Below are 139,530 nucleotides of genomic sequence, written 5' to 3'. Positions count from 1 at the left end.
AATTGCCTGTGGCTTTTTAGTTGTCAAATTTCAACAAAGTTTAGTTGTGGTCAGTACTCTCCTAAACACTGTGCAATGTAAACACTGCCACCCAGTGCTGGTTCATGAGAACGACAGCAGGGAAATCAGGAAACCTGCTTTCATTGTTCCGCTCAGAAACATGCAGGAAAAGCCAGCAAAAGAAATCAGGAGAAAGACCAAGTTCTCACTACAACGACAGCAAAACATATTAAGATGTGGTGAGTGCAGACAGACCACCAACACAAATGTCACATGTACAAACGTTTCAGCCCAAAGCTGGAGAATCTTTAGGTACTAACTCAAGAAATGTGCTTTTTTCTTTAATACATATCCCACTGGGCTTACAAAACAGCTGAAAAATGTTATGTTTAAGGACACAAGAAAAAAATAGCACACAGTTGTTGGGAATTTGGGTTTCACTTGACCTTGTCCTGTTGCTTGGAAGTGCCTGAAAGTAGGTTTATTTCACATGAAGTAGGAGGAATCATGTGGGTCATTCTGTCAAGAAACTGCAATACACAGGTAGCCACATAACGGGATACAGTCCACAGAATATCCACTCTGTTTACAACATGGATCAAGTAAAGGAGGCAGAGCACAGGCTGCCAATTTGCTTTCAGTGGCAGGAAATTTATTCCATGGAAATTCTCCAATAGATGCTTCTCATTTCCTAGGAGAGAGAAACCCATCCAACAGATCCCAGTTCAGGGGTATGCATTTTTTATTTGTGCTTTTTCGACCGTGAACATTTGTTCAGATAACCAAACAGCAAACTGCATTTCCTGAAAGGGAAGAACAAGCGAGCCTAGTCTGTACCATTGTAGAAACAGCCACCCTGTACCCAAAGACTCACCTCAGAGAAATGCACCAGTGCCGCGTGTGTCAGGGATGCTTCAATCCCACGGGCAGCAAGCTCCCTCTGCAAACAGGAGAGAGTTCATTTGTAACTGAGGACAAAACGTTACAAGGAGGAGAAAGATTTCACCGTTGCCTCTTGTTTTTATCTAAACAGGCAAAGAAGAAAGCAGCAGAAACGTGCAATTTGAGCCACAGCCAGAGCTGCTGTACGAAAGCACTTGCTGCTAAAATTTCTATCAATAACAAGTCTTTCCAGAAAACTAGAGGGAGAAGAGCACTTGGCCAGGCTTGAAAGAGGCTTCATAGTAAAATGTCACCAACTGTAATACAACACTTTCTATCTCATATTTGTCAAGTTATCAGACAGCATCTAAGTGTTGAACAAAGCATTCACATGTCCTTCATCATTTAGGAAAGGTGAAGGAGCAGGCAGTGCAGCATTTGCTTTATGCATTTAATCATCCATTAATTTCAAAAACTGGCTATATTCAGAATTCTGAGGCACAACTTAAGCTCACTGAATCAGCTGCTCTACTGGTAGCTGCCTGTATTCTCTTATATGACAGTACCTCACAATAACCACAAGGTAATCCCAGCTAACACAGTTCTCAGGAAAAGAGGAGAAAGGGTTGTATTGATTATAGGATGTGCTGAGACCACCAGGAACAACTGAACTGTAGTAACATATTGTTGTGTCAGCCCAAGTGTCCTTGGTCCGAGCCTAGGAGGCTCCTGGAATATCTCTGTAACTACAAATTTGGTCCTGACCAACCATGGCTGCGTCATCCCATCACAATGCCTTGTAACAAAATCCTTTCCACCTACCTGAGCATTCCTGATCCTGATTCTTGATTCCAAACCTTTATCTGTCAGGTACTTCATGGTCTTGCGTTGTTCCTGTACTTTGACAGATTCTATTGCCTGACATTGCTCTATATCCTCAACATCCCTTAAAAATAATACAAAAAGAAAAAAACTTTTACATTCAAAGAGATACCAGCGTACCAACACTGTTACTTATCTATGCTCAAGCTAAACCCTGTAATACAACCAACACAAGAAGGGAGAACACAGAGAAAAAACTTGCACTTCCCTGTGAGATTTCCCAGTGGAAACATGTACAGCTGTCACCTCCAGAATCCCAAAGGCCAGGGAAAATAATGGCTAAGGGGAAAGCCATCTGCCTAAAAGCAAAGGGTAATAGTCCTGTGCACAGTTACCTAACTAAGTTAGAGATGTGTTACACAAGCTAAACTTCAGATCACAGAGAGGGACCACAGCAAACCTGCACAAAGCACACAGGTTTGGCATCTCTGCTACAAGCAGCACCACAGCTACCACTTTAAAAGACAAAAAAACCCCAACGAAATAATTAGACTGGGAGGGAGCTGTGGAGATCATCCACGCCAATATCCACTCACGGCTGGGGTTGATCCTGCTGTGCTTGGCAAAGCACTTCAGATTACATCCTCCAGGGAATGGACTTGATACTGAATTTTTTATAGATATATAATTATGAAGTGTCCCACACAATGGTTAAGGGAAATTCTTACCTGGGAATGGTTTTTGTTTTGCCTGGCTCCTTCACTCCGACTACAGAGCCCATGCTAAACGTGCTAGGAGAATCAGGTTTGCCCTCAGCCTCAGACAAAGGCAACTGGCGGAAGATGCAAGCTCATATCTGAAAACTGCTTATAGACCATTTATGTGTTAAAATAAAGGGTTTGATGGTATCCCAAATCTCTTCTGATCACTGAATGTGTCCATGGTACATGGCTTTTCCTAGGTACCTCCAACTACTTTGAATTGGACATGTGTCAAACCCCTGGAAATTTAGTTATCCTTGTCAGTTACCACAACCAGTGTTGCCCACGGCAGAGATCAGCAGTACTGCTTGTACCTTTCCCTTTTCCTCATCCACTACTCACCTCAGTGACTCCATTCTCAACATCAGGGCTGAAGTCAGATTTTTCTTGATGTCGCCCAATTTCTGCCGCATTTCTTTGTTTTTTTGCCTTGTTTCAAACTGCTCCGAAGTCATATTATTGATGGCACAGAAGAGGCTGGTGAAGAGAGAATCAGTGGGAGTGCTCAGGAGTCAGCTCTTCTGAAGGTCAGAACTATTGTTATTCTTTTCTCCACACTTTACACAAATGACTTGAGTTTTCTCCTGATATTATGATAGGAGGAAATTAAAGTAAGTCACTGGGGTAATTTGCTTTCCTTAACTAACACAGATTCCAAATGGAAGGAAAAATGGGGCAGCACTGAGTAGGAGTAAGTGAAAAACACCTGGCACCCCGGTTAATAAAACCACTGGGTTTGAAATCACCCCCAGGCTCCACTCCTGCCTTGCCAAATCACCTTTGAGAGAAACTGTGTTCAGTCCCTGAAAACACACGGCCCTGAGATGTGCCCAGCAGTATCTGAGCCTCTCCCTAAATGGTTCAAAGCTGCTTTTCCCTCCAGCTCAGGAGAAGAGCTCTAAGAGCCAAGATCCTGAACATCACAGAAGAATTGGATTCCAAGGCAGATTTTGGCCTTTCCTTACTGCAGTGGTGCTGTGTCAGGGACCAAAGCCAGGCTAGGGAGAGGGATCCAGGAAGACCAGATTAACAGATGCCATTTCTCTGTGGCTGAGGGAGTCTCCTCACATGAACCAAGGCCAGATGAGAGAGAAGAATGAGGAGCTGAGACTGGAAGACCAGTCACAGTTCCCCAGTCCTTGCCTAAGCAGTGTGAATGCTGCTCTAGCTTGGGCCACCTGGCACAACAGTCCAAGTGGCAGCACCCTGAAGCCACTGGCCACAAAAACACGAGCAAAAAAGAGGAATTTAACTCTGTCTGAGACCCTTCTCAGGCTTCAGAGCCTTCCTTTGCTGGGATAACCTAGAGTCAGCACTTTGTGCTCAGTTCCTGTGCGCTCCAAAGCTGCCCAGCGGTGCAAAATAAGCTGGAAAATAAGATTCCTGGGGTCAAAGTGAAGTTTAAAGCTGCTGTTGTGAGAAAACAGAGGGAAAGAGCACAGGCCATCACCTCAGATGCAGAGTGTGAAGAATTACCTGGCAAGAGACGTGTCCTTTGTTTTGAGTATCACTGCACTTTTTGCCAGACTAGAGAGGTACTTGGAGGCTTTTCTGGACAAACTGGTTAGGGAAAGACCCAGGTCTTTGAAAATGTCCTGCATTTCCTTAGCTGGAAAACAAATACAACCCAAAAATAGTAATTTTTTAATATTTGTGTTCTTTTAAGGAACTCTCCAAAGCTAGAACCCAATCCCACATCAGAAACTTGCCTACCTCTCTGTTGTCAGGGAAAGAGACACTTTAAAAGAAGGCTTAAATACGCCAAACTGCTGCCACGCCCCTGTTTGTCAAATAAATTCAGTGTATTAAGGGAGAAAGCACTGCTCCACTCCTTCCCTGACCAGTCTGTCTGAACTCAGACAAAGAGGAGTCCACCCTCGTGTTACAGCAATGACCACACGTAGGTCTTCTCCCCACAGAGCTCAGTTTAAGCCTGTTCCTAAGCATGCACGTGCTTGCCATGGCAAGACCCAGGAGGTCTGTCTCCACCATTGTTTGTTTGATGGCAAGGCACTAGAGGACTTGAAGTAACAAAACCAAACGTTTTTTGGGGTTTTTTTTACAAAAACGTCTTCGTGTGTAGAATCTTCTCACAAAGAATTAAAATTCCTTCCTGAAAAAAGCCAGTGAAGGGACAATCCTTTAGTAATGGAGTTAAAAATGTATTATGGTTGCCTGAACCACTCCCTTTCTCCTAAAAACAAGACGTTATCAAACACTCAGTGTAGATTGCTTGAGTGTAACTTAATCACCTCACTACTCTTTCAGATTCCTCCAGTGCTTTCCTTAACAGTGGCTTAGCACCAGCTGCAGGGTTGCTTCCTTGTCTATCCAGACAGTATTTCCATGCTGTGCTATCCACCCCAGCAGGTTAAGAGGTTTTAGCAACTAATCTCTTGACCAACCTTATGTCACTACGTAAATTTTGCTGAAAGGATGCATTGCAGTAAAAACTGTATCAGAACAAAGCTGAGTTTGTTTCAACTACATACATATATATATATATATATATATATATTTCTCAGATTCTAAGAAATACAATACAATCTTCAGGATCCCTAAGAAAATCCTAACCTGGACGGAACTGAGAAATGGAGTTTCAAACTCACTTGCTGCTTCATGCACTTCTTCCTGATGCTTCATGTCCTCTATCAGCAAAGAAACATCCCTCTCTCTGGCTTCACAACATTCCATAAAATCATGCAAAATATCCACCGTCGTTACATTCACCTCATATGATGGAATATAGTGATTCCCATATATCTTCTTTAGCCATGAAGAAACCTGCCAGAGAAGAGAAACAAAAAAACAAGGAATCACGTGAAATGACAGAAAATAGCTGATATATGTGACAAGTGTGAACTGCTGCAACCTCTGCATTCCTGAAGAATAACTCCTACTACATCAGTCCAGGCATGGGTGGGAAAAAGGGAGAAATATTCCTTTGTCTCTTCTTTAAATACTCTGTGTGCTTAGAAAACAAATTCCCTTTTAATCTGCCTCACTTCTCTGGGCACTTCCTTATCCCCATGTGATAAAATTTTATCGTTTTATTCACGGGACCTGTTGGGTATGGACACACTAATGATCCAAGAGATGTTAAATGTATGTTTGGGAAGCTGGTAAAAGCCACCACTAACTCATGTCCCCAAGTGCAACACCCACAAGGTTTTTAAATCCCTGCAAGGATGGTGATTCCACCACTTCCCCAGGAAGCCTGTGCTAGGGCTGGACAACCCTTTGAGTTAAGAAATTTTCCCTAATATCCATTTAGATTAGAAAGGTTAGATATGACTAGAAATAAGTGAACACACGGAAGCTCTACGCTGAGGGGACATAAATTCTTTCTTAACGCTGCCTAAGAAACCTGATAGAGAAGGGACACAGCGGTGTAACTTTAGAAGACACTTTTTCCTAGCACGTCCTTTATGCGACATCCACACACACACACACACACAGAGCAAACCATCGCACCATAGGAGCGAACACCCCTAATGACGTGGAAATTGTAACACAGCGAGCAAGCCAAGCTCGCCAACAAAAGGACCCCGCGACTCCCGTTACCCGGACGAGTTTCGCCACCAGTTCGGGACCGGAGGATTTCGGATCTCCCGCCTCAGCCTCTGTCCCGGCGCCCTCAAGCGCCGCCGCCGCCATCGCGCCCGCAGCCCGACGGGAGTGGGCGGCCTGTGGGGCGGGACCGGCGCGGCGGGAACCGGGGGGCGGGCGGGGGAAGGGCAGGGTGTTCGTGATTTACAGAGAAAAATAAAGTTTAAAATCAATCGGAACGTTAAGAGGTCCTAGTTAAGAGAAAGTATTATATATATATATATATATATATATATATATATAAAAAAAACTCACCACAAACAAAACACAAAACAGATGCGAGAGAATTTCACAAGGACAGATGACCGGCGGTGAAGGGCCCTGTGGGTGCTGGTGGCAGCGGCTGGACACGAGCCCAGGTGTGCCCAGGGGGGCAGGAGGCCAATGGCCTCGGGGCTGTCCCAGCCCTGGTGTGGCAGCAGGGCCAGGGCAGTGCCCTCCCTGTGCTGGCACTGCTGAGGCACCTCCAGTGCTGGGGCAGTTCTGGGCCCTCAGACAGGAGAGACATTGAGGGGCTGGAGCGTGTGCAGGGAAGGGAACGGAGCTGGGGAAGGGTCTGGAGCAGCAGGAGGGACTGAGGGAGCTGGGGGGGCTCATCCTGGAGAAAAGGAGGCTCAGGGGGGACCTTCTGGCTCTGCAACTACTGACAGGAGGGGGGAGCCGGGGAGGGTCAGGCTCTAGTGCCAAGGAACAAGGGGCAGGATGAGAGGAAACGGCCTCAAGTTGTGCCAGGGGAGGTTTAGATCGAATATTAGGGAAAATGTCTCCACAGAAAGGTTTGTCCGGCACTGGAACAGGCTGCCCAGGGCAGTGGTTGAGTGAATGTGTTTCTTTTCAGGCAGGTTTACAGAACATGAAGTGACTACTGAAGTAATCAGCATGAGAAACATTGCTGAAGCATCACATTTGCTACAACACATGCCAGAATAGCTCAGGATTTTTCACTTAACCTTTTCAACTCCCAGAAAGGTCTTCTGGCATCTGTGACTTTACCAACTTCTCTGTATTTACCAGGAGGACATGGTCATGCTGTACCTCCCTGGGTTTCAGCACTTTCTCACTGGCAGACCAAACCCTGTCTCACATACAGGACATATTGCATCCCCAGCAGTAGGTCGAGGGCAGGGATTGTGCCCCTCTGCCCTGCTCAGGTAAGACCGCACTGCAGTGCTGCCTCCAAATCTGGGACCCCGATATCAGAAGGACGTGGAGCTGCTGGAGCAAACCCAGAGGAGGCCACGGAAATGCTCGAAGGGTTGGAGCCCCTCTCCTTTGAAGACAGGATGGGAGACCTGGGGTGTCCAGCCTGGAGAAGAGAAGGCTCTGGGGAGATCTTAGAGCTCCTTCCAGTGCCTAAAAGGGGCTCCAAGAGAGCTGGTGAGGGACTTGGGACAAGGGCATTGAGTGGCAGAACAAGAGGGAATAGCTTTGAACTGACAGAGGGACGGGTTAGATGGGATATTTGGAAGAAATTACTCCCTGTGAGGGTGGTGAGACCCTGGCGCAGGTTGCCCAGAGAAGCTGTGGCTGCCCCATCCCTGGAAGTGTTCAAGGCCGGGTTAGATGTGGCTTGGTGTGGTGTGCCACCTTTAAGGGGAAGGGAGCACCCAAGATTTGTAGATGCTCATGGCCAAAAGGAACCAGTTAAAGAATTCACAAAAGTTTATTAAGTTTCATTAGTAAATTACACATTCGGCCTGGAAATTAGTGTGTTAGTTCCTCCTAATACAAGCACATGGCAGTGGGTTTTGGATAAAGGGGTAGGGTGAAAGGGAAGAGAGTGGGATAGATTAAAGAAGGAGAAAGGAAGAAAGAAAGAGCTCACCAGCCCTGGCTCCAGCTGATGGGGTGTCCAGGGTCCTAGGGTGCATGCACGCTCAGTCTTGGTTGGGGTGGATCTTTTATAGTTGTTTCTCTGCTTTGGAGATAAGTTTCTCACTTTATGTGGAAATTTATTGTGTGCAGTCTGTTCTTGTAGACCCTTCTGGAAATGGGTCAGAGGGCTTCGGGGGTCTTTGGTGGTCTTGATCGCCCCGCTACAGTCCTAGACCACTTCTTGGCCTCATTCCTGTGCTGTGCTGTGTTGTGCTTATCTCCAAGAACTAGAACAAGGATGTTTGTCCCAGAACAGTGCTGCCCTGTCTCTCCACGGCCCCTTCTCCATTCACATACTGTTCTCTCTCACATGTTTTTGCCAAAGAGGCTCCCCCTTATCGTCTGGGCTTCTACACTTGGGGCAACCTTGTCTAGTGGAATGTGCCCCTGCTGATTGCAGGAGGAAGGACCTAGATGGCCTTTTTAAGGTCCCTTTAAACCCAAACCATTCTATGATTATCTGACTTGTTGCTAAGCTGCTGCCCCTGCTGTGGCAGAGAGCTTGCCACAAGGCAGAGATCCCTGGCACCGTGAGCGCCACTGCCTCTTGCATTAGGTTCTACTCAGCTTGGGACACTGTCACCATCCCTCTGATCGCACCTGTAGGGCTTTCAAGTTTCACTCATTATCAAAAGGCTGGCTAAATGTAAGGAAACCAACATGACACTGTGCATCTCACCCTTTTACCCATTCCCAGAGCACATACGTGCTGCCAGTACTTCTCTGTCTCCAGCTGATACTTTCCAGACTGGAGCTCCTGGAAAAGGGCCCCAATTACCCCCTTCCCCAGACCATTGTCCTCTGCCTCGCAGCCCCTCACATCACTACTCCTGCCCCTGCCCTTTTCCCGGCCCTGTGATTGCCCCTACCCCCTCCTCTAACCCTGATACCAAGCCCCTCAAGATTTGTGCACCTCAAGATCTGAACAGGGGTTTGAGTCAAACTTTGCAATTTTTTTTTTAAATTGTTACTCAGTAGCTGTAGCTGGACAGTTATGATTAAGCAGTTGCATTGTGAGCATTGTGAGCATTGTATGTTTGGTTAATCTTTGGTTTCAGGGAAAAGGGAAGACAATCCCAAGAGGAATGGGCTGTCTTGAGTGAAATCAGCAGGACTGAGCAATACCTGGGGGTAAGGTAATTCCAGCAGTGGGAGATCACGGCCACTGACTCACTGAAAGTTCTGGAGAAGATTATTCTGGGAAGTATTGAAAAACACCTGAAAGGCAAACGCTGTTGTTGGTCACAGCCAGCACGGCTTGAGGAGAGGAAAGTCCTGCTTATCAAAACTGATTTCCTTCTATGGTATGGTGACCCACCTGGTTGATCAAGGGCAGCCAGTTGATGTGATCTTTTTGGATTTCAGTAAAGCTTTCAAAACTGTCTCTCACAGGATCCTTCTGGACAAAATATCCAGCCACAGCTGGATAAACACATCATGTGGTCGGTGAGCAACTGGCTCACGGGTCGAGCACAGAGGGTGACAGTGACTGGGGTGATATCAGGCTGGTGACCTGTCACTAGTGGGGTTCTGCAGGGCTCCATCTTGGGCCCTGTGCTCTTCAACATCTTCATAAATGACTTGGACACAGGACTGGAAGGGACACTGAACAAGTTTGCAGATGACACAAAACTTGGAGGAGCTGTTGACTCCCTTGAAGGCAAGGGTGGCCCTGCAGAGAGACTTCGACAAATGAGAGGGCTGGGCAATCACCAACCATGGGAAGTTCAATAAGGGAAAGTGCTTGATTCTGCACCTGGGATGGGGCAACCCTGGATGTATGGACAGACTGGGAATGAGAGGCTGGAAAGCAGTGCCAGGAAAGGGCCCTGGGAGTCCTGGTCTGTGGTCAGTTGTCCATGAGTCAGCAGTGCCCTGGCAGCCAGGAGGCCAACCCTGTCCTGGGGGCACCAGGCCCAACATCGCCAGCTGGGCCAGGGAGGGGATTGTCCCGCTCTGCTCTGCATTGGGGCGGCCTCACCTTGAATATTGGGGCAGTTTTGCACACCACAATGTAAGAAAGATATTGAGCCATTAGAGAATGTCCAAAGGAGGGCAACGAAGATGGTGAAGGGCCTTGATTTGAGGCCGTGTGAGGAGCGGCTGAGGGCACTTGGTGTGTTCAGCTGGAGGAGACTGAGGGGAGACCTCACTGTAGTTCCAACTTCCTGGGGAGGGGAAGAGGAGGGACAGGCACTGACCTCTGCTCTGTGTGACCAGTGACAGGACCCCAGGGAATGGGCTGGAGTTGTGTCAGAGGAGGTTTAGGTTGGATATTAGAAACAGGTTCTTGCCCCAGAGGGTGGTTGGGCACTGAACAGGCTCCCCAGGGCAGTGGGAACAGCACCAAGGCTGATGGAGCCCAAGGAGTGTTTGGATGATACTCTGAGGCACATGGTGTGACTCTTGGGGATGGTCCTGCGCAGGGCCAGGAGTTGGATTTGATGGTCCTTGTGGGTCCCTTCCAACTCAATATATTCTGTGATTCTGTGAAAAAGGAACCCCAGACTCAAACGGAGGCAAGAACTGCACTTGCAGACTAATTAACATACGAAGCGAGAGATATAGCTAGCAAAGAGGGGTCTGAGTAGTAATTAATAGAAAAGTTATGCAATTTGTAACCAGTGAATGCTGATGCCTTTGTTTGTTAAAATGTATAAGTAGCGTAAAGTTTTGGTGATCGGTGGGTACACTTACGCGGGTTAACACCCAGACCCCTACTTTGCGCAAACTAGAGTAAGAAATAGAAATACCTCGCCTCAGTGCGTAAATTGGCGCAGCGCACCGGGGGACGAGCCCAAAGCGGGGACAACAGCCCTGTCCCTGATCCTGCCCTTGTCTTGTCCCTGTCCTTGTTCCTGTCCCAACCCTTGTTCCTGTCTCTACCCTTGTTCCTGTCCCTGTCTCTTTCCGTGCTCCTGTCCCTGCCCTTGTCCCCGTCCCTTTCCGTGTCCTCATCCCTGTCCCTATCTTATCCCTGTCCTTGTCCCCTGTCCCTCCCCCTGAGGTCCCATCTCCGACCGTCCCTCACTCCCCGCCCTCGTGTTCATCACAGCAGCCCCCGCCCCTTCCGCCCGCCGGGGGCCATTTCAAGGGCACCTCCCGCAGCGGGATATTTCCTAAAAACCCTATTTAGATTTTTAAATTATTTTTAAATTAATTTCATTGCATATTACGTGTGCCTGTGTCTGTGCATATATATATTTTTAAGTATATCTCAGGGGCGCGTGGAGCGGTTCCGCGCCCCGCCCCGCCCCCTGGGCGCGGCCTCGGCGCCAAAAGGGGCGTGAGGGGCCGCCGCCATTTTGTGAGCAGAGCGCGGGGCCGGCAGCCCTCAGCGTCCCTCCGCCGCAGCCTCCCCGGGTCCCGCCGCCTCTGCCGCCGCAGCGATGCTGTCCGCCCGCGTGGCCGCCGCCCTCGCCCGCTCCCTGCCGCGGCAGGCCGGCCTGGTGAGCGCCCTGCCCGCCCCGGACCCAGCGGGGCCGAGGGGGACGCGCCGCTGCCGCCATCTTGGCGGCCGCGGTGACATTGAGGGGGAACATCGGAGTGTGGGGAGGGCAGCGGGGGGTGTCCCCTCAGCGATGTGGGGCAGACCCCGCTGAGGGGTGAGGTGTCCTTCACCGGGCTCAGGGTAGTGGCTGAAAGCTTCCAGGGCAAGGTCAAGGTTGGGGGTGTGAGTTGCGAGGGGATGGAGAGTTTTGTCCCGTGTTTGTGAGGAGAGGAAGAGCGTGGGAAGAGCCGTCAAGAGCCTCTCGCGCCCTTGTCCTCAGTAAAGGTGAATGAGGGAGAGGCCTGCCCGGCGAACAGGGCATTAAATAAATTGCACTGACGGTGCTGCAGGGGACTGCACTGGGAGGCTTGCTTGGGATGCAGGAGTGTAATCTAATGAACTTATTATTACAGATTTTTTTTCCATAGTGTTTTAAGTTGGATATTAGAAATAAATTCTTTACAGAAAGGGTGAATAGACATTGGAATGGGCTTCCCAGGGAGGTGGTGGGGTCACTGTCCCTGAAGGTGTTTAAGAATAGACTCTGCCATGATCTAGTTGACATGGTAGCATTCAGTCACAGGTTGGACTCAATGATCTTGGAGGTCTTTTCCAACTAATTGATTCTGTGGTTCTGTTCTTTTACTGGAGTGTTTGTGGTTTTTTTCAATATGTGTTAGCCATGCCAAAAACACTGCAGTTAGATTTTTCTTAGGAGACACAGTCTTATTTCTCCCCTGTGCAGAACCCTGAGTGGTGCAGTGATTTCTCTATGCCCAAGGTTCTGATGATTAGCGCAGAGGTGCCAAGCAAGAGGAGGTTTTGCTCTGGGAGCTGCTGCAGTGCTTGATGGTGACATCAGTGCACTGCAGAAAAACGCAGCAAGGGGTTGGGAGCAACCTCCTTCACCATTTGTCCTTTCTTGGTGGTGCTGGGGTTGGTTCTGGAACTCCAGAACTTGTTCTGTAATTGTGAATGAAGTGCTGTGAAGTTCAGCTCAAAACTGAGACAGATCATAAGCTCAAAATGAAAAATCCCAGTGTGTTATCTCTTAGCATGTTTTTTGCATGATTAAGGAAATCTCATTGGTTCTGAAACAATTGCTTATTTTAGGTTTCCAGAAACACCCTGGGTGCAGCATTTGTTGCTACACGAAACCTCCATGCCTCCAAACCATGCTTTCAGAAAACTGGTGAGTCCGAGGAAGGTCTTGAGTGTGGTTTAAGAGCTTGGTCTGTCAGACAAAATGGGAATTTGAATATGATGGGTGTTATTTGACAGCACTTGAGGACCTTTATGTTCTGACAGTATTTAACAGTGAAATGTTACGCAGTCACATCCTGCAAACTGCACTTCAATTAAAATTCAAAACGTGCCCTAACTAGGGGGACACCACATGTCAGCTGGTTTACACAGGTACCTGCTTCACGAGGATTCCAGTCAGCCTTCAACTCCTGCAGAACTATTTGAAAAAAATTGCCCCAAGTTGGAGTTTCCTGTCCTGCCTGGAACACTATGAAGAAGCAGATGACTTTCCCAGGCCTGCCTGGGTTTGACCTTGTGTCCTTGAGCATGGTTTTTTTGCTGCCAGCAGTTTGGTGTTTAGAGAAGACAGCTGCTCTGCGTAGCTGTGTTTTTGGCAGCGGTTCATGTACGTTATTTTGAAGTGGTTTAGGGCAATTAAAGGTTATTGGGAAGTAACAGTTTCACAGTGTTATTTACTGTTCATTAGATGTGGAAATAAAAGATTGTTGGAGGTATGCAGCCAAACAAATTTGAGGAAGATGGAGGATACATTTTTACAGTTTATATCGAACAACTTGCTCCTTAAATGTATGGAATTCCTTTAGGTATGTTTGGATCTTGGATTACAAATCAATTGGCTGGGTGTTTTGATGCATCCAAGTCTAAGTAACTGCTCAACAAGCAGAGCAAGCGTGCCTGTTCTCTCTGAGCTAAGGCTAATTAATTAATCTAATTGTTTTCCAGGGAGAGAGATTCATAGTAGTGTAGGACATAATCAAGAAAATTGATAACTAAACAGCCATCTGTGTTCTGGTTAAAACTGGCTTGTAATGATGATTTCAAGCTGCTTTTATTAACTGGGAGTACAGAGGCTGTTATTCATCTTATGCATCCTAAGTAAGGGTGTTGTTTGCTAGACTTTGTGGCACATTTGAGGAAGGGCACCTTGTGAATTCAAGACAAGCTTACTGGGTTCATACTGTGCCTTGATGTGCTTTTAAACTCTCTTTCCAGGTACTGCGGAGGTATCCTCTATTCTGGAGGAACGTATTCTGGGAGCTGACACCTCGGCTGAGCTGGAGGAGACGGGCCGTGTGCTCTCCATCGGTGACGGTATTGCCCGTGTGTACGGCCTGAGAAATGTCCAGGCAGAGGAGATGGTGGAATTCTCTTCTGGGCTGAAGGTGAGCTGTCACTAAAGCAGTTCCTTTAGCCCAGGGACAGTTAAAGTGCTTGGGGGTACCCGTGGAGTCATTGTATCAGCTTCATTGCATCTTTAATGTATAGTAACAATGAAAGTTTTTTAATTTGTAACACTTGGCTTTCAGTATCAGTATCTGGTTCTAAGCCAACATTTGAGCTTTTTTTGTCTTCATCTGGGAAGTACTAGGGCTAACCTGGCACTGGATTTTGTTTTCTTCAGTTTCAGGGTGGCTTTTCTATTTCCTGTTGAATAATGGCCTCTCTGCTCCAGTACAGCATGCAGCTTGCTGGCTTGTAGTCTTAAGAGTGGATTAAAAACCTGTTGGTTGTTCCAAGAGTACTGAAAGAGCTCTTCCAGCATTTTTAATGACCTATCTCACCTTGGGCACTGAAGAAGCCAGTGCTTTTCTCTTGTCCAGCTCCTAGGCAAGAGAAAACTTGTACTCAAACCCTGCTTATCCTTTCTGGTTTTTATAGAGATTCAGTGCTAGACTGCTGTGGTACAATTATGGGGTAAGTTGAAAGCTTAGGCACGTTCTTTAAGCACTGTGGAGTTAAACAGAGGCTTTGTATGTAAAAGCAGAACACTGACTGTTACAAATAAGATTGAGGTAGATTTTTTGGGATTTTGTACACTGTAAAAGAGTCACTGTCACAGTTCTCACATGTGTTGGTATGGGTTTTGTAAGGATAATGTGATCTCTGTCCCAGGGTATGTCCTTGAATCTGGAGCCTGACAACGTTGGTGTTGTAGTGTTTGGTAATGACAGACTGATCAAGGAGGGGGATGTTGTGAAGAGGACTGGAGCCATCGTGGATGTTCCAGTGGGGGAAGAGCTGCTGGGCCGTGTTGTAGATGCCCTGGGCAATCCAATTGATGGGAAGGTAAGTGTATCTAGGTGTTAACTACCTCTGCTTTTATCTATGTGATACAGACCTCAGCAATTTTTTCTTCTCTTTAAAGGGCGCTATTGCATCCAAGACACGCAGGAGAGTTGGCTTGAAGGCACCTGGGATCATTCCCAGGATCTCTGTGCGTGAGCCTATGCAGACTGGGATTAAGGCTGTGGACAGCTTGGTGCCCATTGGTCGTGGCCAGCGTGAGCTGATCATTGGTGACAGGCAGACAGGGTGAGTTAAATGCCCAAACCTAAAATGTTCCTTAAGCAGGGACCACAGGGCTGTGTAGGGAGTGGGAGAACCCGGGGCAGCTTAACTTACCGGCCTCTGTGTTCCACAGGAAAACTTCGATTGCAATTGACACAATAATCAACCAGAAACGATTCAACGATGGGACGGATGAGAAGAAGAAGCTGTACTGTATCTATGTTGCAATTGGCCAGAAGAGATCCACTGTTGCTCAGCTGGTGAAGAGGCTCACTGACGCAGGTACAGATATTGGGAGGTGGCTCCTGCTGACATCCTCTTCTCACTGTAATGCTGAGTACTGCTGTGCCCTCTGGTGGCTGCAAATGTAAACAGAATTCTTGTTAAATGACTGAATTACTTGGCTTTGTGGAGAAGAATCCTTTCTAGGCAAGTGGGGAAAATACCATTCTGAGGCCCCCAAACTGCTGAATTGAGTTGAGAGCTTGCCCTTTGCAGTCAGGCAGGCCTGGCGACAAATATTTATGGACTTGGCATTTGTTCCATGTGTTCATGTGTTCCATATGCCAGTCGATGTGAATGGCAGCTGCAAATTTAGTGGGGAGCCTTCACAGCCCAAACACAAGGCATTAAATGATAGCATCCCTTCAGAAAATGATGTCCATGACCAAGGCTGCACATGTAACAGAACTTGTAAGAGACCAGCACCTGACTTCCTGCCTGCTGGTCAAGCACCTTGATTGGGGAAAACCCCCACATTTTAAGGACAGTAATTGGTTTGGGACTATAAAGGGTTTTGCAACAGCCTTGAAGCATCCAGGAAACCATGGGCTTTCAGCGTGAGTTACTTCTAGAACAAAAGTGTGTCAGTAAAGGTTTAAATTTCATTTTAAATGGGAAAGAAGTCTGCAGGTGTTGGGTGTTAGCTGCCACGAATTTGCTCTTGGGACTTCCTGAGTTAGTTGAGCTAACAGGCAGGTTCAGCTGGTGTGGTGGGCTTTCCTGTGGCAGTGTAGTGACACTGCCTGGGCGTGCTTTAGCACTGGTACTTGACAACACACGTGTGTTGTGTTTGCTGACTTGGGGCGTGATGAGGTAACATGCTCAGCAGTATGTGTCTCCAATCCTTTCCAGATGCCATGAAGTACACCATCGTGGTGTCTGCCACAGCGTCTGATGCAGCACCCCTTCAGTATCTGGCTCCCTATTCAGGCTGCTCCATGGGGGAATACTTCAGAGACAACGGGAAACACGCGTTGATCATCTACGATGACTTGTCCAAACAGGTCAGAAACACTGTTTATAGGGCTCGTGGTCTGGCCTTGGTGTGTGTAAGTCCAGCATGTTGAGAGAGGTGCCGAACTCTGACAGCTCCCTTTGCACCACACAGGCCGTTGCCTACCGTCAGATGTCCCTGCTGCTGCGCCGTCCCCCCGGCCGCGAGGCCTACCCAGGGGATGTGTTCTACCTGCACTCCCGGCTGCTGGAGAGAGCGGCCAAGATGAATGACTCCTTTGGGGGTGGCTCCCTGACTGCCCTGCCTGTCATCGAGACCCAGGCTGGGGACGTGTCTGCTTACATTCCAACCAACGTCATCTCCATCACTGATGGACAGGTGGGACTGCTTCCTGTCCCAGTACCCCCTTGTAACTTACTGACCGGTCTCTGAGGAGGCCTCCAGGCTTCTGACCAAGAGAATAAAACAATTTCCTCCTACAGATTTTCTTGGAAACTGAGTTGTTCTACAAAGGTATCCGTCCAGCCATCAACGTTGGTCTGTCTGTGTCCCGTGTGGGTTCTGCTGCTCAGACCAGGGCTATGAAGCAGGTAAGTGTGAAACTGCTGCTCCTCCTTGTGCTGGAGGTAATTAATGTGTAGGCATTACAACCCATTTGACTCCGAAGATCTGTGAACAGGGAGGGAATAAAGCTTTGGATTCCCTAGTGTTATGAAATTATAAAAGGACCAACTTTGGAGAACTCTTTGCTATTTCTCTTGCCCGCTGAGATGGGTGGGGGAGAAAGGAAAATTGTATCTATATAAAGATGCAGGATTAAGTGTTGGTCTGCTGAAGTGGGTACTATCAACTAGAAATAGAGAATGCTCACTTAACCCCGAGCGTTTGTCCAGGCATGGAATTAGAGAGGTTTAATATGAACTGTTGCCATATTAGGGAGAAATAGCATGCTTTTTTTACAAGGTGGGATTTTTAGAAATGTATATGATCTGCCAGTGTTTGTAGTCACCTGTCTGGTGCACAGGGCAGAGCTGACTGGTGACAGCTGTCAGCTGCAGATAACTGTAGACTCTGTGACACCCCTAGAGGTGACCCCACGGGGTCTGACCTGTCCCCTGTGCCGCAGGTGGCCGGTACCATGAAGCTGGAGCTGGCTCAGTACCGAGAGGTCGCCGCCTTCGCCCAGTTCGGCTCTGACCTGGACGCCGCCACGCAGCAGCTGCTGAACCGCGGGGTGCGCCTGACAGAGCTGCTCAAGCAGGGCCAGTACGGTGAGTGTTTGTGTTCCTGTTAGTGCTGTGTGCTGCAGTTACTGTGCTCATTCTGCGCACAGGGTAAGTGCAGGCTTGCTTGAACCGGGCTATCCATGCACAGCTGGTCTTCCAAGGGCTCTGTGTAGTTGTGATGTGTCCTGTTGTCAAGAGTTCTGATGGAACGAGTGCTCTCTTCCTTGCAGTTCCCATGGCTATCGAGGAACAGGTTGCAGTCATCTATGCTGGTGTAAGAGGTCACTTGGACAAGCTGGAGCCCAGCAAGATCACTAAATTTGAGAGCGCTTTCCTCGCCCATGTACTGAGCCAGCACCAGGCCCTCCTCTCCACGATCAGGTATGGGGGTCTGCCATGCTTCATCCCCAGGGTATTGACTTAATGGCTGGAGTACAGAATAATGGTCACTGAACTGTTAATTTAGTGTATCCTAGAACATCAGGCCTTCAGCTGCCTGTGCCAGAACTGGAGGTTAAATCAGCCTTCCTACCATTGACCTTCCTCAGATTAGTGTCTTCAGCTCTTAGGAAATGCAGCTTATGCTTAAAGTGCACGTGCTTGCATGTGTCTCCTCTGATCTGTTCCTGAAGTCACTTAATTGAGTCAGTGCCCATATTTCTGACAGCTTTAAGCTGTGAGTTAAGTGCTGCTGAGTGGATTGTTGGGGACTGAGTATTTCCATAGTTCCGTCCTGGGAACTGGTCCTGGCTTGGTTTGTCATGAGCCAAATCATGTGCCTTCTGTCTCTGAGGCATACTCTGAAAGTATTTGTGGACAGACTTCAGTTCTTGAACAAGACTAACATTTTTAGGAGAAGGGATGTTTTGTCAGTGGTATGGCGTTATATGTCAAACAGAAATGTATTAAATCATCTACTACTAATTTTGTTAGAAATGGGGAGGTTTGTTGTGAAGCTTCTGTCTTTGTCTCGGGTTGACTGTGTATCTGTTGCTGTGTCAAGAGTTTAACTGAACTCTTCCAACAGGACTGAAGGGAAGATCTCTGACCAGACAGAAGCAAAGTTGAAGGAGATAGTCACGAATTTCTTGGCTACTTTTGAGGCATAAACTCTTAAAACTGTTCAGAGACCAGGCGGTTGTGATCCAGTGCTCCAGCTCCATCAGAGACTAAAATATGCACGACTTGAATGTACAGATCTCAGTGAGAATAAAGGTTCCCTGTTCTGAACAAGTGCCTTCTGGCTGGTTGCTTGCATCTGTAGAACACAGAGCTGAACTCCCCTGGACATCAGGGGGCATCTTAACTGTTGGGTGAGCAAACTCCTGTGACACAGAGCAGGAGGGTGACAGAGATGAGATGTTCTCAGGGTGTTCATCCTCGGTGCCAGGCAGCTTATCCTGGAGAAGGGCAGTGCAGCTGGGGAGGCACCATGTGCTGTCTTGTCATGAGGGTAACTCACTGAACCTCGCAGGAATCTCTTTAACTGCCTGAAACTGTGACAGAGTATTTCTTGGAATTGCTGCCTGGTGGCCCATCCTGGTGCCGGGCCTTTGGAAGACTGGTTCTTGAGTCTCAGGACAACTGCAGGTGAAGCTGTTACAGTAGTTACAGTTAGAGATTAAAATACTAGAATCCTACAATAGTTTGGGTTGGAAGGGACCTTCAGGGTCATCTCATTCCACCCCCCTGCCATGGGCAGGGACACCTTCCACTATCCCAGGTTGCTCCAAGCTCTGTCCAGCCTGGCCTTGAACACTTCAGGGACAGGGCAGCCAAAGCTTCTCTGGGCAACCTGTGCCAGGGTCTCACCTCTCTCACAATAAAGAATTTCTTCCCAATATCCCATCTAATCCTGCCCTCTGTCAGTGGGAAGCCATTCTCCCTTGTCCTGTCACTCCAGGCCTTTGTAAATAGTCTCCATCTTTTCTGTGAGTTGCCTTCAGGTACTGGAATGCTGCAATTAGGTCACCCCAAAGCCTTCTGTTTCCCAGGCTCAACAATCCCAGTTCTTTCAGCCTTTCCTTGTATGAGAGGTTTTCCATCCTAGTAATTAACTTCGTGCCTCCTCTGGACTTGCTCCAACAGGTCCATGTTCTTCCTGTGGTGGGACCCCAGAGCTGGAGCTCTTCCATTTCCTGACTGCCGTGTGAGGCACAGGATCCCAGTGTTGCACCGCTCTGGGATGGGGGAGAGTTCAAAGCCTCTCCATTTTGTGCGGTGTATTCGGTCTGGTTCAGTGGAGCTTGGCCCTTAATCCTCGTGGAGCCCGCACACCCACTGTCCCCAGTTAACTTTCCTGCAGGGGAGCATCCTGCCTCCCAGTGCAAACAAGCAGCTGGAAACATTCTCACACAGTTCCAGGCTAACAAACAGGCTCTGCTGTGTACTGGAGAAAATTTTTTAGTCCAGGAGAGTCAGACACCTTTCTGGGAAGAGTTAGTGCTGTGCTCCAGGAGGAGGGATTTCTGTTTTGTTTCTTCTATGCATAGCTCCAGAACAGGTGGCTCAGGGGCTTCACAAGCACGAGGGAATGTTGTGGAACCTTTTTACTCTGACCTGGCCAACATCATTTGTCACTTCCAGGGTAATGTTTACAGCTTGTGACTCTGTTCCTGCACGTTGACTGAACGCTGGTTACCTCTTGGTGTTGCTGTGCCATTTTCTACTGACGTGCTGCTGCAGCTGGAGAGCACCGAGCTCAGGGGTGTCCTAGTCCAAAACTGCACAGAGATGTATTTGTTTCTAGTAACATAAGAGAGAAATAGTCCAAAGGTTCTGGTTTCTGCCCTGTTGCTGCTGAGATGTAGGAAGGTGAGAACTTCCTCGTGAAAGCACCGTGTGGTAAATGCACCAGTCGGGTCAGAGTGAAGGGCAGGGCGGGTTTTGGAGGATGGGTCCCAGGTCCTGAGTGGTGCCATGGGCTGCCCTGGCCACGGGGTGGGGCTGGGAAGCTGGGAAATGGTGAATGGATCACAGGCTCACAGGGTGATTTGGTTGGAAAGGGACCTTAAAGATCATCGACATCCAAAGCCCTGCCATGGGCAGGGACGCCTTCCACTATCCCAGGTTGCTCCAAGCGCCGTCCAGCCAGTCCTTGGACACTTCCAGGGATGGGGCAGCCACAGCTTCTCTGGGCAACCTGTGCCAGGGCCTCACCACCCTCACAAAGAATTCCTTTCCAATATCGCATCTAAACCTGCCTTCTTGTCCCTCTAACCCTGCTGTTCCCCCTTGTCCTATCCCTCCATCCCTTGTTCCAAGTCCTTCTCCAGCTCTCCTGGAGCCCCTTTAGTTGCTCGGTGATGTGGATTCCTGGTGAGGGCTTGTGCTGTCTTCTGTCAGGAGCGTGCACAGGCTCAGTTTGCCTAAATCAGCCTCAGGTTACAACTGAGCATCTTATTTCAGTAAGTGGAAAATGCCTCTTTTTGCATTAGTGGACTGTTTTAGCTGTCCGTCTTCACGCAGAGGCAGCAGGTCAGGGCAGTGGGTGTGATTCAGGCATTCCAGCACACTCCGTCCTACCTCCTATTTTCAAAGCACTGTTCAGAGGTCGCTCATGCAGTGCTTTGCCTCAGGCAGAGGCCCCCTAATAAACTGTGGCTAACACGGGATGTGTGTTGTGAAGGCGGGTTGTGTTTTATGAGGAGCGGCTGAGGGAGCTGGGGGGGCTCATCCTGGAGAAAAGGAGGCTCAGGGGGGACCTTCTGGCTCTGCAACTCCCTGACAGGAGGGGGGAGCCCGGGGAAGTCGGGCTCTGCTGCCAGGGAACAAGGGACAGGATGAAAGGAAACGGCCTCAAGCTGTGCCAGGGGAGGTTTAGGTTGGATATTGGGGAAAATTTCTTGACCAAGAGGGTTGTCTATCCCTGGCAGGGGCTGCGTAGGGCAGTGGTGGAGTTCCCATTCCTAGATGGATTTAAAAGCCACGTGGATGTGCCACCTGGTGACAAGGATTAGTGGTGGGCTTGGCAGCGCTGGGGGAATGGTTGGACTCGATGGTCTGTGGAGGGCTTTCCCAACCTAAATAATTCTATGGTTCCATGAAACCATCCCAAAACACTCCGCCATCCCCAAGCCAGGCGGGCAGGGCACTGCGGGTCGTGTTTCCTCCGGGAAGCCGCACGGGTCCCTCGTCCGGCCGTCACGGGTGGGCTGACGGCGAGCCTCCCTTCCCCGCCGATACAACCCAGCACGTCCCGCCGCCCGACCCACGGAGGGTGTTCCCGTGCGTGGGTGGGGACTCGTCGGGGCGGGCCGGGCTGGGCCGGGCCGGGCGGTGCCGGGAGCGGCGGAGCGCGGCGGTGGCAGCGGCAGGATGCGGGAGGCGCGGTTCAGGGACCACTTCTGGGTGAGCGGGACCGGGGCCAGCCGGAGCCGGGGGGCACAGACGGGTCGCGGGGGTCACAGCTGGAGATGGTGGGGGGGTCACTGCTCTCTGGTTAGAGTGGGCTCCGAAGCGATCGTGGTCGTGGGGTGACTTTGCTGAAAGCTCTGGGCATCCTGGAGTGATAAAACAGGTGGCACAGGTTGCCCGGAGAAGCTGTGGCTGCCCCATCCCTGGAAGTGTTCAAGACCAGGTTGGACGGGGCTTGGAGCAACTTGGGTTAGTGGAAGGTGTCCCTGCCCATGGCAGGGGTTGTTGGAACGAGATGGTCTTTAAGGTCCCTTCCAACCCAAACCATTCCGTGATTCTGTGATCCCCAGCAGGCACTGCCCAACCACACACGTCCTGGGAGTTGTGGCTTTGCAACCTGCTCTGTGCAGCCAAAATAATCCCAGCAAGCAGCCACTGCCATGCTGGAGGAAATCAGTGCCAGTCTGAGGGTCAGATGACATTAACTGGCCGTCAGTGAACTACTTGGACATACTATAGCCAAAAGCGGTCCTTTGATGTGGAGCTAATCCCAGACTGGATGTGCTGGTGCTCGGTGTGCTGCTGTCAGCTGCTGAGCCGCAGAGGAAAAGCCGCACTTTGGGGAAAACCACAATTTATTCTTCTGAGTGTGAATTGTGCTCTTCTGAAAGGAGAAGTGCAGAAAAGCCACATATCTGCTGTGAAGCGTCAGCTCTGTGGCCGCTCAGTTCCTCTTGTTGTGGTAGACCTTTGTTCCAGGTATTGGCAACCAGGAAGTAAATTACAAAATTGTGTCTTTTGGGGCTGAAAATCCCCATCTGTGAATGGTGTTTGGGGTTTCCCAGATGTTGCCTGGAAGCAGATCCCATCTTGCAGGATGGGGGAGAGGAGCACAGGCCCCAGGGGGAGCAGGCACCACATTTGGAGCTCCTGTGTTTTGTGCAATGAGTGCAGAGCACCAGTGTCATTAGCGTGCTAACTGGCATAGAGCTGTCAAATATGCAAATCCCACACAGGTATCAAACCAGCTGTGTTGTGGAGCTTTTTGAAGGAGGATCCTGGAGGAGGGGGCTCAGTGGGAGAAAATACCAGGGCCGGAGCAGCGCCAAGCCCCCAAGTTAAGGAGGAGATGGGGCGTGCCATGGGGTACTCACTCCTGCCTCGCCCCTTTTATTGCAAACATGGCTATTTACTGAATGATCCCCAACTCTTGCTGAGCCCAAACCCATTGGTGCTGCCAGGGATTTTGCTTGGTTTTTTCCTTTCTGAAGCCTGTGTGCTTCCACCACTACCCCCACCCCCATCCCCTGGCCAAGGAAACGTGCCTGGGGCAGGAACTGGGGTTCACGTTGGACAAGAGGGTGGTGAATGTGACTCAGTGGAGAGATCGAGGCCCTGCTGTGGTGGTTTGGCCCATGGAAAACGCAGGTACCACCCCAAGCAATCGCCACACCACGTACTGGTGACTGTGCATCAGCTGTGAGGACTGGGGGAGGGAGGGGGGAGCAAGAGATGGGAAATAAGAAACCTCATTTAGATGAGGTGTGGAGGTCTGTGTGTTCAGCTTCCGTTTGCTGTTGGGTGCTGTGAGTCCGCACACACTTCCTCCTGCAATATTCCTCTTAAATTACCTCGCTTGAGGCAAAAGTGGAAGCAGAAGTCTTTGCTGCAGCAAGTGATTTCTTAGAATCGTAGAATGGTTTCATTTGGAAGGGACCTTTAAAGGCCATCTAGTCCAATCCCCTTCCACCGTCCCAGGTTGCTCCAAGCTCTATCCAGCCTGACCTTGAACACTTCCAGGGATGGGGCAGCCACAGCTTCTCTGGGCAACCTGTGCCAGGGCCTCCCCACCCTCCTCATAAAGAATTTAAACAATTTCTTCCTTCTATCAAATCTGAATCTCCCCTCTTTTAGTTTGAAACCATCATCCCTTGTCCTAGTGCTACAAAGAGTGTGGTGAGGCACAACATTCATCTTGAGTAGGTTCTTGACCTGTCAAACAAGGTGAGATCAAGAGGACCATCTCTGCATGATCCTGGGCAGGTGGCAGATGCTGCCACACATACCCTGTTCCTTAATGGTGGTGCTGGCTCAGCTTCTCATCTGGTGGTCCAACAAAATGTCTTTTTTTTTCCCCCTAAATTAAGATCACCATCACACTCTGCCTGCAGAAACCCTAAATACTGCTAAAAATGCACTTTGCTCTGGTGAGGGGCAATTCTGTAGTGGTTAGGACAGCCCAATGAGAAAGCAAGACTTTGGCAGAGCTCCAGAGGAGGGGTGCCTCAACTGATGGGGCAAAGTCTAAAAATAACCAAACCTTCAAAAGCTAGGCCAGTTTTGGTATTGGATCTTCTAGCTTTGAAATGTGACTGGTTGTGAGTGGTGACCACCGAATTTCTTTGTTGGGACAGTGAACTTTTGTTAGTTCTTTACTGTGAGGGCGGTGAGGCCCTGGCACAGGTTGCCCAGAGAAGCTGTGGCTGCTCCATCCCTGGAAGTGTCCAAGGCCAGGTTGGATGAGGCTTAGAGCAACCTGGTCTAGTGGAAGGTGTCCCTGCCCGTGGGAGGGAGTTGGAACTAGATGGGTGGTTTTAAGGTCCCTTGAAACCCAAACCATTCTGTGATTCTATGACTCTATGATAAGCTGCAGCCCACCCTTTTCTCTGTCAGGGTAGCAGGGCTGTGCTTCCAGCCTCACCTGGGGACTGACTGAGCTTTAAACCACACCAGTTCTGGTTTCTCTGTGTGTGTTCCTGCACTGCAGCCTGGTCCCTGCTGGAGCTGACAGCATGATGCCCATGATTTGGGAAGGCACGGGGCCGCTTTGCTCTCTGCACTCGAGTTGGCTCATGCTCTTGGGTATCAGCACAGGATGGTAAACTTCCTTAAATAACAAGTTTTGCTCTCTGCACCCTGCTGCAGCTCCTGCTCGCCCAGGGACTGAAGTCCAGACATGCCTGAAGCTGAACATGCATTGCCCTGAATGTCCCCACTCCCGTGTTGCTCCCTCCCACAACCTGTGCTTCCTGCGTGTCTGTGAGAGAGCTGTGCAGAAACAAAAATACCCAAAAGCTCGCGTTTGTTTTGCCCTTGCCTGGCCTGTAGTGATTGCCACACATTGAGCAAGCACGAGGTTTTGTTTTCACTTGTTTTTGCAACCTGCTCTTCTTCTTTCACTATAGGAGGTCTTTTCTTGCAGTTTTTTCCACTTTCTCGGTACACGTCTAGTTCTCCACAAGCCCGCCCTTCCACGTATTTCAGTTAACCCAAGAGCAAAGCTTTGGGTTTCATCAGAGCAATTTTGTCCTGTAAAACTGTGTAGCAAAAATAGAAATGACAATGACGATAAAAACCACCTCAGTTCTGATCTTTGGGCTGACAGCTTGCAGCTTGGAGACTGAAATTTTGGTCATTTTGCTTTTACTGAGACAATGCTCTGCTCTCTGCAGTGTATTTAGTGATGCTGCTAAAGCAACCCATGGCTGGGGGGACTGCAACCCCAGGCTCCTGGATTTATTCCCTGGCTGCTGACTCATGGTGTGATGCTGGCTGGGCTGTTTCACTTCCCCTTTCCCCTTGTTGTCCTTCTCTAAACGGGGACTGGCGTGGTGGAACTAATCAGCAGCGTTATGAAACCCTCAGGTCGTCCTTTCAAAGGAACAAGGTGGGGTTTGTGGGGAGAGATAATTTCATGAAGGCAGGATAGTCCACTGCTTTTGGAGTCTCTGGGATGAGCAGGAGAGGTGCACTGGTGTAGGGGAAGGAAACTTCAAAGGGAAAATTACTAATCAAAAAGTAATCCTGCTTTTTGCAGGGTGATGGTCTCAGGGGGGTGAATTTGCAGCGAGTCCTTTTCCTCCTCGAGATGAGTTTTTGTCTCTCCTTTGCACCCACCTGGTTTTGGGGTGGGGAGGACCTGCAGCCTTGTGCAGCATCTCCTCACCCTGCTCCCTGCAGACACCAGCACAAGCATTTCTTTTTGTCTCAGCAACCTCTGCAGGACCCTGAGCGATTTTGTGGCTACGCAGACTCTGAGCAAGGACAGCACAGTCAGCTATGGTTGCACCGTGTTTCCGTCTGCTAAAATAGTCATCCAGCTTCTGGTGTGTTTCTCTAAGCATGTAAGGCTGAGGACACACACTGAGAGCTCGGCATAAATACAGATCTTCCTAGAGATGGTCCGTGAACAGTGTAGTGCCCCAAACCCTTCCATTTGGGAAGGTTGGGACAGAGTGATGGAGGGCAGGAAGTCTCTGCAGAGGGACCAGGACAGGTTGGATCAGTGGGCTGAGGCCAACGGTGTGAGTTTCTACAAGACCAAGTGCCAGGTCCTGCCATTGTGTCCCAACAGATCCCTGCAGCTCCAGGCTGGGGCAGAGGGGCTGGAAAACTGGGAAAGGCCCTGTAGGTGCTGGTGGCAGCGGCTGGACACGAGCCCAGGTGTGCCCAGGGGGGCAGGAGGCCAATGGCCTCGGGGCTGTCCCAGCCCTGGTGTGGCAGCAGGGCCAGGGCAGTGCCCTCCCTGTGCTGGCACTGCTGAGGCACCTCCAGTGCTGGGGCAGTTCTGGGCCCTCAGACAAGAGAGACATTGAGGGGCTGGAGCGTGTGCAGGGAAGGGAACGGAGCTGGGGAAGGGTCTGGAGCAGCAGGAGCGTCTGAGGGAGCTGGGGGGGCTCATCCTGGGGAAAAGGAGGCTCAGGGGGGACCTTCTGGCTCTGCAACTCCCTGACAGGAGGGGGGAAGGCAGGGGGGGATCGAGTTCTGCCAGGGAACAAGGGGCAGGATGACAGGAAACGGCCTCATGTGCCAGAGGACATTGTTTAGATTGGATATTAGGGAAATTTCTTCACTGTAAAGGTTGTACATCCCTGGCACAACTTCCCAGGGCAGTGATGGAGTCCCCATGCCTGGAGGGATTTAAAAGCCATGTGGATGTGGCTATTAGAGACATGGGTTAGTGGTGACCTTGGCAGTGCTGGGGGAATGGTTGGACTTGATGGTCTTGGGGGGCTTTTCCAGTTACACAGTTCTATAATTCTATGTTTCTCCAATGTCAGTATTTCGTAGGGTGTGTATCTGCAGGGGTTTTCCACGTAGAGTGGGGCAGAAGATGGAATAGTCAAGCTCAGCAACTTGCCTTTCAGCTGTGACTCAGACATTTCATGTTTTCACATCCCCACTAGAGCATTTCAGCCCCTCTTTTGCCTGCAAGTGCAAACAAACCCCAAAACATCACAAGGAGCACTCAAAATCCTGCTCCTCATCAAGTCTGCTGGGGGGATGGTGCAAATCCAGGCAGCAGATCAGGAAGGGGGGAGCACATCCTGTGGGCTTGGGGAACATCAGCTGCTGCTTTGTCACCTTGAAATCATCTGTTTGTAGTTTCCATGGGCAGTCCTGTAAATAGCACATGGGCTCAGAGCTCTGCCCAGCAGGAAGGACCAGGACAGCCGTGGGAGGGCAGGAGGAGAGATCCTTGTCCCTCTGCCCCACTTTGTTTGGGCAGGGCTGGATGCAACCCCCACCCTCCATACCTGTCTTGGGCTTAGTCTGTTATGCTTTTAAATCTTCTGTGCCCATGGCTCTGTGCTCTCCGTGTTGCACTTCCTCTTCCATTGCAGCAGCCAGCCCTGCCTTTGGGACATCCCACGGGCAGTCACAGAATCCCAGGATGGTTTGGGTTGGAAGGGGCCTTACAGCTCATCCAGTTCCACCTCCCTGCCATGGGCAGAGTCACCTTTCACTAGACCAGGTTGATCCAGGTCCCGTCCAACCTGGCCTTGGACACTTCCAGGGATGGGGCAGCCACAGCTTCTCTGGGCAACCTGGGACAGGGCCTCAGCACCCTCACAGCCAACAATTCCTTCCCAATATCCCATCTAACCCTGCCCTTTGGCAGTGGGAAGCCTTGTCCTATCCCTCCAGTCCCTTGTCCAAAGTCTCTCTCCAGTTCTCTTGGAGCCCTTTTAGGTACTGGAAGGGACTCTAAGGTCTCCCTGGAACCTTCTCTTCTCCAGGTGAACACCCCCAGTCGTGCTGGTCCTTTTGATTCTCTCCGTACCAAACCTGTCCAGAAGGTGCTGCCAAGGCTGATTTCACAGGCTACAACCCTGCCCAGCTCCTTCAGAATCAGGAGCTCCTCCTGCCTGGAAACAGCTCTTTTGGAAACCTCCCATGGAGGGATTTAAAAGACGTGTGGATGTGGCACTTAAGAACATGGATGGGAACATATGTTGTTGCAGGACTGAGCTCTTCTTTTTTTCCTGAAAATCTTCCATTGTTCTCATCTAGGAGTCTCTCCCACCCCTAACAAAGAAAGATCTTATTTCATAAATAGGCACTTGCACACTTGCTCTCCCTGAGCCATTGCAAATGCCTCTGGAGGTGGCAGTGTCCATGGGCTGCACTGATGAGGATGTGACTCCTGTGTTTTCAGAGCACGGATCTGACAAGCACCGTTGGCTACGACAGCATCATCCAGCACCTGAATGATGGCAGGAAGAACTGCAAGGAGTTTGAAGACTTTCTGAAGGAAAGGTGAGGAGCTGCCTCTGATCATGGGTTGGGTTGAGCCTGGGAAGTGAGGCTGTGGCACTGCTCCTACTCCTGGTACTCCCAGTTTGATTTCTGTTGTGTTTGATTGTCTACTATGTTAAAATGCTCTACCATGACGTTCACCTTGCTGTTCACCTTGCAGAAGATCAGGTGAGAACTTTGGCCTAGGAGAGGCAGGGCCTTGTCCTGAATTTGTCTTTGTACATTAAGAACAGCCCATAGATTTAATGCTAAAAAGAAGTAGCATTAGGTGTTGCCTTTATTAATCAGAGAATATGACCTAAGCAGAGGTTCTGTGGCTACAAAAACAACTGAGAGGGTCTGGCTTTATGGTTCACCTGGTTAGCAATGGCTAAATATGAAAAGCATTGTAGAACAACTCTGAATTAATGTAATTTTGGTAATGAGAACTGGAAAAAAACAACCTCTGACTGGATGACTTGGTTCCGAGCAGCCTGGGGCAAACATAATGGGGATGAAGAGAAGGGGAACCTGCACTTGAAAGTGTCTAATGCACCTACTGTAATCTCATGTTCCAGAAAAATTTGGGCTTTCCAGCTGAAGAACTGGACCCTGAGAATTGTGTCCCCCTCATTTGTGACAACAAGAGAGTGCCAAAAGCCTCCTCCACACCCTGTGTCCTCTTTGTTCTTGAAGTAGGTGTAGGTTTGCCACCAATGTGTCTTTCCAGAAGGAGATTAGAGGCTGGACCTGGACTTGCTACTGGCATCTCTCTCTGAACGTGGCTCAGTTCTCTGTGTACAGCAGGGCTGTTAACACAGTTCCAGCCTTGGAGGACGTGCCTGTTGGATGCTTTGTCCCAAATGAAGTTCATGTGAATGTCGTTAGATAGAGGGGAAAAAAAAATCAATTTATGATATTTATCTTTTTCCCATTTCCCTACAAGCTCTGGGAGTTTCTAAAGAGTTAAGCTGGGTGAACCTTCACTGCCAGACTCGAGAAGTCGACAACACAGGTGTTTGCATCTGTGTTAGGAGATACAGGCATTTTAGGAAGTTATTTATTTTATCCAGTAGACCTTCTTTAGCAGAACTTGTTTCTTTACACTGACTGCAGACAGTTAGGGTTGCCTAGGTTGAGATGCCTACATTTGACCAAGCAAGTCAAGTCCTGTTTGTCTGTGCTGACTTCAAAGCAACTGCAGAAAGCTGGTTGTTCTTGTACTGCAACACATAGACTCTCTTTCCCCCCTCTCATTCTTTCAAGAGCAGAGGACAAAAGGATCTCTCAAAGGTGTTATTTCTGTTACCTCACAAGATTTGGCCTCTTCTTCAGGCGTTCTCTGTAAGGATCAGAGGCAGGTCCAGAGAGTACTTATCGCCTCATTCAGAAAAGCCCTGAAGAGCTGAAATGCCCGAGCTGAGCTTTGGGGTGCATGCCTGGTGGCCAAGTTGTCTTTGAGGTGCCTGCTCCCTTCCTGTAACAATTGGTATAAATCAGCCAGTCAAAAGTACTTAGTGTGGACAGACCGAGGGATCTCAAAAGCCCTGTTCCATAGGAAACCGAGGGAAAAAACCTACCTAGGTGAGTCACCTGGCTGCATCTTCCAGCCAGGCACTGGCAGCTTAGTCCTCCATCACCTGTGGAGGTGATCCTTGAACCCATCAGCCCAGGGGAGATGGGCAGAGCAGCATATCGGGACCACAGACACAGCAAAGCCAAGTGTTTTCACTGGAAAACCTGGTTGGCACAGGTCAGGAGTTCAGAGCAGGTCTTGACCTCCACTGCTAACAGGTCTTAGTTTCTGAATTAGGATCTTTCTCTCATTTCTCTCTTTTCTCAATAGGGCAATTATAGAAGAAAAATATGGCAAAGAGCTCATCAACTTGTCGAAGAAGAAACCCTGTGGGCAGACAGAGCTGAAGTAAGTTCACAGTGCTGTGTGTGTTCTGCTTTTATGGGTGTCCATGGAACAAAGAAGGAGGAAGAGAAGGAAGGAGATTGTGAGAGACAGAACAGTGTTTTGAAATGTGATTGGGACGTCCAGAAGATGAGCTGAAACCATTCTCATGAATGAACAGTGCCCCAGCTGGGTTCTGCTTTGCTTTGAGCCAGACTCCACCAAGTTCCCACCAGCCATAGACTGACCAAAGCATTGTGGATGCTCAGGTGAGGTGTGGACTGGTGGTTCAGCAGAAAGCCGAGGATCATGAGACCTGGGGTTCACTCTTGACTGGTTTTGTAGCCAGGGGGAAGTACAGGTTGAGTCAAACCACGCAAATCTTCAAAGCCCAGCGTGTTGTGACTACTGTGGCTCCATGAGTGGATCTCCATTTCCCCAGTGACCCTTGGCACCTTCTACCCCCTGCTTTGTTTCTATACTTTATACATGCCCAGTCTGACATTCTCTGATGACTTTTTTACAATTTTGTGTCACATAAAATGTTTCTGAAATTAACATGGAGAAAAGTTCTCTATGTTTCCAACCACAGGCCAATGCACCTTGTAGAAGGTGTTCATGTGCCCAAAATTATGCTTCAGGGAGGTTGCCTGATACACCCATCATGAAACTTAGAATTTTGATAGTATCCAGTGTTCAGAAAGATGTAAAGGAGATCTCAAAGCAAGTGAGCTGTGCTATACCTGAGAGAGAAAAAGCCAGAGGTGTAAAGAGGGTAAATAAACCTGCCTTGAGTTGCTTTGACTGGTGTCAAGTGAGGGACTGTTTTGGGAGAGGTCCTCTGCTGATACTTGTGCCTGGCCCACTCTTTTTAATGCCCCTCCTGTGTTTTTCAGCACACTGAAGAGATCCCTGGATGTTTTCAAGCAACGTAAGTAATTCTTCATGCTTGTCAGGCTTATCTTCATGCTTCAGGCTTGGCTGCTCCAAAGTGTGGAGGCAACTTCTTAGGAAGAAAATGGCAGGAAAACCTCTGAAGTTATGGTGATGGGGTCAGGCATAGGCTGTGCTCCTGGCCTGGCTCGTCCCAGTGCATGGGGTTTGGGACAAAATGCTCCAGGGCACAGGTGGGAGAGGAGACCCACAGGGCGTCCTTTTGGGGATCTCTTGGACTTTCAGGTCTGGGTGCAGCTCAGAGGTGGTGGTTGTGTTGTGTATCAAAGCTGTGCATGGGAAGATCACTTGGGGTTTATTGGATAGGCTTCACACACACACAGAGTAAATCACACTTTGAATCCTGGGGGTAGTTCTCAGACAAGAGAGACATTGAGGGGCTGGAGCGTGTGCAGGGAAGGGAACGAAGCTGGGGAAGGGTCTGGAGCAGCAGGAGCAGCTGAGGGAGCTGGGGGGGCTCATCCTGGGGAAAAGGAGGCTCAGGGGGGACCTTCTGGCTCCTGACAACTCCCTGGCAGGAGGGTGGAGCCAGGTGGGGTGTCGGGCTCTGCTGCCAGGGAACATGTGACAGGATGAGAAGAAATGACCTCAAGCTGTGCCAGGGGAAGTCTAGGTTGGATATTAGGGAAATTTCTTCACTGTAAGGGTTGTCTATCCCAGGCACAGGCTGTCCAGGGCAGTGTTGGAGTCCCCATCCCTGGAAGGGTTTAAAAGCCGTGTAGTTGTGGCACTTGTTGACATGGGTTAGTGGTGGGCTTGGGAGGGCTGAGGGAATGCTTGGACTTGATGATCTTAAGAGGGCTTTTTCAGCCTAAATGGTTCAGTGGTTCTAATTGGAACATGTAAAAGATGATGCTTTGGCCACCATACCACAGTCCCTTCACCACCCTGTGTCACAGCCCGCCGGGGTACTGGGCAGGCAGCACCCTAAAGGCAGACAGCACCTTAAAGGTGAGCACTCTGCTACCCTGTGCCTGCCAGGTTTGCCTGCTGCCCTTGTGGACATCCCTGACATGACCCTGCCCTCACCACTGCTGACTATTCCAAGCCGTGGGTTTGGAACAGCTTTGGAATGTTGAATCATGAGCTGCCATTTGGCTCCGCTGCCTCGGTGACCCGGCTGGGGTGGCATTTCGTGGTGTGGCTGCTCACCTTCAGCAAGAGGAGCCTGAGATTTTTTTAGCCTTAGTTTTTCTGTGTCCCAAGTTGCTGCCTGCTGGCCTGGGGTAGTGCATCCTTCACTCAGCTGTGCTGGGGTGCGATGTGTTGAAACGCACCCGAATTCACCCGCGAGAGGGGGAGATGTGACTGTGCTTGTTTGAGTAACTTCTCTCAGCTGGAGTTTCCTCAGACTGGGGGGCAGGTCCCAGCAGGACTGATCCTTACGTAGGTGAGCACTGCCCCGAGGCTGCTTCAAACAGCCTGCTGCTTTTTCATGTTTCTGAAAGGGGATGTGTGACGTGGGGCCAGTTTGATGTCAGTTGAATTGAGAAACACAGTCTCTTTAGGAATATGTATCTATATATATCTATATCTATCTATCTATATAGATATTTAAGTTATTTTTTCTTTGCAGAGATAGACAATGTGGGACAAGGTCACATCCAGCTGGCGCAAACCCTTCGGGAGGAAGCGAAGAAGATGGAGGACTTCAGGGAAAAGCAAAAACTGCATCGGAAAAAGGTCAGGCGCTGTGGGAAGACGTGCCTTCCCACAGGCTGCTGATCCTGCCCCGGCAGTGGGCTGATCCCAGTGCTGTGTCCTGCTGTTCCCCAGCCCCCTCCGTGCCCCCCTGTGCCTGCTGCTGCTGGGAAGTCCTGAGTTTCTTCCTACATGTTGCAACCACGTTGGTGAACTGTGCAGCAACCTCCAACTTCCTTCTTCTCACCGCCACATCCTCTCCTTTGGGTGGTTTTTGGGGCCAGCCACAGCAGGGGCTCAGCCCCGGGGATACCAGCCTCAACTGGGAATGTTTTGAAGCGTTTATATACAGTGCTGTATGATCTCCATAGAGTCGGATAAAATGGCCAAGCCTTTTAACTTTTTCTTGAGATTCCTTTTTCTGGAAAATGAAGGAAACTGCTAGAACCAGGGGCTGGTTTGGACTAGCAGAGGGGAGTGGGCTTCCCAGCTTTGTCAGAGCCTGTGGAGATGACACATTGCTAGGATTTAGTTTGTAGAGCTCCTTTGCATACATAAGTCGAGGCTTAGACAGAAGCATAAAAGATGGGTGTTGTGAAGATGCTTTGGGTGGATGAAGGTCCTTAAGTCCATCTCAGTCTGGTCTGTGACTCTTTCCCAAGCCACACAGTGGAGCTTTGATAGTCAGTGATGTGCTGATTCTGGGCCTGTTTTCTTCACAGATAGAGCTGATCATGGAGGCGATTCACAAAAACAGGAATGTGCAGTACAAGAAGACCATGGAGGTAAAGCAAACCTGCTGCTGTTTCTTGCCTTGTGGGTTAACACTGCTCAGACACAAGCACAGAGCTGGGGGCTTAAATGAGAGGGATGCTGAGTCTGTGTGAGTGGTGTGCAGGGTGTGCTCAGAACACTGAAGGGCACACCAAGGACCCAGCATCACAGAAACACAGAATATGCTGAGTTAGAAGAGACCCACAAGGACCATTGAATCCAGCCCTTAGCCCTGTACAGGACCATTCGCAATGTGCCTGAGAGTGTCATCCAAACACTGCCTGAGCTCTGGCAGCTTTGGTGCTGTGACCACTGCCCTGGGGAGCCTGTTCAGTGCCCAACCACCCTCTGGGGCAAGAACCGGTTTCTAATATCCAACCTAAACCTTCTCTGACACAACTCCAGGCCATTCCCTCTGGTCCTGTCGCTGGTTACTACAGAGAAGGCACGGCCAGTGGTAGCCTTTCAGGGCTGGATAAATGCGATTTAGAATGATAGAATTGTTCGAGTTATAAAAGCCCTTTAAGATCCTTGAGTCCCACCATTAACCAGCACTGCCAAGCCCACCATTAATACATGTTCCCAAGTGCCACATCCACACCTTTTATGAGCACTGTAATGGATGGTGACTGCACCACTGCCTGGGACAGCCTGTGCCAGGGCTTGATAACACTGTGAAGAAATTTTTCTGAGTATTAAATCTAAACCTTGTCTGATGCAACTTGAGGTTGTTGCCTCTTGTCCTGTGCCTTGTTCCCTCGGAGCAGAGCCTGACCCCTACTCAGCTTCCCCCTCCTGTCAGGGAGTTGCAGAGAGCCAGAAGGTCCCCCCTGAGGCTCCTTTTCTCCAGGCTGAGTGCCCCCAGCTCCCTCAGCTGCTCATGACCAGACTTGTGCTCCAGACTCTCCTCTGGACACTCTCATGGACTTGGTTGCCATGAGCTTTCCATCCGTAAATGCAGCTTGTCTTGTGAGGCTTTCCCTAAGCCACAGGGCACCTTGTGTGCCACCCCCTGCTCCTCTGGCAGCCTGTGCCCACCTCTGCCCTGGTAGGCTGTTCTGTCCCCCAGAGCTCCCCCCCGAGCTGTGTGCTGGTGTCTCTCCCAGGCCAAGCGTCTGTACGAGCAGCGGTGCCGGGACAAGGACGAGGCGGAACAGGCCGTGCACCGCAACGCGAACCTGGTGACGCAGAAGCAGCAGGAGAAGGTACAGGGAGGTGGGGCAGGGGGAGAAAGAGATGCCTCTTCTTGTCAGCTCTCCTGCCCCATGGCTCTTCTCCCAGCTCTGGGTTTTGGGGTGAGACGGGAGGGCTGGTGGTGTTCGCCAGTTGGGGCTGCAGCGCCGTTGGGGATGCATCCGGGCGCTCCTCCACCTTCCTTCTCTCTCCTGTTTTTGGCAGCTGTTCGTGAAGCTGGCTCAGACGAAATCGGCTCTGGAGGACTCTGGTGAGTGGAAATGCCACGTTGGGAGGGCAAGGGACATGTTTCCAGGGGCAGGGGGTTGTGAAGCCATGGCATGGCTCGTGGGCAAGCTCCAGCTCTTGGATCAGGCACAGCTCCTCAGAAACACATGCCCAAGATACCAGTGATGGGCACCTGCCCTGGAGAAGCCTGCATGACCCCACCAAGGCCATGTCCTTCCACTTTATCCCTGATGTCCTAGCCATTTCAGGCTTCACATATTACCTTCTAGTGAAGGGTATTTAAATTAATGTTAATCATGGAATCAGTGAATGATTTGGGTTGGAAGGGGCCTTAAAAATCATCTCATTCCAACCCACCCTGCCTGTCGACCTTCAGCTGACACTGTGATTTCTCTTGCAGACAGGAGCTACCAGCAGAATGTGACCATGCTGGAGAAGGTCCGGGAAGAGTGGCAGATGGAGCACATCAAAGCTTGTGAGGTAAATTCCCCCAGACACCTTTGCATGGCAGCGTGGTCCTCTGGGTGTCCACCCCTGTCTGCAGGGCCCAGGGACGGCACAGATTTCCCTTCTGTGTGTTCCCCTGGCAGTGAAGCAGCAGGATGTGTTGCAGCTAACCCTGTGTGTGCCTAAAGCTTGGCTTCTTGATTCAAGGCCCCACTCCTTCAAGGTTTCCACTATTTTTTAATTATTTTTGTTTTTCCACCACCTTTTAAAATTGACAGAGTCAAGGTCATGACATTTTGCCCATTACCTACTTGCACGTTTGGCATGGCTGTCACTTTGAACAGTCATGGTTGCCTCTGGATACTCAGTGACTTGAGGCCAGTACATCCTAGAGCCTCAGCAACACCTGGAAGACTCTGTCTGAAACTCTAAAAGACTTTCCATGGACAGGGACTGCAGAAATTGAGGTTCTATCCCAGGTTTGCAAACAGCCTTCCCATTCCCAGCTGTGCTGATTCCTTCCCAAGTTATTTCTCATCAGGCTGTGATTTTACTTTTCTGTTTTGAACTGGAATTTGCTGTCTCTGTTGTGTGGTGTGCGTGAGTGCCTCAATGATGGTGTGCTTTTGGTGTCTGGGGTCTCTGGAAGCCTCTGTGATGGGGACATTTCAAAAGGTATACCAGATTCAGATTTCTGGTATGCCAGATTTCAAAAGGCTTGGGTTGAAACCTGCTTGGAAAAGGGCTGGGCAGGAAAGAGGGAGAAGACTAACCAGTCAATGCACCACTGATTTCATGTATCCCCAGTGTTTGTTTATTTTTCCATACCTGGAGCCTGGAAGTGTTAAAAGGACTGTAGGTGTGGCACTTGGGGCCAGGGGTTAGTGGTGTCCTTGGCAGTGCTGGGGGGATGGTTGGACTTGATGATCTTAGGGGGCTTTTCCAACCTAAATGATTCTGTGATTCTAGGACACCTGTGGAAGAGAAGTAAGCTGGGAGCACAGGAGCATGGGGTACCTAGGGAACATGTACTGCCTTTAGGAATCTGGCTTGTTCTCCCCAGAGGTGCTGGGGGACCCCCTTCACATCGGTCCTAAAGACCTTCTGAGCTTAACAAACACTCATTTTAATACTCATCTGGTTGCACAAAGGGATCATTTCTCTTCTGGTCAATCTGGAGGACTCCCTGTTTCCTTGTTTCCTGCAGAAGACCGACACCATCTGCTCCTTGCAGTTGTCTTTTCATGGCACTTGGGAACGAGAAGCAGTAAGGATTAAGGAGATTTGCTCTCATTTTAAAGATGTTGTGGCTGTTTTTGTCTGTGTTGTTTCAGTTCTTTGAGACTCAGGAGTGTGATCGGATCAGCTACGTCCGTAACGCCCTCTGGCTCCATGTCAACCAGCTCTCCCTGGGCTGTGTCCAGAATGATGAGGTACCTCAACTGAAAGTCTTCGTTCTTCTGTGTGGAAAGCAGAGCCCAGTTTGTTTTCCTGTGTTCTGAGCTGTGTTATGTGTGAGTTGGACTGTGGCCCTTCATTGGCCACCAGACACCAGCATGAGTGGGCAGGCAGAAGGCTTGGCCAAAACTCTGGCAGATGAGCTTTCCCCTAGGATTCACACATTTTTTTGAGCATGCTGAAACACTGGAACAGGTTTCCCGGAGAAGCTGTGGCTGCCCCTGGATCCCTGGAAGTGTTCGAGGCCAGGTTGGATGGGGCTTGGAGCAACCTGGGATAGTGGAAGGTGTCCCTGCCCGTAGCAGGGAGTGGAACAAGATGGGCTTTAAGGTCCCTTTGAGCCTGAACCACTCTAAGATTCTGTGATTCCCCTATCACTGCAGCTTGTGCCCTGGGTGAATATTGGGATTTCTCCCCATGTCTAACAGACAGTTGGAAAAAACCCTCTTGTTTTCTGACCTGATGTAATAGAAATGCATTTTATTTCCCTTTTGCAGAAATATGAGGAAATCCGCAAGAGTTTAGAAATGTGCAGCATTGAGAAGGATGTTGATTTTTTTGTAAATTTGCGCAAAACTGGAAGTTTGGCTCCAGGTAAGAGCTCAGTACAATCTCACAAAGTAGTGCTGACTGCCCTGTACTCCTCATGGAGCTGCTGCTCAGGTCAGCATCAGCTGGGGTGCAAAAAACATTGGTTTTGCAACGTTCCTCCTTTAGTTCACTGCCATGCAGCACTAGTCTCTGCCAATTTCAACAGTCCCTGAAGATAGCACTGCCCGTTTTAGTTTTCTGGCCAGGCATTTTCACAGAGAGGGGAAAGACTTAGGAGCTGACCGTTGGTATAAAAAGTATTTTATGTCTATAAAAGGCCTGTACTTTACTACTGTTAACTTTTCCTAGCTCCTGTTGTTTATGAAAACTACTACAATACACAGAGAAATGTGACTCCTGCGAGAAGTCCAGTGCCTGTACCTATATCAAGGTAAGGGACATAACATGTACAATTGCAATTGCTATTGCAAGTGATGCTCTTCCCCTCCCCCCCAAAAGTCATATTTTATTCCTTTTAGTCTATTGGAAGCTTGACCTGGGAGTATTAGAGGAAAATATTTCCTTGCGTGGTTCTTGTTGTGATCTGTCCATCTGACGAGTGTTAAAGGCATGTGTAGGTAGAGGGGGGAACTGCAGAGCTGAATTCACTCCCCTGGGACAGAAGGTGGGCTGGGAGGACAGGCTGAAGGGTGTTTCTGCCAGGGGCCAAGGTGACAATGAGGGCCAAAGACTCATGCTAAGGATGAGTGTGCCACTTTGGCTGCCACACTGGGAGAGGAGCCCTGTCCAATTATGGCTTCCTGATGTCTCACTCTGGGCAAAGGCATGTACAAAGGCATACCCTGAGGCTCACCTGTGACTGTGATTTTTTTTCCCCAGCTTAGTGCTTTTTGGCTGCTTTTTCCTCTCCTGCACCATATCAGCTTCAATTCCTGCGTTTGCCCAGCAGGCTGTGGGTGGTGAGCCCACCAGGTCTCTATAAAGCCCAGGTTGCCAAACCTCTTGCCTTCCCACCAGCTCTGGGAGGGCAGCTGGGGAGTGCAGAACCAGGGCAGAGGGAGTCCTGTATCCATGCAGATCCTCACCTCTGTGTTTCCTTCTGTGCAGGAGGGGACCTCTGCCCACCCCGACCAGTGCACCAGGTGAGTTATTGCTTTATGGGCTTTCTGGCCCCACAGAGGAACTATCACTCCAGGCCCTCGTCCCAGGTCCCTCTCCAGCTCTCCTAAAGCCCCTTTAGGCCCTGGAAGGGGCTCTCAAGTCTCCCTGGAGCCTTCTCTTCTCCAGGCTGAACATCCCCAGGTCTCCCAGCCTGTCTCCATAGGACACCTCTTTGAGACTCATTCACCCTTGCACCCCATCCCTTTAACATGGATGGCCAGTGTGTGAAGCCTTATAATGAGCACTTCTCATGGGGAAACCTATTTTTTTGTGTGCTCTCTGTTTCAGGGGAGCCTGATTACGCCACAGTTGATGGCTACAGCTTGGTACATTTCTAGCAGTCACAGTAAGTCCTCACTTTTGATGAAGAAAGGGAGCTTATGGGAAAGAGGGAGAGGGATTTTTAACCTGGGCAGACAGTAATACAACAAAGGGGAATTTTAAACTAAATGAGGTTAGATTTAGGTTAGCTATAAGGAAGAACTTCTTCCCTGTGAGGGTGGTAAGGCCCTGGCACAGGTTGCCCAGAGAAGCTGTGACTGCCCCATCCCTGGAAGTGTTGAAGGCCAGGTTGGACGGGGCTTGGAGCGACCTGGGATAGTGGAAGGTGTCCTTGCCCATGGCAGGGGGGTGGAACGAGAGGAGCTTTAAGGTCCATTCCAACTGAAACCATGTTGCGAATCTGGATCTACCTGGAAGAGGGACAGTGGAGAAGGAAAGGCCACTGTTTAAAGGGTGATATTTGAGGGGGATCACTTCCAACTGGAAGTGATGCTCCTGCCCTGCCATCACTTCTCTGAGCTGGAGCTGTGGTTTAGACACTGTTGATCCTGTTCTGTAGGTTTTCCAGGCAGAAGACACTGTTGGTCTGACCAGCGTGGCAGAGGTGGTGTTTCCCGTTATTCCCAGGCACTGAAGTGTCTGAAGTGCTTCTGCTTTTCAAAAACATATTTGAGGACTGATAATTATTTGTACATCCAGAAAGCGCCTACTAAAAAATCTGTGCCTTTGATCAGTAAACTCCTTGGATGGATATCCTATCTTCAAACTCAGAGGAAGAAAAGGACCAGACACAGGGGCGATTTGTGTTGGAAGAAGTGTTTGATTTGAAGTTCTTCTAAAGTGCAGCCATTGGGAGAGGCTGGAGCCTCCCACTCTCCAGATAACTAACTCATATGTGCTGAGGGGAGTGCTGCATGATGCTTTGGGCACGCTGGTTTGTGTTCAGGGCACCTGCATCCCCCTCAGATCTCAGGTTACTCTTTCGCCTGTCTCTGAAGTCTTCCATTACTGGGGATTAAACTTGTCATTTAGGTTTAATTTTACTCTCATCTTTCGGGGATCTCATTTAGGGGAGCACCAACAGTTACATCGTGTGTCTGGCTTAGCTGTAGGTGTGCTCCAGGCTTCAGTGCCGACACTGGAAGCTGATTTGCATCGTGCCTGGTACAGCAGCTCACAGCACGTCTGCCCAGTGAGGGGCTGTGCCACCAGAAACCTGCTGGGAGGCTCCACATCCCACGGTGTTGTTGAGGATCTGGAGGACGTTGTTCAGATCTCCCAAATGCCTCTCTGATGAGGGACTTGTGAGTTTTTAGGTTCATGGTACAGCTTGGAATGCTGGGTCCTGGAATGCTCTGGGGACCAGGTTGGACAGGGCTTGGAGCAACCAGGTCTAGAGGAAAGTGTCCCTGCCCACAGCAAGGGGTTGGAAGTAGATGATCTTTAAGGTCCTTCCCAACCCAAGCCATTCTATAGCTCTATGATTCTATGATTTAATTAGCTTTTGACAATCTCTGAACTTTGGACTTGTTCTGACTATGCGCCACTGGAAACAAACTTAGCTACTGCTGGAGCCATGAAACTTCTTTTCTGTCCAGATCTCCTCAAACTTCCTGCCCTTTCTGTTACCATATATATATATATATATATATATCTTCTTACGATTATGACTTTGATTCAGAAGCTCACGTGCTTCGGGGCTGCTGGTCTCTCTGATGTCCCTGTGTGCAGTGCTGCTTGACCGCTCCTCAGTGCCTTACGACACTGGACACAGGGACACAGGACATGGGGATAAACACACAATTTACCTGTCTAAACCCGGTGCCGGGTGACTAACCTGGAGCAGCAGGATTTGCTATTTGTATGACGTTTTTCCAGCTGAATCTGCACGGCTTCAGCACGTGTCCCAGCCCGTCAGTCCTTGGGGCTTTTTACTGTGTTTTCTTGTGTGGGGAAGATGACAGTGAGCTCTGACATCTGTCCTCCTGCAAAGTGCACGTGCCAAGGAATCAGCTATCCTGTTTTATTTCTGAAAGAACAAGGACACAAATATTATTCTGAAGGAGCCTGCTGTAGTCTTAGTTGTTTAAATACATATTTTAAAAAATAAATTTTGAGTCTCACGTGCTGGATATGTGTTTGTTTTTTTTTTTTTTAAAGGTTGTCTTGTTCACTTTCTGTTGGGGCTGGGGTGGGACACCTTCAGAGCATATCCTCGCTCAGCCTTTATTTCAGTCCTTGCTCAATACCAACACAGATGTGGGAGAAAACACCCCAAAAAGGACTGGCACAAGGACAAGTACTTGTTATTAGGCATGCACAGCTGACCATGCAGGGCTGTTTGCCCTGGAAGAGTGTCTGCTCTGCAATACATGGGACGGTTTCTTTATTGGGGTTTTTCCGCTGACTGAGCACAATAGTTGCTGTTAGGCTTTTGTGGATGCAGAGCTCCCCAATGGCTTGCACATTCATTAAATGCACAGAAGTGATACCAAAACAGGGGTGCTGGGGAAGGGAACGGAGCAGCAGGAGCGTCTGAGGGAGCTGGGGGGGCTCACCCTGGAGAAAAGGAGGCTCAGGGGGGACCTTCTGGCTCTGCAACTCCCTGACAGGAGGGGGGAGCCAGGGGGGGAGTGTCAAGCTCTGCTGTCAGAGAACAGGTGATAGGGTGAGTGGAAATGTCCTCAAGTTGTGCCAGGGGAGGTTTAGGTTAGATATTAGGGGAAATTTCTTCATGGAAAGGGTTGTCAAGCCCTGGCACAGCTTCCCAGGGCAGTGGTGGAGTCCCCATCCCTGGAGGGATTTAAAAGCTGTGTGGATGTGCCACTTGGGTTAGTGGTGGCCTAGGCAGTGCTGGGGGAATGGTTGGACTCGATGATCTTGGTGGTCTTTTACAACCTCATTGACTAGGATTCTATGAAAACACCAAGTGTTTGCACAGACCTAGGCCAAGAAAACCCAGCTTTGAAGAGGAGTGTCCAGACATGGAGCTACTGGGAAACAAGTCTATGTGTCCATGGGTGCCAAAATGGCTTTTTATCTTCATAATCTCCCCTTCATCACCTTCCCTTGCCTCATGGCTTTCCAAGTGGTGCAGAAGACTTTGGCCTCCTCCCAGGCCCCTGTGGAGGAGCCCAGCCTGCCCCTGAGCCCTTTATTGAGGGTGAGATGACTCACAGGGGGGTCTGGTGTCTTCCAGACCCTGCAGGAGTGCCTGGCCTCCCTACAGACCCTGGTAACCAGTTGTGCAGCTCCTGCCTTCTCTCCTCAGGGTAAGAGAGGCAACAAATGCCTTAGGCAACAGCTTTTATAAGACAGAATAAGTGAATAAGACAAGGTGGAACAGCTTCCCACTGCTAGAGGGCAGAGCTAGATTGGATATTGGGAAGGAATTCTTCCCTGTGAGGGTGGTGAGGCCCTGGCACAGGTTGCCCAGAGAAGCTGTGGCTGCCCCATCCCTGGAAGTGCTCAAGGCCAGGCTGGATGGGGCTTGGAAGCGGAAGGTGTCCCTGCCTGTGGCAGGATGATTGGTACTGGATGAGCTTTTAAGTCACTTCCAACACAAACCATCTTGTGACTCTTTGATTAACACGGATTGCAAACAAATCTGACATCCTTCAAGTGCTGGGCACTCTGCCTGGAGGCAGAGTTGACAGATCTCTCTCCTTTTCTGATCCTGCGAGCTAATTCAGAAATTATCACAAGGAAACAGCTCTGTTTGCAAAGGAAGTTCACATGAGGACTTCTTGCTGCATTTCCAGCTACAGACAAGGCCAGGAAGGTGGTCAGGATCAATGCATCCCCCCCTGTACCCACAGATGTTACAAATTCCAGGTTACACTAGTAATGCAGGGGCTTCTCAAGCCCTGAGTGCAGGATCCCACAGAGTGAACACTGCCTGTTCAAGGCCATTAAGTCGACTGTGATGTCGAGTGAACCTTGTGAGGGCTCATCCATCTGGAGAGTGGGAAAAGTCACTCCTCCTCCCTGTGGAGCCTGGGCTCTGCTCCAGCCACGACTCCCTGGGGATGGCTGGGTGCCAGGACTGGGATCCGAGAGGCAGCAGTTCCTGGCCCCGGGGCTGAGCCAGCATTTCCACTGTGCTGGAGGTGCCTCAGGAGCCGAGACAGGTAGATCTCACACCTGCCATCCTTGCTATCGGGGGCTTGGCTTCTCATCTCACATTCCTTTGGGCAGCAGCCTGGGCTCCTCCCAGCCCCTATGGAGTGTCTGTGTGTCCATACAGTGGATTCTGGGCTCCTCCTAGACCCCTATGTCTGTCGGTCTGTACAGGGGACCTTGGCCCTATAGTGGTCTGTGGGTCCAAATGGACAGTCTGTGTGTCCCTATTGTGGCCCCTGACTTCCCCCAGACCCCTATGGAGGACCTATGCCTCCTTACAGCAGACCCCAGCTCCCCTGTGAAGGGTCTGTGGGTTCCTTTAGTGGACCCTTCTTGCCTATGGGCAGTCTGTGAGTCGGTCCCATGAATGGTCTGTAGGCCCCTATGGACATTCTGTGGGTCCCTATAGCGCTGTGAGGGTCCCATGGATGGTCTGTGGGTCTCTATGGATGGTGCTTCCCCATGGACAGTCTCCGGTTCCCTAGAGCGCTCGGAGGGTCCCACGGGTGGTCTGTGGGGCCTCTATGGACTGTGTTTCCCCATGGGCGGTGTGTGGGTCCCTACAGCACTCCGTGGGTCCCTATGGCAGTCCGTGGGTCCCTATAGTGCTCCATGGGTCCCTGTGGACTGTGTTTCTCCATGGGCGGTGTGTGGGTCCCTACAGCACTCCATGGGTCCCTATAGTGCTCGGTGGGTCCCTGTGGACTGTGTTTCCCCATGGATGGTGTGTGGGTCCCTACAGCGCTCTGTGGCTCCCTATGGACGCTCTGTAGGTCCCTATGGCAGCCCACGGGTCCCTATGGCAGTCCGTGGGTCCCTACAGCGCTCTATGGGTCCTATGGACGCTCTGTGGGTCCCTGTGTCGCTCCATGGGTCCCTATGGCAGTCCGTGGGTCCCTACAGCGCTCCGTGGGTCCCTATGGCAGTCCGTGGGTCCCTATGGCAGTCCGTGGGTCCCTACAGAGCTCCGTGGGTCCCTCTGGCAGACCGCGCGTCCCCCTGGACACTGTTATCACCCCTCTCCCCTCACCCCCGGGGCCCCGCCCACCCCCGGGGCCCCGCCCACTCCTTCCCCGCCCCGCCCACCCCGGGGCCCCGCCCCCTTCCCCGTCCCGCTCTCCCATTGGCCGGTGCCCGCGGGGGCGTGTCCCGGGCCCGGTGCGGTGCGGGCGGAGCGCGGGCGCAGCGGGGCCATGGCCGAGGCCGTGCGGGCCCCGCGCCGCCCCCGCGGCCGCGCCAAGGTAACGGGGCACGGGGGGCGAGGCGAGGCGAGGCGAGGCGAGGGGAGGGGGGGTGGAACGGTGGGACGAGGGGCGTCCCGCGGCGTCCGCACGCCCTGCGGCGGCCGGGGTGGGTCCCGCACCCGGCGGTGTCCGGGCCAGGCCGTGTTTACATCCGTGTTTACATCCGGCGGCCTCTGATGGTGGAGGGAGGGAGGGTGTGGAGGGGTGTGCGTGTCTGTGGTGATGTTGTTGGTTGTCGTTTGTTGTTTGTGTTATAAAAAGGGTTTCTCCTGCTCTGCGCTCCTAATAACGCGGGTTCGGAGTAGCTGGCGGTGTGCGATAGGCCCTGCGCTGTGGCAGGATGTAAACAGGGTGTTTACTCTCTTGTCCCGCGGCCTCCTCAGGTGTCCCGTGTCCTGTGGGACGGCGGGGGTAATGGGCAGCCATGGAACTTGTCAGCATTGGCGGGGTTTTAGTGTAGTGTCCTGCTGAGAGAGCTGGGAGTGTTCAGCCTGGAAAGGGAGGAGGCTCCAGGAAGGCCTTGGAGCCCCTTCCAGTGCCTTAAGGGGCTCCAGGAGAGCTGGAGAGGGAGTCGGGGCAAGGAATGGAGGGACAGGCAGCGGGGAATGGCTTCAAACTGCCGAAGGGCAGGGTTAGATGGGATATTGGGAAGGAATTGCTGTCTGTGAGGGTGGTGAGTCCCTGGCACAGGCTGCCCAGAGAAGCTGTGGCTGCCCCATGATCCCTGAAGGTGTCCAAGGCCAGGTTGGACAAGACTTGGAGCAACCTGAGATAGTGGAAGGTGTCCCTGCCCATGGCAGGGGGGTGGAATGAGATGGTGTTTAAGGTCCCTTCCAACCCAGACTGTTCTGTGATTCTGTGATACTACATCTCATTTATCTAGAGCTGTCTTTGAAGTGCTGAGAACACGAGGCCATGTATAGCACATTACAGTTGCTTCATCATCAGTTGGTGCTACAGTTTTTGAGGATCACTCTTCCTAGGCTTTAATGCTGTTTTAAGTGTGTTCCCTGCTCATGGTGTTAGTACTGGCAGCTTTCTGAAGGCTTGATTTTCTTTGCACAGAGCGTCAGTAGTTTCTTGGGAATGATCTGAGCTGAAATATCTCACCTCACAAAACTGAAGTGTTACCCTTAGCTTCTTAACCTCTTTCTTCTTGTGAACTGCACATCATAGAGCAAGGGCATTAAAGTAAAAAAAAGCTCTGTGAAAATGATGAATTAGTTGACTGGTATTGTGTAAAAAAGGGGTTAAATCTAAATGGCTGTGATTCTTGAACCAAAGGCAAGTTAAAATTGGAGGGAAAAGCAGTCCCAGAAGAGTGAGTGTGTCATTGTTTTGGTTTCGATTCAGCCCTGTGGAGTGTGCAAGGCAGTCAAACCCTAAAAACTGCTGCTGCAGAGAATTGCTTCCCTGCAGGAAGGTGGTGAGTCATGGGTGCCACTGGTAGTTCATTAAGGACATGTGTGTGGTGACTCCAGTCCTTAGCCCTCCCTTCCAGGTGGAATTCACTGTGAAAAAATTCAGTGGCCGTGTCACATGTGAGAACCCATAATTCTCCACAGCTGCACATGACCCATTCCTGCTATATCTGTTGCTATTACTATGCTCACCTCTGTTCGTACCCAGGCATGCCTGAGGATGCAGTTTGGGGGTCAGTCACATTAAGGACTTTTCCGTTTCCATGCCTCAGAAACAGCTGTAATCCTCTGAAGGGCTGGAATTCTCGTGAACTGGAAGAAAGGCTGGCTCAGCTGCGGAGCTGCCAAGTGGTGGAATGGAGCCCAGGGCTTTCTGAAAATAGGAGCCCCAAAGTTAAGCTTGTGCAGCAGCAGTAGCACCAGGCTGATTGAAACACAGCAAGGTGGCAAAGCCACCTGGAACTGGTGAAGAGGAGCCTTTGTTTCTGCATATTTCTGTGGGTGGCACTCAGTTACTCCAGGTGTGTTTCCTGAAGGGTTACAGGTGTCCTCAGAGCTTGAGGTGCCATTGATGATCTGCAAGGAGAGGAGAGTGGTCAACCATGGGACAAGGCTGATGAGCCTAGTCATATTCCCATCCCTGGAAGTGTCCAAGGCCAGGTTGAACAGGGCTTGGAGCAGCCTGGTCTAGTGGAAGGTGTCCCTGCCCATGGCAGGGGCGTGGAACGAGTTGAGCTTTAAGTTCCCTTCCAAACCAAACCATTCTGTGATTGTAAGACATTATTTCTCTTTAGCTTTCTTATTTAGTCATGCAGTGCTGAGCTCATCACCTAAACTCCATCCTACGGTAGCCAGAGAGAGGAAGTTCAGTCTGTGATTCTTTGACTTGTGACTTAAGGGTAAACCTCAGAATTCTGGTAGAACAGCAGGTTTTGCTTCCGTATGAGTTCAGAACTGATTTCTTCTGTCTTCATCCTTTCTCAGATGAAATTCCTGTTAAGGATTATGGCTTTTTTTTTTTTTTTATTGCCTTGGAAAGTGAGGGCTGAAAGGCACTCCGTAAAGTTTAAGTTGTTTTATCAAACAGCAGTGTTTTAGAGGAATACAGGATACTGAGAGATAAAGGGAGTTTATTTTGCACAAGGACAGCAAGAGGGAACTTTGAGATTGTAGAGAGGAAAGCACCAGCAGGTATCTGTGGGGTATGTGGGTTGGTACACTGTCAGAAATGTGATTCAGTGATACGGTATCCTGTGGATATTACAAACTTCCAGTTAATTGTCAGGAGCTGTTTATTATGACAAGTCCCAGCTTTAAAAATTGCGCTGATGTATTTTTAACCTCTCACTTGCAGCTTTAGCCAGCCTTGGAGTGAGTCAGAGCTGTTTTGTGATCAGAACTGCTTACAGGTTTTAATACACTGGAGAACAGTCTGAAAGCAAAGCCAGAGTGTTTCCGTTTTGTAAAGGAGTAGTGAGCATCTGTGTGGAGTAAAATTAGGCTTGAGATCAAGGTTGAGCTAGTGCCTTGTTTTGGGCTGTTTTCATTTATGCTTTCTCTTAAGGCAAAGGCATATCAGATGTTTAGTAAAAATATATGTGACACTGTCAGCAAGTTTCCAAAACTGTCATCTTTTCCCCAGTCATGAAGGGATATTAAGAGCTTGTACTAGTTTCACCTTAGTTCTTTGTCACATTATCTGGGCCATCCAAAACTGGAGCACTGTGACCTAACTCATCAGTTTCACTCCTAATAAACTGGTAGGTGTACAGACACAATTTACAAATTTTTTTGTTTTACAACTTGGCAAATGATTTACGAATTATCAACATTTTTTGGATTTCCTGTGCTATGCTTTGGGAAGGAGGCTATTCTACACCTTGGACTAGGCTTATGGGAATTATTTACTCTCAAACTAGTCTTAATTTAAAATTGATGTACAATTTTAATGGCACTACTAAGTTTTTCAGTGTCTCTAGGGTGTATTACCTATTGAAAGTAGGTATTTCAGTAATTGTTCAGATGTTGTGATGGTTTTAGGATGTAGTTAGGGGTTATATTGCAGACTTTGTTCTGAAACTGCTTTTTTGAAAATATTTTTCTATTCATTAAAGTATTCTGTAAAACTTAAGATGGATCACAAACTTTTTTTTTCTGTAATACACTGAAATGCAGTGACTCTCCTTAGAGGTCAGGGTGCTGTTTTGTTGATTATTTTCTATGTTAATGAAACATTCTGTCTTGTGATATTTATAGATATTTACTTTTAAATGTTGAAGCATTGTGCAAGAAGTGACCAAGAAAAATACACACTGACAGTCAGTCTTCAAAGGGCAGCTACAGAACAAAGATCTGTTTGGTATATTTATTTTTATCTTTAATATTATGAAATTTAATATGTTACGGGCTTTTGGAGGTGTGATGTTGACAAATACTGCTTTTGGTCATGGTGGGATTTGGGATGCAAGGTGGAGAGATTAACTTGGCAGTGACACTTGTTAATTTTTCTTTTTCCTAGGAAAAAAAGAAAAAAAGTAGTGAAGAGCCCCAGGTACAAGAGCCTGATGATGTCTTCCTCCCTCCTCTGGCTGAAGGGCCTTCTCAAGCCAGGAAGGTGCAAGTGGAACATGCAGGAGAATTTACAGAAATTCGGCTCAGAGATGAAGTAGAGGACGGGAGAACTGTAGATGGTGTGTGTGACATCCCCCAGAGTAATTTACCTTCAGCAAGTGAAGGGGCTCTGACAGCGACTCTGGAGCCTCCCACAGGTGCAGAAGAGTTCAAAGCTGCTCCTTCCCATGAGGAATGTGTGGGGGATGCTGAGAAGAGTGGGAAAAGCGAGTCGGACAAACCTCACAGCCCCGTGGAGGCGGTTGCCAGTGGATCAAGAAATCCCGATGTATTGAGCAGTACCTTCCAGCCAGGTGCTGCTGGCTCCCAGACAGTGCTGGGCTTTGTGCGGGACAGGGGAGCTGAAAACATACAAGATGCTAAAAGTCCTCTTGCTTGCTCTTCAGAGAAGCTTCCTCCCAGCACTTCCCAGCTCCCTGAGAAGTCCAAGGCGCGTGTCCAGCGGCCGGGGCTGAGGTCGATCTATCCAGACCTGTCGGCTGAGCTGTCCTACGAGAGACCCACCATCATGGCAGTGAAACCCCTGCTGCACCACGAGAGGCTGTACCCAGAGCTCCCCAGCGAGCCGGAGCTGGTGCCCTTCACCAGGGAGCAGCTGAAGATCTTCGAGCCCTGCTCGTGGCTGGAGAATGTCGACTCCTATGCCGAGGAATTCGAAAGCGTGGCCCATCAGGACAGGCACGAGTTCTACGAGCTGCTCCTGAACTACATGCGCTGCAGGAAGCAGCTGCTGCTGGCTGAGGCAGAGCTGCAGGCCATGACAACTGACTGCCAAAATGTGAAGGGGAGACTATGGACTTTCAAAGAACAACAGAAGACTGTGCAGGTGCTGTTGCTGAAGCTGCTTCTGAACCCAAACCCTTTGGATGTGATTCCGGAAATTTGATTTTACTTGCTGCCAAGTTTATCGGGCTTAAGCTGTTTTGCCTAAAAAGAATCACAGAATGTTAAGGGTTAGAAGGGATCTTAAAGATCATCTAGGCCCAACTCCCTCTGCCATGGCCAGGGATACCTCCCACTAGACCAGGTTGCTCGAAGCCTTACCCTACCTGGCTTTGAGCACTACCAGAGTTGAGGCATCCACAGCCTCCCTGGGCAGCCTGTTCCAGTGTCTCACCACCCTCACAGTATAGAGTTTCTTCCTAATATCTAACCTAAATTACTCCTCTTTCAATTGGTACCCATCACTCTTTGTCCTTGTCACTACAGTTCCTGAGGAAGAGTCCCTCTCGAGCTTCCTTGTAGACCCCCTTCAGGTACTGGAAGGTTGCTATGAGGTCTCCACACAAGCTTCTCTTGTCAGCTCCAACTTTCTGAGCCTGTCTTCGTAGGGGAGGTGCTCCTCTCCCCTTACCAATTTTGTGGCCCTCCTCTGGACTTGCTTCAACAGTTCCACATCCAGAGATTATTGCCTTTGCTTTCTGCCTCACCACTGACCCCCAGGGTTTTAGAGTATCATCCTGCTGAGACTTTAAGGCAGTTTGTTTGATTTTTAACCTCTGATGAGTGTAGGCTGGTGGGATGTGTGTTGGTGGTCCCTTTTGGGGTCAGTCTTGTGTCTGCAGTCAGTCAGAATGAGCTGTGTGTGCCCAGTTCTGCCCGTGGTGTCAGGTGAAGTTTGCACCACAGCATTCCAGGCTGACAGGGGGGATATGTGGTGCAGTGACTGTAACAGTGATGTCCCATCTGGCCTGCTGCCTGCAGGGACAGTTTCCATTGATGTCATTCCTGCTGTCAGAGCTGGCAGCTGCAGAGGAGCTCCGGTTGTGCTCGGGGGCAGCCCTGTTGCTCAAAGCAGAGAATGTGAGGGGTCCATCCACCTTTAGTAACTTGCTCTGTAAGTGTAGCTGTGGCTTGAGCTACTTCCAGGGTGGCAATGGTACTCTGCCACATTTTTGTCTGCAAACCGGAGGGGTTTAGGGAGCTCTTTGGGGCACACATCAGAAAAGTTTTCCCCCAGACTTGTTCTGTGTCGCTTGTCTTTGGAGCTCAGCGTTACAGTGGGAGTGAATGAAATTGTTCTGACTCTGTTTATAGCCAGCACATCATCCAAATTGTCCAAGGGTGCTAAATACCTATGCACTGGTAGCTTTCATTGCTGTTTCTGTGAGTGCAGCTCCTCAGAGCTGAGAAACTGAACAGTTTTGAATCCTTTCCTTTTTCCTGGGGAATAACCCTGAACCTCACTAGACTGAGTTTTGTGCTGATCACTTTCTACACTGAAAACAATTTTGGCTTCACTGTTACATCCCCAGTGGTCATCAGACACTTGGCTAAGCTTTCTACTTGCTTTATTCCATCCCAATTCACTATATATTTATTCAATGTCTTGATACCAATTTGAAATTCTTATTCTAGTGTTTAGGAAACACAGGGGTACTTTCAAGCTAAGTTTCCAAAGCGCTGGTTCTGAAGAATGTTTTCTGGGATGTTATTTATTGAAAAAGTAACAGGAAAGTTATTTATTAAAAGAATAATGGGAATGTTTTCTATCGTGGTTTTCTTGTACTGAAGAATTAGAGATAGGGCAGAGGAAAATTGGACTCAGCTTTTGATTTCAGTTTGGGGAAAAAGAGTGCAGTTTAAACATGCAATGGGGAATTGCTACAGATTATCAGTTCTGGGGGCTTAGAAAATATCTTGTTTCTGTGCATGTTTTAGCTTTAAAATAGCAGATCCAAATAGTTGTGGAAAATCTGTAAACTGAGAAGCAGGTGCAGTCACTGGGAGTGAGACATCTGGTTTTGTTCACATCTCTCTGTGCTGCAGAAAAGCCACTTCATGACCATTTCTAGATCTGAGTTACGGAGGTATATAGAGTACTTTTTTTCTTCAGAAGTCAAAGATAGGAGTCTGCAGTAACCAGCAGCTCTGAGAAGTGTGAAGCATGTTCCCAAACGTTTGTCTTTCCCCTTTATGGAGCGTCCCCTTTCACGAAAGCTTTGAAATCTGTTGAGGAGAGGGTTATATCAGAGTTAGTTTCCTTTAAGCTTGACCCGGCAGGATGGCAAAACCTCTCACATGAAATACCTGCTCTCCTTTCAGGGTGTCTGTGCAGACCAGTGCAAGGTGACGGGTCACCATCGCTACCAGACCGTGGAGCTGAACGAAGGCGTGTTGGGGGAGCTGAAGAAGCTGTTTGAGGCCAAGGCAGAGCACGTGCACCAGACCCTGGCCCTGCACTCGTACACCTCGGTGCTGTCCCGGCTCCAAGTGGAGTCCTACGTTTACAGGCTGCTCAGCAGCTCGTCCCTGCTGAGGTCTGTGGCCCTTCAGCAGCAAGAACAAGGTGTGTTGGTGGTCTGGACCACTCCCTGTGGGGGTCAGGGTGCACAGCGCCTTGTTTACCTGCGGTTTTGGAGTCTTGTGGTGGGATTTCTATGCTGGAGTGTTCCTCCTCTGATTCAAAAGACTGTTGATATTACGTAGGGATCAGTGAAACTTTTTCCTCACAGGAAAAATACTTCAGCTCTCTTAATTTACTCACCTGGAGTGTGCAAACTGAATGCAGGAGTGACTTCTGTCTGAGCTGCAAACTGACACTGATTACTGTGTAGAAACATCATGTGGATGGGACACCCAGACTCCCAATCTTTTCTTGTCCAAGGCAACATATAATAGAGTTCTTTTTCCAGACTGATTGTGCACAATCCTAAAATGAGCTGGATGTTTTTCCTGCTTTGCCTCCTCTTGGAAGACCATTTGAAATCTTATGGCTGCAATACTTAGAATTATCTTTTTGTTTTTCATTCTGAGTGTTTCATTTGAGTTTGTGCCAATGTAATCTTTGGGCTGAAGTCTTTCTCCTCCTCCTGCCCCAGATATTTTTTCTTCTTAGTCCTGCTCTCTCTCCACCCCACCTCCCAGATTGTTTGTATGTATAGTTAATGGTGGTTCTTACAAAGTTAATCTTGAGGGAAGACCTTTTGTGCAAGTAACCATGGTATAGTCTTATAATTAGTGTCCAGTGCTTAATTATAAACTACTGAAATGAAGTACTCTATGTAAGTGTTCTTCTCTGACAGATTTAGCAAGCAGCTGTGTTGAAATGTCTTGGTATCTATAGATACAGAGAGCAATTTTTTATGTGGCCCCAAACCCACTGCTTGTGCTCCTACTTGCTTGTGAAAGCTTTTTAATTCTGTTCTTAATTTACAGTTTCAAAGCAGTCAGAGAATCTTTCTTCAGACTTGAGCCACTTGAAGGAATGTATCAGTGTTCTCTTCAGCTTCACTCGCAGAGTTATTGAAGATCCTCAGTTTCAGAGTGACCTTCTCATGTGGCTGCAGAGACTGGTGAGGGAGCAGGCATGGATACCTCTGATCCAGCACATGGGATGAATTCAGGAGTCATTTCTGAAAGTGTTGTTGCTTCTCCCTCTGTCCCATGAGCAATAATTTATTTTTTGGTGTGGTTTGTTCTACTTGAGGGACAGAATATGTTGGCAAATCTTTAGAATTGATTCCCTTGTTTGATGAAGTCATGCAGCATTAATGAGGACTGACACCTGAGCAGCCAGTACTGCTCATTTTGGACTTCATTATGCTTTTGCTCATTTTGAAATTAAAACTATTCAGACTTGTCATGTTTGAGAAACTTATGTTGTTGCTGATTTCTAAATAAATTAATAAATTATAAAAATAAATAATAAATTTTAATGCAGTTGTAGAAAAATTAATTATTTTACGCCAAATAAAACAGTTCGTGGCTCATAAGCCAAGCAAGCAGACTTTTAAATATTGTTCTACTGTAACATGCTCTGAAAATTGAGGTTTGTTAGAAAACGTGGGAAAAGAAATGAACAAACAGTACTACTCTAGTTAGCCGGACTATAAAGAAATTAACTTCGAAATTATTTACATGATTCCAATACACTTCCCTTTAGGGGTCTGTGCTGCAAAGAATTGGCTGTCCAGGGGACCATCTCTTCCTCTTCAACCACATCCTCCGGTGTCCAGCTGGGATCAGCGAGTGGGCTTGTCCATTCATTCAGGTGTGAATGTTTAATTCTTTATTGTCAGAAAGCGGGAGTGGGAGCGGGTGAGAGAGGAGAGTGTCTCCTGCCTAGTCAGTCCCTGATGACTGACACTCCTTCCAGGTTTGTGGAGTCGTGGTGAAGGTGAGGGGTTTGTCAGGGGATGAACTTAGCCCTGATAGCCCAACCCTGTGCAGGTTAACAGGATAGCACACCTCACTCTTGACTGGAGAGATTCCAGGGAAGGGAGTCAAGGGCTTGCCATGGGCCTCAGAAGGCCTCCTGCACCAGGTTTTGGGATTGTTCTCCAAGAAGTGGAAAGAATATTTAGACTTGAAGCAGCAACTGTATATGAGACAAGTGAGATTGGAGGCAGCTCTGTGATGTGTAAGGGATGAAGAAGAAGAGACTTTTTTTATCCTACACATGGAAATGGGACTGGTTTCCCTGGAAAGTTTATTAGTTAATTTCAGGGCAGAGGAAGGGTTTCACTTTGTCTAGATCAGAGGGAGTGCAGATATCCAAAGGCACCAGGACGTTCTTTCAAGGAACATATTTGCTCCTCCAAGAGGAGAAAATGTTGGAAATCTAGCCAGAGGAAAAGGACTGCAATTGCACTAACAGGAAAGGCAAATGGTGAAACAAAAGTATCAAATAGAGTCTTTTAGGTTGGGAAAACCCCTTGATGTCATTGAGCCCAATCATTAACCTAACATGGTAGGATCCCAACTTCCCCTGTGCTCAATGTCTGAATTCCCCCTGGTGCCCAGACCTTCATGTGGAACAAAGACATTTTCTATTTTTTGTGGTGGTTTGGGTTTTTTTTCCCTCTCCTGTAATTTTTATAAGTATTTCTTTTGGACAACTCACAATATTTTTCCATGGCAATACTTTCTCTAGTGTGTGGGTGCTGTCTTTTATGGATATGTTTCAGTGTTAACAAAATGCGAGGGAGAAATGTGATTTTCTCTGCTAAAACTAATTTGCCCTTTGTTTTACTTATTTGGATTTACTTAGATTTTTGCATTTAATTTCAGATCAAAGTCTTGGATAACCCGTCAGGTGTCTTTCATTTCATGCAGTCTCTTGCCTTGCTTATGTCCGCTGTCAAGTGAGTATAAATACACTTTTATAAATATGTTCTGATTATTTAAGAGAAGAAAACATGACACACAATCTACTTGTAAAACTCTGGAAGTTCATTGCAGGCGAAGTCATAAAAGCAGGCACAAGTAGAGTCACAGTTTAATTCAAACTGTTTACTCATTCATCTTAAAATTCAGCCTTGGCAATACCTTCTCCTGCTGTACACAGTAGGATGCAGCTTGCTTTCAGCTTTGAAACAGCTTGTGAACACTGACAGACCTGCAGATTTTTTTACTGTGACTTCTGAAATAGCTCTGGCTTTGCATGGTGGCCTGTTCTGTCTCTGCAACAGAACCCCCTGAGTAAAGGTGCTAAGCTGGTATAAACGCTCCCTGGGCTTCTTCATTTATTCTTCATCCTTTTTTTTTGTTTTCTTTTAATCTAGAAGGAATATGTGGTGCTTGGAGAAGCTAGTTAATGAAATTACTCATTAGTGAAAACTGTTATGTGCTTCAGATAAAATGTATAACCTACGTGTCCCACTGTCCAAATTTTAGGGTCAAAGAATCAAATTGCTGGCATTTGGCGTTTTTGTTGTGATCTTGAAAGTCTGACCCTGAGTTGAGTCTGTTTATTGGAGGCTGTTATTTTCAACAGTTTTATTTTCACATTTCCCTTCTAGAGCTGCCTGGGGAAACCAATGTATCCTGAGGGGTTGTGGGATATTTGTTGGCAGTACATTTTGATGCTTCTGTTTTGAACAAGGGCTGACTTAATGTGTCTGGGGTGATGCTCTCAGCTGTTGATAGCAGAACTCAGAGCCTGCACTTTGTCTGTACTTACTGGTAAGGAGCTGAGTCTGGTCTGTTACAGCTCCTGCATGTCAGGAACAAGTTTGAGTTCTGAATTTGGTTTATGAATTATTTATGAATTTGTTTTATCAGTATCTTAGAAGTTGTATTTAATTTGTAATACATTCACATTATCAGCATGTAAGTTCAAGGAGATCAGGCAGGTGATGCCACTCTGGAGTTCTGTGGCACTGTTTGCAAAGTTCTGCTGGTACATTCCAGGTTCAAATTGTAGCATCCAACTTCCATCTAACTTTTTATATAACCTTTCTGTACGTTAGGCTAGTTTGTCTGAACAGCTAGGGATTTATACAGATTACAGTCTGAAGACTAGCATCCCAGTCTTAAGGTGGTCTGACATATGGAATTTAAACTGGATTGATTTGAGGGAGGACCTTCAGTTGTGGTAGCTCAGCTTACATAGGACCAGTCTTAGGAAAACGTGTGTGGTCCAGCTAATGCAGCTTTGAAGTTGTAGTGTGGAGCTGGCCTGCACCATCCTGCTTGCTATTGATTCATCAGGTGATTATCCTTAAATGCTGTAGAGTATCTCTTCTGAAAGATGATATTCTTCTCTTAATTTTTTTTTTTAAAACATCATTTTTCTTACACATCCACAAGAAGAGTGACATTTCTTGCATATTTAAATGAGCTTGCTGTACAGGGCTGAGAGCCATATATGTTGTCCTAAATACTTGAAAGATAATTTACTGAAGGTGTGAGTCTCTGAGGATATCAGGTTTTCAGAGAGTCATTCACAATCACAGAATTGTTCAGGTTGGAAAAGACTTTTAGGATCATTGGGTTCGGCTGTTAACCCAGGACCACCGTGTTTGCTGCTAAACCATGTCCCAGGTGCCAACATCCACATGTTTTCTGAACACTTGCAGGGATGGTGACTCTGCCACTGCCCCGAACAGTCTGTTGCAATGCCTGACCACCCTTTCCATGAAAAAATATTCCCTAATATTGAATCTAAACCTCCCTTGTTGCAACTTGAGGCCGTTTCTTATACTTTCATTTGTAATTTGGGAGCAGAGCCCGATTCCCCCCCCCCCAGACCCCCCTCCTGTCAGGGAATTGCAGAGCCAGAAGGTCCCCCCTGAGCCTCCTTTTCTCCAGGATGAGCCCCCCCAGCTCCCTCAGCCGCTCCTGCTGCTCCAGACCCTTCCCCAGCTCCGTTCCCTTCCCTGCACACGCTCCAGCCCCTCAATGTCTCTCCTGTCTGAGGGCCCAGAACTGCCCCAGCACTGGAGGTGCCTCAGCAGTGCCAGCACAGGGAGGGCACTGCCCTGGCCCTGCTGCCACACCAGGGCTGGGACAGCCCCGAGGCCATTGGCCTCCTGCCCCCCTGGGCACACCTGGGCTCGTGTCCAGCACCCACAGGGCCCTTCCTGCTTGGGCAGCTTCCTGTTGCACTTGTTAATTTCTTGTTCTTGTATCTGGTTTTTGGTTTTTTTTTCCCAGTATCTTCTCTTAACTAAAGATGACTTAATTCAGAGTTTTTGATTCTCTACATTTTTTTTACACTTGATTTTTCACTTTAAACCAGAAATCGTGTGGACTTCATGTGCCATATGAAACCAAGTGAAAGGAAAAGTTCCTCTTCGTCTGGGAAGGAATCTGGGAACTGGACCCTGGTGGATGAAGGAGGAGAAGAGGTACAGCAGATGACTTATTTTTGTTTCTCTTTTTTTCCTCTTACACTTTTGCTCAAGCTTATTGATCCTTGTGAAACAGATGAAGAAGAACTGACTTTTTAAGTTCAAAAGCATGATTTGAAATTTACTTCTGTTTTACTCTGCTTTTATCCCTGTAGAGCCTGGAGCTTCCTAGAATGGGTATTAACAGATAGAATTCAAAACGTTTGGGTTACTGCTTACAAAACTGTAATTAATACAGTAGTGAAGCACTTTTACCATTTGTTTTATTGTGAACCTACTGAAACCACCTGTGTTTGTCTGTAGGATGAGGATCCTGAAACAAGCTGGATTCTGCTTTCGGAAGACGACTTGATTGCTCTGTTGTCACAGTTTCCATTCCATGAACTCTTTCAGCAGTTCCTTGGGTTTAAGTCTGGAGGTAAATCAGTTGCTAAAGAGTTATTCTTCATTTTGCTTGTGCTAATTGTATTAATGACTGCCACTGCCAAGAATGCTGCAGCATTTTGAAACTCTCTGAGTGAAGTAATAATGAACCTGAGCAACAGCTCGCAGGCTAAATAAATAGATGAGATGCAAGTATATATGGAAGGGTATATATAAAATAAAAACTTACAACATTACTAGCATGCACAACATTGGAGTCTTTTCCCTGGGTTTGGATCTGGTTGGTAGTTAACTCCCAAAAATGCTTCCAGAACTGTTTTCCCTTTTAGCTGTAATGTTGTGATTTTTCTCGATTTTTTTTTTTTTCTTCAAAATCTTTGGACAAGTGCATGAAGATAATTTCTTGCTGGAAGTCTCTTATAACCTCCATAGTTTATTTGTACTTTGATACTTAACAGGTGTTATTGTTCATTTCATAAACAAAAACGTACATTTCAATTCACCATAAAACTGGCAAATAATGCACTATTTGCCAACCATATGGTTGCTTTGAGTGCTTCTTAAGTTATTTAAAAAACCAAAACTTACACTCTTTTTTTTGGTCTTAATTTTCTGTCTTGTTCTTAGGTGCTTATTTTCCTGAGAAAACAACTCCCCAGGAGATGATGAAGATTTTTGCCTTTGCAAACTCCTTAGTGGAGCTTCTGTCTGCAGGGTTAGAAACATTTAACAGAGCACGGTACCGCCAGTTTGTGAAGAGAATTGGTCATCTCATCAAGTAAGAGAACATTTTCTCTGTGATGTGACTCAATCTGTTTCATACAGCCCGGTTTAAAGTTCAGAGCTGCTAAAAAACCCCCCCTGAACCAACCATCAAACAACCAAAGAAGACCAAACCCCACCCAAACGGTTCTTGGGTAGATTTTGCTCTCAGAGTTGGTCAGTTCAGGGTTATCGAGTCTGGGAATCTGAAATCCCAGGGTCCTTGACTCTGAAGCTCTGCCTGTGAAGTGGGGGGTTGCAGAATCTACATGCTGTGGTACAAAGGCGCTGGGTGAGTTGTGGAACACCAGGATGACTTCCATCAGTGATGGGGTTGGGCTTGTCTTGGGAATTCCCTGAAATGCAACAAACAGTTCCTTGAAGGACCCCTATTTATATGCAATGCTAACTGCTTGCTTTCTGTTGTTACCCAGAATTGTTTTAGGGTTTTTAATTTGCTCCTTGAAAAAAAACATTTGTATTGTTGCAGTAAGTAAAAATGTAATCAAGACCTAAAAGTTGCTCTTTATTTTTAAATCTCTGTCAGTCCCTTTATATGGCTTCTAGGAGCATGTTCTCAAGGGGCAATACAGTTAAATCGGTAACAAAATCCTTTTTTTTTTCCTTGCGTTATGTGAGCAGTAACTTTCTCAGTGTAATTTTTCTTGAATGGCATGTACTGCCATTTCATTGTGTACAGTTATCTTAAGGGTCTGAAGGTTGCACACAAATTAATTTGGTATAACAGAATAATTTGCGTTGTTTGCCTGGAAAACCAAGGAAGGAGAACGCAGAAATTTTATATTAATGGAATTTCTGTAGAAATCTCTGGAAGGCTGAGGGCAAAAGGTTGACCATGTCTCTTGTGACCAGACTCTGATCTGGTTGACCTTTTCTGTGTTTTCATGTGGTGATGACATACTTAATGATCCCCCTTTGACTTTGTCTGTTCTGCTGTGTAGGATGACACTTTGTCATGTGAGTGACCACTGGGCCCAATATGTTAGTGCCAACAGACAATATGGATCAGTAGCACATCCCTACTCTCTGGAAAAATTGCAGCTGGAGTTTGATGAGCTGTTTTTTAGGGCTGTTCTACAAGTTCTGAAGGCCAAAAGGTGGGTTGTCCCATGTGATTTATACTGGCTACATCTTGGAGGAGTTAGATATTTGAAACTGGGATTTGGAGTAGCTTTAAATGCCTGAATGGTTTAGACAAGGCTGAAATATGTAGGATTTTTTCAGTGCATCGGTAGCATCGAGATGGGGAGGAATTATGCCATTGATTGTAGCACCTGGCAGAAGCTCTGAGGACTTGCTCCGTTCAGAATGATGTTAACTCAGAATTCGAGGTGCTGACACGCATCCTCACATTCCCAATTCTATTGTATAGCAGAAATGTGGGCGTAGGTCTCCTTTTCAAATGTTGGGATTTGTCAGGGTGAGACTGTTTCTAATTGCCTCTTCAAATCCAACAGGTTGGGAGTCTGGTTGTTCATGTCCGAGATGCCTTATGGAACACTATCCAGCAACATGCTTTGGAGGCTCTTCTTTGTCATGCACTGTGCTGAGAACGAGCACCTGGAAAAGCTCTGCTCTGCTCTGCAACCTGCCGACTGCAAGCAAAGGCTCAAAGGTAAAATTCCTACACACAGAACCCCTACTAATCCATTCAGCTACTGCTGCACCAGCTGTGGGTTTAATTCTTTGCAGGTTGCATTGTTAAATACACTCTCAACAGCATTTCTGATCCAGTGGCCTTAGAAATGTCTTGGGCAGTTCATGGTTTTCCTGTACTTGTTTGCCCAGACTTTTATTTTAACAGCAATTTTCAGATCTACTGTCCATTTATTTTTCTCTCTGGCTCCTTCAGAGCTGCAGGAGTGCCATGCAGTAGGTACATCTTGTGTATTCTTGTGCCACTTCCCGTCTTGACCTTCAGGAGTATTTGGAGAGCGAGGTTTAAACACTAAAATAGAGAATTCTTCATCACTTAGTGTTAGTTTTTGGTAGTTTTTTGATTGGGTTTGTTTGTTTTTTTGGGTTTTTTTTTGGGTTTTTTTTTTTTTTTTTTGGTGAGCTGACTGTTGCGCTCTTGACAGTAAAATAATATTTTTTTAGAATCTCCCTTTTTTTTCCCCCTAAACCAGCTAGTTTTGGCTTCAGTAACTTGCATTGTGGGAGATCTGCTAGTCTTCCACAAGTGTGTGTTTCCCTTATCTCAAGCCTTCTTTTGATGCGTTTCTTGTCCTATTTCCTGTCTGTCTATTTCCTCTTGCCTTCTGTCCTGTGTTGATCTCCACAGTGACTGTGGTGGCTTAAGCTGTAGCAGAGTTATTTAGAGGCCAGCTGGAATGATACTTTCTCTTTGCTGCTGCCTTCGTGGAAAATATTTCAGGACTTGACTGACAAGGGGACAGGTAAACAAAGCAGGAACTCCCTACTTCACAGCCTCTTTGCTGTCTTATGGGAGAGCAGATCTCATTCTTGTCAGTTGTACTTTTCAGCTGACTGATAGGCCAGGTGGCTGTTTTGGTGGAGAAGCAGAAGAAAATGGTGATCTTGAGAGGTCACTGAGTGTCCTGACTCTGTGCAAGCTCAGCTGACATTTAAGGCAATTTACACGGAGTGGGAGAGAGGTATCAGCACTGTAGCTGTGTCCACTTGATGAAGTGCTGGTCTGATTAGCACTTTCCAGCCAAAACAGCAACAGTAACACTGTTTCAGCAGAATGTCTTTATTTTTCTTTTTGCTGTACAATTTTTACTGCATCTCAAAGAGCACGTGGTATGATGCTGTGAGTTGCAGTAATAAACACTGATTTATTTTAAAAATTATTATTTTTTCAGGCATTGTTTTGCTTCTAGCTAACTTTTTTGGTTTTAAATTCCCTGGTATGCTGATGCAGGATATTTTTATCCTCTTCATTCTCCTCAGTGGGTGATGTCAGCACAATGCTGTTTTTCACCAATGTCTAGACAGGGAATATCAACAGTTCTTTCAGTGAAATCCATCTAATCTTCTGAAATACCTTCTTTTGACTGACATCAATATAATGCTTAATTTACTGTAATTAATACCCTGGAAGACCATGACATTAACATTCCCTTGGGAGAGAACCTTTTTTATTGATTTTCCTTCCCAAATTAAGCTTGAGAAAAGAGTGGTGAATCTGCAGCAAGCCTGGGTAATTGATGGAAGCTTAAGCTTACATATGTAGAGGTGGGAGCACAGTTGCTTTTAAGGAATAGTCAGAAATAGCTTGATGAAATGGAGTGCTGTGAGGGAGCTGAACTTACCAGGACAACCTCTGGACTATGGACATATCAGGTGTAATAAAATACTCCCCGAGGAATTAAGGAAAATCCAGTTACTTGAGGTATTCTTGAGTATGCTAATAAGCTTGCTGTGGATATCATGTTTTCATTGACAAGCAATGACCAAGTAGTTTCTCCTTGGTATTTCAGACCTGTGTGATTACAGGCATGTGTTCTCTTAAGTTTGATAAATGTTAAGATGAACAGTTTTGTCTTTGCTTCCATTGCAAATGACCGTGAGAACATGATGAACAGCACTTGCTCAGAGAGGCTGTGGCTGCCCTGTCCCTGGAAGTGTTCAAAGGCTGCTTAAATGGGGACCTGGGCAATCTGTTCCAGTGAGTGGCATCCCTGCCAATGGCAGGGGGTTGGAACGAGGTGATCCTTAAAGCCTCTCCTAAGCCAGACCGTTCTAGTATTCTAGGATTCTGTTCCAGGTCAGTTTCCCTGCTGCCAGTAGAAAGATTTGAGGAGCCACTGATTTTTAGGGTATCTCTGAACCTGAATTGTGGTGTGGTCTGAGGAAGAGAATTGGCTGAATTGGCAATTGTGTGGTGAAAATGTTGTGGCCCCACTGTGAGATGACAGGATTTAAGTGGAGGGTCTCTTCTTGCCTTACTCCTTGTCACCATCCTTCAGTCTCAGGCGATGGCTTGGTGTGGTTTTGAGGAGCCCACAGACAACCCCTTCCCCACGCTGCGGGTCACTGTGCTGTGCCTTTAGATACAGTAATGGCATGGTTGTTTTTTTCATGTCCTTCTGCATTACCCTAAAAAAACTGCAAACAACAAGAGAATGCAATTCTCTGTACCTTCTGCCATAAGGATGAAATGTAACATTAGGAGAGGGAGGCTGATGGATGAGACACCTCCTCTGTGTCTACTGTATCTACCAGGAGCATAGTTTATCTTACTGCATGGAAAAAATTTGTTTCTTTAGTTGCACAATCCTCCAGCCTGCTGTTCATGAGGTGCTTTGCCTGTACAAGCCTGACCTTCTCAGGTTGAGGTACAGTTGCAAAATTCTTGAAAGCCCTTAAAATAGACTGTAACCCAAGTGCAAGTGTTTAATCACAAGCCTGCTGAGCATGTGCCTGTGCTGGTTGGGTAGCTGAGTGCCACAATGAGTGTTTTTTCTGTATATTCCACTGCTGTGGTAAAATCACTGTAAACAGTGCTTACTGGCATGCTGTGCTTCAGAGGAGGCAGACCACTCTCCAAACCTTTTTGCAGCTCAAATGCTGCTTTCAGTCCTTGCTTTGCTGCAGAGATTCTATGTAGTTATATGTTATTTTAATTTAAAATTATTTTATTTTAAATAAAATATTTTAATACTATTTAATTTTAAGTTATTTTAAAGCCCCGTGGAGGTTTCCTTGTACCCTTACCTTCCTGTTGTCCCCCACCCTTAGGAAAAGAATATTTATTTGTGTTTGGCACCATCTCACTGTCGGGTTTAAAGAGGAAACCTGCCTTGAATTTGAGTGAAAGCATCTCTTAGCCTTCCTTCCTGTGCAGCTTCAGTTCTCTGTTTTCAGAGATATGTTCCAAACAAGTGCATCAAGTATTTTTTATTCTGTTGAATTTGAGAAATTGAGTCTCACCTTTCCTTGTAACTCTTAGGCATATTCTAAGCCCAGGGCAAGATTCTTGTAGTATTTTTATTGGCATAGGATGATCTCCCCATTTTAATTGCTGCTTGAGATCATGGGATGTGAAAGGGGCAATGTCTCTCAACTTGATCAAAACCTCTCTGCTGTGCCTGGGTGGACTGAGTTTTAATCTTCTCCTGACCGTGTCCTGATTAAAACTAGAATCCTTTCATATAATTTGGGCTTAAACTGTGGAATTAATTGCTCTAGTATGTAATGGAAGCCAAAACTGTGATACTGTTTTTAAAAAGCAGAAAGATTCAAGCAGTTCTTCCTGTGGATAACTGGCATGGCATAGTTAAAATAATATTAAATATTGAATTCCAGCCACTCCTGAAGAGAGGCTACTAATTTACAAGACTCCAGTGATTATAATTCCTTTGTTACTGGTTGCTTCTCTGGGACTGGAGTGTGAGTAAGTGTATAAATGTTGATATCTGTCCTATAACACTTCTTTTATCGTGTTTCTTTCACTTGATTTTTTTTTTCCTAGACCCACAGCACCTCGAAAATTTTGAAAAGTATCTCCAGTCAATGAACTGCTCGGAAGAAATCTGTCTGCTCACCACGTTTGCTCAGATGGCACAAACCAAACGGGCTGATGTTGATGAGGATTTTATCAAAATCATTGTTCTGGAGATATATGAGGTGAGTAATGTTACTGGCCCATTCAGGAGAAGGATGGAAGTGCTCTTTCCATTTCTGACAGTGGAAGGTGTGGAACTTTCTTGGCTTCTGTTGTTTATTATTTATGGAACTAAGAAAGGGCTACTTCTGAGATTTATAATCTGACACTGAATTAAAATAGCCTGAAGGACTTGTTTTTTATTTCTGGTAAAGAGAACAGCATTTCTGTAAACAAATCCAGAATTAAACAAATTAAGAAGAATGGGTTTTTTTGTGTTGTTGTTTTATTTTTCTCATGCAGATCTAACCTGTAGCTCTGAACTTCCTTGTGTGATGTTTTTTCTGTTGTAGTTTCTAGATTTTGGCGGTAATTTTTTTAGTGTGTCGTGGTGTTGGTCCTGTGTTTAATTTTGGACTTTGTGTTTAGCATTGTGACATAGCAGTTTCTTTGTCTTTTGGGGCAATCATTTTCATTTTAATATTGGGATTTATGAGTAATCTTTGTGCACGATGACCAATTACTGAGCAATTCAGTTCTGTATTTTCCAAAAGACATTTTATTTCAATGTCAGTGAAGGTCAGCCAAGAAGACCAGTAACTTCTTCCTGCTCATATTCCCAGGTGTCCTATGTTAGCCTTTCCACAAGGGAGACGTTTTCCAAAGTCGGTCGAGAACTCTTGGGAGCCATTGCCAGCATCCACACACAGATTATTTCCATACTGCTGGATCGAATTAGAGAGACTATTGAGAAGGTTGGGATGGTAAGTGACAATGTCCATCATTTAAAGCAGTTAAAACTAGAGACCGTATCCAGACTGTGTCACAGGATACGTTTTGGCATGAATGGATTGTGTAAAGACCTGTCTGTGGGGTTTTTTGGTTGTTCCACTCTTTAGGACAGAAGAGCATAATGCTGATTGTTGTGTTGAGTGCTGATTATCCTTTCTGTTCTGTCCTCGAAGGTTTCCTTGTACCTGTTTAAAGAGCTGCCATTGTACCTGTGGAAGCCTTCTCCATCTGAGATAGCGCTGATTCGTGACTGGTTATTAAATTACAGCCTGACAACAGTGGAGAATAAGCTTGCCTGCATTATCCTGGAAGGGCTGAACTGGGGATTTGGGGAGCAGGTGTGTATTGAAAACAATTTTGAAAACTCCTCAGTTTTTCAGAGCAGAAGCTTTACTCAACTTGGGATTGGAAATGAACTGGAAAACAGTTAATTACATGCTTTATATAATGTCTGTGCACTTAATAGCACAGGATGGGAGCTTCACAGTAATTTTGTAATGTTCTGCTCATGCTCTTAAAAGAGACATTTAATCGAGAGTTTCCTCTCTCTAAACAAGAGGAAACAGCTGACAGGACAATTTTTATGGTTAAGATTAAGATACCTGTGGCTACAGAAATAGAGGAATCTTCCAAGGAGTGTGTAGGAGACTGGTGTGGCTGTAGTTTGCATGCTGGTATCCAGGTACGTCTTTCACAGTGCAAGAAAACTAATGATTGAAATGAAAAATTTCAGAACCCTGAGCATTATTTAAATGATTAGAAATTGGTCCATATGTTGGGTTACTCCAGGAGCTTCATCAGTTCAGGATCCACTCGAGGGTAAATGCTATTTTGGAGAGAAACAGAAATAGATAGGGGAAAAAAAATCCCGTTGTCTATGTTCTGTGATCCATTTTAGCATTGCAGCCTGGGCATTTGGTCATTCTGAACTCTTCTCTTTGCTGTGTTGATGCTTGTACAAAAATATTGACTTTTTCTCCCTGCTTCTTGATGACATGTGAAGAAAAAGGGAAAAGGTAGGGAAAATAAACAGAGAGATCTTTGCTGTGCAGTAACAGGGCCATGTCTGTGCCTTTTGATGTGGAGAAAAACAGTTCTGTAATGTGGCAGTTGATAAGAGGAGTTACTGTGTTTTCATACAAAAAACATGGTGATGTGGCTTAGGTTTGCTTTTAAAGGGAAGAATTCCAGTTTCTGTGTTACGTAATTTAAAATGGCATCTATGGATTTTTGGATTAATTGCTATAAATTCATGAAATGCACATGGAAAGTGATTGTGATCAACTTTTTTTTTTTTTTAATAATCTATCTGTGTGTTGCCCAGTGTGAGCCCAGAATTCCTAAATGTTGGGCTGAATTTTTCTTGTGGGCAAGATTTTGCCTCAATATTGCAATATTTAATTTGAACTGCCAGAAAGAGATTAAGATTTATTTCTCTGTAGTGCAACTGAATGGTACAGTTGTAGAGACCTTTTAAAATGACATAAAGTTTTGTGTTCTGATTCTGTATTTAGCAGACTGCTCTTCATCTGGATCCAGCTGTCCATTCTGAAGTTGCATTGATGGTCCTGGAAGCGTATCAGAAATATCTCTCCCAGAAACCCTATGCTGGGCTGCTTTCTGAAAGCATAAAGCAGGTATCCCTTCTTCAGAATTACAGGGAATAGCTTATGGATGGTGATAACCAGGAAAAACTGCAAGTCAAGACCTTGTTTTCTTTCTTTTATTTTTTAAAGATGTTCTATCTCAATCCTGCTAGAATACCATAACATACCAACATTCAGTACTGTCTGCACCCACAGAGCTGTCTGAAAACAGCTGTTAGGCTTATGTGGAACATCTGTATGAGAATCATAAAATCACAGAATGATTTGGGTTGAAAGGGACCTTAAAGATCATCTGTACCACGGGCAGGGACTAGACCAGGCTGCTCCAAGCCCTGTCTGACCTGGCCTTGGACACTTCCAGGGATGGGGCAGCCACAGCTTCTCTGGGCAACCTGTGCCAGGGCTTCACCACCCTCACAGGGAAGAATTTCTTCTCAATGTCCCATCTACCCCTGCCCTATGTCAGTAGGAAGCCATTCCTGCTTGTCCTGTCACTCTAGGCCCTTGTAAATATTCTGTTTCCATGTTTCTTGAAATAGGCATTTTAATTTTGACCCCCATGTAGATCTGTAGTTGAATAGTCACAAACTGGAGCGTAAGAGACATCCTCCCTGTGATTCCAGCTCTTAGTATTACCTTATTTGAAGACTCAGATGTTAATGCCTTTAGAAGCTTTTCAGTCAGTGCTGTGTGACCTGAACACCCCACAAACGTTTGTTATGTTGATTTTTACAGCACATTGGTCACTGAGGAAGGGATAGCTCCAAGTTACAGAAGGGGAATGGAAGGATAGAAAGATCAGGGTTAAAAAAATCCCTATTTTCATTATTCAATCCAAGGTGCTTCTATTTATTTATTCAGAGCTTTTAGCATTGTGCTGTACTTTGTCTTCTCAGTATTTCTTTTACAATGTTTCCCCCTCCCACATGCTCTTTCTCCTGTGTTTTCTTCCCACACTCTTCATGTTCCTTGTTGTCTCTGCTCTTTTCTGACTTGCCCCTCTGCACTACTTGGCCATGGTTTGTTGTTTTGTGCCAGCTGGAGGAGTTCTCTATTTTAAGCCTATTTGAGTCTTGACTGCCACTTGTATTGGGGAATCTGTCCTGACTTGCCTGAGCTTGTAACTGGAGTTAGAGGGAAAATAGTGCTTAGGTTTTTGTACCCCCGTTCTGAGAGGATGAAATGCCTGCATTGCCTCCCAGCTCTGCAATTTACACTACTCTGTCAGAGCATGTACAATATTTTGTTTTCCCCAAGATTTATAATTCTTTCTGATCTAGGCAGGATCTTCATGACCATGGACACATGTACATGGCACAGACTCTGCCTGTCCACATTACAGACTTCTTTCTAAGGAGAGGTTGCTAGGTTTTAGTTTTTTTGTTGTTTTTTTTTTTTTTTTGACACATGCTACTTTTTTTCACTAGCTGTGTTAAACGTTGTAAACATTGTGGAAGGTTGTTGCGTGGCTTTCTTTTTTCAGCAGTAGAATCAAAATTCAATCCAAGATCCACATCCAGCTTGGAAAAATCTAGGCAAACAGTGTTAAGTTGACAGCCTTTACTAAAAAGGATGGGAGGGGTAGGGAGAGGAGGTGGAAATCAAGGCAATAGGAACAGAGTGTTTAGATAAACTACGTGGTGTGTCTAAAGAATAACCACTGCTGGTCTGATCACAGAATCATGGAAGGTTTGGGTTGGAAGGGACCCCAGAGATCATCTAGTGCCAGTCCTGTGTCACAGTGTTGTGACAGAAGAGCAGGCCCCCAAGCTGCCCCAAGTCCCCAACTGGAGCCACATGCGCTGTGTTTTGGCTGTGCTCCCTCTCATTTCTGCTCCTGCTGCTCTGTCCCAGGTCTCCTACTTAGCCAGCATTGTTCGTTACGGAGAAACACCGGAGACTTCCTTCAACCAGTGGGCTTGGAGTTTGATTCTGAGGCTGAAGCTGCACAGGAACGACCGCGGGGTGCAGCAGGGCGGGCCGCCCGTGTGCGACAGCGCGCTCGACGCGGCCGAGTCGGTCACGCTGCACCCCTTGCTCAAGGCTGTGAAAGCAAACATCCCCATAGGCTGCTACCTGGCACTGGCCATGACCACCCTGGGGCACAGGTAAGTGCTTTTTGTGTGTTTGCCTTGAATGGGTGGCCCCAGTGACTGAGTATCCTCCCTGGTGGCGAGCTGAGGGTTGTTAAAGTTCTTCTTCTCTGTTTGAAGAAAAAAGGGCTTGTGATGCAAGGCATTGAGGAGTCTGTTGGGGACAGTGTCTCTCTTATGAGGAGACACTGTGGGAGCTGGGCTTGTTTAGCCTAAAGAAGACTGAGAGGGGATCTCATTAATGCACATAAACATCTCAAAGGTGGGTGTCAGGATGGTGCCAGACTGTTCAGTGGTACCCAGCAATAGGATGAGATGCAATTGCCATAAACTACAACACAAGAAGTTTCACCTCAACACGAGGAATAACTTCTTTATATTTAGGGTGGCAGAGCACTGGAACAGCTGCCCGGGGAGGTCGTGGAGTCTCCCTCTCTGGAGACATCCCAAACCCGCCTGGGTGCCTTCCTGTGTGACCTGCTCCAAGTGACCCTGCCTTGGCAGGGGGATTGGATTAGGGGATTTCCAGAGGTCCCTTCCAACCCTAATTATTCTGTGATTCTGTGAGTGTAGTTTGACAGAATCACAGAATCATTTAGGTTGGAAAAAACACCTGAGATCGAGTCCAACCTTTGACCAAACACCACCATGTCACCTAACCCATGGCATTGAGTGCCACATCCAGTTGTTTCTTGAACACCTCGGGGGATGGTGACTCCACCACCTCCCTGGTCAGCCTGTTCCAATGCCTGACAGCCCTTTCTGTGAAAAAATCCTTCCTGAATTCTTCTTTCAAAGAACATGATAGTTCCTTTATTTTGCTAATAGTATTTTTTGCCTTCTGCATGTTAAGGTGAAAGTTGTTAGAAACAGTACTGAAACTGGGAGGTTAACAACATTTCTCTGGACAGGAGTAACTTTTAACCACACTTAGTGAAAGGGCTATTCTACAGGTAATTTTTTTAGCAGAGCTGCAGGAGAGCATTCAGAAAATAGCGAGGACAAAAAATGCATTCATATTGGGAATGATAAATAAAGAGCTTTATAGCCTTGAAACTGAACCTCATAACCGTGACTATGTTTCAACACAGTCTTAACCAGAGCTTTCAGCTTGTTTGTAGGTAAGGCTTTTGGGCATAATCAGATATACTGGTTGGTTAAGGTACAGAGACATACAGAATTTAATCGGTCCCTACTAGATCTGTTTTCCCTGGATCTGTGATCTCTAATTATCTGTTATTCAGAATTTTCACTAACTTGTTTTCTATGTATAATATTGTGTTGCTCTTTCAAGAGAAATTGTCTTGAGTTATCTTCTTCTCCAAGTCACATCTTGATGATAAGATTATGCCATTATAGATACTTCAAAGCACTGGATTAATTTGAGACTGATATGGAGGTATTCTGGTTGAGGCTGGTAATTTTTCCATGACCTGGAGCATGAAATAAAAAAAACAAAGAACCTCTTTAGTTTGTCTGGACACTAAGAGTAGAATTCATCTCATCTGGCCGCGACCATCTGAGTACCTGCTGTAAGGAAACCCTCTGAGGTCCATCTGCAAGTAGTGAAGAAAGATGTGCAGACCATCCTCCGAACTGAGGAGTTGTCAAAGCCAGAGCATGTGAAACTCCCTTTGTGTGTTCTTCTTTTGCCTGAACAGGGAGGCGAGTTGGTTGGGTTAGGGAACACCACCGAGCTTTAAACTGATAGGTGGTGCATCTCCAGGGATTTTCCCTGGTGTATCTCCAGGGATTTTCGGAAGATGAGACACATCCACAGAAGGGCAGGAAATACTTACCTAGTCTGTCAGCAGTTGAATGGCTCCTATAGCTGAATAAAAAGCTCTGGATTTAGCTGTTTAGGTTTTCAAAGATGAAGTGTAAAGTTATGAATGTATTTAAATCTAGTTTATAAAGACTAAATCAACACCCAGTCTTTCTTTCTACTGATAGTCAATGTGTTTTTCTTAATTATATACTTTTTTTTTTAATAGCATTGAGAAGTTCTGTGCTGAAGGGATCCCTCTTCTGGGTGTACTCGTCCAGTCTAGACATCTGAGAACAGTAGTGCATGTGCTGGATAAAATTTTACCATTGTTTTACTCTTGCCAGTATTACCTCCTGAAGAATGAACAGTAAGCATTCTATATTCATGATACACTTATTTATTTATTTCATATGTTTATTTGCTTCATTTATGATAATTGCAATGAAAGTTAATCTTAGCCGTTAAATTTACGTGGCTTCGTGCTGGGTTTTGCATCCAGTGAGAACGTGATGGTGGAAGCACATCTGGTTTCTGTGCTGAGTAACTTTTTGGCATTGACTGTGGTTGAGGAAATAGCTGTAGAAGTGTGTCCTGCTGACACCAGATGTACAGCCATCGCTGTTGCTGCTGCTGTGCCACAGAAGTGTTCTTCAGACAGCTGTGTTTCAAGTAGCTGTGGTGTTAGATGAGTGAGAAAGACCAGCTGGCAGTATCAGTAGGGACACAGTATGTCCAGTGCTGGACTTCAGATGTCTGGTCGCTGAGGCACCTTTGTCTTGGACCACTTGACAGTCTCCCAAACAACTCCTGGGCTAGATTTGGGTGCTGATGTAGATCAAGGACTGCATTTGGTCCTGATAACCTGCCTTGAATTACAGTCTGCCATGAAATGTTCATACTGTGCCCATTATATGGCTGAAGTGGAGCAAATAAATCTGCATTGTGGTTGTGAGTCAAAGCCCTGGATATGTCTGTCAGCAGTGCTGCTGAGCTGGTTTTAAATTCCCTAGACACAGCTTTTCTATTTGTTATGTACTAGAAGATATTTTAGAGTTAATTTCATTTGTCGACATCCCTAGGTTTTTATCTTACATCCAACTGTTCCTTCATCTGGACAGTGGAGTCCCTCAAGGAGTTACCCAGCAGGTTACCCATAAAGTGACACAGCACTTGACAGGTGTGAACTATGGAGAAAACGTTAAGCTGCTCAGTAGTATGATACAGGTAAGAAGATTATTTAAAAAAAAAAAAGGAGGGGGGGAGAGTATTTAAAACCAGGCTGTTTTGACCAAGCTGGTGTTTAAGGTTGGAAAGGATACTGAATTTGGCAGTTGTGCAGCCAGGGAGTGCCCTGCATCAAGCATTAAATACTTGGGTTTGGTTTCCTGAAATGCTTCTGCTTAAACTTGCCTAAATCTGGCAGTGCTTCAGATACTGGACATAACAACAACGTTTCCCCCTCCAGACTTGTTGGAAAATTAATTTTCCAATAGCAGGTCATACCTGCCTAAAAAAAGGAAATGTGATATGCAGCACTACTTTCTTATTTGTGTTATTCGAGGAATGCAGCAAATGTATTAATGTTTGAAAGCTTTGCTTTTGGCCATTCATCTGGGGCTGTGGGATGAAAAAAATGTTGCTGTGTGAGGGAACAGCAGTATTTTTTTAAGTGCAGAGAGGTCAAGGAGCAAGGTCATCTAACATTAGAGGGAGGGTAAGGGAAACAGGCCTACTCTGGGAAGTCCTTTTACAGGAACAGCAGGTGACACTTAAGAAATAGATGCTATTTATGCCTCCAGGTCACAGGGGTCCTGCTTAAGGCTTTTATGCCTGTTTTTGCTGCTTGCACAAGATGCTCTGCTCTCTAGGTTGTAGAATTTGCAGTGATTTGAAGGCTGGATTTGGCAAAGCTGTCCTTGCTTAGGTATAGAGAGCATGTACTTGAAGGATAGGCCCACAGCCTTATGCAAGTTAAACAGTTCTTCAGTAGATACTTAACCTTTAATCGGCACTGCAATCCGTTGACTGATTTTGCACTTTTGTTTGGCAGACTCACATTTTTATAAGTGATCAGCCAAATGGAGTGGGGCCAGCTGCAGTGCTGGAGTTCTGGGTCCAGGTCCTCACCAGCCAACAACTGTGGCACCGGGACAGGGCAACACTCTGCTTGCTGGATGACTTATGTAAAGCTGCTTTTCAGTACAGTCAAGAGGACTGTGTACAAAAGCTGCTTTACCAACAGCACAAGGTAAATAGTTGTGGTGTATTGGTGTGGCTGTTGAGTAAATGGTCAGTTTGTTTGTTGCTCACTCCTGATTTTGGTGTGAATGTGTTTTCCTGAAGTGCTACAGAAACAGTCATAGAATCCTGCCACGGGCAGGGACACCTTCCACTAGACCAGGTTGCTCCAAGCCCTGTCCAACCTGGCCTTGGACACTTCCAGGGATGGGGCAGCCACAGCTTCTCTGGACAATCTGGCATAAGTGATAATGAGGTGATCTGATTTTCTTCTGAGTGGGTCAAAATCAGTGAAATGTCTGATATTTTGATAGTAATTATTAAAACTGTAACACAGTTTTCATTCATATGAGTTCTATCACAGTTTGTGTTCTTTGCATTCCAGATGTTCAGTCATGTGTTTAGAACAAAAATGGGACTTCTGGACTCTCCAGAAAAAAAACAGACACTGTTCAGTGAAATAGGATGTTTTCACTGAAAAAAGAAAGGAAGTACAAGGCAGGCATCTCAGTGGTGCCTGGCTGAGCTAAGGTGGGAAAGTAGAAATATGAGTCAGAAAGGAACCTGTATGAAAGTAGAGTGACATGCCTAAATCTTCTAAATAGAAACACCTAAAGCTTCTAAATCACCGCTTCTTACAAAAAAAACCCCAAATGTTTTCTGTTTTTGTGCAGAATGCTTTGGGCTATCACTGTGACAAAGGTCTGCTGTCTTCCCTTGTTAGCTGGATCGTGGCAGGCAATGTGACACCATCCTTTGTGGAGGGCAATGCCAACCCCTCTCAGGTAAGTGATGGTGTTGTGTGAACAGCCCTGGGATAAGCAGTGTACAGGTGTCTTGGGGCTCTTTTTTCCCTGCTTTTGCGTGTTTTTGCAGATTTTTTTTCTCGTTCCATTTTTCTTCCTATCCCAGAGTGATTTTATTTTCTTTTTTCGTTTTCTTGTGATAAAGTCCTAGTTTAGCCCAAGAGAATTCTGTGAGTTTATTACACTAAAGGGAACATGGACATTTTCCACAGAGAGAGTTTGTGTAATCTGTGTCCAAGAATTCATATAATAGGATTTAGTAGTTGGGTTTTCTTTCTAATCTTCAATTGCTCTCAATGTATTTAATAAGAGAAAATATGTGAAGCCTGACTTTTCTATTAGATCAGTCTTTATCTGATAAATATTTTGAATTTTAGTTGCTTTCTCTCTGCCTGAGTTCCTTGTTCAAGCAAAAAGGAAGAAAAACCCTGCAGTACCACAAATGGAGATGTGTAGTGCAGGTGGGAGAGAGGAGATCTTATTTTACTGAGTTTGAGAAGTTTGTTTCCCCCAGAACTCTCTGGATAATTCTGTCTGTTGTCCCTGCTTTTCCCTTTCTGTCCCAAGATAGTACAAAATACAAAGGGGAAGAATGTGAGGATAAAGAGGAAACTGGTTTTCTTCTTGAGATGTGATAGTGCCTTTTCCAGCTTTGTAATGGGAATCTGTCAAAGACATGTTCCTCTAAGAAAGCAGCAAGCTTCCTGATCCTATCCCTACTGTTTTGTTATCAATGTTTCTGTTGTTCCTGTGTTGTCCAGGTCTGGTTTTCGTGGATGGTGTTAAATATGGAGTCAATATTTGAAGAAGATTCACAGCTTCGCAGAGTTGTGGAGGGGGAGCTGGTTATTAATGCTTTAACTCCTGATCAAGCTTTGAAGGTGAGAGAACTGTCCATCCCTTTTTATTAGAGAGAAAAGTGTTCCCTTGTATCATTTAGTTTTATCTTACATACTTTTTCTTACCAGGATAAAAGAATAAATAATACTTTATCTGGCTTTATAGGTGAAAATATACCCCAGGGAAGTTTTCTTCTACACTTTGAGTACATTTGAGTTGTTTTAAAAGCTACCATGCAAATAATACAGAAAACTTCAAACTTCATTTACTAATTTGTTCTCTTGCATGATTTTCTGGGTCATCTGAATGCCTCATGACTTTTAGTGGATTTGCTCTATACCACTGGGGTGGGGAGTGCTTATTTTTCAGGTGGGAAAATGAGTCTGTATTTCAAACAGATGATTTCTCAGATGATCTGAATTTTGCCTTTACTTTTCTCTATTTTCTGAATTATTTTCCAAGGCTTTCAGAACTGTTTAGGTCTCTCCCTTAAAAAGGAACTTAATCAGGTGTATTTTAGGCCATGTTACAAGCTTTTTCCAGGTTCTTTGACCTAATTCAGTTAGAAATTCTGGAGCAAAGCAAGTGGAAAGCAAAGCTGTCCAGTCTCAAAGCGTGACTTTTGGCCCATCTTTCATCTCAGCTGTTTCAGTGGGTTTTAATGAAGCCCCATGAAAATAGGTTTGCCTGGGCTGTGTCCAGGCTGGTACATGTCTTGCATCCCTGAAGCCTAGTCTGGAAAACATTTGTCCTTTGGCTTGCATGTCTTAATTTAGCCAAGTAGGATGTGGGTAGTGTGTAGAAAAAGGATGGTGAGGGTTCCTGAGGTCTGGTGTAGGTGATGAGGTAGTGCCAGGGTCTGCTCTGGGGTTTGGGAACTGGGGAAAAGCCTTGCATTGCCCTGCATCAGGCACAGTCCAGGAGGGCTTGATGTGGGACTGTTCAGTGATTTAGTGGTTCTGTGGTGTTGCTGATATGGGGTGTTGCTTTGTCTTCGTTCTGCTTTTCCTTCTGTATTCTTTCTTCACATCAGTTTTACTTTACATTTTGAATTTTCACTAGAGCTATATGGAATGTAGGCTGGAAAAAGATAAAAGTAGCATGCTGGAAGTCTAAACCAGGAGCACCTACCTCTGTGAGGAAGAACAGTAATTAGCTGTAATTAACACCAATGGCCCATGTGTTGGCCTTGCATCAGAACCGTCATGCTATTTTTTTTTTTCAGCATTGGAGGTGTAGCTCTGCTCTCCAGCATAACTGTGAGCTGGGCAGCTCATCCTTCAAGACCTGGAACAGATGTGTGGCTGTTCCCAAAGTTTTCTCCTCTGTAATTACCAACTGTACATGCTGTGTTTGTCTGTTAAATTAACCTGTGACAGCCTGTTACAGCAGAACAGCTGTCTGAAAGTGTTGTTTCTGCAGAAAGCCCAGGCCCAGCTGAAGCTGCCCATTGTCCCTTCCCTTTCGAGGCTCATGATCTACCGCTGGGCTCACCAGGCCCTTGCCACCCCAGCAGATCACCCTCTCATGCCACTGATCTGGCAGAAATTCTTCCTCCTGTACCTTCACCGACCAGGACCACAGTACGGGTGAGTCTGACCTGCTCCTGCAGATCAGCAAGCAGAGATGCTGATTTGGCACTTGCAACAAGACTTAGCTGTGCTTTTTTTGGTTTGTTTTTCAGGTTACCTGTAGATGGCTGTATTGGGAGGCGTTTTTTCCAGAGTGCAGCTCACGTGAACTTGCTGAATGAGATGAAGCAGCGGTTGATAGAAGTGGCAGACTTCCACCACGCTGCCAGCAAAGCACTGAGGGTGGAGAGCCCTGCTGAGGGCTCTGACAGGTCACCAGAGAAGGCCAGCTGCCCACCTGAGTACCTGACTTCACCTGAGCTGCATAAGGAGCTTGTCAGGTAAAAAAAGCCTGCCCAGTTCCATCCTACTCTGTGCAAATGCCCAAGTAAATACTACAGCACAGTTGTAGCTGTGTGAGATGTGAAGCCATGTGACCTCAGATGTGCTGCAGGCACTTGTTATATACACAGAATCATAGAATCATTCAGGTTGAAAAATTCAGATCATAAAGTCAAGCCTTTAACTCAGCGCTGCCAAGGCCACCACTGACCCATGTCCCCAAGTTGTGGTCAGATCAGTTCCTCTGTTAGTACAATGTGTTTTGTTGGAGAGGGGGCTGATTTTACTACTAAAAATAAAACATTGTTAATAGAGTTGTCACCCCCCTTAGGGGAGGAGCTTTGCTTTTTAATGAATATTAGCCCTGTGCTGGTAAAATATTTATTGTTTAGGAATATCTGCTACCTGCATGTGCATCACTAGCTGTAAATGTAGAATGCTGCTTGCTGTGTATACATCTGTTTGTCATAGACCAGGGCTTAAATTTATGTTAGTTATGATGATTTCATCAGGAGATATACTGGGGACTTGAGCACATGATTCACTTTGTGCAGTTTGCTTGGTTAGCAAGCTAAAGGTGAGCTGTGCCAAGGGTGTTCTGTGCCACCTGAAAAATGATAAGTCTGCTTAACCAAAGCCTTGGCACAAAGCTCTCTTTTTGCCTTGGAGTAGGCTAAGGAAAGGGGTATAGTCACTCACCTGCTGATCCCTCACTTTTGTAAGGGATGGTAACTTCTAAGAGATCCTTTATGCTCGCTAAAACTGAGGCTTTGCTGTTCCAAAGTCAGTGGTTCTGTAACACAGAGACTTTTGGTCTGAAAAGTCCTCCATAAGAAGTGTTTGCAATATGACAGTATTTGAATAGTCCCAGAAACCAGATGAAAGGATTATTTGGAAGAGTCCCTTGTTCAAAGGGTGTATGGAATTTGAGCTCCTGGTGGAGCTCCCCTCAGCAGTCAGTAGGTACTGTACCAACAAACAAGGGAGATCATAAATCCTACTTGGGCCTTTGTGAAAAATAGTCCAGAGATGCTCACTGGGTGTAACTTGATTGATATTTTCAGTCTTTCATTTCGGAGAAGTTCCCCACTCCAGCATAAATGCAGACTGCTCTACACCCAAGTAAATCTTAGGCTAAGGAAGTTTAATGACCTGTCTAGTTTCCTAAACAGGGGGGAAATTACTGGTAGGGCTTATAAGGACTGATTTCTTGGAACTAGACTACTCCCATTTTTTTCACCAATGTCACTGATGTAGGAAACGGGAGTTTGCTAGTGATATTTAATACCACAGTGTGAAGATTTAGTGGCATTTTAGTGCTTCCTTGTCAGGAAGGCTTGGATGGTATGATTAGAGAAAAGGTACCACTCAGTGGAATGACGCCAGCTGAAGAAATAGGTCTATTTATGTAAAAGTACACTATTAGCAGAGGAGGAAATGAGAATAAACTAGCCATGAATGAGAATCTGAAAAAAAACACTTGAAGAATGTGACTCAACTCAGATGTGGCTTTTTGGAGCAGGCAGTCTAGAGGAGTCATGGGGTGAGAAGCCAAACTTACTCACATGTTCTCTGTTTTTTCCTGTGGTCTTTTGAATTGGGTTGTGATGAGATTCCCTGACATAATAGACTGTTCCAGTCCTGGGTCTTATGCTAATTGGCATAAATGTTTTCCTTTTCAGAATTTGTCCTGTTACTCTTTGTTATTGCTCTTTGTATTTTTCTAAGTAGCTTCATGTCACTGATGGTATTTGAACTGACAGTAAACTACTCAAAAAGCACCTGAAACCTCAGTTTTGAGCTATGTCACCTTGTAGTATTATTTGTTGCCTTATTCTGAACCCCAGAACAATCAAAGTTCACACTGATATATTTTTCCCTTTTTTTCTCTTTTTTTCTCAGGCTTTGTAATGTTTTAGTTTTGTGGTTGGAAGAAGAGAGTTTCCAGAAAGGAGACACCTACATTCCCTCTTTACCAAAGCAGTATGATGTACATAGACTTGCTAAAGTCATGCAGAATCAACAGGTGAAGTACTAATAACCCTGAAAATCTGGGATCCAAAGTTCACTTGTTAAAATGAGTCCTTGAAATCAGTGAGAGACCTGGTGTCACTAGTCTTTAACACACATACAACAAACTGCCTTCCTTTATATTTGAAAGAGGGCTCAGAAGTAGATTCCTTGCACATCTTAATGACAACACAGTCCTTATTCTGTACTGCTCTGTAATTTGCATTCTAAGATAATATTACAGAATTGTTGAAGTTGGAATTTTAAATAACAAAGGACTGGAAGCCAAAACCTGCTCATGTTGGTAGTCTGTAAAATGTCAGGTTCAAATATAAGTTCGTGAGTGGGAAGTGTATATTATTCTGTCCATCAAGTCTAAAGAATTAGTATAACTAAAAAACCTGTAAGAGGGGAGATTTTGGAAGGGCATTTCTTTATGCTTGCTTTGTTTTTATTCCTCCAGTGTATGTGACTGCTGGAAATGCAGCCTCTTTTAGCCTGGTTGCAGTTAATTATGCCATGATGTTTTAGACCATCGTGGTCTCCATGTTCCCTTTTTAAGAACAGATTTTTAGTAATCTGTACCCTTTGTCTCTTATTTGTCAGAAATTATACCGTGTGTCAGATTTCTTCTCTAAGTGTCATGAGTGCTTTTCAGTAGCTTATCTGTATATGTGGTAAGAATTCTTCAGTTTAGGTTGTTTTCCCCCTTAATAATTAATTTCTTATGATTTAAAACTACAGGGTCTGTTTTTATGTACTTATTTTAGTTCCCCAACTACTAGGATGGATGCACAGTGTATGGTACTGACCAAAATAGAAATGATAATTTAATTCTTTTGTGGTTCAGGATTTGTGGATGGAGTTTGTCAATGTGGAACTCATACACCATGAGTTTCAGGAAGCTCTAAACCTTTGGCTGCAGGTTCAGCTTGAATCCCATACAACCTGTGTTCCTGCAGGGCAGACAGATTTCACCAACCCTTTATCAGGTAAGAGATAAAAATATTATTAATGGAACTGCACCATAAAGGACTTCGGGGGTGTCAAAGCCCTGGTTTCTTTAGGAATTTAATGATGCCTGTGAATAAAGATGTTAATACAGTTTGTTTTCTCTGGGTGCAGTATTTTGCATGAAGTTGTCATGGTTTCCCCACTAAGATCCTCATGTGAGACGTTAACATGGATGGTTTTGGCTTCAGGTTTGCCACATCACAGAGCAGAGCTAGAGCTTCATGGGTGAGCTCCCCAAGAATTCCTCTGCACAGAGCATGTCCCACACAGGCTGAATTTTCCTGAAGTTTAGATAGAGACAGCTGCAAGCAAAGGGAAAACCCACTGTAACTGAAAGCAGTGGATTTTTTTGTGTGATTGATTAAAAAAGGAGAGGGAGGGAATAGAAGGAAACTGGAACAGTTTCATAGGCAAATTAGTTTGGACAAAGAAACTGAGTGGGAATCAGCAGGAGGAGAAGGCTGACCTGGGGAGAGGCTGTGTTTTGGGGAGGACCTGGAGCTGACAAGACAAAAGGAGAGGATGAGTTGTAGGAAAAGGAAGATGAATTTTGCTTAGACTGGAACTGGAAGGCTCTGTCAGATGAGAAGAATAAATGGGGTGATATGAGGAAAATAAATGGGGTGATACGAGGGAGGTGGGACTGGTTGGGGGAAACAAGGAAAGCAGTGGGGCTTTTGATCCTAATGTTTGTGTGATGGAGGAGCTGGTAATGAAAATTAGCTGTGTAAAATAGACTTTGAGAAAAATAGGAAGATTATTTGAGTGATTTTTTTTTTCCCCTTTTTGAAAGGAGGAATCCTGAGAAATACTTGTCTGCTGCTAAAAGTGTTTCATGCCAAAAAATTAATGCTTTTGTTGAGCTTCCCCTGAAGTTTTCTCATTGACAGAACTTGCTTCTGCTTTCTTTTTGTAGCCAAAGAGAGGATCATGAATAATTTGAAGAAGTTTGATACTCCCAAGCCCCCTCTCCCACTCCAGACAATGAAAGCCCCTGTGCCAGTTATTTCCTCTGCCAGTCTAGTGAGTCAGAAGGAAGCAGTTCAGCTCATGCGTAGGGACCTAAACATCCTCCAGCAACATGCCAAGTAAGTCATAGCTATGTTCCTTCTGCCTCTCCCGTGTGTCCAGCAGTGTCTGAGCATCATCACAGAATGGTTTGGGAAAGGACCTTAAAGGGCATCCAGTCCCAGCCCCTGCCACAGGCAGGGACACCTTCCACTATCCCAGGTTGCTCCAAGCCCCGTCCAAACTGTTCTTGGACACTTCCAGGGTTGGGGCAGCGACAGCTTCTCTGGGCAACCTGTGCCAGGGCCTCACCACCCTCATAGCCAGGAATCTTTTCCTAAAGATGCCCTTCACAACAGCCTCACTTGTGGTGTTGGCACAAGACCCATCAGTACTTGACTTCTTATCCTGTTTGTTTTCTCTTTCTTCTTGTCTATTGTGTTGTTATTCTACTCCTTCAACTGAGACAAGACTGCACCAGTCTTATCTAATGTCTGAGTTTATATGATCTGTCATTTAACTTCTACATCTCTTTTCTCATTTGGCATACTTTCTGAAATAAAGCCTCCTTTTAGCCTAAATTTCTTGACAATGAGTTAATTAACCCCTTTGCACTAATGTAGTAGTTGCAATATGAAGCACTAGAGCCCCCAAGAAATAAATCTGACTTCTGGTTCTGTTGGCTTTGTGAGTGAAAGAGACTCTCTGTTTTTAATATTCTTAATCAGAGAATCCAGCTGAATTATTTTCAAACACAACTGATCAATCTGCAGCTGTTCTTGCCCAGTGTAGTCACTTAATAACGATATTATGAACCAAAAAATTATTAAGCCCAAGAGGTTGTGATGAAACAATTCCAACAGCGATTTTAGGTAGGTTTGTTTTTTTTTTTCCCTGACTGAATCATCCCATGGTTGAGCTTTTTTTTTTTTTGTGGAAAATTGCATTTTCTACAGAGGATATTCTATTGAGTTTCCTTCCAGGTTGTCATATAAAATAATTCAAAGGAACTCATGCGTACTTGAGTAGTTTTGTTCTTATGAACCTGTTTTTTTTTATTACTTTGAAGTGCTATTACTTTGAAGTTTTAACTCAATTTAATTTAATAACCTTTTATGTTTTCTAGGAAAGTGTCGTGAGCCTTTGTACAGCACATTAAATTGAGGTTTCATCTCTTGCTTATGAGTTCTTAGCATTACCGTTTTTCAATACAGCTTTTGGTAATTTTATTAATAAATGCTTTTCAGAACTGCAGCTCTCTGGGAATCGCAGCATGTTGCTCTCAATAATGAAATACTGGACACGGTGCCTAAGCTGTTTGTGAACAGGGAAGAGCAGATCACCCTCCATTTGGAGTGCCGGGGAACTTCCAATAAGGGCTGTCAGGGAGCAGCTCTGCTCACCATCCAGGTCAGAAACTTGTGTCATCATCCCTTCTGCCTCGGTGCTGCTGGACACAGAGGATGAATGTGAAATCTCTGAATCATTACAAGAACAGCAGCAGCTGACCAAATAAATCCATGCACATAATAGTTACCTGAAATACCTCATAGGCAGTGCTCAAAAGGAGCAGATCAACAGCTGAAGGATAAGTTGCTGCATAACTTGTTTTGCTCGTAGCATCCATCCTAAACTGTTTCCCAGTGCGTGGATATGGGAATATGCTCACTGATAGGAACAGGAGCATGAAAATGTTTATAGAAATACTCCCACGTTGCTTGGCAAATTAATTTCTTGATCCCCTCTAAGTTTCAGTCCCCGTGGATTAAAAGCCTTACATGAAAGAGATGAATTATATTAGTGTGTGTGATAATTAAGGAGGAACATGACCAAGGATATGTGCTTGGGCACGATGTACTAAATCTGATCAGAGCTCTTGGCAGGGGAGAACCATCTGTGTGCAGAGTCCTCTTACTGGATTCCACTTCGTTTTTACAAATGTGTGCAACACGGAGGACCTTTAGCAAGAAAATTGTGAATTCTGAAGTGAATATTTGTCTTTTTTTTTTTTCATTTAGTTTGAAGGGAAGCACAAGAACGAGGCAGTGAGCCAGCAGCTTCATGCTCTGCGCAAAGAAGTGAGACAACTGCAGGCAGAAGCTACGAAGCCGCCTTCCCTGGGCGTTGTGGAAGCAGCAGTGCACGTGGAGAATTTTATAACGTAGGTTGTTCAGACACTGCTTTAGGCAGGGGTGTTTTGTATTTCTCCTCCTGTATGTTAAGAGTTAAAATGTTGAACCTGTTTCATTCTTTTTTTCACTGTGCTTATCAGCTCGGGTCAACAACAGAGCATGAATCCTGGGACTTGTGTGTTTGTGACACAGGCCTCCAAAGGAATAACTCTATTATCAGGAGGTCATTCAGCCTCAGTAGGCACACAGTAGCGTTTTCTACTTCTGTTTATTGTTCTGTGTATTAGAATAGCCCTCCTAGCCCTGCAAAACCACACTGGATGATGGCAGGGATGCTGTGTTAAACTTTAGGGAGTGGCAAACTTGTACCACAAGCTGTCTCAGCCATAGGCTAAACTGTATGTTTTTAATATTTCTCTCTATGGGTTTTTGCCTGTTACAGTGCAGGACATAGTTCTTTAATAGAGAATTATGATTTGAAGTAGTTTTTCAATATGTGAGACAAAATTGTGCAGTGGAAGGGGGCTATATAATACCACTTTTCTGGGTGGTGTGAATACATGGGGTGGTCCAGGGCCCTCTTCCTCTTGAAGACCTTCCAGAGTTCATCCCAGAGGTCTGGTTTTACAACTTCGTTCTTTTCAATCTTCCAGATTTCTGCTGGGATTCTCTTAGTGTAGCTGGTTTACTACTGAGTGCACTCCTTCTACAAGTGAAAATATTTGCTCACTATTTCTACGTGTTCATTCTTGACCACTAATCTGAAAAATTCTGTGGATGAACTAGTTCTTGGGATTTACATCTCTGGAATTGCATGTCCTTCAGATTCTTTAATTCAGACTCAGTGAAGATGGGGGTTTGATCTCAACAAAACATGTACTTGGCAACACGCAAGAAACGATTCTGTTTTAATCCTTTTATTGTTGAGCCTGTGAAGTAAAAGAGGTAATTTTTCTTGCAGTACAAGTGTAGTTGAGATGCCTTTAGAGTGTGATGAACACGTGATTAGAGGGAGAAATAATCCTTTGGAACTATGCCATGAAAATCTTTCAGTGATCACTTTCTGACTCTGCTTATGGAGACTTTCTAAGGTTTGGAGACACCCATTTCAGGCAGCAAAACTACTTGAGCTCAGGGAGCATCAGAAATACCCATCTGAAGTCCCCATATTGGCAAGAAACCTTTCTTCATTGTCACAGGTTATTCTCCACATGTAAATTTAATTCGCCTTTTGAATTTAATTTCTTTTAGGGCCTTAATAAATATCTACAAGGTGCAGCCCATGCCTGCAATTAAGAAAGTTGGAATTAGTTTGTTTTTTACGTTGGTGGAATATGTGTGTGATGAAACTCAGCGCAACCCTCCCACAAGGCAGTTCTTCACGTCCTGCATTGAGATTCTGGGCCAAGTGAGTTTATTTTTGGAATAAAATTTGAGTTTTGAATGCCTAATGCTTATTCCAATTGCCTGCTGGTATTGGGGGTCTGACACATTCAGAAGCCTGAAAGTCAACTTCTAAGCTTGTATCCCATTTTCCTTTCAACTAATTGTTGTAATATACAGTCTTTAGGAGAACTTGCATTTAAGCAAAAATAAAAAACTCTTGCTCTGAGGTACCTCCTTAGTACTAACAAATGCCCACTGTGTTAGCTAAGTGCTGGATTTTTGGGCAGGTAACTGAAGTTTGGGTACTTTCAGTTCATAAAAGTGTGTTTCAGCATATACTTTGCTTTTACCTGTCACTTTCTAGTTGTTGTATATCTTGTCAACCTCAGTATTTAGACATCTTTGTTCTACAGCCTTGCAGTGTTCTTTGTGTAGAGAATTTGCCAGAAGTTTTCTGGTAGAGAATAAAAGTGCTTTTGATTGGTGGTAATGTTTTCTGTGGGGAACACATTATGTGGGTTCTCTGAGAAAAAGCTTTGGGTCCAGATATGTGTTTTCACCTTTTAGATACAGTTTGTTTCTATATGCAGCCGTCCTTAAGCACCTCTAACAACTGAAGTGCTGAAAAGCTCTTCATAGCTATAGTTCTGTTAAATTTTTCCTGTTATTGGACAGGGCTGGTGAAATCTGGATTCATTTTCTTTTGCTGTCCCATCAGAAAAATAGTACTTCTAGGTATTTTTAGACAGCATATGTGATCACAAGTAGTGTTCTAAAATGTACTAGGGAAGCATGTTTATTTTGCATTATGTCTTGTGGAGTAACAGTATTTAGTTGATGTTAATCTGACACAGTCTTTTGTTTTTGAGGAAGAACTTCCCTTTTTATAGAAGGACCAAAATTATGCTTGTCTCAACAAAAAAAATTTCTTAATAGGTGTATTTTTCAATCTGTTCATGCTGGGCCATTTTTCTCACCATTCCCAATTTTCTCAGGTGTTCATCAGTGGGACCAAGTCAGAGTGCAGACATCTGCTCGAGACCATCCTGCAGAACCGGAGGCTCTGTACCCTCCTTTCTCCTTATTTCACTCCCGTTGCCTCTCCCAGTGAATTTGTGACTTTGTATGAAAAAGTCGTGGCCTTTCTGAGTGAGGATAACAGTGACGTTGTCTTCATGCTGCTGACAAAGGTGAGGTCTGGTTTGTGGCTGTTCTTTTTAGGCTAAGGAACAAAGAGGTGCAAAATCTGGTAATTTAAAATAGCACTGACAGGTTCTGTAGAGCTGAGTTGCCCATCCTGAATGATACGTGTTGCATTTAAGTTCAAGAGGGGCTGGAGTCAAAAGCAAGTGGCTTAAATATCCTTTTCTAGCACAGATAGTATCAGTATGTGCTTCTCACGTCTTACTCTTGAAATTAAAGCGGGCTCTCCATGGCTGCTTCTGCCTGATATCTCTGCAGAGACATTTATCCAGATAGCCAGTGAATCCCAGGTATCTTAACAATCAAAACAAAACAAAATTTGGAACAGTGCCTGAGTTTTCCACCTCTGTTTGGACACCCATGTCCTTCCTACCTGTCTTAAAACATACAGAGTTAGGTCAGAGCAAGTGATGTGCACATCTCTCGTTTCAGGGCTGTGTGATGCTGCCTGCCTCCATGGTCAGTGGGGAAATTAGTGTTACACTTGGGCTTTGGTACCAGTCTGATTCTCTCCTCATTAGTTACGCAGAGACAGGGCTCGACAGCTGGGAGAAGCAGGCAACCTGTTTTGGGATATCTGTAGTAAGGAGTGATCAGTGTTGTGTCCCTGCTCACAAGAGTCTGAACAGATGGTGCAGAGGCTACGAAAGCTTTTGGCCTCCACCTGAAAATTTATGGACTGTGGAGATCAGTCCAGTGTAACGCTTATGATTGTTTGGCAGTGGTACTGAAGTGTGGAAATTGGGACACATCTTTATGAATCTGAGCACCCCTGCCAAGGGCTGTTTCATGAAGCCAGGGGCTTCTGTAATATTCTAAATCATAACCTTTAAAGAGTGTCGCCTTGCTTTGGAGTTAGGGATAATGAGGTGAAAATTCATTAGGTTTTTCTTAAGTATATAAAAACTTAGGGATTTATTTTCCCCAGCAATTTCTCCCTTCTCCTGAAGGTGTTGAGGCTGTTGAAGCTTCTGCTTACAAATGCTTCCTGTCCTCTGCTCTAGTTTGACCTCGTGCAGTGGTTAAGCCTGGCTAAGCCACCTCTTGCTGAGCGTACCAAGCTTCTGGAGTCTATTCACTTGGCTCTCAATGCATGTGGCCTAGAACCTGAAGAAGACATTTTGATGCCATTTAATATCTTCTGCAAGCATTGGACTAACCTTCTCCAGTATCAGTTCCCTGACCACTACAGTGATTTCCTAAGGCTGTTCGTGCAAAGTGAGTACCTGAGTTGATGCACACTAAGCCCTTTGTGCAGAACCCTCCTGGTTTAAAATATGAGCTGCATGCAGTAAAGTAGCAACAAATACAGAATGATTTAAACTTTTAAAATTTTCTCTGTGTATTTCTGTGTGCATGCTGTGTGGTGTGATTTTATTAGAAGTATTGTAGCTCTGCTAGAAAGAAACACCCCTCTGCAGGTCAAAGCACATGCAGCAGTGACAACAGATCTTTAAGCCCATATAACAGGAGAAGGATGGAGGTGAGTCTTCTGTTAACGGAAGCACCTATTAATTATGATAAAGTCTGTGTAGAATCCTTGTTCTTGAGCACCCTTCAGTGTCAAACTGAGAACTGAAATTATGGAGACATGGAACTAATACTGAAATCTGCTGGAAATGTCCTGGTTGACATTAGATGCCATCCGTAATCTGATGTGCCTCTGCAATGAGAACAAGTACTTCCTTTTGTCAAACCACATGTGCTGAGGCAGCAGCTGTCTCTTAATGAGCATTTGTAGCCAGAGATGTATGAAGTGCCTGGGAAACTCTCTAGGAAGAGAGCATGTAGATGCCAAAAAGAAATGTTAAATTAATTGTGTTTGCAAATTAGAGACATCTCTCACCCTTAAACTTGGGATTTTCAAATTCATGCCTTACCTAATTCTTTTTTTTTGGTAGTAGGGAGCTCTAATTTCAACCTTTTTTAGACTCTTTAGGAGAAAGGGACCAATATCTTTCTGGTTTTCACAAATGTCTTTCTCCCTAAGGCTCATCAGAGCAGCTCCTAAGCCCTGACTGTTGGAAGGCGTCACTTCAAGCTTTGGGGTGTGATTCACCAGTGGCTGAGCAGGGAAGCTTCAGGAAGAGTGATTCCACTGAAAATCCTGCATTGAGGGATGCCACAAAAACTCTGCTCTCCACAGAACAGGTGGGTGGTTGGTTTATTATGTTCTTCTGAAACAGATGCCCTCCAGTGACAGATAACACTGCTGTGCAGCTTTTCTGTAGCTGATTAATAATTTCCTGCCTTTTAACAGGTTAGAGAGACAATAGAATGGCTTTCCACATCCTTCTGCAAACTCCGACTGGCTTCAGTGGACTTCAGGACTTTCGGCCTGTTCTCAAAGTGGAGTCCTTATGTGCCTGAAGTGAATGGGTTCCTGGAGCATCTTGTTAGACGACTTATTGACAGTGAAGTTGCTAATTTATCCCAAGAACCTGTGGGCAGCAGCACAATTCTAGCAGGTAATGTGTCTTAAAAGCAAATTACTTAAGAACAGACACTCAGTTTTTCTAATTTCCTCTGTTAAAGGCACTTTAAATATACAGTAAGGTGTTCTTATTTTACATTTGTGCAGTGATGAGAACACTAAAATACAGATGGTAAATTTTGATGATGCTCCCCGGCCATTTGGACTTTATGCTTTAAAATTTTAAAGAAAGCTTTTTTTAATTTGAGCTTGCTTTAAAATTGTTTTATGAAGAGATCTTACTCTCTTCAAGAAAAATACAGTATTTTGCACTGAGCAGAGGTTTGGGAAGGAGACACTACTGAATTTGGTGTAATTTTGATTTGGAGAAAAATCACCTAAACACATTAGGTTTAAAGTGTGAATCATCCTTACCTCCACATTCTCTGATGTGTTATTAAGGTGATACCAATAGAACATCTAAAAAATGCGAAATGCTTATGATTGTTGTTAAAACAACCATGTTGTTAAACAGAGGTACTAGTTAAGCGTATTGTGTTTTAAAGTTTTATTTGACCAAACAAACTGATTGAATGGTTGGACTCAATGATCTTGGAGGTCTTTTCCAACCTTAATTGTTCTGTGATTCTATGAATGTTAGAATAAGCAAAGGGCATCGTGTGCAAATTTGGAAAAGTGTAATATATCCACTGTTGTTGATTTGAAGGAAAAAAAGCAACTTTTGTTTTGTTTCCTTCTAGCCCTGCAGTCTTTGTATTCAATAATTGCTGGACTCTTTAAGCCATGGATACTGGTCTTGGATAAGGAAGATGCAAGGTATATATTGCACTTTAAAATTAAATGAATTTTTGCTAAAGTAAGGACGTTAGCCCTGTAAGAATGGCTTTCATTATTACGTGTTTTTTAATAATTCATGACTGTCTTATGACCTTCCATTTAAATAGCTCTTACTTGTCTCATATCCTTAATAATTATGGAACTAATTCATGACTTACATCAGATTTTCCAAGTTTTGGATTGAATAATTATCTTAGTAATTATTATTACAAGAAATATCTTGTAATAATAGTACGACCAGAGCTTGATGATGACCAAGTAAGTATTGCACTCTGTTCTGAAAACACTGGAACTTGAATTTTGGATTGCTTTTTTTAACTTCCACAGTGTCACAAAAGAAAGCCAAATACAGCCCCAAATGTCAGTGGTATGTCAAGAAACTTCAGGCTAAATCAGTCCTATGATGATCTGCTGCCTTGTGTACCTCTGTCTTCACATAAACAATTATTTGTACTGTTATATATTTAAATTTTGCTTTCTTCCAAAACTAAAACCTTTTTTTGATTTGTGAGTGCACCTTCAGCACTTATATTAGAAGGTTGACTGCAGATGGTATGTAATGTCATTGAGAAATTCCAGTGTTTTGGTTTTTAATTCTATTTTGAAACATTGAGTTATTTCTGTTTGCTCAGTGAAATTGTGACTCTTCAGTGGGTTATTGAAATATGCATCTCTTCTAAGGAAGAAGTTGGTCCTGAAGAATTGAGTAAGAGAAGACTGCTGATACTTGTGCTGTACTGACTTGACTTACTGTGCTTTAGAATATTTAAATCACTGAAATGTTTATGGTCAGGGCACTGAAATTTGTGTTGCTGCCCTTGTGCTTCCTTTCAGTAACCAGCCCTGCTACCCTTGGCTGGAGAGTGACACCCCTGTAGCCTCCACCGTGGTCTCTTTGTTTACAGATTGCATCAAGCTTTTGCACGAGAGCTTTAAAGGTGGGTGAAAAGCCACGCTGTTTTAGTGAAGTGGCACTTTCTGTTCTACCAGAGTAAAAAAAAGGTTTTTGGTTGAGATGTGGGGCGGGAGGGGATTTTACTCAAGATGACCACTGCAGTTCATATCAGGAGCCCTTACTTGTTTCATCTTTAAGAGGCACCTTTTTTATCTTGGCAAGGGTAGGTAATGTGATTGATAGATGCATGTTGGTCAGATAACAAATTTAATGTGAAGGAAAGCCAAACAGGGTGAGGTGTCATGAGAAGTGTGTGAATTCTTTCCAGGTCTGTGTGTTGTTCCCAAACAACATGCAGTAGCATGTCACCATGACTAATACATGTTCTTCAATAGCTGGTTTGGGGAGTAATTTAATCTCCAGGATTGATCATTTTGAGCTCCTATTTAGCGTTGCTTGTTGTGCCTAATGAGTGCTTAGACACAGGAAAAATTAATTTCACAATACCCCTTAACAACTTTTAGGGATGAACTAGATTCAAACTTATGTGTTATTTTTAATTATTTATTTTTACAGGATAATTGTGTTTTTATAAAATTTGAGATGCATAAGATATTCTTTAAAAAAAGCAAAATGGCCCAACATAAAAGCAGTTTAGTTCTATATTGCAAAAGTATTTTATAACTTCAATTTATTGTCCACCAGCTGTTCAAAAGGGCAGGTCAGGGCATGCAATCATAAGCCTCCCCACTTGTTGATTTTGAGAAAAAAAATCTAAAAGTTTAATATGCCTTTTTTTGGGGGGGGATAATTGTAGTTTAGTGTAACTTGCAAGTTTTTTATCTCCAAAATTAGACTTTCTTTTGAAATCCAGCTTTCCCTGAATTTTTTCTCTGTTGTTAATCCAGATATTGTCTTTGGTTCTAGAAAAGCTGTTGCCAAGCCATCATGGGGCTCTCTGGTTACATCTCATGCATTACTGTGAGTGTTGCACAGCCCCCAAAATGCCAGAGTTTATTCTCTATGCCTTCCACACTGAGTTCAAAAAGCTTCCATGGAAGGAAATGCATCCAGACCAGACGCTGATGGAAGAGTTCTTTAAAGTGAGTACATGGCATCTGTTGAATTAAGTTCATAGTCAGTGTTGCCCTTGAAAATAACTGGAGAGCTGGAGACAGTTCTTTTAGCAAGTAGGCTTTTAAAGTTTGTTTGTAGCAATCACAGCTGCTTGTTTTGTGGTGGATTTTTGTGAAGAGGTGTATTTGAGTCTTAGACAAAATTGTGGGAAGCTGTAAAGCTGCCAGTGTTTGTAATCTGCTGTGGCTCTATCTGAATGTCTCATTTATTACATATATATTTAATATATATTTAGTCAGATTTAATATATTTTACTGTTGCTATGTTTTTTTCACTTCCAAGTTGTCTGAGACAACATAAAGCTGACCTAAAATTCTGCTGGGGATTTATAGTTGACTGAGGAACTGAAAAATGTGAAAGTATTAATAACTTACATCATTTTATGCACCTATCTTTTTTCCTTTCTCCTTCTTAGATTGAAAGGGGCAGTCCCAAGAGTTGTTTCTTATTCTTGGGTTATGTTTTATGTGAAATAAACTGGGTCAGTGTCCTCTCTGATGCCTGGAATCCCAACCCTCAACCTCAGACTCACAACATGATTGTCTGTTTGCTGTATATGATGGTCCTATTGGCAAAGGAGGAACAACTTATTGGTGAAGAGGTAATTTTTGGAAATGTTCATACCCATCTGTCTTAAAAGAAAAATAATCCTTTCACTGGGAAGGACACAGGATGGGGCTCCTTTCTCACTTGCAGAATGATTAACTGAAGTGGTTTTTGCATGTGTAAAATACCCAATATAGTATTCCAGAGGTGGCCAAGAGTAATTCCATAGCTGAGGCATTTTGTATAACTTGTGTGGAAAAAAAAGAAGAGCTGGTGTCTGTTTTAAGAAGCTTCTTAGGTGCTGTAATCCAATAGTGTTGGAAGGAGTAAGCAAATTAATACAGGCAGTTTCCCTGGAGTTATAAAATGACAGTCTGGCTTTTGGAAGGAACAAATATGTTAATTTCATTAGGGCAATATTATATATACCTTAAAGGGAAGCTTCTTCTGACAGCCCGAGTGAAAAGAGTGTAGGAGCAGCTCTCACTGTGCCTGGATCACCTTTTTGGGGAGCTCACTGAGTCACATTTATTCTGTCAAGGCCAGTCATGTAAACCTCATGCATGCCTTGCTTCTTTTTCTGAGTGGCAAACATGACTGTGTGGAGGGATGGTAAGGAATCATCCATCTATGGAAAGTTTAGGGCTGGATCTGAGTCTTACTGTGCGTGTTCCTGATGTTCAACAGTACTGGTGACACAGTGGTTGAGCACAGCTCAGCAGTGGGACTAGTCCCTGTGAGGTTTGGAGCAGCTCTTGATCCCAGTGTAGTTCTTTTTGTAGCTTTCTAAAAGGAAAATACGTGTCTGCTGAAACATGTTTTCTCAAGAGCTGTTCAGCCCTTACTCAGAACTGCTCTTACAAATGTTTTTTTCTTACCACAAAATGCTCCATGTGATGTGATGACAAGTCACAATGATGTAATAGCATCTTGAAGACCAGATACGTCTCTAAGAAGCTTGGCACTGTCTGCATCTGATGAGTTACTAGGGGACAGAGTACTTCATCTGTTGAATCTGAGGATGAGTTTTCTGGTTCCCTTGCTCTGCAGGGGGATTGGATCATCTCTAATTTCTCAGTGCCTTTCCCATTTACAGTTGCATTCCAATGTTTCTGAATTGTAATAGGATAGAGAATCAGTGGGCATTAGGTGGTACTTTCCAAATCCTACCCTTGCTAAGAGCTCTTTGTGGGTAAATCTAGCACAGTCTCATGCAGTCCATTGCTTCTGGAGGGCTCTTCCAGAGGGACTGGATCGTCTGCAGGAAGTCCCATTTCCCATCTGTCAGTTTCCTTCCACTTCCAGCATGTTCTGTTTTCCTCTGAGGCACTGAGAGATGCTGCAGTAAGATGTCACCAGCAGCCTTTGACCATCATTATACTTCAGTTTAGGAAAATTACCAGAGTTCGTGTGCTTTGACCTGAATGTATTTGCTTATCAGAAGCTTCTCAAGCTTCAGAAGATACCTGTTTGCACATGGTGTGAGTCAGCCTCAGGAATTCCCTCCTACCCTCCAGCAACGTGTTAAACTGACACACTGTCAGGAGGTTTTTGCCTCCCAGAAAGCTCCTGTGACACCTTGACCTAAATGTCAGACTTTCTCAGCCCTGTGTTCCAGGGCATGAGCACCTTGAGAAGTACTTGTTGTACCAGTGTCACGTACTCATTGAAAAAGTCTAATTTGGGTTAGTTCTGGGTTGTCAGCACAATTCCAGTATTTGTTCATTCTAAACGTGTAGAATTGTAGATAGGATAGAGTGTAGAATGTCCTGAGCTGGAAGGGACTCACATGGATCACTGAGTCCAACTCCTGGCCTGCCCAGGATACCCCAACAATCCCACCCTGTCCCTGGGAGCGTTATCCAAGCACTCCTTGAGCTCTGGCAGCCTTGGTGCTGTGACCACTGCCCTGGGGAGCCTGTTCAGTGCCCAACCACCCTCTGGGGGAAGAACCTTTTCCTGAGATCCAACCTAAACCATCCCTGACACAGCTCCAACCACTCAGTGTTTCTCAGTGTCCACGGGGACCCTTTTTTACTGCAGGTGTTTAGGAACAGGTGATAGCTGCTTGTGGACAGAGAGACATTTCCATCTGCAGACTTGCACTGCCTGTGTGAGCTGGGGGTGCTGAAGACTGCTGTGCTGTTCAGGATGCTATTTCTGAGAATAAGCACTTGGGGAGTCCCCCAGGCTGGTAGATGACTCACTGAATGGAAGATTAAGGGACCCCGTTTCTACTGTGAACTTAGACCAACCTGGTTTTTTAAATAATATTTTAATGCCTCTTTTAAATCTATTCAGAAGTGCATTTAACTTGCAGGGTCTCCATTCTTTCTAGCTGCCTTTACATGTTTACATGTTAAATTTTAGTGTTTCTCCCTCACTTCTGTGCTGCAGCAGCCTGAACGCTAGGGATGACATACATGTGTTATCTTACTGCTTGAATAATGACTTGCTTTTCAGTCAGACTCCCATTGGTCATCTATCCCTGTGGGGGTTCTGCTCTATCTCTTTCAAATTCTGGAGCAGGGGCTTCCTTCCAATATTGAATACTGTGAATATTAATTTAAAACTGCAGAGAAGGTGTAGCTTAGACTGATGTCTTTAAATCTTCAGGAATCGCCACTCATAAATCTTCTTGGACAGACCAGCTCCCTGCCTTGGCAGCTTGTGGGCATTTCATCTTATCAAAGCATCATCAGCTACTGCAACAGTCACTACCCTCCCTCTGTTATCCTTGCTAAGGATGCTGCAGCTGAACTGATCGTGAAGCTCCTGAAAATCTCAGCAGGCTTTGGGGCATCTTCGGATAGTCACATCCACCTCGTGAGTCAAACTGGTCTTGCAGTGTCTCTGAGCTGTTCGTGGCTGTTCTTTGCAACGTTCTGGTTGTGTGTATTATGGAAAGCGTTCCAGGCATGATGTTTTTTTTGTTTTTTTCTAATCGACTTCAATTCTGTTGAACAGGACGCAACGCTGAAGTGCCGAGCGTACATTCGCCAGGTGGTTCAGTTCCTCAGCACCCTGGAGCAAAGTGGAAAGATTACCCTTGCAGTTTTGGAGCAGGAAATGGCCAAGCTGCTGGATGACGTAGTCATCTTTAATCCCCCAGGTTTGTGTTGTAGAAACAGCCAATTGCTTCGAGGCTGCCAAGATCCTTTACTCTGCTGCATGGATTGATGAACGTCCGTGACTGTGTAATTACTTGCATTCCTATAATGTCTCCTAATATACCACCTATATATACACATCACCAAAGCAATTATGTTGCTTTGTTGATGTGTTTATATAAGTAGTATATTAGCACACAGCAAAAATATGAATTACCCCATAGACCTATCAAGAGTGACACAACCAACATTAAAAACAGGGGTTATGTTGTGAGTGAAGCAGGCTGATATCCATGAGCTTGAGGGATTTTCTTTGTTGTCTTTTTTTTTAATTTAATTTAATTTAATTTTTTTTTAAATTTTTATTTTACTTGTCACTTACATCTATTTTAAAAGGAAGAATGGCAGAAATATATTCTCTTGGTCCTGAGGGATTAGGGGTAATGGGTACAAACTGAAAGAGAGGAAATTTAGGCCAGATATTGGGAAGAAATTCTTACTTGTAGAGTGGTGAGCTACTGGAACAGGTTGCCCAAGGAGGTTTTGGATGCTCCAGCCCTGTCAGTGTTCGAGGCCATGTTAGATAAGGCTTTGAGCAACCTGGTCTAGTGGATGCTGTCTCTGCCCACAATGGAGGGGTTAGGACTAGATGAAGCTTAAGGTCCCTTCCAACCCTTAACATTCCATCATTCTATGCCTGGGCTCTCAGAAATGGTTCCAAATTGTAAAATTGGGGAAAGCTGAGAGTACTGAAGTATGAGAGTTACACTGATGTGCACTAGTGGTATGGTGTATGCACACACAGAGGATTTATATCGATGTGATTGTTAGTACTAGTCCCATCCTGAGGTTCCTCTACGAAGCTGTAATTTGAGGTGGAGTCAGTTTTCTCACTGTACTCCACAGAAGTGCTTGTCAGCAGTTGTGTGGGTCATGGGCAGGAAGAGACACAAGTGTGCTGGCAAGCACAGACAAGGAATAGGGGTGTGTAAGGAGAGGGAGGGTTTTCCCAGTGTCTACAGAAAGTGTCCAGTGATGAAACTGAATTTGGGTTCCGGTGTCGATTTACCAACGTGGTTCTCTGCTCTCTGACCTCCAGACATGGACCTGCAGACGCGCCACCTGGCCCTCAGCAGCCTCTTCACGGAAACGCTGATGATGCTGAACAATTCCAGCATCACCACGGCCGAGTCTCTCCGGGGGACCCTGCGGAGGTGGATAGAAGGCAAAGTGCACGGAGTGCTGGCCATGCCCCTGCTCACGGCGGCCTGCCAGAGCCTGGCCTCGGTGCGGCACATGGCCGAGACCACGGAGGCCTGTATCACTGCCTACTTCAGTGAGGGTAGGGGCCTTTCTCTGCTTGTCTCAGGAGCTTGGGCCACCCTTGGATACCACTGAACACACATCGTCTGGAATCATGGAATGGTTTGGGTTGGAAGGGACCTTAAAGATCGTCTCATTCCAACCCCTCTGCCATGGGTAGGGATGGGGGGGGAATGACGCACTTCACACTGACACAGAGGAGGGTTAGATGGGTTATTGTGGAGGAATTCTCCCCTGTGAGGGTGGAGAGGCCCTGGCACAGGTTGCCCAGAGAAACTGTGGCTGCCCCATCCCTGGAAGTGTTGAAGGCCAGGTTGGATAGGGCTTGGAGTGACCTGGGATAGTGGAAGGTGTCCCTACCTGTGGCAGGGCAGTGGAACAAGACTGTCTTTAAGGTCCCTTCCAACCCAAACCATTCTGGGATTCTGTGGTTGATATTTGGGGTTTACAACTGCTCTGTGTGTTTTCTTAAGAATTATACCTGTCTGTCTGAAAACTGATTTGTTTTCTGTTGTGTTGCCATTTTTACAGCTAAACGGGAAGACTTCTTAAAAAAAAGAATCATTCCAAGAGAACAAAAGACATTTGTGCCCTCCTGTAGTGTTCTGTAGGCTAATTTAAGAAAAAAAAAATTCCTGTTAGGTAAAAATCTGAAATTCTGTGGTGGGGGTGGTTTTCTTTTTTGTTTGTTTGTTTTTTTTCCCCTTCAGTTTACATAATCCTTGTGGAACTACATTTTTATTGCTTCCGCTTTCTGTGTGGAAGATTTTAGTGTACCTGAAGGAAATACTTTTAATTCCTTGCTAAAATGTTCAAATTCTAGTCCTGTCTGAATGCTGGGAAAATATCTCACCTTGACCTCAAGGAGATGTCCTTTGATAGTGGAGCTTTTCTTTTCTCTCCACCAGAGTTTCATGACATGCTGATTACCTGGGAAACAGCTGAACCAGCCCAGATTCTGTAAACAGTAGTCCTAGTTCTTAGGTTTTACTACGTGCTGCTTTTTCACACTCTTTTTGTTCTTTCCTTCTGTTTTCTTCATAGATTCTCCTCACCACCAGGATTTAGGCTGGGGCCCTATACTTGCCTCCCTCCAAGTTCCTGAGCTAACCATGGAAGAATTCCTGCAGGAGTGTCTGTCTTTAGGAAGCTACTTGACTCTGTATGTCTACCTGCTGCAGTGCCTGAACACTGACCAAACTCTTACCAATGAAATGAAGACCCTGCTGACCATCAGCAGATGGCTGGAGCAGGTGTACCCCAGGTACGAAGCTTGGGAGCTTCTGAACGTGCCTTGGCTTTTAGATCAAGTTTATTTGTACTTGTATAGCTGAGATAATCAGGTGTCTCGGTTAATTAGGTTAATTCCCACAGGCTGCTGGATGAAATGGCATGTCCTTTTTTATCCAGTAGTTAAGAGTTTGTCCTTCTGCAGGACCAACACTAATAGTTGTGATGGTTAAACAGAAGAAGGAATTTAATTTGTTAGAACACTGGTGAGTTTCAGTCATTTTTCAATCAGAGAAGCTCGATTTCAGTGACAGGATTTGTGCTCAGTTAAAATGACTCGAAGCAAACCCTGAATCACTCAGTGTTCCACTTTCCAGCATGTCCACTAGGTGGGACGACTTACATGCTAAATATTCAGTCTGGCACTCTGGGAGACCTGGTGTTCCAAGCTGCTCCATGGGGCCTGATCAACAGCTCTGAACCAAATCTGGAGCCAGTGGGTCTGGTGGAGTGCCCAGAGCCTGAATGCTGTAAAATAACTTCCAAGATAACTGGGTTCTGGGGGGAAAGGAGGCATAGCCCTGGGGTCAAAATAAAAATCCTCAGAAGTATGTAACAACTGTATTTAGAGTTGCTGCTGAAATTGCCAGGATTTAGCAAACACGATGAATATCTTTCCATATTAATGTTGATTATGTGTTCATATTTTCTGTGAAAGAATGATTTGGAAAAATTTGTGTTCTCACTGTTTCTTGAAATTCAAAGAGAGTTCTCTCACTGTGGTAGGTGCTGTAGTAATTTGATTGCCAGAGTGTGAAAGAGGCAGCAAAGCCACCACACAGAGCAGATGAAACCTTGTTCTGAACATCAGATCTGAGATTGCCTGGGATGGGAAATGACTGGGTGGGGTGATGTGAGGATAGTCTGATGCAGGAAACTCGTGCTGATGCTTTATGTGGAAAGTCTGAGGCTGTTAACTTAAGCTGCAAACTGTTTTGGGAAAGATTATAAATATCACAGGGGGAACTTCACTTTGTGCTTTGCTCAACAAAAACATTCAATGTTTCCTTTTTTTCAAAGATCATATTAAAAGTCTAAATTGTTGTGGAAACAACAGCTAGTGCTTCCTAAAGTGTTTTATTGGTAAGTAAAGAAAAGAACAAAAGAGTAGAGATACGGCTTCTTTCCTTTTACACTAAGTCTTAGTCAAGTTTAAATCCACTTAGGACTGCAGTATCGTTTATTTCCAGTTGCAAAGCTTAAAAGGAAGCGCTGTTCTTTGTCCTCTTATAGGCTCTTAAAACCTGCTAGCTGATGGCTCAAATCCACAACAGCAGCAGTTACAGCAGTACAATAATTGGTGGGGTGTACAGCCGTGTTATCCTCATTCAGGAGGAGATTACTGTCACTAATTAACCATCTGAATTCTTCATGGGCTGGTGGGGAGAGAAACAGGCTTCTTAATCTATGCAACTGACTCCTTAATTTATGTTTTGTTTTATTTTATTCTTTAAATCTCACCTAAAGCTCAGCAAAGGAAGAGGCCAAGCTGTTTCTTTGGTGGCATAAGGCCATGCAGTTGTCCCTGATTCAGATGGAGCAGGATGATGCCGTTCTGATGGAATCCGTCATCCGGACACTGCTGTCCATCCAGGGCAGGCAGAGCCAGCTGGCTGAAGAGAGACTGACTTCTGGAATCCTTGGTGCTATTGGGCTGGGCAGGAGGTCTCCTTTGTCACCCAGGTAAGGAACGGAATGTGATAAATTAATTGCTTTGAGTCATCAAATTAAAGAAGCAGCCTGGGTCCAGACTGCCCAGTGCAGTGTCGGAAGATGTTCTGAATCCAAGCTGTCCCCAGATCTATAAAGTTGTTTGGGCCAGTCACAGAAAAAACACAGGGAGTGTGATAATCTGGTTAAGAAGTGAGTGTGAACTTCTGTAAAGTCTGTGTGGTGGTGAAGGAAAGAAAATGCAGTTGTGATTCTGCCTTAGTGTCCACCTCCAGCAAAGTTTGTAGGCAGACTGTTTGTTAGAGGAAGATACTTGCACTTGGTCTGTAGAAGACTTTCTGTTGACTTGACAAGATTTTGTATAATAACATACAGTTTGCCCTTTCTGTTTTAACCTTGAGGTATTGGAAACGTTAAGAGAAGCTCAAGGAAGCATGTGCTTGCTTGTTGTTCACTTTACCTTCCAAAGAGAGACACCAAGTTTGATGGGCAGCTGTTAAAAACAAGTTCACTGTGGAGGGAATGCCAAGGAAAAAAACCATAAATGCTTGTGGAACACCAATACCTAAACATAAGTTTGTGTTTATAAGGATGCAGTCCTGTTGAAATTGCTCTGAATTCTTGGTCTCATTCAACCGATCCCTCGATTTGGGTGGTGAGGATGTTTCACAGTCTGTGAAGTGAGAAGTGTTTCAGATGTGGCCTCAAGGCTTCAGCTAAGCTTGAAGCAGATGTAACATTTCATATGTATGATATTATATCATGTATAATATCCTGTTATATGTGTATCCAGAGAAGTTGGATGCCCCATCCCTGGAAGTGTCCAAGGCCGGGTTGGATGGGGCTTGGAGCAACGTGGTCTAGTGGAAGCTCTCCCTGCCCAGGGCAGGGGGTGGAACTGGATGAGCTTTAATGTCCCTTCCAACCCAAACCATTCTGTGATTCCATGATATTCAAGTGACTTCTTTTTTTCTAATGCGCTGGAGATGGTCATCTAAAGCCTCTACTTTGTTCCTCATGCAAGAGATACCCCGTGGCATAGAACTCCCAGTGTTCCTGCTGTTGAGACCTGCAAATCTGACGCCCCCTTCTCTCTCTGTGCTTCCCCCACGCAGGTTTCGGGTGGTTGCCCGCAGTCTGTCTGCTTTCCTCTTGGTGCAGATCCCTGCAGAGAGCCAAGTGCGCCTGAAAGCCGGCTCGGAGCCCAAGCTGTCTCAGAAGGCTCAGCAGGTGAGCTCTGCCCATCTCTGGCTGCTTGACGTGCCCTCTGTGCGTGCTTCTTTAGCTTTTGGGGTGAAGTAATAAGAATCACTACAAGCATTTCTCCGAGCTAAATCCTGCTCTCACCTTGTTGCTGGACTTTGGCAGCAGGACTGTGTGTTTGAGCTCTGCCCTAAGGTGATCCTAGGTAAAACTACTTGTACAATATTCCATATTAATATAAAGGCATCAGTTTCTAATCTTACACGCTGAAAAAGGAGCAGATGAACTTATGTCTGTAATCCCTGACTTCTGAGAGTTTGGAGCATTGCAGGTGGAAGGAATTGAAAACAAACAGGAAAAAACAGCGCTGCTGGTGATTGCACTGCTTTTCAGCGATAAAGCAGGGCTGCATTCACACTGATATTTGTTTATGTGAGGTCAGGGCTTAAAAGCCCTGTGACAAATAAACATTCCTGCCTTTAGCATGTGCACTGACCACGACGGTCTTTCAGTAAGCACGTGAGAAGAGGAAGGAGTTGATTAGAAACCAAAGCAAAGTAGCTTGGTACAACTTGTTTCTCTTAAGAAAAGAATGAAACTTGTTCAGAAATACGTCCAACATTTGCTCTGCCTACTACTGCCAACATAGACTTTTCTATGTATAATTTTTAACTTGACAGTCAATATCTAAATTTAATGTTATTAATAAGAATAAAACAATACTGTTATAAAAGATGTTCATAAGAACAGCATGCAGCAAATATCAAGTGTGTTGCAGTTTGTAGTTCAACATAATTTCTGTGAAACCATTTCTTGAGTTCACAAAGTAAATATTTGAAAATATTTGGGTTACAGAATCCTAGCAAGCCTTGATAGGACAGTTTTTGTCCTGATCTTGGGAAGTGACTTGAATATACAATATATCACTCGAAAATACAGGTGGCTCAAAACACTGTTATGTGATTGTGTTTTAAAACTGTTTTGTTCAGAAAACTGTGAGTTCTGTAGTAGGTAAGGATCTTCTGGGGGAATTGTGCATATTGTGGCTCATGAACTGGCTTGTTACAGACCAGAGTTCATCTAACAGAGTTCTCCCTTGTACCCGCAGGCACTGAGCGCTCTTGAATCCATGGCATCGAACAAGCAATATATGGAGTACCAAGAGCAGCTCTCCCAGGCTTCTGTGTTCATCAGGCATCCAGAGCATTGTCTTCGGGATGGCAACAACCTGCTGGCTCTCCTTGTCAACACCCTGTACCCAGAAGTGCATTATTTGGACACCATCCGGTAGCGGTGCTGAGCTCGCAGGGCCATCACTCAGTGCCCATCACCCTGGTTTACAAACAGTGTCCCTGCTGCACAAATAACTTTTACATTCAGAGTTCCACTTTAACTAGGTCAGAATTGTGAATGGGAGCGGCATGCTGTCAAGCTTTTCTCCACTTTAAGGTTTTCTTGCTTCCCTTTTTTTAGGCCTGTGGAATTGCTTTTTTTTTTTTTTTTTGACTGAAAGCACTTGAATATCCTCCTGTGTGTGGTGCACTTCTGAGAGGAGGGTACTTGGGGATAGGTGTACAAATCATTAGTCAGCAAAGCTCATCCTGGAGTGTCTGAAGTTTTTGCTTGGTGCCTTTTTTATTTTCCAATGTGTCATCACTCAGGCCAGTTCAAATTTACTGGGGGATTGTGTGTAAAAGAGGTTTGACTTTCTTAACCAAGGATACCTCTGAGTCTTACCTGAGTGTGTGTCTAGTGATTTTTGTGAAATCCCTGTGTTTGAAAAGATGGTACTTCAAGTTTTGATTTCTTTTTGCTATTCCACAGAAATCTGTAGTTGAGAGGCATGCCTACAATCTTCACCCACTTCTGTAAATATTAACAAAAATTGTAACTGAAGAACTTGGGTTTTTTCCTGTTTTCTAAATATTAGTGTGTCTGCATCTATATTGCTTCATTAAATGCAAGTAACTTCTAGCCAAGTTCAAGGGGATTTAAATCCAGAAACAGATTTTCTGGATCTCTAGTGTCTAGGAGGGGAACAGTCAGTTATGATCACGTTAGGTAGAATTCCTTAATTCTTAAAGTCTGGTTGTTTAGGAAATACTGCTTTAACAAGTGTCCACCCAGGACTTATTAGCTTCTGCCTGGCTGGGCATGACACCATGAGATTTTAGAGGACACTATGAAGAGGTATTTCTGTTGTATTAAATTTGGTGATCACTTGTTAAAATTCTGTTGCCAAAGCATGAACCATGAACCTGTAAATCTGTAGTTTCGGCTGAATGATCACTGTTTTTGTTGCCTTGTCTGATCATAAGATGCACTTTTGTCTAGGGAAAGCAGAAGGTGAATTTTTCCCGTTGCTTGTTTGACGTCCCCTTCATCACTGATGTGTTTGAGGTGGCCCAAGGTCCTACAGTCCCAATCCCTACACCTGTGTGAAGGAACTGATCGCTTTTTCTCTCCCTCCATTAATTGTGCCTTTGTGTTTATGACATGGTTGCACGTTAAAACATGAATTCTGATCACTAGGGGATAGAAATGTGCTGCCTACTGTCTGGTCAATGATGCTTTGATCTGTTCCTCCCAACGGTGGTCCTGGTGCTGCAGAGCAGATCAGCTTTTTCTTCTTGCCAGATTCTGCTAATTATGCCAGCTGGGTCATTAGATCACCGTCATATTAATGTGGTCTTAGAGTTCTTTGCTCTATCTGCGAGCCTATAAATAGATATACATATGTACATCCCTCTGTATATTAACCAGATACCAAATGCAGCATGTTTTTTAAGACTCTTTTGGAAAATTCGTGTCTGGAGGAATACATTCGGCTGCTTTCCCCCCCTCAAAGACTTAAAAGCACTGGTTTTATTAGATTCAGTGTTACTGATCAGTTGCATATAAATGTGAAAAAGTCAGAAGTACGTGTTTGAGATGCACTTTCAAAATGAGGAATTGTTTCACAGCTGTTGAGTTTTTACAAATGTTGTATTTATAACATGCTATGTCTGCAAAGACCATGCAAAAATAAAAACAAAAAATCAAGCAATTTGTGACAGACACTGTGATGTTTTCGAGTTGCTGGAAGAATACCCATCAGGTAACACATAATTGCTGTATGTGTCACCCACAGACCAGTCTTCTGGCTTCATGCTCAGTGTGGTAATGGCAGAAGTCTGAACCTGTGCTTTCCTCAAACACAGGGGGGCAGTTTTGTGAACTAACAGATCCACTGGCAGTTCTCTGTGCAAATGTGACCTCCAGAGCTTGGGGCCTTATTTTCCAAACTGTGCCCAACAGAGTGACTTTTTATTTCTTGTAGTTTTACTGGAAAGGCTCTGGCATTCCCAGCATCTCCCACTGTTTCTCGTGCCCAAAACTACAACGTTCTTGTTCACATCGTTAAATGTCACCGGGTGCTCTCAGAAGGAAAACTGAGTTTTATGTTGGTTTTAACATTGTAGATTGCATGGAAAGAGGTGAAATGGCTATGTCAGCTACTCAATAACGAGTGTGCCTGTTGGATACTTGGTGCAGTTTAGTTGGAGAATGAGTATCTGTGGCTTTTTGAATGTTTTACCTCGCACAGCAGTTGTTGCATTGGGATGAGTTGTTGCCTGCGGGTTGCAGCTCAAGTATTGATTATTAAAATAAGGGCAAATAGGGAAATGGACATAACAGCTGAACGTGGCATTAACTTCACTCAGGGGAACGGAGAAGCAGAAGTTGAGCAGCAAGGTGCCTGAAATGTGCAGGCAGTGCTTGTTCTCACGCTGACTGTGCAGCAACCCACAGGGGCTGTGGTGATGGGAGATGGCATCATTTATCCTGGGAGAATAGAGGGCAGTGGCCAAATCCTCCCAAACCCTGAATGTGCATAAACTGAGCAGTTTAGGAGGAGGGGAGGAACTGGGACACACTTCTTAGGCCAAGTTCAATACTAGAAACCTCCTGGCATGTGCCCTGCTGTGTTTCGACCTTCTAGTTTATATTTGTTTGAGTGGGTGGTTTGAGTCTCCCATGAGGACCAGGGGGCACGAGTTGGTTTTGGGGCACAAGGTCTGATGCTTCTGTTTGGACACAAACTACTTGAGTTAAAGAGGTAGTTTTTGAGAGAAAAATCCTGTGAGCCAAGTGTGAATCCCATACACAGGTGGGAACGGGTTCTTCATTATTCTGTGTCTGTAAATCATAAGGGCTCAGAAATTCAGTTCAGTTTGTCCAACTAATATCCCTGAGATCTCTTTCCTCTGTGACACTTGTGAGACTGAGCTTACAGGTCCCTGACTACACTGTCTGCTGTAACTTCCTTTTCCTCTTTGCATCCCTTCTTATTTTTATTAAACCTGGCTTTCAAAAAAAAAATTCAAACAGGCACAGATACTCATTCTCCAACTAAACTGCACAAAGTATCCAAGTCACTGCTGGGACTTTAAGCTGGGATTTAAAAGATCAAGTTCAAATATTTCCTTGCATTTTTTTTTCCTTATTATCCTGGCCAAGTCATTTAAAATTGTGCTTTACTTTCCCAGCACAGGTATTATGAAGAAATGAACTTTAAAATAATGATTCCTAGTCTGGGACTGAGCTTGCAGGCAGGACCACAGGCTTGATGGCAATTCAGTAGCAGCTTGGAATCCCAGCCAGTGGTGGTTGTTACCAGGAGCAGGATGATCTGGGGAAAGAGTTTTGGAGCTGCTGCACTGGAATGGTTGCACAGAGCCACTTGCAAGTCAGAACTTTTCCGTGGAACACAGAGGTGGAAACTGTTTAGAAATAAGTGTTTTAGCTTTAAAAAAAAAAAAAGAAAAGGCAAAAAGGCAATTTGTTGTATTGGAACATGTTCACAGTGTATTTAGCACAAAGCTCTGGGTGCTAGGTAGAGTAGTAGAGTTAAGAGACTAATTAGACTTTGCATGTCCTGCTTTCAGCTCTACCAGCTTTTGGAAAACCTCTTCCTTTTTCTTGGACTCCTCTTGAAAGTTAAGGTTTCCTTTAAACTCTTAAATAAACTGTTCTGGAAGATAATGCATAGTAATAACGATTAAAAAAATATCCCCAAAACCACCAGCAGAAATTCCAGTAGTATTCTGTCACAGCTGGTGTTTGAAACATGACAGTAGCTCACTTGCAGGTTGCACGTGGTTGGACAAGTGGAGTTGTGAAATGACATTTGAAAATTGCCAAAGCAAAAAGATTTGAGAAAATTTTATACTGTTACCTGCTTGCTAAATATGATATGGGCTAAAAACGCACAGATTGGTTAAAACTGACATTCTGTGCAGATCCTCTTCTGCTCCTCCAGCTCCACCCCTTTTTTATTTCTTCTCTTTTGCCTTTAAGGGCCGCTCTTGCTTGTGAGCAGCAGCAGGGCTGGAAGTCATAGCATATAGAATGGTTTGGGTTGGAAGGGACCTCAAAGATCGCCCAGTTCCAACATCCCCACCGGTGTTTGGCCTTCTGTTCATCAGCCAACATGGGGTTTTGTGTTCCCTGGGAGAGAGGACACCTGTGCAGGGAGCAGGTGGGGGTGGGATCTCCTCAGCTGCGCCTGGGCACTGCTCTCCCTCCTGGCAGGGTCTGGCTCCCTCCGTGCCTGCGGTCAAAGTTCTCGTAGGTGCAGTCTGGCAGCTGTGGCCTGGCAGGAGGAGAAGGGAATAAGGTGAGGACACGTCCCTGGCTGCTCTGGGCTTTGTAAGTGGCTCCAGCAAGCAGCTAAGGAGTGTTAGAGCAAGTGTCTGCGACGCTCCAACACTGAGTGTCCCTCTGCAGCAGGGGGTCCTTAAGGGTCTGAGTTGCAACTGATGTTTTACATCTTAAAGCATCCAGAGCAATCTCCTGCACCCTTAGCATTAACTGCTGCTACTGTCCTGCTGCTCAGAGCCTCGGGAGGTTGTGGCAAACCTCTCCTGTGAAGGATCTTCTCATGGGAGTGTTGGGTTTTAAGCTTTCCTCTGTGTAGGTATCTATGCAAAGACAATCAATGGTGCAGTGTTGTTTAGACCCTGATAAACCAGCAAAACTATCATTTTTGCAAATAGTTATTACAAATTTGACTGTAGGATTAAATTCCTTGTTGTCTCTTTGGCCGTGTCCTGCACACTTGAATGTCCTGCTGAAATGGCCCTTTTTCCTGGATAAGGTGAGGGAAGGAAAGAGACATGTAGGAGTAACTCGGGAACAGGATATTGCATAGGGGTAACTCAGGTTGGAGACATCACAAAGGGATAACTTAGATTGGAAGGGAGCAGCCCTAGGCAGAGGTAGTTACACTGACCTCAGATACAGCTTCTTTACTGTTAGACTAAGGGCTGTTTTGATTTTTTTTTTAGTTTATTTTTTTTCCATCCCTTTCTAGCTTGGCCACCCCAGCTGTCAGTATTGTCCAAAATCAGTGTTGTGCTGGATAATGGGAAATGCCAAGGGTCTGTGGGAGCATGGTGTGGATGCCAGCCAAGGAATGAGGCCCTGTCACACCTGACCTGGCTCTCAGGTGGGCTCTTTGGTACCTCCATACCTTCCTCCACTCTTGGCTGAGCTCATCAGTTTTGGTGTGGGCACCTTTTCTTCTCCATTAGAAACTGGGGTCCAGAGGGAGGGGAAGGTTTCTGTTCCATGGTGTCAGCACAGACCCCATCCCCTCACCTACACCTGGTCCCCTGTTTAATGTGGCACCACAGAACCACAGAATGGTTTGGGTTGACCTTAAAGCTCATCTCATCCCACCCCCTGCCGTGGGCAGGGACACCTTCCACTATCCCAGGTTGCTTCAAGCCCCATCCAATGTGGCCTTCAACACTTCAAGGGATGGGGCAGCCACAGCTTCTTTGGACAACCTGTGCCAGGGCCTCCCTACCCTCACAGCCAGGAATTCCTTCCCAATATCCCATCTAACCCTGCTCTCTGGCAGTGGAAAGCCATTCCCCCTTGTCCTGTCCCTCCATTCCTTGTCCCAAGTCCCTCTCCAGCTCTCCTGGAGCCCCTTTAGGCACTGGAAGGGGCTCTCAGGTCTCCCTGGAGCCTTCTCCTCTCCAGGTGAACACCCCCAGCTCTCCCAGCCTATTTGTCTGCCTGACTGCAGCCTTCCAGCTGTTCTCTGGGCTTATGGCACACCTAAATTTCCAGTCATTTGCTGGTGCAGCATCTCTTTGCCATGGTCTTTCCAAACTGCTGCCCCAGTCCCTTGTCCTCACATCACGCCCAAACCTTGTTCCCTCACACCAGCTCCCCTGGCTGTCAGCCCAACCCTCTCCTTGTCCCAGGAACCTGCTCTCAGGCCAGAGAATTGTTACCAAGACCACAGACATGCTGCATTTTCACCCTTAGCTGTTTCCACCCTCCTGTGGGATGACGAGAGTAGAAGGCAGGACATCCTTACCTGACCAGGCTGGATGGAGCGGAGGAGGGACCTGTGGAGTGGGAAGGATGATGTGGGTTAGCAATGAGGACAGAGTGAGCTGGGGAGCCAGGACTGACCTAGAGCTGTTGGGAAGCTGCACTGGGTGGTTGTGACACTCCAGTGACTGGGGAGAAGACCTGATGTCAGGCATGTGGCCCTCTTCATGGGTTTGGGAATTAGGCACTGGAATATAAGGAGGGAAAAGTTTTTGGTTGGTCTGACAGCTTCTGCTGTCCAAGACAAGTGGTGGCTTCCATGGGTGTGACATTAGACTGTCCCTACAGATGAGTCACAGTGATGTCATCTTGTCCAGACTGAGAGGCAGAGCCCTGTGTCCCTCTTGGTCCTCTCCTGCCCATGCCACCGTGCAGCAGGAATGGCTTCTTGGGATGTCTCATCCCTGAGTCCGTGAGATGATTCTCATCTCCTGTAAGTGGGGCATTCCCTGCTCTCATGGCCTTGGAGTTGCTGGGAGGTGGGATTTCACCAATGATGGGAAAACAGAGGTGTGGTCTGCAAAACGAGGGTGCCCATCCCAGGGGATTAACCTGTTGTGTGGGATGCACCAAAGGTAAACCTTGGCCATGGGCTACAAGGGAAGAGGTAGTAATTAGCCTGCTCCAAGGAAAAAAAAGAGTTACAAATCTGGTTGTGTGTAGGCAGTGTGTTCTCCACTAATTGCCCATCTGTTAGTTTATTAACCTTTCTCCTTGGGCACACGGAAACTCCTGCTCCCTCTGTCTTTTCCAAGGCTCCTTCCCAAAGGAGACCCTCTGTCAGCAGGCTGAGACCAGCCAGCCAGGAGCTCCCTCTGACATTTCCCACTGGAAATGTCCTTGTCTTAGGGTAGAAAACAATAAAATCCTTTAAAAAAAAAAAAAAAAAGGAAAAACCAAACCCCACAAAAACCAAACTAACCCAACCCCCTCCTGCCTGCCTCTGTCTGCTGCACCCATCAGTGGGTACTAGTGAGACGAAGGGAAGCCGCAGCACTGACCTTCTCTGGAGAACAGAGTGAAGCTCAGTATGGCCAGCAGAACGAGCACCTTGACTCCCAGCGGCACCAGGACCAGGATCATGAAGAAGGAGCTGTCGGACGCCCTGAGTTTGTAGAAGTACACGGCCCCCTCGGCCCTGCCGTGGCTGTTGACGGCCGTGCAGGTGTATTTCCCGTCGTGGGTCAGGTACCGCAGCTCCTTGGTGACGCGGTGGCTGGCGCTGGTGGTGGAGGTGAGGTTGGGGTAGGGGGGCCCCGTCCAGGTCAGGGCGGGCGCTGGCTCCCCCTCGGCGGTGCAGCGAGCCTGGAACGTGTGGTCCCTGTTGGAGCTGACCGTGATGTTGGTGATCCGGGGGGCAGCTGTGGGAATGGCGACAGGGGAGGGAGGGAAAGCGTGTCAGGCTTCAAGGGCAGGCACACCTGGAATGAGCTCTTGGTCTGGGTGGACCCTGAGTGGGTTACATCAGGGTAAAACTGGGTGACAGGTGCTGGTGGGTGAGGGGTTGGACATGACCCAGTGGTGGGAACTTGCAGCCCAGAAACCCCCCGTGCCCTGGGCTGATCCCACAGCGTGGGCAGCAGGGAAGGGGGGGATTCTGCCCCTCTGCCCCCTCAGGTAAGACACCCCCCCCGCAGAGCTGCCTCCAGCCCTGGGGAACAACAACAGAAGGATGTGGAGCTGCTGGAGAGAGTCCAGAGGAGGCCACGGAGATGCTCCGAGGGCTGGAGCTCCTCTGCTCTGGAGCCAGGCTGGGAGAGCTGGGGGTGTTCAACCTGAAGAAGAGAAGGGTGCAGGGAGACCTGAGAGCTCCTTCCAGGGCCTAAAGGATCTATAAGAAAAATGAGGACAAATTTTTTAGCAGGACCTGTTGTGATAGGACAAGTGGTGATGATGTTTATTAAATAAAAGAGGGGCGATTCAGATTGGATCTAAGAAGTTTTTAAAAATGATGGTTGCCCAGAGAAGTTGTGGCTGCCCCATCCCTGGAAGTGTTCAAGGCCAGGTTGGACAGGGCTTGGAGCAACCTGGGATAGTGGAAGGTGTCCCTGCCCATGGCAGAGAGGTTGGACAATATGAGCTTCAAAGATCCTCTTCAACCCAGACAATTCTATGATCTTATGAATGTTGGGATCAGCCCTCCTTCCCTATTTTTCTTGGCACCCTCTTCCCCCAGATTTCCTCACCCTGCCTTTGATGGATAGAGGAGCAAGGAGATCCATGCAGCAAAGAGTGGGTGTGAGGATGCTCTGTTTGTGCTCTTTTTTTTTGTACTCTATTTGTGTTTTATTCCTGTGATGCCTCACACAGTTTTCTGAGCTTCAGTCAACTCCAGCTGTTGTGACCTTCCACGATGGCAGAAGGCAAAGAAGTGCCATCCACCACGTAGGCACAGGTGGTGACCTTTTCAGACCCGCTGCATCTCCACGTGGTCGAGGACGTGGCAACCATGGTGGTCTCCACAAGCCTCTCTTGGCTGTTCCCTTGGTCTCTGACCTCCAGAGCACACGTGGATGGATCCGTTTGTGTGAGTCTTCTGCTCGGTGCCTGAAACTTGCCAGATCTGGCAGACTACTGTTGTAGGGAAAATTTCCACTTCTTGCTACGACCTGTTTTTGATGTTTTTCTCCAACCCTGTAGTGATGCCCCAGGTCACTTTCAGGTTGGACATTAGGAGGAATTCCTTCACAGAAAGGTTGGTCAGGCGTTGGAAGGGGCTGCCCAGGGAGGTGCTGGGGTCCCCCATCCCTGGAGGTGCTTAAGGGAAGACTGGATGTGGCACTCAGTGCTCAGGTCTAGTTGACATGGTGGTGATCAGTCAAAAGTTGGACTGAGTGGTCTTGGAGGTCTTTTCCAACTGGTTTGATCCTGTGGCCACCCAACAGCCAGTGTAGGTTCCTGGTTGCTTTTGGGTAACACTCCCACACCAAGATAGGGCCACTACTATTGTATCCTGTATTTGTAGCATATGGGATTGTGTGACTTAATGAACATTTAAATATCAATTTTGTAAAGATCAGTTGGTAAAGACCATTTCAAGGATGCAAAATGTCAAGAGATGTACTGTTGAACGTGTCACTGTCAAGTCTAGTCTGCTAAGGAAGTGTAGCTGCTGTGACCAAGCTTGTCTTACCCACCAATGCTCTCCTCTTAGCTCTCCTGACCCATTTAGTGCATTTGGTTCCTAAAGGTGTTCTGAAAAGTGAAGGGAGCTACACGAGTACCCTCATAGAGGAAGAGCAGGAATTTGTTGTTTGTTTGTTTGTTTTTTTTTACAGGCTAAACAACAAAAATATCTTTTGGAACTGCCTACAGCACATCTTCCCCCTTGTCTATGTAATGCAAGAGGAGTTTCAGGTGGTGTGTCATGTGCCTGTGTGTTTTGGTGTCTTAATTAACCTTTTAACCATTAACTAGCCCCTCCCAGTCATACTGTCAGGGTCCATTCCCAAGCAAGGCGCAGCCTGGGTGCTGTATCTGTGTGTGTTACCATTCCTTATGGTGTTAAAGTCCAGACAGCCCATGAGAGACAGGTCCTGCTGCCATCATGCCCTGGTCATGCTGTGTGTGGGTGTTTAGGAGCTGCTCCAAGTGAAGGAGAGCCTCAACAGTGCAGAACTTCCCAAGAAGTAACCGAGCTCAACCTCGGGACCATCTGGATGCCCAGAGTGCACAGCAGGCATAAGGAAGTTCCCTCTCACAAGCAAAACCATCCAACCTCATGACATGGGTAAGATCTGAGTCTGTTTCTGAGGCCACCTGGCTCTCACAGCTCTCCCTTATCTGTGAGCTCACAGTTAAGGGAGCAGTGGGATTAGCATTTGACATTTGTTGCTCCGAGCTGTTTTTTTAGGCTGTTTGTTTTTTTTCAGGCTGTTTGTACTCTTATTGTTTCCTGAATCCAAAGCGGGATGCCCAGGTTTTGGTGGGCTCTTACCCCAGCTGCCAGAGCCTCGCTATTTCCTTACCAGTTCTGTTCCTATTCCCTCCCCTGCCTTGTGTTCATTGCCTCATACTGGGAGACTGAGGAAGACAGCGAATATTCCCTGCCCAAATGTTCTAAACTGTCCACAGAGCCAGAAGAGCCAACCATTCGGAAAACCGCCTCAGGTAAACTCCTGTTACCATCCCATCAGCTTCCACACCTCGTGACTCTCATCTTCCTACAGGATGGCTTTTCCTCCCGTGCCCTCTCACCAATCAAATGCGGCTTTATCCCACTCCTCTTACCAATCAAGTGCAGCTTTATCCCACTCCTGCTTTCATACTTGTCGTGGATGTCTCCGGCCAGCTCCACCCTGCAGAAGTATCTGTCGCTGTCACTCCAGGTCAGGTTGTCAATCCTGATGGAGAGGTCCTTGTGCCGGGGGTTGCCCAGCAGTTTGTACTTGTTCTTGTAGCTGATGGCAGTCTTGCAGAGCTCGCTGGTGCTCTGGCTCACACACTTGAACACTATGGTGCCGTTGTAAGGCTCCTTGATCCTCCAAATGGCAGTGAGGGTCCGGTCAAAGGCTTTGTAGGGGTGTGTGAAGGTGCAGGGCAGGATCACCATCTTCCCAAGCTCACCAGTAACATCAGACGGGACGTGAACGGACCAGCTGTTGGACTGCACACCTGGGAGCAAAGAGAGATCATGGAAACACAGGATGGTTCGGGTTGGAGGGGACCTTAAATACCATTTTGTTACACCCTGCCATGGGCAGGGACGCCTTCCACTAGACCAAGTTGCTCCAAGCCCCATCCAGTGTGTCCTTGGACACTTCCAGGGATGGGGCAGCCACAGCTTCTCTGGGCAACCTGTGCCAGGGCCTCACCACCCTCACAGGGAAGAATTAATTCCTAATATCTAATCTGAATCTCCCCTCTTTCAGTTTAATATATAGGTATGTCTGTCTACCCACTGTCCTGCTAGAATCAACAGCTGTAGCAGCAGACTGTGGTCTCAGAAACATCTGGGTCTATGTTCCTGTCTTATAAAACTCACTTGACAGCTTCATTAAATCAGCTTTCCCCTCAGTAGCTGAGAATACCCATAAAATGTAAAGGTGCCCTGTAAGAAATTCCAGCCCTGGTCTAGCTGGCTTCAGCACGTTTTGTGGGCATTCAGCTGTCAGATTAATCCTGTACACTCAAAGATAAGATTTGTTTTTTGTTCCTGTGTCTGCTGTCCACAACACTTGACAAATACATCGGGGGCAGTGCAGCTTGTATTAATCTATTGTGCACTGCACAATGGACAAAGGCCATCCCAGGGCTGGTTCTCTGCTGTTCATTTATTTACCTGGAATCAGCTCCAAGCCAGTGCTTTGATTACTGAGATCTGGAGTCGGGCTGCCCTGTCATTCAACAATATGGGCACCTTTTCCTGCCCAGGTAATCTCATATACAAAGCTACAGGACTGCAGAAGCTTCAGGAAGCTTGTGGACTTTAAGCACAAGGACCTGGCAGTGAAAACAGAAATTGCTATTGTTTTCTAGTTTATTTGTCCTTGTTCTAGTTATTTTACAGCATGTCACTGTAACCTTTACTTCTTGAGAACTGCAGATCATGAGCTTTTGAGTACCTGACTTGCTTTTCTCCATCACCTCTTTGACTTGTTTTTTTTTTTTGTTTTAAATCTTGAGCAAAGAACACTTTATTTTTCTAGCACATAAGCCTCCCCTTGCCTTCCAGATGAAAAATAATGTTAAAAATAAGTGCACCTAATGTTACCAGCTCCACCCATTTCCATGGAAACACAGTCTGCCTAGTTATGAGTGGAGGGAGTTGTCAACATTCTGTGTATAATTTACCCTTAACCTTAAAACTTCAGGTCTTCCATTATTCCTTTTGCTAATACCCAACCTCCGTTTGTTCCTGGAATTGAAGCTCTCATAACAGAGAGAGAGAAGTTCATGGGAAAATAGCCTGTATGCCTTAGAGAAGATAACTCCCAAAAGGAGTTGTCAGGTCAGTGCACCTGCTGGTTGCCTATGGAAAGGTTGTGAAGACAACAGCAAGAGCTGCAGACCACCCCAGGCACCACCCTTGCTCTAGCAAATGCTGTTTGACAGTGTATCTAAGCAACTCCCATTGAGTTTAATGGAATTTAAGTGCATGTTGAAGTTAAATGTGAGCCCAAGTGATCAGTGGAACTGGAGAAAATTGTGTCTGCTGCATAATACCTCCTAGGAATGTGAAGCAGCACTTCTGGGTGGGGATGGAAATGCTACATCTACCCGACAAAGCTGGGGAAAAGTTAGATGAATTCCATGCACAACTTAAAAAAAAACCAAAAAACCAAGCAAACCACCCCCCCACCCACAACCCAAAGCCCTCTCTGACAACAGCTGAGCCAAGTCTGAGTTTTTCCAGTGTTCTCACATGCACCTGGAATTTCATGGTCCTTTTAAGCGACGTGATGGATGGTGCAACCCTTGGAGAGTTTGTTGCATCAGGGTGATGCCCCTGGCACTTTGTCTAGAGCGAGGGGAGAAGCCCTGATCAGACAGGGATTGGCAGAAATCTCAGCAAAGCTCAGAACTCACCCTTCCTGGAGATGCGAAGGAGACACAGGAGAACCAAGCCAAACTCTCTCATGCTGGTTGACCTTCTCCCCTGAGGTGCATCAGCAAACCAGAACTGCCTCATCACATCTGAGCTGATGGCCTTGCAGGCACAAAAGGTTTTTCCAGGGCTGGAAGAAGTTGTGGTTTTCCTGTCCTTGGAGGGAGTGAGCTGTTTAGCTGAACCAGCTCGGGGTTCAGATATTAATAGTTCTGTGGTCAGTCATATGAAAATTACACCAGAGGGAATAAGGGCATTATGATTTTCCAGCTAAAGGAAGGCGTTTGCAGGTTGGGGCTGCAAACACCCACACCAGGTGTGTGATGGGGCAGGAGGGAACTGCTTTCCAGTGCCACCAACTCATCAGCCTGGAGGAAACCCTTGCAATCTGCCTAAAGGGTTGCCAAGCCAGACCCTTTCTCTCCTGGTTAGAGGCAGTTCCCCCTCCTGAACCTGGAGCCTGCAAGCCAACTATGCTTTACCCCTTGTGCTCACTTGTCGTTGTAGAACAAACCACCCCAAAACGCACTTTTTTTGAAATCATCTGAGCACTTGTGCCAAGGTTCAGTGGTGGGTGAGTGCTGGTGCTCCCTGTGACCCTGCTCTGTCCAGACCCATGTGACCCTGATGAGTTATGAGTCATTCCTTGCTTGTTGTTAACCTGTGTTTGAAATAAACTGCATTCCAGCTTTTGCCCAACATCCTCGTGCAAATACTTGCTTTATTCCTTCTGGGTTTAGCTTTTCTCTCAGTTTGCTGTGCAGTTTGCTAATCTGCAGAATTTGGGGCTTGTGGAGAGCCGACCGTGCTCCCCTTACGTCATCCCCCACATGGTGATCCCATGATTTGCTTAAATTTAACCTTGGGGCCTGTATTCCCTGTCGGGGTTTAGCTTGAGGTTTGCTGCCTTTGCCTTAGGCCAGGGAAGGCTGATGTCTGCCTGATTAATCTCCTGGGTGGGGACTGGGACAGCAGCACCCACAGGATTCACGGCCAGGTTGGACAGGGCTTGGAGCAACCCGGACTAGTGGAAGGTGTCCCTGCCCGTGGCAGGGGGTTGGAACGAGACGAGCTTTAATGTCCCTCCCATTCCAAACAATTCCATGATTCCCGCTGCAGGCAGCAGTGGGCTCGCAGCCACTGGAGGGCTCCCAGAGCCAACGCAAGATGCTGCCGAGTCGCTGCTGCCACTTTCGCTGTGCCAGGAGCCAGCGCCTTCCCCCCAGCAGGGATGCCAGGGCTCCCCTTTGCTTCTCACCCCTTCTCCCGAAACTCTCCTCGTATGTTCCCTTCTTAGCTTGTGCAAAATCTCCCAGAAGAGGGACTTTGAGATTTGGTAGCGTGAAGTGTGTTTGCTGCTCCCTGAGCCCTTTCTTTGTCCTGGTCAGAGTCTTTGTGAAGGAAAGGATTTCTTTTTCCCAGACGTTTTGGAGGAGGCTCTGAGAGTACCCAGATGTTATGTATGGTTACTATTCAGCCAAGGGTGGTGTTACTTCAAATAATGACTTAGAGCCCTGTGCAGTCCCTGTACTTGCCATCCTTGAGCAGGAGCATCAGGACCCAGGGTCTAATTACTTTGCAAACTGTCCTTATGAGCTGTAAAACATAGTTCATGCCATCAGCAGCAGAGGAACCTGAGGCTATGGGTGATGGAAACAGCAAATAAGACACCTGTATCCTTATCCCCTCTGTGATATGTGCCTTTTCTGTGTATTTTTGCCTTCTTCTTCCTCCATATACTGTTTGATTTCATCTATTTGTGATGTGAAGTTTTTGGTGTTGTGACTCTTTTTAAGCATTTCACCACTCATGGCACAGTGGGACTTAGTGGATTGAAGTAAAAGATTAAAGTGAAATCCATGCTAAAAACATCTTTTTACAGTGAAGCATAAATGATTCATATGAAGAATAGCTGCAGTTAACACTTAGGACGAACCTCTTCGTCTCTAATATTTGACTCCAGCATCTCCTAAAAAAATACCTGGTAAATCAATGCAGAAGTACAAATCCTTTGAATTTTCTCTGTGGGCTGATTTTGTTTTTGGACCATGTGATGGCGATTTGAAATGAAACATTTTAATGTTTAAAATACAGAGTTGATAATGTATAGCTGAAAATATTTACTACCTATTTGAATCAGCCAAAAAATTTTGTAAACAACATCATCCATGGCTATATAATCCACAGGCTCTGTGACATCTTTTTCCAGGTCTGTGCTTAAATGATATCTAAGATAAGGAAGCCTGCTTTTGTTCCAACACTAAAACCAGGATGCCTTCCATATTAATGTTTCTTTTCACCAGTAATAAGCAATAGGGTGGGAGGAAGTGGCCCCAAGTTGCACGAGGGGGAGGTTTAGATTGGATATTAGAGAAAATTTCTTGATCAAAAGGCCCAGCCCTGGCACAGCTGCCCAGGGCAGTGGTGGAGTCCCCATCCCTGAAGGGATTTAAAAGCCCTGTGAATGTGGCACTTGGGTTAGTGGTGCCCTTGACAGTGCTGGGGAACAACTAAACTCCATGATCTTAGAGGGCTTTTCCAAACTAAATGTTCCCATGACTCCATGGTTAGTCAGTGATGATCTGCATCCAGGTTGCAGCACGTGGCTGGAGGTGAGCACGGCACAGCTCGACCCTCTTGGTCCCAGGTTTGTCACTGAGGATCGAAACAAGGAGTCTTATATGTGGCTGTGTCTGTGCTGAAAATGCAGCCACTTAGTGACCAGAGTGAAGGCAACTGTTCCCCCTCTCTCCCCTTGGGTCTTAATATCAGCTCCAATGTTTTCTACTTCAATTACTTCAGCAGCATGTGTGAGTCCTCCCCAGTCCTCCCCAGTGCCAGCTCGCACATGTTCGGCTCAAAACCCTTATGTTTTGTCACATCTGGGAAGGGATTGGCTCTGGGAAGTGCTGGGAGGGCAAGCTGGGAGGCCAGAGGAGTTTTCCCTCTGTCTGGTCTCTGTCAGTTGAGCAGGAGAAAGTGGAGCTATGCTCCCCTTCTCAGGGAGCTGCTGTGGGCTGCCCATCTCCCCCCTGCATCCACTTCATCCTGGCCAAGCTGGAGGGAGAAAAACAGCAACAGGAAAACCTGCAGTGCAAGGAAAATGGAAAGGGTGGGAGGGATGGAGAGTATCAAAGCCAGGCACCATTATTGCAGGTGACACTGATCCTGCTTCCTGGCATTGAGTGTTGCTGCAGAACACAGGCACCACTGCATCAGACTCCTCCTGATCCACTTTGAAAGTCTACAGGCCTGTGGTGTTTGCTCAGCCCCTTACAAATGCTCCTGACCTGGGAAGTCCTCCTCGCCTTTCATATCATTGCTCCGAGGTCTGGAGCTGTCCCATCACCAAAGCTGGGTGGGTGAATCTGTGGAGCAAGAACGGGGGTGCTGGTGAGCCCTTGTTGCCTCTGTGGAACATCAGCTAAAGAAAATTAAATGGATATGTGGGTAATGCTCTTCTAGTGGGTAATTATGGTTTGAAAAGCACAGCTTGTGTTGTAGGCAGAGCATTGTGGATGGAAGAAGGCACAGGAAGTGTTTGTAAGTTGTTTGTGCCACATCCACATGACTTTTAAATCCCTCCAGGAATGGGGACTCCACCACTGCCCTGGGCAGCCTCTGCCAGGGCTGGACAGACCTTTTGGTCAAGAAATTTCCCCTAATATGCAATCTAAACCTCTGCAGTCACATTCTCACCTCTTGACATGGAGAACAGACCTGATTTCCCAAACCTGTGCATTTCTGTCCCTGCTGCTGCCTGTTCAAGCCCTCTGCTTTGAAGATCTATGTTTGGAACACCTGCAGACAGGCAGTGATGGGATGTTTTCTATTTTGCCCACACCAAGGCAGGTCAAAGCCATTGAGAGGACGATACTGAGGCCACCAGTGCTGGCACCCACCTCCTCCAGGCAGCACAAGATTTTGGGATCAGGCAGGTGTTTACTACCAGCTTGCAGAGTGTGGTTGTCCCATCCCAGCACTGGTCTTTGTCCCAAGCCCAACCAACAGTGTAGAGACACCTGATTTAATCACTGATTTGTCCTGGCAGTCCTGATGTGGCCATTCATTGTTATGGGAATGCTAAGAGACCTTTGACTCACAGGGGATACTTGCTTAATGACAGCAATGGAATATTTTAGGACCGAACCCAGTACTTCTCAGAGCCATGTGACCTGACCAGCCACTGAGTGTCCTCTCCTACCCTGGTCACTCTGTCATCCAAATGAGCCCTGAAGGTCTGGTCTGGTCTCTGTGTGATGCTGGGATGAGCCTGAACAAGAAGGTGAGCCAGCTGGCAAGACACAGGCACTGAACATCCTTTTGGACTAATCCAAATGACGTGTCTGATTAAAGGCACTTGAAATGCCACCAGAAAAGAAGTCCCTGCCTATCCTTCTTACTAAAAGGGAGCCCGTGGAGATTTATGTGCTCTGTCTTTCCCTGCTGAATGGGCACAGATGGTGATTTAAGAGTTTTATGCTCCTCTGGCTGTAGATTTCATAGCCCTTCTCTGGGATGAAAACTGCACCCTCGGGAAGGAGTGTGGGCTGGTTCTATCCATCAGGCCACATGATTTCTGAAGCACATCCTGAACTTTTCCTTGATGGAACACTCTTGGCCAGCGAAGGTGTGGGACTGGTGCGAGGGCTGAGCTCTGGTCACCACCTCTGTGCTGTCTCACAGACTCCAAATAGATTCAAAAGCACTGAGATTGAGACTGTGGTGATGAAGGTGGCAACTCTCTAGGACATGCCTCTGGACAATAACTCTCCACGTCTTGTTTTCACTCTCATCCTGCCTTGCCTGAGATCCTGTACCCAGCCTCTTTAGAGTGATGTTTATTGTGGCATCTTCTCTGAGAAATGTACTGTTCTGTTGTCCTTCATCCTTCCTATTGTCTGACAGTCTATGTTTCACTGGTTCAAATGCAAAACATAACCAGAGTGCTGTTGTTATTGTCTTTTTTTTTTCTCTTTTTTTTTTTTCCTTTTTAACCTTGGTAGTTAAACCTGGACTGTTCAGCCATTCCCCCTTCCTTGCTGGAGACCTTCAGCTGAATTTCTCTTCTTGGCATTACCTGTTGCTGTGCAGACCCAGAAATGCTTTGACTGCTTCTCAGCATCTGTGAGCATCAAACCACAGGTTTTCCATCCTGCAGGGGTACCTCACCATCCTGCTTGCTCTCAAACAGGGCACAACACGTGTTTGAAACTGACAGCTTGAGTGGCCAGAGAGGACCACTGCACCAGCTAATCTGAGCTGCTACAGCTGAGCTACTAGTATGGCATGGATTGTTTTCATTTATTTGCTCCTGAACCGAATTCCAAACCCTGGATTTGACCTGGGTGCTGAGTTACTGTGTGTGGTAGGGAGGAGTGAGGGGAAGGCACAGCTCCTGCAGCCCCTGTGCTGGGCTAGCGTGGGAGGAGAGGTGATGGCAGACCTGAAGCCAAGCTGTTGAGATAATAAATGAGGCAAGGATGAGTGATCACTCTTCCCAATGGACTGTGTCCAGAGGCAACATTCTTTGACAGCCTTGACCTGGTTGTCCCAGGACTGTCTGTGTTGCAGTTCAACCTGCAGCTGAGTCGTAGGCAGAGGCAAGTGTATTTCAAGGGCATTGTAGGCACTTGTGCCTTTCAGGGGACCTCTGCAACTAATTTTTGTAGGTACCTCATGACCTGTGTGAAGGTGGAGGTACTATTGAAACATGAGACCTTTACTTGAATTCTTGGCAGAGCCTCTCAGTGCAAGATCAGCTCCTTTCTACCTGGGACAGGAATTAGATGAGGTGAAGGAGCAATTTCCTTTGCCCAGATGGAGTGAGCTGCCCCTGGAAGAGACAAGGGAAGGAGTCACTTTTACTCTGTGTTGGGGGTTCTCCAGCAGGCAGATTGATGATGAGATTTTGTTGCTGTTTAATTTTACTCGGGGTTGTTCTTCTAAGAGTTTGGTTTGCTCAATAGATGTGACGGATAATAGGTAATAGATGTGATATCAATAAAGGCAGCAGAGCTACACAGGACATACCAAAACAAGATCACAGAAATGCAGAATCACAGAATCAGTGTACCTGCTCTTTACCTTAACCTCAGGAAAAATTCCTAGTGGAAAATGAAACATTTAGTGGCAACAGATGGAAAAATGTGGGTAGGTGCCTGAGGCCAGCTGTTTCTGTTTCTGTGTTGTTGGTACTGGGACCTGCTGGATTGAAAGGTTCCAGCAATGGAAGTGCAGTAATTGACATGTGAATTGTAGCATGTAAATGCATTTATAGAATCAGAGAATGGTTTGGGTTGGGAAAAGATGTTAAAGATCATCTCATTCCAGTCTCCCTGCCATGGGAGGGATACCTTCCACCAGGCCAGGTTGCTCCAAGCCCTGTCCAACATGGCCTTGAACACTCTCAGGGATGGGGCAGCCACAGCTTCTCTGGGTAACCTTTGCCAAGTCCTCACCATCCTCACAGAAAGGAATTTTTCCCTAATATCTGATCTAAACCTACTCTATTTCAGCTCGAAGCCAACTTTTCTTTTTTTTTCACTCTTGCTTGCTCTGGCCTCTGATAACACAGAAGTGTTCCCAAAGAGCCAGTGCTAACCCTTTCAGGCCAGTGTAACCTTTACTTAATTGCACCACTGCCATAACCTCACATGTCCCTACAGATACTGAGTGAGATAACAGCCCTGCCTAGGGGAGCTCACTCTCATTAAAAGTGATGGATTATGGCATTGACTCCTGGGATTAAGATCAGAGGCTGATAACGTGGAGAGGTGCTATGGGGAGTGCATTGTTCACCTCAGCTCTCACCTCGTGAGGGGTTGGAGCAAACAATATACAATTTAAATTCCTTAATGCTCCCTGCTCACAACCGTGTGTGCACGTGGCTGCTGGATCACTGGCAGGAGGACCTTGTTGGAAGCTCAGCGTTCCTGTCCAGGCAGGATTGGAAGGTGAAGCTTTGCACCCGAGGAGGGAAGATGCTTGGCACACAGGTGGCAAAGTGAGGGAGGCTGAGGAAGCGCGGTGGGAACCTGGGGTGAAGAAGAAATGCAAATCTGGGTTTGGGCAAAGATGATGCTACAGTGTGAAAGATCAGCAGAGCCTCTGAGATGAGGGGAGAGTGGCCCTTCTGTGAGGTGTTATAATTCCATTGAATTATAGAATATCCTGCATTTGGAAGGACCCACAAGGACCATCCAGTCCAAATCCTGGCCCTGCACCCCAACAATCCCACCCTGTCCCTGAAAGTGGTGTCCAAATGCTCCTTGAGCTGTGGCAGCCTTGGTGCTGTGATCACTGCCCTGGGGAGCCTGTTCAGTGCCCGACCACCCTCTGGGGGAAGAACCTTTTCCTGACACAGCTCCATGCCATTCCCTTGGGTCCTGTCACTGGCCACCTGAGAGAAGAAATTGGTGCCTACCCTTTCCATACAATCATTTCTCTGATCCTGCATCCCCTTTTGGCTTATGATTTTTGGTCATGGTCCCTTAAAGCACAGTAGGGTGGAGCCAGGGCATCAGCACATTGAAATTTGGTCACGCTGTGGGGTAACTAAACTGGTCTAAAGCTGGGATCAGGCAGAGCAGGTGCTGTAGGGAATGTGCTGGTTAGGAGTGTCCATGACAAGTGGAATGAGCAGTTAATGGCACTTCTTGGCAGACAGGGCAGGTGGGTTTCTCAAAAAGGCTTGCTTCTCATGTGAGAAAGAGAGGTCTCTCATCCTCGGAGACCTTAATGCAGTTAATGAGAGGCTATGCAGCCTCTGAAGGTAAACTCTTCCCAGGGTTTCCCCAATCCATTGGGTTAGGTGTGAGCTTGTCTTGGTGTGTTTGAAAACCACTCTGCCTTGTTGCAGCATGTCCTTAAGTATGCAGAGAGTTAAAAATGCGTGACCCTGAATTGCCCATGTTGTAGTTCCCAGTGCATAAGAGGGGAAAGGAGGTTTCTCTTTCCATTGAGGAGCTGGGTGACTAAGGCCATCCACAGGCAGGCTTTTAAGGAGTAGGATGCAGGTCACAGAATCAAAGAATAGTTTGGGTTGGAAGGGCCTTTAAACCTCATCTAGTTACAATCATCTTTCCAAAGGCAGGGACACTTCCCACAAGACCTGGTTTCTCCAAGCTCCATCCAACCCGGTCTGGAACACTTCCAGGGATGGGGCAGCCTTCTCTGGACAACCTGTGCCAGTGTTGTCATACAGAGAAGTTTTGATTAAGTCCATGTTGATGAAACAGAGACAAGTTCTTGCAGACACAAATCAGATAATCATATTGTGGAAAGATTAGCCCGTGATTTAGCAAGGGGAGGGAGAACAGACATGTGCATCCTGTGAGGTGCAATCACTCATTTACCTGTCAGGCTTGATTATTTTGAATAATCAGGGCTTTGGCCTTTTTTCTCTGAGCATATAAACAATTCTTATTTATCTTTTGAATGATTTTGGATAAGCTCCCAGAAGAATTAAATTCTTGAATGGCTTTGTGACATGTCTGTAGGCAGCTGTCTTCTCCAGTACATGTTTGTGGTTACCTCTCCCATGACCAGGGGAAATCAGGTTATGTTAAATCTGTACTTGAGGAGCACAAGAACAGCCCCACGTGTCTGAAGTCAGACTGTTTGGGTGCATTTCTTTTGTTGTTCGCCCACAGCTTCATCTAAAAGCACCTATTTCTGCAAGTCTTACAAATAGCCATCATTCTTTGGAAGGACAATGGAACAAAGGAATGTGCAAAAATTGCTGACATGATTATCAGTCACATCACAAATGGGGCTCCTGCTACTTCCTCAGATTTATTACCTGAATCTGCAGCACACAGGTTGTCAGCCTCCTTTGGGAGAAGGATTGTTGTGCTGACAGTGTGACTTGCCTGCATGGCATTCTTGTGGACATTCCTCCTCGGCCATCTGGGCTCAAAAATTTCATTGGCCTGCCGTGTGCTCCAGCTTGAAGGGTAGCACTGGTTTTGCCTCTGTGGGAGCCTTGTGGATCCCTTGTAGAATCGCTGCCCTGGGAGGCAGTGAAGTGCTTGGAGCTGTGGTTTCCAGCTGTACTGGATAGGAGCTGATGGGTGGTTTGATTTGCTGCTAAGGACCATTCTGTAAAGTTGTAGCAGAGTTTAGGCGGGAGCTGTGCAGCCTAATTGTGTAATTCCCCTCCTGTGTAACTCCTCCTTTGGCACTCGCTTGTGCTGAAGATGAGGGACAACTTTGGCTTTCAGGAGGTAAGAGTAAGGGGAAAGATATTCTTCTGGAATTTTCATTGCAGGTAAAATATGCAACAATAAACACTTCTGTAACAAAGAAAGAAAGCCTTTGATATTCAGTGGGGAAAGCCAGTTTCTCAAGCGTGTTGGATGTAACTTATTTCTGTGACACGTCTCCTCTTCCCTTCACCACATCTGCAAACACCTAAGGGATAAGCACAGACCTCCTTTTCTGCTCTGTTCCTGCTATTTTGCTCTTATACCCCAGCAGGACTTTTCAATTCACAACATAAAATCATAGAATCCTTAAGGTTGCAAGAGATCTCCATGATCATCAAGTCCAACAGTTAACCCAGCACCGAGTTCACCACTAAACCAGGTCCCCAAGTGCCACGTGCCTTTTGGACACCTTTTGGACACGAGTCTGACCACCCTTTCTGTGAAGAAATTTTTCCCAATGTCTGATCTAAACCCCCACTGGTGCAGATTGAGGCCATTTCAAACTTGTGCCATTTGCTATGTTACTGGGCATTTGCCCTTTCAAAAATCTGCTTCCTCTCTCTGTGCCTTGTATCAGCTTTCAGCTTTGCCTTAGTAGAATAAAACACTATAACATGGCAAATTCATCCCAAAGCTGCATCATTCATGTTTTGTCTGTGTGTAATCTCTTGTCCCCTTATCTCTCCTTATAATCCCTGCTATATTTTGGATGGACTGGTCTTTCTGATGTACTGCTGCATGCATCCTTGACAATGCATGTATTTGTATTTTCCAGTTAGATTAATGTAATCTAATGGTGTCTTCTATACTGTGTGATTGAGAGGTGATCAAATGGCATGTAATCTGCCTGCATGAAACCTTTTCTGAATGCCTCAACAGTTTTGTTGCTTTCCAACCTCTTTGGGAGTGCTGATCCTGCACCTGGATAGAGTGAGCCTCTGGTGCTATGGAGTCTTTTGCCAGGTTACATATGTTTCATCATTCTCCACCCCACAGAGATGTAATCCTGTGCCTTTAGGCGCTGCAGGAGATAAATGAATGACATGTACTTTCCAATGAGCTGCTGAGGGCAGCTGGGTTCGAGTGAACTCTGGTGAGCGTCCTCCTCATGGATGGATGGACATGGCTGTGGCAGGAACATGGGTGCAAGGAGACCCAGAATAAGCTCTGCTAGGAACTGGAGGGTGTTGTGGCTAAGAAATTTTAAGCATTAGTGAATTTGAAGTGTTTAGTGGTGCTGGAGAAGCCGGAAGGCTTTGCCAGAGGGGTCAGTGACCATGTCCACCACCACCACCACACTGGGAGCAAATCAGGACTGGGGAAATGGGAAAAGGGTGTGATGGCTTAAAGAACCATCATGGTGGGATAGCCAAAAAGGGAAGGGGTTTCTTGGGGCCAAGAACAGAAATTCAATACCCCCTAGGAGGCTTTTTTGTTTGTTTGTTTCTTGGATAAAAGTTGAGTTTATTATGTAGCTCACTGCTCAGAGGGCCCGGCAGAAAAGCTACAAAGAAGTGCCTCTTGTTGCTAGGCCACTATGACATGACACTTCCTTTTATTTCCCTCCAAGGAGGGAGAATTTGTACTTTAAGATATTTTATATGTAGGTAGGGCCAAGTCACCTCACACAGTTTAGATAAGGGTAAGTTGAAGGTAAGTGATGTGTTGGGTTATGCTGAACTGGAAAAATGTGCCAAGGAGATTATCAGTCTGGATCCTTCCATCCAGGTGAAAACTGCTGCGCTGCCTGCAGGGAGTGCATGAACTCTCTGGCTGGGAGTAAAGCCAGGACATTCCAGACAGCAGAACGTGGCCAAGGATCCTTCATTTACTGTCAGATGCTGCCTCTTGTCATAGGTGTTCTCTGTCACGTGAGTAGATGAAAACAACAAAGAGCAAAGGGAAGATGGGGCTGAGCTGGGAACCTGTAACAAAAAATATATCACAATTCCAGATACAGAAAGTTTTCTTATTTTCTTGTTCAACAGGCAAAAGAAGTTCACAGGGAGAGAGATGTGTGTGTGTGTAACACAAGCTACTACTTATGCGACCTCTTTGCCATCACTAACGAAACCTTATCTATCTTTTTTGCTCACAGAAATGGTGATTAATATCAGGTTGGCTAATGAGGTGAATGACCAGTTCACAAGGGCTGGCAGATGAAGTGACAGCATTTTTATAGACCATCAGTGAAGAGGCCTTAGACAGATGCCCCTTTACTGTTTGCTGAGAGACCTGTTTGTGTTTTAGCATCTCAACACAAACAAATCAATCATAGAATGGTTTGGGCTGGAGGGACCTTAAAGCTCAGCCCATTCCAATGCCCTGCCATGGGCAGGGACACCTTCCACTACACCAGATTGCTTCAAGACCCATGCAGCTTGGCCTTGGACACTTCCAGGGATGGGGCAGCCACAGCTTCTCTGGGCAACCTGTGCCAGGGCCTCACCACCCTCACAGCCAAGGGTTCATTCCCAATATCCCATCTCACCCTGTCCTCTGGCAGTGGGAAGCCAGTCACCCTTGTCCTGTGCCTGCATCCCTTGTCCCAAGTCCCTCTCCAGCTCTCCTGGAGCCCCTTTGGGCACTGGAAGGGGCTCTCAGGTCTCCCTGGAGCCTTCTCTTCTCCAGGATGAACACCTCCAGCTCTCCCAGCCTGTCTCCACTGAAGAGGTGTCCTCGCCCTTGGAGTACCTCCGTGGCCTCCTCTGGACTTGCATTTCCTTATAGAATCACTAAATCACCAAATCACTATACCACAATGTGTTTTACAACTGCTTTGTCACTGAGGCACCAGGATTGTTTGCTGGAAAATTCCACTTGAAAAAAATTCCCTCTTTTCCTTCGCAGTGCACCATTCCAGGGGCACACTTTTCCTAGAATTATCTCTCTAAGTGAACTAATTAACCAATCTGATCCTTAACCTCCCACTGATCTCACCCTTCTCCGATTAAACTGATGACCAATCCACGAATGTTTAAAGTGAGGGGATTTGTAGTTTGTCAGTTTCCTAAGCCCATAGCTCCCATCCTTATTATAGTCTATACATTCTCATGAGAGGCAAAAGGAAAGAAGAGGTTTCCCAGAGAAGTTTTTCATTTGAACTCCCAGTTTTGCAATCGTGTGCACATGTAATTTTATTTTACTTAAAAAATTAATATTGTTGACATCACCAGTCCTAATAAAACTGGAAGCAGTTGCTCCAGTGTTTCAAGCACAGCTGAGCTGTGTTTTCCCTCACAGGTGTTTCTGTTAGATTGCAGCACTGGTTTTGTTGCTCCTTTCTAAGTGTCTGAATTTGTTATGAGAAATCCTCCTCATGCCAATGATCTTAAAAGTCTTTTACGACCTAAATGGTGATTCTGTGATTCTGTGAATATACCTCATATCCGGGGCCAGCTTTCAAGCTGCATCATTCCCCAGGGCAGGTTGAAATACTGGTGCTGTTGGCCAGATTCCGTCCTGCTTCAGACTGGATCTCGTTGCCCCAGTCCCTGATGCTCTTGCCACGGCACAGCAAGTGATATGATCTCCTCTGTCACAACCTTGCTCCTTCAGCCTCCCTTTTGCTGGCTCTTGCTGGTTTCCTTCTGCAGTGATACCCTTGTGTGACGCCCAGAACCACCAGGTTGCAGAGTTACTCGTGTTCCCCCTCCCTCTTCATCCCTCTTTCTACCCCCAGGTGAGCATTTCTGTGTCCAGCAAAAGGCAGGGCTTCAGTGCTGCTGTGTCCTGCTGTGTGTGCCAAGGACATCTTTGTCCCAGATGCCAAGGGCAGTGTGGTCAGCAGGAGCTAAACCCCAGCCTGTGCTGGACCAGGAGGTTGCACTTGCAAACAGTCGGGCATGAGAGGGTTCTTGCTGATGGAATGTACAGGAACAGTGTGAAGCTGAGTTGTTCTATTTTGCTTTGAGGAAACAACCTCAAAAAGGGATGTTTGGATTGGATATTAGGGAAAAAACTTCTTCACTGAAACAGTTGTCCAGCCCTGGCACAGCTACCCAGGGCAGTGGTGGAATCCCCATCCCTGGAAGGATTTAAAAGCCACATGGATGAGGCACCTGGGGATATGGGTTAGTGGTGGCCTTGACAGTGCTGGGGAAACTCGATGAGCTTCTCCAACCTAAACAATTCTGTGATTCTATTCTATGATTCTTCTTTGCGTTGGAATGCAATTGCAAGTCAGGAGGGCTCAACCTCAAGATAAGTAATTCAACCTTCAGAGCCCCTTTGCAAATAAAGCATCTTTAAATATTAGCTGTGCAGGAAACGTGAAGGAGCCAAGAGGTGTCCATGCTGCCTGCTGAGCTCTGTCTGGGCATGGCCTGGAGGATGCTGGCTGGCAAATGCTGGGACTGTGCAAGGGCACGTATTCTCCGTAGAGCAGGATGGGTGTCTGTGCCAACACCAGATTGTTTTCATTTTCCAGCATGGACATAACCTTTGGGGACCTAAGATGATCCTTCTGACCCAGATCTATGAAATATTACGACTGCCAACTCCTGTTTAAACACTTTCTGTTTCAGTGCATGTGAAGCTAATTACTGTGGTCTATCTGTACCTTTGAGAATAAGCAGGGCGAGGGTCTTAAGTCACTGGGATGTATTGGCTTTGACAGATATGCAGTTTCCTCATCTCATTCCAAACCTGGAGTAAGATAAACCTCTGGTAACAGAAAAAGGCTTTATCACCTGAGGGCAGTTTTCAGTGGCAAGAAAAAGAGAAAGCTTCAGAGAGGTGTTAATTTGTGCCTAACAATTCACTTGCCATAGTGGTCTTTGCGGTGCTTGCACTCTGAGGGAGAGGGAAATAATCAAGCACTAATCAAGCAGTGATCTTTTCAATGCACAGCACTGCTTCCTCGTGGGTAGCATCTTTCTTAGCGGGTGAATTATTCCTCGCTATGGCCAAATTCTGTGTCAACCCTTCACGCTGAATGTCAAGATTCAAGAGATTAGATAACAATCAACACGGGCATTCTTCATACTGTTTATATTTCATGTGCAGCACAGTAAAACCAAACAAAACCCGCAGCAGTGCTGGAGGATCAGATAAAGGAGATTTCATTGTTGCACGTCCCCAGATTTAAGCATCTAAAAGGCTGGTGTGCAGCAGTCACACCTCGGGTTTGGTCCTGTTTCTGCAGCTCTTGGGTCTGGTACTCAGGTAACCTGGGCTGAATGTTTCCTCCTCCCAGTCCATCATCATCATCATCATCAAGGATTCTCTGCCTTTGCTGCATGACTCAGCCTCTTGAGCCCAAATCAGATGCTGGTTTGCTAGGGCAGGGGAAATGAACGTCTTAGAGTCACAGATGTATGAATTTATATGTATGTATTTATGTATATATATATGTATGTATTTATTTTAAGAGCTGTAAACACAGTGACAACTCTTTTGCTATGTTATGCTGGCACAGGGAGGGAGGTAGCCCAGGAGAATACCCCAAAATTCCTGCCCCACCTAAGTGTTTCTTGCTGAGCCTGGTTAACACCTGCGTGTCAGAAAAATAATGAAAAGAGAGTACTTGAAAAAAAACAAATAAGCAGGTGACTGGAATAGCATTTATTTGATGTAAAAGAAAAAGAAAAAGAATAGTTTCAATAACAAGAGAAATTAGTTCTGTTAGCAAAGACTGTGTTATGAATGATAATGGGAAGAAGCATGACACACATATTCTGACTGATATACATGTCAAATTACCAAATAACTGTTTTTTTGTGAGGGGTGATGGGAAGAACAAACTCTTCAGATAGCATAAAATGTAGAATTAATTTTGAATGATGTGCAAAATCTTTCTAATGGCTGAGACATGGCCTTCATCTTTTGTTGTTTTTCAGTTCTGTGCATACGATTTCTTTAAGGTACTGCCAAAATGTCCCTGTTGCTCAGCAACAGCAAGCTGGAATAGCACCAGTTGGAGGAAATCTGCTGATTTACACTGGCCATAAAGTGTGTTCTCTTACCCGAGTGCAGATTTTGACATTAGAATGAAAGCAGGCTTTGTAGCTTTGGCTCTCTGGGGCACACATGGTCCTGGGTGGGGAGGTGTCAGTTCAAACACTAAAATATCCTTTTGCATTTCAGTTTGATAAATCCTATGATTTATCCAGAACCACTGGATGGTTTGGGTTGGAATGGACACCTGAATGTCATTAGTCTAAGCCCCCTGCAATGACCAGGGACATCTTCAAGTAGACCAGGTTGCTCAGAGTCCTGTCCAGCCCGACCTTGAATGTTTCCAGGGATGGAACATCCACCATATCTGTGTGCAACCTGTGCCAGTGCCTCACCACACTCATTATAAAAAATTTCATCCTTATATTTGGTCTGAATCGACCATCTTTTAGTTTAAAACAGTCACCTCTTGTCCTATTGCAATAGGCCCGGATAAAATGTTTGTCCCCATCTTTGTTAAGGGGACCTTTAAGTGCTGAAAGGTCTCCCTGGAGCCTTCTCTTCTCCAGCTGAACACCCTCAGCTCTCCCAGAGCAGAGGGGCTCCAGCCCTTGAGGCACTTCTGTGTCCTCCTCTGGACCTGCTCAAAGCTTACTCTAGGCAGAACATGACCTCATGTGGACCCAATCTGGGATCCCGTGCAGCATCTCCCCTAGGAATGAGTCACTACCTGGTCTATAGGAGGTTTTTACAGCTCTGCTGGCCCCAGCACTGTGCCTTTGGCTGATTGTGCCTCCTGTACAGAGGCAGAGTTTGCCTGTTACACGTAAGAAGGCATTGATGCAGCAAAATGCCAAAAGACTGAGAGAGCTGGGGCTGTTCATCCTGGAGAACAGAAGGCTCCAGGGAGACCTGAGAGGCCCTTCCAATGCCCAAAGGGGCTCCAGAAGAGATGGAGAGGGACTTGGGACAAGGGATGGAGGGACAGGATGAGGGGGAATGGCTTCATAAGTACAGAGGGCAGGGTTAGATGGGATATTAGGAAGGAACTCTTGGCTGTGAGGGTGGTGAGGCCCTGGCACAGGTTGCCCAGAGAAGCTGTGGCTGCCCCATCCCTGGAAATGTCCCAAGCCAGGTTGACAGAGCAACCTGGTCCAGTGGAAGGTTTCCCTGTCCATGGCAGTGGAATAGAATGAGATGGTCTTTAATGTCCCTTCCTACTCAAACCTGTCTATAGTTCTAGGATTCTGTGATAAGCACAAAGAGCAGAAGTTGAGTTTCCTAAATATCTCACATACACTGACTTAAAAACTGTGTTTTCCAATGTCTTCTGCACTATTTATTAAAAAGATAACATGTCTTTGGAAAGCTTAGTGATGATAAATAGAGGGAAACTTATACCAAACTCAAAAAAAGATGAATATTTGTTTTAAAAATTAACTCCACACAATATTATGTAGGAATTTATTAAGTAAGACACCATAAGTGGTATGTTTTTACAAATGGTCTCTGGAGTGTCAGTCATACAGAAATACTGTTGAACATCTGAAAACCTGAAACTTCATCAGAATATACTGCCAGCTATTCATCCCAAATATTTTACACTCAGATCTCTGTGATGCTTGAAAAACAACAGGTTTCTTTTGTGGTTCCCCTCCCCCTCCAGCTCAAAAATCATCAGTAGCACTATTCACAGGTTGGATTTTATTTCATCTGCTACAAGAAGAGCAGGGTTTGATTTGCTCTTCCCGGAATAACGTTGCTGCATGAAGGGTCATGCCAACTGCAAGATCTTAGGATATGGAGTATTTTTGGTGAAGATACCTTCTTCACCATGACATGGAGTATCTCTGTGAGCCAGAAAGGTGGCTGAGTTAATGCCCGATGAGGTGGCCAGTGCTGTTGGGTGCAGGGTCAGCTTCTCCCCTTCTCCCCCTGGGAGCCTGTGCAGAGGTGGGACGTGGCTGGTCTGCTGCAGAGTCCTGCTGCTCTGGTCCCCCAACCATCCCCTTCCTATTGGGGGGCAGAGAGAAATGGCAGAGCAGCAGCTTCATAGAATCCTTTATGTTGGAAAAGACCTCTAAGACCACCCTCTCCAAAACACTCCACCAGCACTGCCAAGGCCACCACTAACCCATGTCCCCACATGCCTTTTAAATCCACAGGGCATTTAAATCCCTCCAGGGATGAGGACTCCAACACTGCCTTGGGCAGCTGTGCCAGGGGTGGACAGCCTTCTCAGTGAAGAAATTTTTTCCCAATATCCAACCTAAATCTCCCTGGTGCAACTTGAGGATGTTTTCTCTCACCCTGTCCCTTGTTCCCTGGGAGCAGAACCCAACCCCCCCAGGCTGCACCCTCCTGTCAGAGGCTTGCAGAGAGCCAGAAATCCCCCCTGAGCACCAGCAGGAGGTTGGGACAGAGCAGCATTTTGCTGTGTTTGGTATTGGTGGTCTGAGGGGGACAGTGCAGGGAGGGAAGTCAAGGAGATCACCTCAAATTGGTTCTACTTTTCATAGACTGAACAGACCCATTTTATTGCACAGGAAAGGGACAGCGGTGACTTTTTTTTGCTGTCCTCTCCTTTGTTAACCCATCACCAGGTTCAAGTATTAAGAAAAATCATGAGATTAAAACAAAAATCATGAAAATCATCCCCATTTTATGCTTGATGGCTGCTAAGGCACATTTCTCTCCACGAGGCTTGAGAGGTCCTCCAGGTAGAATTCTTCACCACCTATTTCATACTTGGCAAAGGGTACTCTTTATTCCACGTCTCTGCTACTATGAAGCTATCTAAGATGTATCCTATTGCTGTCATAAGCTGGTTTTAGCCATTTATTAGGAGTCCCCTCAGATGCTGAAAGATCCTCTTCATTGCTTTGCATCTGATTGCTGTGCCTTCACATTCACAAAGAGATTTTTCTTTACAACTTCTAAGTGATTTCCCCATTGTTTTATTATTCAAGTGTCTTTCCAGACATATGTGCTTTAAAATCATTACAGGCTGGTCTGGGAGAAGGTCCTTCCAACACAGTCCTATCTAATAGAAATTTTGTTCTAATAGAACGAACAAGACGTGGTGGAAAAGGTCTCTCCATTCAGAAGCTGGTGTTTGACTTTGTAGCACACAAATCACAGTCTATTGGGGAAACACCTTGTGGTCTTGCCTTAAAGTCTGCCAAGTATCTCTTTTCTTGGGTCTTTATGCCTCGCAGGAAGACCTTTGATGTTTCCTCATCTTCAGGTAATAAGCTCGGTTGGCTTCTGGGTAGGTGACTTTGGAGAGTGGCATCTTGTAGATGGCAGAGTTGGCCGTGGTTATTAGCAGGAAAGTCAATGCAGACAAGCAAAAAGACCAGGTTCCTGATGGCACCCCATACTGCAAAGAAAAACAGCAAACCACCTATTCGCTATGTGTCTTTCTTTTATTTGAATAAAACCCAGAGTCAGGCACTTTGGAATAAGGTTTCTCAAGGAAGTCTAGACCTGGTTCTGCACTGAGCCTTTCCCTAGGGAGACAGGGTTTCTTTATGCGATCTTGACACTGTGCATTAGCCTGCAATATCTACCAGCTCTGGTGAGAGGGCTGCCTTCTCTTTGTGCATCTACCTTGGTCTCGGAGGGACATGAGGCAGGAGTTGGTGGAGATGAGGCAGGAATGGACACCAGAAGCATTCAACTTTTCTCTGGGCTGTTGTACTGATTGTCCTTCAGCAATTGAGAAAGGAAATTAAACCCAAATGTAGTATTTCTTTGCACATGTGGAATGCCCTTACTCAAACGTATCAGGCACAAAGTATGGAAATGTAAATATCTGAAAGAGAGGAGACCTTATAGCAGCCTGCCAGTGCCTTCAGGGGCTCCAAGAGAGCTGGAGAGGGCCTGCAGTGACAGGAGAAGGGGGAATGGTTTCACAATGATAGAGGGCAGATTTAGATGGGATATTGGGAAGGAATTCTTCCCTGTGAGAGTTGAGAGTGGAGAGGCCTGGCACAGGTTGCCCAGAGAAGCTGTCGCTGCCCCATCCCTGGAAGTGTCTAAGACCAGGTTGGACGGGGCCTGGAGCAACCTGGGATAGTGGAAGGTGTCCCTGCCCATGGCAGGGGGTGGAATGAGATGATCTTTAGGGTCCCTTCCAACCCAAACCATTCTGTGATTCTGTGATCTCATAAGTGTTGAGAGCTGAGCTTCCTCATTCAAACTCTGAGGAAGAAAAGTGATAAGTGATGATTCTAACTGACCTATTCCAATGGGAATCACACCACCCCCCTGGGCAGATAACAACCCCTCTTCCAGACCATTTCTGCCTTTGACTGAATTCCTCTCCACATCTTCGTTTTTTGCCTGACAACCCAGGAAAAAATACAGTGCTTGGATCTCTTGTTGGAAACCAGACCTTAACTGATACACTACTTACCACAGACAACATGCTGCTCACTGCTGCTCCCAGGTAGGCACTGAAGAGTGCTGTGAAAAAGAAAGGTAGTTCCTGGTGAGTTCAGTTGCTCATAGAGTAGGACAGCAAGGACAAACATCTCTCACCCTGCCTTGGGTAGCTCAACCAGTGATCATGACCCTGCCTCAACAGCTCTTTCTTTAGCACTGTGTCCCCTCCAACCTGGAGCCTATGGAAAGGGCAAAACAAACAAACAAACAAACAAAATAACTGGAATGATGAAAAATGTACTATGGAATCATAGGCTTTTGAAAAATGCACTGACATGGAAAGTATGTAGCTTGATGGATGGGGTTAAACAGGAAAATAACCCCTCCACCCTCATCTGTCCTGCCTCTAGGGCTTGAAGGCGGGTCAATGAGATACAAAACTAAATCTTTTTTATATGAGCACTGAATGAACAACAGTTTCACTCCCAGCTCACTCTGATATTGAAATTTCATATGGAATTGCCTTATAAATAATTCTTCAATCATGCTGTGTTACCTAGCTCATGCCTTTGGTATCCATTTCAATAGAATGGGGAATGTGTACTGTCTAACTACAGCTGTGGACTGATCTTGAGATCCACTTTTCTCAAAGTTTAGGTATGTCCTTCTTCAAAGAAGGAATCTGAGCTGGTATCTGTGATTGGAAAACCCACCATGATTCATCCAGCAATGGAAGAACAAACACAATTAATGTCTCAAAATGAATCACCTAATTTCAAAGGCCTTGGTTAATCAGTGTCCACTGACCACATCTCTTGTTTTTAAACACAGCTCTTGGCTGAAAATAAAAGGACAGCTTTTATCCTGTCAGGGCACGTTTAAAGCCACGGCTCCAACACCCGGCTCCATCATTTGTCAGTCTCACCTACGTCCATCTGCCTGCCTGGAGGTGCCCATCTGGCTCCCTCCACCTCTGCTACAAATGCCTCTTGAATCACTTCAAAAGGAAGAGTGGCTGAGGTGAGAACACATCGGGTACTTACCGCAGGCAATCGCCAGCAGATGTGTCTGCCAGGTGAGGGCGTAGAACATGCCCCCGACAGCAACGCAGGAGAGGGAGCTGTTGTAGCCCCACAGCCCGGAGTAGATCTGGCTAAACGGTGTTGCCAAGCTCAGCCCTGGAAAAAAATAAGCCGAAGATGTTGTCATTCCTTGGCCAAAGAGGTGAAAGCAGCGGAGGAATGGCAGGAATCCAGCTTTTCAAGGGTTCTAGCCAGCATGTGTGCGTGGAGTTCCTATTTGTGGTTGTGTTGTTCCAGTCTAGAGGCCAAAGCCACTTTAATCTGATGAAGTCATGGCAGAATTTCCCTGAGCTGAATTTGGTGATGTGATTTCAGCAGCAGACATATGAGCCCATGTGTGAGCCTTAAATGCATCCCTGGGGCCCACACATCCACACTGATGGCTATGACTTTTATTAGCCTGCTCCTAAACCCACCAGAACATATCCAGAAATTAAGTATTTCATGGTAAAAGTTCATCTCAGCCCAACATACACTTCTGAAGATTTTCGCCATCATAAAACAAGGTAAGAGAATGGGGAAGTCAATCAAAAGAATTCTTAAAGCAGAAGTCTATGTGTGTTTTGTTTTCAACCAGTTGTTCTCCAGTGGAAGAAAAGCTCGTGACTGTAAGTGCTCTGCTTATTGCAGTTCCTCTTTTGTTCTCTATGCTTTTATATAAATCTGTGACACAATTCAAATCCTTACCTGCCAGCATCCCCACTGCTGAGCCGATCACTGCATGCAGACAAATGAGTGGGGAAGAGATGAATAAAGCCACCAGGAAGATTCCCCCAGTCCAGGGATTGTCACAACCATAAACCTGACCCACACCGACTGGAACGGATTGCAGGAGCTGTAAGAATTTAAAAAAACCCACAAAACCAACAAAAAAAAAAAAACCAAACAAACCCAAGACAATTTGTTATTTGTTATCAGCGTTGTAACTTTTTGGTTTTTAACCTGTTTTTCTTGGCCAGTTTCATGTTTGGCATTTGCTGGATGCAGCCTGTCTTTCTAAGAGGAGCATTCGGATGCCTCTCGGGAGACGGCAGGGCATTTCCACAGGGTTGCCCCTTCAATGGAAATGAGTCATGACTTGTTCCCTAGCCATGAGCTCCTCTGCCAAGTTTTTGGTCTAATATCAAACATAAATATTTTGTGAAAGGGTTTACTCATCGTATTTGCACCCGCTGCTGACTTGGCCATTTTTACACACCCATACGAACCATGACAGGGAGCCCAGGGCACGGAAGGGCTCAGGTAGATGATGCCTTTGAGAGGACATTCCCTTCCCCTCTGACTGGGCAGATCCAAGGGTGATATGGCCAATTAATGGCTTGGTCAGAATTATGAGACTTTAAGTCAGGAAAGGCTTTATTCCAAATTTAGTTATATACCTCAAACTCCATTGGGATTCACGAGGAATGTGAATGGAGTTGCTGAGTTGGTGGGACAGAGACCCACAAGCTTGGTCACAGCTTAAAGATGGTTTTGAGGCACTTTTCCATTTATGATCCCCATAAAATTATGCACCATGGTAAGTGTTCTGAAATGTCACTTTTGGGTTGATATTTAGTGTCAATTAACTTCCCTTTCTTAATCACTCCCTGGGAATCCCTCAAAATAGTCTGCTGAGCCTTGGGGAAAAGCAGTTACTCTCGTATCTATATGGTTTATAGTGTTATACTGTAAAATGTTTCTTTGGGAAGTTCTGACTTGAATATAAATTAAAAATATATGAATGTGTGCCTTGCACCCATTTGTAACTATTCTACCATAGTAATATCTGCTTGCTCATGTCTAATTAGGAAAATGCAATTTTATAAGCACTCTGTGTGAAAAACCCAAATTACCCTGTGAGTTAACTGGAAGTCTCAGCACAACCTTAGCTATGGGGAGGTGACTAGTTACCACAGAAATGGGGAATTAGATTCTAGAGAATCTTTGAAGATTCAGATCCAACTGCAAATGGAAGATAGCAACAAGATTTGTGTTTTTCAGCTATCGAAATATTAATTCCTAGAGTAAACATTTATATTTTGGATAACAGCCATCTTATGAACCAAATTTTGTATTGCCAGACCATACTGGAGTAACAAAGGAGGTGGACCTGTTGGGATGAGTCCAGAGTGACAAAGATGCTCCAGGGGCTGGAGCCCCTCTGCTCTGGAGCCAGGCTGGGAGAGCTGAGGGTGTTCAGCTGAAGAAGAGAAGGCTCCAGGGAGACCTGAGAGCCCCTTCCAGGGCCTAAAGGAGCTCCAGAAGAGCTGGAGAGGGACTTGGGACAAGGGCCTGGAGGGACAGGACAAGGGGAATGGTTTTCCACTGCCAGAGGGCAGGCTTAGATGGGATATTGGGAAGGAATTGTTGGCTGTGAGGGTGGTGAGGCCCTGGCACAGGTTGCCCAGAGAAGCTGTGGCTGCCCCTGGATCCCTGGAAGTGTCCAAGGCCAGGATGGATGGGACTTGGAGCAACTGCCCATGGCAGGAGGGTGGAATGAGATGGTGTTTAAGGTCCCTTCCAACCCAAACCATTCTGTGATCCTATAAAGGAATATAATACATTTCTGTAGTGTTTTTATTTGTCAGTGAAGAAGACTGTTATCTTTAAGACAACCTACCATTGTGATTTCAGCATCTGTCCAGGTGATGTTTGGTGTTGCTGTTGCAGGCTGAATGACAGTTGTAGGGAAGAAGAGGTTGTGTGGTCCTGATGCAGCCAGATAGAGGGTCAAGGCCAAGTTGAAAGGCAAGGTGAGGACAGGCAGGTCCCACTTACAGAAGACTGAAGCTAAAGCACTGGTGAAAATGGGGCTGAAAGAAGAATAAAATGGTCTCACTAGAAGCTGGTCAGCTAGGCAAAAAACCCACCAGAACCAAATCCAATCATAAACCCCACTGCAGCAAGTTCAGCCTATTTTTTTTAAAGCTATTTAATTCCTCAATCTTTCTGATCAAATCAGACACATGACAGGGTCACTGCATAAATATCCTGCCCTTTCCAAGGCAGTTATAAATGTCTAGATTCCTGTCATGTTATACAATATATATGGTGAATTTGGTGAGCATGAAGGAGACAGGATCCAATGATTTAATAGAGGTATTCCCCTGCTCAGTCTCAGTGTTCACCTTTTTCCTTTCCAGCACTTGAACTGGACTGAATACAGGACACCTTTGCCAGGTCTGAGTGAACTGTGAACGTGGCTGTGTGCCCTTGCTTGAGCTTGTGGATCAGAAGCAAAAGCTGACATCAAAGTGGCTATAACGCTACATGAACTTCAGGCAGACAAATTATATGCGTGGTTTTAGCAATCTGCAACTAGACATTTTGGGGTCAAAGGCCAGCTTTCAAAATTTTTTCCTGTCGCATTACCTAGCGGATTATTGTGTCATATATATGAGTGAAGTATTATTAGTTGTTTGTTTTGATTAGCGTCAACCATCACGCCTTGGGACCACTGAACAGCTTCTGTGCCTGGAGAAGTAAATTTTCATGACGTTTTTATTTGGTGGCTTAAATAGATGGAACACTTGTGGTTGATGACAATAGGGAATGGCGAAAGTAATGTTCCTCTTGAAACAAAAATGAATTGACTCATCACAGCAATATGACTCACATTTAGGGTATTGAATTACGTGTGATCAGCCATCGATTTCCTTCTCCCCACTGGGCTTATTTGTGATTATGTGGGTATTTTTATTTGTTTCTGGATTACATTTGAGTTCAAAAGTGCAAATAATGACACGGATTTAGCAGTATGTTAGTCGTGTTTCCTTTCCATTGGACTCTGCATAGAAATACAACAGCTCAGTCTCAGTGTGGAGACTCACGGGTTGGAAAAAGAAGGAGAGAGGCCATCTGACTTACCAGGTCATGGACAGCAGTGCAATGGGCAGCAGGAGCCACCAGTAGTAGTCTCCCTTAGCAGAGAAGATGGCCACAAGTGATCCCACCAGGGTCCCATTGTATCCATACAGGCCGGCTGCTATGGCTGACCTGCGGGAAGGGAACAACTACCTTGAAATCTTCTCACCTGAGAAGGCTTTTCTTGCATCACCCCCTCCCTCCCCAAGCAGTTGGGACTCTGTGTGATGAAGACCTGCCCAGACTCATCCACTGACATTCAGTTTTGCACATTTGAGTCCCATGTGCCCTCAGCCACTTCAGTAGGGACAGTCCACTGTCCCTTTGTAACAGGTGGGAAGATCTGTCTGGTCCTGCTTGACCAGATACATGGCCAGTGAAGGCTGGATCATGCAATCATAGCAGGTTTGGGTTGGGAGGAACCTTAAAGATCATCTAGTTCCAACCCCCTGCCAGGGACAGGGACACCTTCCACTAAGTTCAGGTTTCTCATCCAAATCATGTGTTTAACACATAAGTCAGCACTGAAGTGACCACCTGCTTTTGAGGGGGAAAAGGATGGACTTACCTGTCCTGACCCAGAATAAGTGCTGTTAAGGTTGAGACAACTGTTCCCAAACACGCTGTGAGGGCCCACCAAGGGTTCTGCAGCACAAAGGCACCAAGGACGATCAGCCCACTGAGGGGATTGTTGACAAACATCACCTGGGATATTCCACGCAGCACCCAGTCAACAAACTGGATCACGAGAGGTTTATCTGGAAGACATCAAATTAAATAATAAAACAAGCCCCCTAAGGTACACAGATGGTGCTGATTCCGGGATGTATTTTTGAAACTCAGGAAGAGTTCTGGCAGTGGGACTTGGCAGCATGACTGAAGCAATGAATCAACAAGACTGCAAAACCTGACTGGGATTTATTATGGTCTATACTGCAGCCTTACAGCTGGAAAACTGAGATGAACAGCGTGGTTGCCAGAACCCCGTGTTATAAAGTACCCTGGACCGGATTCATATGAACCAGCTAATTTATGATGTCTGTGGCTCAGATGGCAAATCGTATGAATATCCCACTGCTGATTTATTGTGGGGACCAAACGCACCTACCTATGTGTAATTTAACTTCACAGTGGCAATAGGCTTGACAGAAACTGCTCAGCTGAAAGGACATGGAGTGTTATGAAGAATGGCAGAGCACAGAATAACCATCTGGGGCTATGTTCTGTGGGACTAAATTCCGTTTGTACATGGCTTGTTGGGAGGTAAATGTCATCTCAGACATCCTCAAGATTTAAGCAGTATGTGAATCTCTGCACAAAGCCGATTTTTTTCCCCCTACAAAACAGATATAAATCAGGCTATAGGTAGTTTCTGTACTACTTTGACCTGAGTCACATAGCTGAGAAGTTAGTTATTACTCCTTTGATGTACTTTTTATTTGGAATCCCTAATTATTCATGATGAAGAAGCTTTACCTTTTAGCCAGGCTCCAAATTCCTTCATGTCTCCAGTGATGTACCCAACAGCTTTGCAGACCCTCTTTCCACCTTTGCTCAGTGGATTCTGCTTCATTGGCTTTCTTTCCCCCACGGTGTCTATCTTGACATCAACGATGTTTTCCATGTTGTTGTTCTGGCCCTTTGGTAAAATCCAAGGCAAAAAAGAAAACAAAACAGTTTGTTGTAATGCCTCTCCCTAGTTTGTGTTTATTCTCTCTACCACATATTATTGCTCACCATGTGCTATTTAGGATTCAGGAAGAGGAAAATCCTTATTCTGACATACCTGATTCTCGTGTCTCCACGAACTTATGCTCTGTCCTTCCAGAATTCCATGCAGTCATAGATTTGAACACCACAAGGAATGACCGACCCTTTTGTCACGGTATTTTACCCGATTTTGACACCCTTCTCAGCTACACCAGGTGTTCTAGAAATCAAGCAGCTCTTGATTTAAAGGGTCATTTCAGCATTAGAGGACACTGGCTTCACAGAGGTTGAAGTCTGCCTCAAGATTCATCTTGATAGAGCTATCCACCCCATATAAAGAAGATGTTTTAATTATTAAGTTTCCTCTGCTGCGTAATCTGTATTTCCAGTTTGAATTTGTCCATCAGCCATCAATAACAGGCACCTAAAGCTGGGTTTATAGGTCTCTGTACTGTCACCTGTTGGGATCAGTTCAGCCTTCCTCATGAGCACGGGCTTAGCCTGAGGGATGTTCATTATTTCATTACTCACACGCATTCATACAT

The 139,530-nt window shown here is 46.0% G+C and overlaps 6 protein-coding genes across 8 annotated transcripts in view; 3 read left to right on the top strand and 3 right to left on the bottom strand.

The window, feature by feature from the left end:
* The window catches only part of HAUS1 (HAUS augmin like complex subunit 1), a 9,016-nt gene extending 2,853 nt beyond the window's left edge, over positions 1-6,163 (bottom strand). The window contains exons 1-6 of the mRNA XM_027671677.1: positions 6,030-6,163; positions 5,075-5,249; positions 3,942-4,074; positions 2,808-2,942; positions 1,705-1,828; positions 875-940 (exon numbers count right to left, since the gene is read on the bottom strand). Of these exons, the coding sequence (XP_027527478.1) occupies positions 875-940; positions 1,705-1,828; positions 2,808-2,942; positions 3,942-4,074; positions 5,075-5,249; positions 6,030-6,122 (726 nt within the window). The 5' untranslated portion in view covers positions 6,123-6,163. The remainder of the gene's footprint in view (positions 1-874; positions 941-1,704; positions 1,829-2,807; positions 2,943-3,941; positions 4,075-5,074; positions 5,250-6,029) is intronic.
* Positions 6,164-11,261: 5,098 nt separating this feature from the next.
* On the top strand, positions 11,262-18,691 carry ATP5F1A (ATP synthase F1 subunit alpha). The gene is made up of 12 exons (XM_027671647.1): positions 11,262-11,398; positions 12,553-12,631; positions 13,699-13,868; positions 14,599-14,772; positions 14,852-15,018; positions 15,128-15,276; positions 16,129-16,280; positions 16,385-16,609; positions 16,714-16,821; positions 17,358-17,502; positions 17,688-17,838; positions 18,485-18,691. Exons 1-12 carry the CDS (start codon positions 11,339-11,341, stop codon positions 18,564-18,566), a joined length of 1,662 nt encoding a protein of 553 aa, XP_027527448.1. The 5' UTR covers positions 11,262-11,338; the 3' UTR covers positions 18,567-18,691.
* A 3,043-nt stretch (positions 18,692-21,734) lies between these two features.
* PSTPIP2 (proline-serine-threonine phosphatase interacting protein 2) lies at positions 21,735-41,033 on the top strand. 2 transcript variants are annotated; one of them, XM_027671703.1, is made up of 15 exons: positions 21,735-21,807; positions 28,253-28,353; positions 30,179-30,256; positions 31,129-31,163; positions 32,763-32,869; positions 33,550-33,612; positions 34,708-34,806; positions 35,000-35,045; positions 35,424-35,503; positions 36,805-36,903; positions 37,426-37,522; positions 37,829-37,910; positions 38,588-38,622; positions 38,930-38,987; positions 39,658-41,033. In XM_027671703.1, exons 1-14 carry the CDS (start codon positions 21,775-21,777, stop codon positions 38,977-38,979), a joined length of 1,005 nt encoding a protein of 334 aa, XP_027527504.1. In that variant the 5' UTR covers positions 21,735-21,774; the 3' UTR covers positions 38,980-38,987; positions 39,658-41,033. The 2 variants fall into 2 exon arrangements, with proteins under 2 accessions (XP_027527504.1, XP_027527502.1); XM_027671701.1 differs by having other exon boundaries at positions 39,483-41,033.
* Positions 41,034-44,235: 3,202 nt separating this feature from the next.
* Positions 44,236-101,958, top strand: EPG5 (ectopic P-granules autophagy protein 5 homolog). Of its 2 annotated transcripts, none has more exons than XM_027671654.1 (44): positions 44,236-44,286; positions 48,229-49,167; positions 51,387-51,630; positions 52,500-52,636; positions 53,227-53,334; positions 54,354-54,427; positions 56,806-56,914; positions 57,221-57,335; positions 57,929-58,079; positions 59,026-59,181; positions 59,542-59,699; positions 63,525-63,679; positions 64,280-64,420; positions 64,622-64,786; positions 65,966-66,085; positions 67,910-68,163; positions 70,143-70,283; positions 70,996-71,140; positions 71,967-72,164; positions 72,829-72,939; positions 73,722-73,841; positions 75,223-75,389; positions 75,485-75,712; positions 77,616-77,739; positions 78,574-78,715; positions 79,654-79,825; positions 80,993-81,155; positions 81,764-81,906; positions 83,129-83,285; positions 84,259-84,453; positions 85,471-85,684; positions 86,457-86,617; positions 86,727-86,934; positions 87,641-87,716; positions 88,572-88,675; positions 89,560-89,735; positions 90,185-90,370; positions 92,932-93,141; positions 93,283-93,427; positions 94,525-94,767; positions 95,793-96,012; positions 97,506-97,721; positions 98,825-98,939; positions 100,021-101,958. In XM_027671654.1, exons 1-44 carry the CDS (start codon positions 44,239-44,241, stop codon positions 100,201-100,203), a joined length of 7,737 nt encoding a protein of 2,578 aa, XP_027527455.1. In that variant the 5' UTR covers positions 44,236-44,238; the 3' UTR covers positions 100,204-101,958. The 2 variants fall into 2 exon arrangements, with proteins under 2 accessions (XP_027527455.1, XP_027527454.1); XM_027671653.1 differs by having other exon boundaries at positions 65,963-66,085.
* Positions 101,959-103,758: 1,800 nt separating this feature from the next.
* Positions 103,759-112,923, bottom strand: SIGLEC15 (sialic acid binding Ig like lectin 15). The gene is made up of 5 exons (XM_027671669.1): positions 112,833-112,923; positions 110,535-110,918; positions 107,306-107,665; positions 106,288-106,318; positions 103,759-104,547 (listed from the first exon to the last, which is right to left on the bottom strand). Exons 1-5 carry the CDS (start codon positions 112,882-112,884, stop codon positions 104,451-104,453), a joined length of 924 nt encoding a protein of 307 aa, XP_027527470.1. The 5' UTR covers positions 112,885-112,923; the 3' UTR covers positions 103,759-104,450.
* Positions 112,924-130,241: 17,318 nt separating this feature from the next.
* SLC14A1 (solute carrier family 14 member 1 (Kidd blood group)) overlaps positions 130,242-139,530 on the bottom strand; it is a 14,348-nt gene continuing 5,059 nt past the window's right edge. Inside the window, exons 2-9 of the mRNA XM_027671673.1 lie at positions 138,752-138,926; positions 137,844-138,033; positions 137,279-137,407; positions 136,032-136,224; positions 134,117-134,264; positions 133,391-133,525; positions 132,379-132,428; positions 130,242-131,340 (exon numbers count right to left, since the gene is read on the bottom strand). Coding sequence (XP_027527474.1) covers positions 131,164-131,340; positions 132,379-132,428; positions 133,391-133,525; positions 134,117-134,264; positions 136,032-136,224; positions 137,279-137,407; positions 137,844-138,033; positions 138,752-138,899 — 1,170 coding nt within the window. The 5' untranslated portion in view covers positions 138,900-138,926 and the 3' untranslated portion in view covers positions 130,242-131,163. The remainder of the gene's footprint in view (positions 131,341-132,378; positions 132,429-133,390; positions 133,526-134,116; positions 134,265-136,031; positions 136,225-137,278; positions 137,408-137,843; positions 138,034-138,751; positions 138,927-139,530) is intronic.

Source organism: Neopelma chrysocephalum, unplaced genomic scaffold, assembly GCF_003984885.1.
Source record: "Neopelma chrysocephalum unplaced genomic scaffold, ASM398488v2 Primary Assembly neopelma1_97116, whole genome shotgun sequence".
NCBI lineage: Eukaryota > Metazoa > Chordata > Aves > Passeriformes > Pipridae > Neopelma > Neopelma chrysocephalum.
This window is presented reverse-complemented; position numbering and strand designations above follow the sequence as displayed.

Bases quoted from the DNA above. Each gene is read 5' to 3' on its own strand.
- EPG5 (XM_027671653.1), top strand. From the start codon at position 44,239: ATGGCCGAGGCCGTGCGGGCCCCGCGCCGCCCCCGCGGCCGCGCCAAG. The intron at 56,915-57,220 runs GTACAGCAGATG...GTTTGTCTGTAG, and splicing joins TGGATGAAGGAGGAGAAGAG to GATGAGGATCCTGAAACAAG. The intron at 75,713-77,615 runs GTAAAAAAAGCC...TTTTTTTCTCAG, and splicing joins CTGCATAAGGAGCTTGTCAG to GCTTTGTAATGTTTTAGTTT.
- ATP5F1A (XM_027671647.1), top strand. From the start codon at position 11,339: ATGCTGTCCGCCCGCGTGGCCGCCGCCCTCGCCCGCTCCCTGCCGCGG. The intron at 16,281-16,384 runs GTCAGAAACACT...TGCACCACACAG, and splicing joins ACGATGACTTGTCCAAACAG to GCCGTTGCCTACCGTCAGAT. The intron at 16,822-17,357 runs GTAAGTGTGAAA...CCTGTGCCGCAG, and splicing joins AGACCAGGGCTATGAAGCAG to GTGGCCGGTACCATGAAGCT.
- PSTPIP2 (XM_027671703.1), top strand. From the start codon at position 21,775: ATGCGGGAGGCGCGGTTCAGGGACCACTTCTGG. The intron at 37,523-37,828 runs GTAAGAGCTCAG...AACTTTTCCTAG, and splicing joins AACTGGAAGTTTGGCTCCAG to CTCCTGTTGTTTATGAAAAC. The intron at 37,911-38,587 runs GTAAGGGACATA...CCTTCTGTGCAG, and splicing joins GTGCCTGTACCTATATCAAG to GAGGGGACCTCTGCCCACCC.
- SIGLEC15 (XM_027671669.1), bottom strand. From the start codon at position 112,884: ATGAGAGAGTTTGGCTTGGTTCTCCTGTGTCTCCTTCGCATCTCCAGG. The intron at 110,919-112,832 runs GTGAGTTCTGAG...CTTTGCTCCCAG, and splicing joins CCTTCGCATCTCCAGGAAGG to GTGTGCAGTCCAACAGCTGG. The intron at 104,548-106,287 runs GTAAGGATGTCC...TCCTCCTGCCAG, and splicing joins GCTCCATCCAGCCTGGTCAG to GCCACAGCTGCCAGACTGCA.